The 131,736-nt window shown below is 44.4% G+C and overlaps 1 protein-coding gene across 5 annotated transcripts; it reads left to right on the top strand.

Annotated features, from left to right (window-relative positions):
• The first annotated feature begins 10,698 nt into the window (after positions 1 to 10,698).
• LOC147449730 (uncharacterized) lies at positions 10,699 to 120,443 on the top strand. Of its 5 annotated transcripts, none has more exons than XM_086522077.1 (12): positions 10,699 to 10,920; positions 11,380 to 11,493; positions 35,342 to 35,452; positions 35,526 to 35,588; positions 35,717 to 35,830; positions 36,219 to 36,368; positions 36,446 to 36,523; positions 37,191 to 37,412; positions 37,486 to 37,572; positions 83,685 to 83,804; positions 83,876 to 83,968; positions 119,826 to 120,443. In XM_086522077.1, exons 1-12 carry the CDS (start codon positions 10,735 to 10,737, stop codon positions 119,892 to 119,894), a joined length of 1,407 nt encoding a protein of 468 aa, XP_086378203.1. In that variant the 5' UTR covers positions 10,699 to 10,734; the 3' UTR covers positions 119,895 to 120,443. The 5 variants fall into 5 exon arrangements, 3 of the variants coding, with proteins under 3 accessions (XP_086378203.1, XP_086378205.1, XP_086378204.1); XM_086522078.1 differs by lacking the exon at positions 10,699 to 10,920 and adding an exon at positions 11,146 to 11,299; XR_015189458.1 differs by lacking the exon at positions 119,826 to 120,443 and having other exon boundaries at positions 10,716 to 10,920; positions 37,486 to 37,583.
• The last annotated feature ends 11,293 nt before the right edge of the window (positions 120,444 to 131,736 follow it).

Genomic DNA, 131,736 nt, shown 5'->3' with positions numbered 1-131,736 from the left:
TTATGTGCTCAAAAATGTACATCTATGTGCCCCTAGACTAGATAAAAGGTAAGAGAGAGAGAGAGAGAGAGAGACATAGGGAGAGTTAAATGTGAGTGACAATTTCATCCAAAGATGGAGATTTTAATGTCATAGAGAGGGTTTTTTAAGATCTCAGCCTATATGTAAATGCCTAGAGCAATTCCAATAGACCTTAGAAATTCTTGAGTAGTTTTGAAAATCAAGGCATGATACTCAAAAGGCAATCCCAAGAGAGCCTTCGTACTGAACCAAGATTGGATCTTTGCCTTCACCCTAACCAAGAAGAGGTTTTTAGGGTCCTGTATTGGAAGTATTGAATGATCTATCTAATGATAGGGCTCCAAATGTAGCAATGCTATTCCAGTGATAATTCACATAACCAGTTTGTCAATCTCATACGAATAGTTTCAAAACATACTAAGGATGTAAGTGCCTTCATAATAGCATTTATCTACTATTATTCATAAAGAACTCTGACGAGTTTTGAAATGAAGGGATGAAATTCAAGAGGGCATTTGAATAATCAACATCTTCTTCTTAACAATAAGATAAAACACATGATTGTTCTATTCATCATGCCGTGTTTGATAATTTTGGGAGGAGATGATGTTAGCATCATAGAAATAAAAGCTATTTTATGAGTCTTGAACTCAACTTGTTCTTCTTAAGTGTTTTGACAGTGGAACATGTCCCAAAGGGACATGGAATGGTCTATTTTTTATGTGATGGGAAGTGAGGGCATCTCTTCTGATGCAATTACATTTGCATTACAGTTTAAAACAAACCATATTTTGATCACCAAAAGGTGACCACATAGATAGAAGACCACATAAAACCAAGATGGATTTCAAAAAGGGTAGAGAGATACATGCATGATTGAAAGGTCCAGTGTTGCTTCTGAACCCTACAAATTTTAGATACAGAGTGGAAGTGTGTGTGTGTGTGTGTGTGTGTGTGAGAGAGAGAGAGAGAGGTCCAATGTTGCTTCTGAACCCTACAAATTTTAGATACATAGTGAAAGTGTATGTGTGTGATGGGAAATAGAGTTAGAAATCTATACTGCTTCGAACACTTATCTAAAGAGACATATTGTAAAGTCAAGTTTTGTGGATGAAGTCCTACAGCAACTACACTTACAATGTCTCTTAATTTTTTCTTAGGAACATTATGGCACCTAGGGTATCTGCTGAACGGTTTGGTCATGGATTGGAAGCGATCGAGATAGTATTGGATCATATAATGATTCACTACTCTCAGGAAAACAAAGCTGACTTCTTTCAAAGCATTGTTCGAGGTTTCTTTCCTGGTGTTACTATAGAAGAAGCTTGGAGAACCTACGATCGCACTTCCATGACTCGAGATGGGGTACCCTTTCACCAGGTGTTTGTTAGAATCCAGAATGATCCTAGTCAATGGTTTCACAACCTACATCTTTTGCAAATTTGAGTAAAGTTGGGATACTCAGATGCCCTCGACCTTGATTTTGAGTTAGGTAGTTGTTCTATATCTGAGGTTTATAGAAAAATTAATGCGCTAAAGAACATTGTAGGACCTGATAAGATAGAGAATCATAAGGAGCCTATTTTCAAGCGTCCCAGCGCTAAACTCTCTTTTCCCATTTTCAAATGTAGATGGGGTTGATTATGTATTGAGCAAAACTTTTATCTATTGACAAAACTGATCCATGAGCATTTTGGTTTGATTTGCACTTCTCATGCAATCCTTTGTTGTTTTTCACATCTAGATAGAGATGATGTATTTTTTTATTCTAAAATAGCAAGCACTTCAAAAGTGAATATTCTACAAGGGTTATTTTTTAATTTACAAGCATTCAAACCTTTCTATTTGGTTATCACATTTCACTTTGCAACAGCTGTAATTTTTTTGTGTATAGTAAAATGGAGATTAGTTGTGCCATTCCACTGGCTATTGCAACCAACAGCTTGATATCTTCTGGAATACCTGTAAGTGCATCAGCAGGTGAAGAGGAGATACTGTCATCTCTTCCTATTCGCAATGTGCATGTAGCAAAGAGAGCAACTCGAAATATCGGGAGGAATAGTGCATCAGCTAATGAACGGGAGATACCTCCATCTCTTCATATTTGCAATGTGCGTGCGGCAAAGAGAGCAGCTCAAAATGTTGAGAGGAATTCTAAAAAGCAAATTATTGAAACCTTGCTAGAGATCAAAGCCTCCTACAATAGGATGGAGACAATGCAAACCAATGTCTCTAATGTGGTTGAAACTTTAAGCTCTGCATTGGAGATTGAAAGTGGGATACTATGGAAATTGCGAGAAGAGACAAAAGTATCAAACTTGCAGAGACTAGAGAGTGAGGCATACATTACAGAGAAACTTTCCAAAGTTGAGTATTCTCAAAAGATGATAATGGCATCTATTGAAAATCTTTGAAAAGAGGCTTCACGGAGTCAACGTGAATCAAAAGGACGAATTCAAGACAATACTCTATGACAAATCGTGCCAGGATTGAGAAGTATTGTCAACAAAGCTGGGTCCTTTGACAAAGGTTCAAGGTTCAAGACTTTCAGATATCCGAGGTACCTCAAATAAATTGAGTGCTTTGGCTAGATTAGTTCGACCATGGCAGCGTCAAGTTTCTCAACGACCTAATCCTACTAATGGAAGAAATATGTAATGCTATCCTCTATCTTCATCAAACTGTACTTTTTAATTGAGTCACTATCAATGTGTCAAATGTATTTAGTTTATAGGATATAATTAGATGTCCCAATTTATATTGAATTTTATTATGCATAAGAATGTTCTTTTAGTGACTGATCCAAATTATAACAGGTATATTGTATTTATATGAGATCTATTTGCACCTAATTTCATAGATGGTATTTGGACCACGTATATTATCACTTGGTCATGCACGATGTAGTCGACCGTGTGATGATTCGTGAAAGGCGAGGTGCCAAATAGCACGAGAGAGAACAAGGCATTCACTACAAGTACTATTGGAACTTTATTGGAGTGCAATGAAAGGTAGAGCATGCATGATGTACATGAAGGAAACTCTGAAGCTATGAATGTTGGGGCAACAATGAACATAGTAGAGGGAAACTATTCTAAAGTAGAAAAGCACTATTTGTCCATCGCTTTGAATATCCAACGTCTTTCCTTTTACATCACAAGTCTATGGCACCAGTTCTATCCAAAAAGTGTGTGTTGCACAACTTAGGAAGCTTAGATTATGTTTGCTCCAAATGTGGAGCAAAGGCCTGGAAGGACGAAGGAAAGACTATCCAAACATTTGTGGGTAAATATTGCTGCTCTGATGGAAAAGTCCGATTACTTCCTTTGAATGAGCCACCAAATGAATTGAAAGATTTGATGAGCTCAACCACAACAAGAAGTAGACAGTCCTTACAAAACATTCGAGGATATAATAATGCATTGGCATTTGTGTCTCTTGGTGCCCATATCAATGAGACTATTAATTATGGTGGGAGAGGTGTATACATTTTTAAGGTTCACGGCTCTGTCTATCATAGCATTGGTTCTTTAGCGCCAGCCGAAGGACAAAATGAAGTTCCACAATTTCCACAATTATATTTTTTTGATACCGAACATGAGCTGAGCAACAGATTGCATCGTGTTTCAAATTTAGATCGTAGTATTCTAGAGTGTTTACAAGTGATGATGCATAGAGTAAATCCCTATGCAAATGCTCTACGATCTGCTGCTTCTTTGTATGGAGATGCTATTGTACCCAATATGAGGATGGTTATTGCGGAGCATCATTGTGATGGTTGGCAATATCTTGCTCCAAGGGGTTCTGAAGTTGCTGCAATAATGCCAGGACAAGGGGATGATAGAAATATTGGCTATTGAGACATTGTACTGAATTTTTGACACGGGGGTTTGAAAAGAATCTCCAGCATGCATCGAGCTTACATGTCCTTATTGTATGTTTTATTATTTCCAAGTGGAGAGGATGGGTGGCATCTTTATTTACAGACTATCGATGAAAAAAAATTGAGTCAAAAGCAATATTATATCTTTCGCTTACAAATAAGAGATGATACAGTGGAGTGTCTTCTTCGAGGAGGTAGGCTATTACAACAGTATGTCGTGGATGCTTATAGTACTCTAGAGGAGTCACGGCTTTTGTGGATGCGAAATAACCAAAAAACACTTCGTAGTGAAGTGTACCAAGGATTGGTTGACATGGTTGAGGCTAGAGATGGCTTAGAGAGTGTTGAAGCTCAAAATGTTGGCCGTAGAATTGTTTTGCCTTCGTCTTTTGTTGGAGGTCCAAGATATGTGCCAACTATTTCAAGATACAATGGCAATTGTTCGTAGTAGGGGTAAACCGGATCTCTTCATCACTTTCACATGTAATCCACGATGGAAGGAAATAGATGATGCATTACTACCTGGACAAAGTGTTGTTCATCGTCTTGATGTGACTACACGAGTGTTTTATCAGAAGTTCCAAGATATGATGCATTTACTTATCAAGCAAGCCGTATTTGGGGAGGTGATTGGACATGTTTCTGTGATTGAGTTTTAGAAGAGAGGTCTTCCTCATGCACATATATTGTTGATACTTGCATCCGAATATAAACCCATAGATACATTACACTATGACAAGTTGGTTTGTGCAGAGCTCCCTGACAAGAATGTGTTTCCAGAATTAATGAGTCGTTGTAATGTTCATGGGCCATGTGGTCCTTTGAACCCACGTTCTCCATGTATGATTGATGGTAAGTGTAGATTCAAGTTTCCACGAACATTTTCTACGTCTACAAATGTAAACGAAAGTGGATATTTTGTGTATACGAGACGAGATGATGTAAGGTTTGTTACGTCTAAGAATTACAATTTAGATAATCGTTGGGTCGTTCCTTACAGCCCTCTCTTATCACTAAGATACCGAGCCCATATTAACATGGATATTTGCTCAACTGTCTCACTGCCATGAAATATCTTTATAAGTATGTCTACAAGGGACATGATCGAGCCACTGTTGTCCTTCAAGATGGTGAAGGAGCTACTGATGAGATCAAGAGTTATCTCAATGCACGTTTTGTTTCTGCATTTGAGGCTATGTGGAAAATATTTGGCTTCGACATGCATAGTGAAAGGCCAGTTATTCAACAATTGCAAGTACACATGGTTACATTTCAAGATGGTGATGATGTATCACATTTGCTAGATAATGAGGAAAATAGAAAAACTACCTTGACATAATGGTTTGTTGCAAATCAAAACTATCCCGAAGCAAATAGCTTCACATATACTGCCTTTCCAAATGGTTGGGTATGGAATAAAAGTCGAAAGGCATGGTCTCCACGACAACAGGGTGTTTCTATTGGAAGAATGTATAATATTGTCCCTACTGTTGGTGAGGTTTGTTATTTACAAATGCTTCTCAATATTTGCAAGGGATGTAAGTGTTTTGAAGACTTGCATATGTATGCTGGTCACATTTATGATACATACAAGGAGGCATGTATAGCCAAGACGATGAAGAATGGCCAATTTGCCTCCAAGAGGCATCTTTTTTTCAAAATGGAATGCAGTTGAGACAATTGTTTGCAATCATATTAGTCTTTTGTGAGCCACTTCATCCGGCTGATCTTTGGGACATGTTTTGTACTGAACTTTGTGAGGACTAAGTTTATGCCATAAGGATGCGTATTTTAGATGCAAGTGTGCGATTTGATGTGGCAAAAAATCAAGCTTTGCTTCGTATAGAATGCTTTTTGCAACAACATGGCAAGAGGCTTTGCGATTATATGTTGCTTGCAATAGACTCAACATTGATATCCTTAAGTGAAAATGGTGCTATGGCTGAAGAAACAATGTTTAGTGTTGATGAACAATGTAGTATAGCAAATTGTATGGAGACTTCCTTAAATGAGGATCAGCGAGATGCTTATCACCAAGTGCTACAAGTTGTCGACACACATTCAGGGAAGGTATTTTTCCTAGATGGTCGTGGTGACTCAGGAAAAACTTACTTATATAATGCACTTCTTTCACGAGTGCGAGTAAGTTGTAGAGTTGCTCCTGCATGTGCATCCTCGGGTATTGCAGCTTTGCTTTTGAGTAATGGAAGAATTGCTCATTCTAGGTTTAAGATACCTTTGGAGCTTCACTCTAAAGCAACTTGCAATATAAAGGTAAATAGTGAACTTGTAGAACTTCTAAGGAATGCAGCTTTACTTATATGGGATGAAGCTTCCATGACACATCGCTATGCATTTGAAGTAGTGGACAGAACTTCAAGAGATATTATGCAACGAGATACTTTGTTTGGTGGAAACGTCATTTTGCTTGGAGGTGACTTTCGACGAATACTACGTGTTGTACCAAAAGGTAGTTGTACAGGCATTTTAAATGCTTCGTTGTGTCATTCTCACATATGAAAATATACTAAGATATTGAAGCTTACCAAAAATATGCGTATAGTTGATTGCGGTTCAAATTCACTTCAACAAAGTTTTCCCGTTGGGTGCTTGATATTGGCAATGGGGTTATGGATGTTGGAGGAGACTTAGACAGAGTCGAAATACCTTCACACATGATGCCTCCAGGAAATAGTTTGACAGATCTTCTAAGCTTTATATATGGATATTTGTGTCATGTGCAAGATCATGCAAGTTTTTTCAGAGATCGAGCAATACTTGCTCCACGGAATAAAGAGGTGGATTTAATTAATGACTATGCATTGCAAAGAATGCACGGAGATTGCAAAGAGTATCTGAGTGCATATCCAATTTGTATGTCAAAGGAAAACACATATTTGTACACAATTGAATATCTGAATAGCCTTACTCTTGGTGGTGGTTTTCCACCTCATTCTTTAGTTTTGAAAGAAAGTGCTCCTATCATGTTGCTGTGAAATTTGGATCCAAGACGTGGATTATGCAACAGAACTAGATTGATATGCAAGCAGTTTCATCATAAGGTAATTGAGGTAGAGATAGTTACATTATCAAATATTGGAGAGAGAGTTTTTCTTCCAAGGATTGAGTTTATTATTAGAAACCATCAGGGGCTTCCATTTCAAATGAAGCGTCGTCGGTTTCCAATCAGGCTTGCTTTGGGGATGACTATCAACAAAGCACAAGGGCAAACACTTGGAATTCTTGGTCTATATCTTGCATCATCGATCTTCTCTCATGGACAATTGTATGTTGCAATGTCACGTGTACGAAGTGCAGCTTCTATGAGGATTGTTGTCAATATTGAAAACACTCAAGCGGAGTGTTACTACACTCCAAACATTGTATTCAAGGAAGTATTACAACTAGCGCCCTCATAACAATAAGTTCAAATTGACATTGTGGCTCTCACTTAAAGTCAGACACACTTGACGTTAAATTTTATTAATATCTGTTAGATCAAAGTATTGCCCACAGATGGATCCTTGATGCAGTGCCTCCTATGTAGTGGGTCACATCACTGAATTCATTCGAGGTATTTATCTTCTTTTTTAAATTAGTTTATTAACTTGACCTATTATTTTCTTGAGAAGATTGGCTTATACATTGACTTACTCTGTTGAAGATCCACCGCAATGGAGGGGAAGAGTTCCTGCTATGTTTTTGGTGATTTTATTTGATCAAACTCATATTATATTGTAAGAGTTTCTATATATGGTATAATTGTAGTTTTAAGCTTTTATTGCTCTACATAATTCATGGATGCCTTTGTAGAGATCACTCCCATCGAGGTTTTATCATCGTAGGTGTTTATGAAATGCTATACTTAGGTAGAGATATGTCCATGGAATTTCTTGGATACTACCATGTTGCCTTTTCTTCGAACCACGAGCATCGTCAAATTCAAGTTAATATTTGGTTTGTGAGTGACGAGAGGCCAGTCAATGCACAGCAAGTGAGGGTTGCTGGAGACCACACTACACCATATCGATTGAGGATATTTACTCAAGTTGAAACACCACCCCGTATCTTGCAAAATGTATACAACATAGGTCTTTGGACTTATAGAATCCCTAATGTGGTCTCTCGAAGGCTACACTTTGAATAACTGTTTTGTATTGTCTTTTTGTGAAGTTGTGAAATTTCAAAGTCTTTTGAATTGCTTTCATTCCTCTCTCTCTCTCTCTCTCTCTCTCTCTCTCTCTCTCTCTCTCTCTTAAATCCTTCACTAAAACAAAAGAAAGAAGGACATGATTCTCTACGGCATGATCGTCAAAGTGTTCTTTATTCTATTTCATATTTGTTCCTCTTAAACTTCCAAATCTGTGCTGTTAGAGCAGATAAAGAATGGCATGATACATCATGGTTTCGTACACCGTCAATGAGGTACCTACTTATATTAGAGGTATGTAAATGTAAAATCTTATCTTTGTTACTTACTTTTTCCATGAACGAGAACTTTCTGGCCTTTATTTTGTATGTTTACACGTGTTACATTTTGTCTAGATCCTCCATTGTGAAGGGGTCCTGCACATGCTGAGGATATTGTTAGTATTATCGAGGATTGAGATCCTTTGGTGAGTATAGCTTGAACTTGAATCCATATGACGTTAAATGTGTTGTTACTTTTAATGTCTGAATGGTTGGTCGTTATTTTCATTGCATGCTTCAATATTATTGCAGACATTCTGTCTTGGCATTATATGAAGCACGGTATTTTAGAAGTGTTGTAGGTTATTATCACATAGAGTTTGATATAGATAATATGCGAATCAATGTACGATAGTTAGGTATGCAACGCCCTCTCAATTGCAACTTTTCAGACGGTCCCTATGGAGTGAATGAATGGATGCTTAGAATCTATTCTTTGGGTGAATCACCTCGACGCCTCGGTCACAGTGTTTGACGTGTTGGACCTTGGATCTTGAGAGTTCCAAGTAGAGTGTGTCATAGGCTCAACTTCTCTAGATGATCAAACACTTTGATCCATTGTCTATGCATTCTAAGTACCATATTTTTTTAGTTACTGTTGGCTTATTGAAGTGGGTTTTTATCTACTACTTATGTTAATGAGAGAGAGAGAGAGAGAGAGAGAGAGAGAAAGAGAGAGAAATTTACGAATTGCTAATGTAGGTTAACATGGGTCATGATGTATTGGTTATTCTCCCAATACATATAAAGATGATTATATATTTGAAAGTTAATGAAGAGTACATTTGTCAAGGATATGGTACATGGTGTTGGTGGCATCATTGGGTGTATTCATATGCTAATGGGTGGTATGGAAATTGTGGGCGGTTAAGCATTTCACTATGCAAAGTGTCACAAATATTGAGCGAAATAAAATTGATGAGAGTCCTACAAAAACTACATATGGTTGATATTTATTATGTCAATGTTTGTGGTTGTGATATTCAGTTGCGAAAGATATATTACAATCACAAATCTTACATTTCGGATGAAGAGTTTGAAATTTTGAAATTAATTGTGAAGTTTATCAATGGGGTATATTGGAGCGATTCTCAACCGTCCAATTATAGAGTAGAATATGAGTCGTTGTAAACAAAAAAATTGAGGTTGTTGTAAAGACTTTGACCTAATGAACCTCTTGACACTTTTTGGCATGACAATTAGTAATTGAAGTGTTCGTATTGCGCTTATACTTTTTTAAAGTGTTTAAGTGGCCATGTTGAACATCTCTCTCTCTCTCTCTCTAATTTTAAGCTTTGAGTACTAATGTTCTCTTCTTTTCTTGCAGCCAGTTAAATGGCCCACGAAATTGTGAATATTTTTCCAAGTGTAAAAAATCTTATTGATGCCTTTGAAGAAAATTTGTTACCTGCTGAATAGGGATGGCAATGGACATGGGAAGTGATTGAGAAAAACTACACTGTTTGGAGGTCATATGTAGATGAAGAGTTGGACACAATTTACATCAAGTTGCTTGATCCCTATTTCTTTTCCAACATTAGGCTCATGCTCTTAAAGCAAGAGCTTGGGTTGATTCGTCATTACAAGATTTACTTGGGTTGGGTTCAAGAAATAAATTTAAGAGAAGTTTGTAGAGCTCCAACGCAATATCTTGATCCTGTTGAAATAGCACGACTAAGAGTGCTATGCAGATATGTTCTTGAGCCTTTTTGGCAATAATGTAAACTTTTGTTTGAAATATGTCTCTTTAGTCATGTGCTTTTATGTAATCACTGTGTGTGTGTGTGTGCGTGCGCGCGCGCAAAAGGGGTTAAATGTACCAGGAGTAGTCTAAAGAGGCCAAAGACAGAAAGTGTTGATCGCGTGTGTGTCATGGAGAGATGTATAAAGATGCACACACACACAAACACATACAAAGTGAGGTGGTAAGAGCGAGCGAGGCCCGTCGATAAGCGGGGCGTGCGAGCTAGTAACTACAAAAAGAAGAAAGGCAAAACACAGTCAACATCCACCTTCTATGCTACCAACCATTCGATGAAAATTTTCTTTTTGAAATACTTTTCGTTTGCAAGAATTACATATAGCACATATACTAGAAAAAAACATTCATCAGTAGACAACCTCGCTTGGATATAATCTCAACTGTGATTATCCTTATATTCTCGAATAATTGATGCACTTAACTTTGTCTCTTCCCATAAACATTATTTCAAATATAGCCCTTGCCAAAATTAGTCATGCCCTTGTTTCCTTCAACGCTAGAGTCAATTTGCATATGTCATGTCATAGTGTATTCTATAGACCAAGCAAGACTATTTCATGGAAAAGGAAGGCCATTTTAACTCGCTTTTCATGCCCGCATGATCTCTCTATCTCTCTCTCTCTCTCTCTCAGGCACGCACGCGCGCACACGCATGGAGTTGGCTTTCTGGCACAACGAACCTGCCCTGTCGAGGGAGCTCCTCAGAAGACTTCCTTCCAGCGGTACTCGAAAAATCTTGGATACCTTGAAATGTAGGTGCACGGCTTCTCCTTTCTGCCCTCAGGTAATTCCTTCTGAGCTTCTTGCAAGAAAGATTCTGCTGTTTACGTGCGCAACTTTCCCCATGTGGGCCGTTAGCGTCTTAACTACATTGGCGCAGTCTTTGTCTCACCACTGTGTGTCTCACCTGTAGCAATTGCTCAATGTTGTCTATCGTAAGTAAGGAAATGTTCATGTGGTGCTCACTTTACTCATCTGTATTTAAGCACTGAACTGCAAGGGGCCTCAGTGTTGTGGTCGATGCTCACATTGCCCATCATACCATGAAAGCTTGCTCCTTGTACTAAATACATATGTTATCCCCCTCTTGCTTAGTGGCATTCAGAGGTTCCATTCCTTATTGTATGACATTGCAATGGGGCAAGGTCTTCACGTGTCTCAAGGTTTAATGAATAAAGAAAATCATGCCCTTGGACATGCTAACTGTGTGCCGTAACAAAGAAGTTTTTTGTGCTGTGAGCAGGTAGACAGGGCTCTCACGATTCTTCAACCAGAATATCTGGCCGTGGATCTGACAGTTGCATCCCTTATGGATAAACTTCTGAAGGCATTTGCAAATGCCAGAGTTGGCACTCATGTAAGCATTCAGGAATTTATGTACTCAGTTGGGTCATTGTTCTTGAAAGTGTATTTTCCTTTGCGTCTTTTTGGATGACACCCTCTTATACACCATGTCGTAATGGATTATGGAGAATCACAGAAGATAGGAGTCTATCTTTTGTACATAAATACCAATTGCTCTCTTGCAAGCGCTATTACAGATTTTTGTTTTATCTTCTCCTCTCTCTCTCTCTCTCTCTCTCTCTCTCTCTCTGGACACATATATGGTGACGCTAGCCTAAGAATAGAATTTGATGCTTGTGGACAGGTATTTGAATCTTATGTTTTTCTTGAGTGTGTGTCACAGTGTTATAATGCTTCTCAATGAGATTTGAGTCTCTTTCAAGATGAAAGCCGTGATAATACCACGATACATGATGATATGAGAAGCAATGCATACATGTGATGAGAAGCCTGTAATTAAGAGGAAAAGCATATAGAAGGAGAGCATGACTCTACCAGAATCTCCCGGTATCTCTCAATCTCTACCCTCATCTCTCGACTCCAATAGTACTCCCTGTTCTTCACCACACGTCTACATACCCTACAGATCCTCCTCTGTCAACCTGGGCTGCCCGTCCAGCCTCGATCTCTAGTCTATGAGATGAAACCCTGAACTGTCTGATTGCCAGTCTAGCATTAGATACATCTTCCATATCTTGTACCTTAGAAGCATCTACCATGGCATTCACACCTCAACATGTGCAAGAGGCTGAGCTTTTTCTACATTGGCATCAGATACATCCTTATTGATAGTGACATCATGATCTTCCACAAGTTTAGAACTTCTAAATTGTGGAAAAGAAGCACTTGGCATTACATTCATAGCTCTTTTGAGTCGTAACCTCATTCTCTCCATGGTAAGCATTCTTTCCATCCTCATTGGCTTATCACACCAAAAGGTATGCTTGAATCCCTAAGTATGCATGAGCATGTCTTCAAGACCTCTTCTTTACAAATATGAGATACCTATGGCATACCATCAATTAATTCAAGCTCCCTTTGCCTCTTCAATTTCCACTCCTTGACCTTGGCTATCTTCATAGCATCTTTAAAAATTTGCAGTCTTTTCAACTCAACCTTTAATTTCAATCACCCTTCAAGCTTGCTAAGAAATGGTGCTTCTTTGGCATAACTGGAGCAGATTCTCTTCCCGATGTACACCACCTGTCCCAAAGACAAGAAAACCCCCATACATATGCATCCACGCATTGATCATCCTTTTGAAAGTACGCTTCTATCTCGTGCCACACATCACTTGCATCCTCAATCTTCTCGTAATTCCCCAAGAATGATGCTAGTCCCTTGCCGGATCCATCTTGCACACAAGACGTGACACAAGCCATACTCACGTATAACCAACGTAGAGAGCGGACATCAAGCTCACCTCCGAGCCATAGAGCCAATACGGGGTCACGTGGGAGCCTGCAGCCAACGAGCTAGCCTCTACCACAAGGGCTGGTGGCCCATCCACCAAGCTCACACCCGTCAAAGCCCACACCAGACAGGTGTGCGGGTAGAGCTGCCAAGGGCCTAGAGTCCAAGCGCGGTGATCACACAAGATAGCTCACAAATGAGCCTAGGGTCCTATTTATAGGGCTCCTTGACCCCCTAACAATAAGTCCATGTTCACCCTTGAGCGGACATAGCTCAAGCGCCCATCTTATGTCTGGGGACGTAACACTTGCCCCTTTATCTTCAATTTTCGTCCTTAGCAATATCCTCGGTTATAAAACCGGTGAAATGACTCTTCAACGATCTTACTGATTCCCAAGTGGCACTCGACTCAGGCCGATGCTTGCACTTGATCAAATATTGAGGGTCAGAAGTCGTTCGAGACCCCTTTGATCAAGGACCGATTCAGGTTCAAGTGAATGTAAAAAGTGGTATCCATTAAACTCGGGACTTCCTCCAACGAAACAACTTGTTTATCTTGTCCCAACGGCTCCTTCAAGCGGCTAACTTAGAACACGGGATGGACAGTAATGTTGCAGGTAGTTTGTAGGAGACATCACTAATCTTCTTGATTATTTGGAATGGCCCACAATATTGCGAATATAGTTTCGAGCATTGACCAATACGGATTGTTTCAGAATCCTTCGATACCTTTAGGTACACCATCATCCCCTCCTGGAGATCACGAGGTTGTCGATGCTGGTTAGCATAAAGGTAGGCCTATCTTGGGCATTCTTTATGCTTTCTTTAGCGATGACGAGCATTTCTTGCATGTCGTGCAACGCCTTTGAGTCCAGTGGCGATTGGTGGTTTGGACTCATAATCGTACATAAGCATGAAGAGGCTATAAACTAGTGGTATAAAGGCACATCAGGCCTCAGCATCCCATCAGATAATTCCATGATTCTTGGCCGTCCTCTGTAGCTATCTCTCTCCCTAGTGTTTTTGAATCAAACTGCCCTCCCTCTTGGTTGGCGTTTTTCTGAGCCTGGTGGTTCCTTCTGCAGCCCATACCCATAAGCATTGGCAGCCACTGTGGTCCTCACCTTTTGTGCCCCATAGCCTTGAGATCGACCTCAATTTGCTGGCCATCATCGGCTCCATCGTCTGCTGCATTTTCAGCCTGATTTACCACGATGGATTTGCTACATTCTTGCAGCCAACATTCAACCCTCCTCTCACATTGGGTGAGTAAATCAGCCCCAGATCTTCCGTGTGTTGGCCATTGACAACCCATATGGAGTGAGATCCAAAAGGTGCATCAAATTAGTCTCGAAGGTGCCTCATCTTGAAGAGTTACCGTGTCAACATCATCCGTTCGAGTTGAGTCGAGTCTTGAATCGAGGTATTGTATCGCGTACATTCCATTTATGCAATCTAAAGGAGATACCTTGAGAGGGTTGGTCGGGACCTCATATTTGGAGTTCACAACTTCTTCGACATTACAGGACGCATTGTTGCAGACTTGCATTAAAAACGTTAAAGATTTTGATTGTGAGTAGCAGGATTTATTAGCAGCCTATGATGACAAGGGGAGGCGACATCCAAATCAGCCTATCCACTTTGAAGTCTTGGCATTGTTTGGATAACCGTCTCTCCCATCTCCTTGGAGACATTGATCTATCCAAAGGAGGTATTGTATTGTCATTGATCTGTACACATCGTTGGCGGCACATTGGGTCCACACTAGCTACATCTTAGCAATTGCGAGCCACCAATCTAGAGCCAAAGGGTTCCACTCCTGGGCAACCATCGCAGGAGTTTGCAGCCATCATGAGCGTACATTTGTAGCCACATCTGATGTAGAGACGAGGATTTATCTAGAGCTTTCATCATTCGGCAATTTAGTCGAAGCCCCAAGAGGAGCCTCTATCTTTGAGGAGTTAACTTGGCGGTTTCCAGAGACATCATACAAAGGACTTGTCATGGTTCGTGGCAATTCAAAGGACATACCCATTTTCATAATTTATTCGGTGTTGCTTTCTTCAATCTTATTGCATAGGGGTTAGGCTTGCCGGTAACCTTCGTGGACATCAGCGTTGGCATATCCATCCATCCGCTCTATAGCATCCCTTTGGTTTGCGTTTTAGTTCACACCATTTGAGTCAGGGCAGCAAAGGTTATTGTTTGCCGGTAACCAACAAGGGCATCATTGATCCACATTGCAGTCCATTGCGTGGGTGTAGATGCGTCATGACCATCCATGTCCCTTGGAAATTTCCAGATCTCTCGACGAAGGCTCTCCTCCATGGAGGACATCATTTAGGAGGACTTTCATTGGAGACTATCATATGGTATGGGTGAGAGTTCAGTACCCATGGGTTGTACCTCACTTGAAGCAGAAGGGGATGTCATGTGCATGTGCGACGTGGACATGCTACTACTATGTCTTCAAAGCCAAGGTTTGTCTACAGAGTACAAGGGATATAGTTCCGAGTTTTGTGAGCGTGTTTGCAAGACCTGCATAAATGGACAAGTCTGTCATATAGTTTTTCCCAGTTTTTGAACCCTCTTGCATAAAGGGTGGTTTGTCATAAGTTGTCGACAAGGCATGGCCCAAGGGGTTAGGCCATTATCGAAACCCTATGACGGACAAAACCGACCGAAGAACACAATCCCTAAAATTTATGCAATGATGCCATGGCAACCTGTCAGCGAAAATTTATGTGCGTTTTACAGATGACACGTGGCATGCTGGATGGATACTCGCGTGAGATTTGGGCGCAAGCTTGTGGTGTGGGATGCCTTTTGAGACACAACTTTTCATGTTTGATGCTTTTGGGGCCCAGTGCCTTTAAATACAAGCCTTGGGGTCTCTCTAGCATTCTTGCGTGTGTAGAAGCATAGGCAGAGCTCCGCGGCGGCTGTACCTTTTGTCAAGCAATGTAAAAGAATACTGGAAGGGGCGAGAGGGTTTTGGGGCCAATGATCTGGGAGTGGACTTTTGTCACGTGACACATCCCAACCCTATGTGTCCGTGGACAAGCTACACCACAGTAGGGTTCAGTCAGCCCGATCAAGTTAGACCAGCAGTGATCTGGCACTTTTGTGAGTCTATTCGTAGACTGTGCATGCCCAGTCACTTAGCATAGATGCACATCCTCCGGTTGCACACATCATGATCATCGGAATTCCCATCAGAATCCATTCGCATCAGTTAGGGGAATTTTCCAGTGCATTTAGCCTATTTTCCTATTTATTGGGATTTTCACTTATTATTTTTAAGCGACTTTCCAACAAAAGTAGGTAGGGCAATTTTGCTAAGTTAATATATAAGCAAATCAAAGTTCACACTTTCTGGCAGAAGAGGCAGCAGGAGCTTCCCGCTCAACAGGCAACTTCTCAGCAGTAAACACCCCCCCCCCCCCCCCCCCCCCCCCCCCCCCCCCCCCTCCCCAGCACCCCCCAACGTTTTTAGACCTCCTTCTTCGCGGGATTCCGAGCAGATTCCTTCGCCATACATCCCCTTGCATTGGCGTTTCCACCCACAGCATGCCATCGCCCTAAGCCTCGTCTCTGGCGGTTTTCCCCTAGCACCAACATCAGCGATCTCAGCCCAATTACTAACGCTAGCAGGACAGGCCATTTCAGCGTTTTTTTCCATCATTGGGATTGCAGACCAACAGCAGATTCCAGCGTTTTCATCAGCTTCCAGCCTTGGTAAAAACGCAGCCATAACAGATTTTCAGCAAGGAAAAAAACACAGCCTTTACTAGCATTTTCCAGCAGGTATTCCCCAGCCTTGGCAGCATTTTCCAGCAGGTACAACTCAGCATCAAAACGCAGCTTAGCAGGTACAATACATCAGCGTTTTTGTCTCTAGCATGACCCCCGATACAACCATCAGATTCAGCCATTGAAACAGCGACAAAGACAGTGAATTTCAGCCATAGAACCAGCCCGAAACAGTCGTTTCCAGTCACCAAGAAGATCCCAGATTTCAGCTTAAGTCGCCGCCGTCATCACCGTTGTCGTCATCGGCATAGTCCCATTGCATCACTCCCTTGCATTCGCATTGTACGCCTCTGTGCAATCAAGTAGACCACTCTCGCCGACGAGAGTGGGGCCTTCGGAGGAGGGTTTTACAACCTCTCGGTGTCGTATCTCTTCTCTCTCCTTCTCTCAGTCTCATTCACTTGCACGCACAATCCACTCACTTTGTTCGTGATCATAGCACTCTACAAGACAGAAGGCTCTCTCCTTCCCTAAGAACTAAAAGGAACCTTGAGCAATAAAGATCACTAATCTTGAGAAAATACAACATTCATTCCGCTGCACCTTACATTGGTATCAGAGCTTTGGAAGTGTTCTGCATTACTCAAGGAAAGAACCACAAGAATTTTTTGCTTGTTGCGATCGCACGATCCCAAGTTTACTTGGGCGTGGCGATTCTTAATCGTGTTTTGTTGAAGAGTGACAGGAATCCCAAGAAAGAAGGGCTTGTCCAGCCTCCCCTTGTGTCTCTTTTCACTCATTGAGAGCAGACCGTGCACTTAGCGGCCGGCCAATCGACGTGAGGTGGGAAAAAGCAACCTTGGTGTGAGCGCATGGCCGCCAAGGGGTGCGCCCGTAGAAAAGGGTAGAACTCGGGTGAAGAGAAGATCCTTCTCCAACGCGATTTGCAAGCGAAAGAAAACCTCAAGACTCAAGAACCTCAAGAACCCAAGATTCTCATGAATCAAGGACCTCAAGAACCTCAAGACCCTCAAGAACCCAAGTTCCTCACGAGCTTAAGACCCCAAGATCCCAGTGCATGGTCGTCACCCGAAGCGGCATGGATACTTCGCATTCAGGTGATGAGCATGAGAGAGGCGACGAAGGATTCTCCCCACCAGGAGATTTTTTCAACCCCCCCCCTTCGCCATCTACGCCACGAGTTGTCCTCACTCCTATGGAGATGATGGTCAAGTCGATGTTGGACATGATGGCACAACAACAAGAAACGAATCGAGTTGCATTGGCACAACTCGCAAGCAAAGCAGAAGAACAAGCAGCAAAGGACCGTGCACAAGAAGCCAAGGACCGCGAGCGCGATGAACGAAACGACAAACTTGCTGCACAACAAGAAGAAAATCGACTTGCTCAGGAACGTGAGCGCATTGCGCTTGCCGCAAAACAAGAAGAATAGCGACTTGCTCTCGAACGCGAGCGCGCTGAACGAAAAGAACGCAAAGCAGAAAAGGAGGCCGAGCGTGAAACTCAAAGGGAGCTTTGTAGTCAAGAATTTATAGCCCAAATCCTAGCCTCGAAGACCGAACCACCCAAAGATCGTGGGAGTTTGTCAAGTGGCGCAAGCCACGGTGCGGATTCACACAGTCCAGTCACAGAGAAGTTGACTTTCAGTAAGTATGACGGTAAGATGGTGCTACTGTTATTCATTCTTGGTTGCATCAATTTAATGCTTATTTTGCGACAACTAAGAAAACAGGCAATACCAAAGTTTTGACGGCAGCTATGTACCTTGCTGGTGATGCCATAAATTGGTACCAGGCATGGCAAGAGGCACAGCTAGCCGCGCACCTAGAGGCAGCCGACGATTTCATGCCCCTCTCTTTTAGTTGGGCTGATTTCCAAGACAAGCTCAAGGCGCGGTTTATGCCACCTCAGTACCTTGCACGATTGAAGGACGATTGGCGAGCTCTCAAGCAAAACGGTATGCCGGTTATGTCTTTCTCTAATCGGGTTTTGCAGCTCGGCACTCAATTACGCAAATCGGATGCGAAGCGCAAGGAGGCATTTCTTTACGTATTGGACGAGTATATCAAGTATGATGTCGAGATACTCGATCCAATCGATCTCAACAAAGCGGTAGCCATTGCTCTCGCCCACACGAGATGAAGCACAACAAAGGAAAGCCTAAGGAGAACAAGACTTCCACAAGTACCTCGCAGACTTCTCAGAACCCTCAGAACAATAAGAACGGTAAGAATGATAACTCTTCTAACCAATCTTCCAACAGTCTCTCATCAAAGAATTCTTACAATGAATCTAAGGGTAAGGCTAACACAACTGCTAAACCTAAGCTTACTCCAGATGAAAAGGTAGCACAAGAAATTGTAGGAGGATACATCACTTCGGAAGAACAAAGCACGTATTCTAAGGAAGGTCGTTGTTTTCATTGTCACATTAAGGGTCACATAAAACGAACATGTCCTAAGCTTGAATCGAATGAATCTAAAGAACCCACAGCACCCACTACATCTGTCAATGCAATGAATGATAACACGATTGTGCCCATAGTTTCTCAAGACCCTCCCATTGATGAGTCTCTCATTAATGTTATGGTCGTACGTCGGGGCACCGTTTTGTCATATTGTTTGACCCAGGTAGTATGCATGATGTGATCAGCCCCTCTTGTTGAGAGAGCCCGCCTCGAAGTTAGTCCGAGATCTCCTATCGAGGTCTCTGGCTTTCGTCGTGGTATGGACGCTCTCATCACGAAGGAGTGCCTTGATGTGTTGTTTGCAATTCAAGAGACTGTCTTCACTAGAAGATTTGTTGTTTCTCCTCTCTCAGGATGTGATATGATTTTAGGCATGACATGGTTTCGTGAAATCAACCCTCTCGTTGATTGGGAGGCTAGCACTTTAACTATCAATGCCAAAAGTGATTCTCCTACTGTCTTTCATGGAGAGGACATTGTTCCTTCTCCATCTCTCAGTGCTAATATGCAGGACAAGATTGAAAGGATTCGGCATAAGGAGATTCTCTCAGTCTCTCTTTCTCCACAGCATGACACACAGGATTTGCATGATTGTGTGAAGCATGATGATGATTTGATTGATCATGATTTGCATGATCAAGATGTGATTTCTCACAAGCATGATGAATAGCATGAAGAAGATGTGATTGTTCACAAGGATGATGTGTTAGTGGATGCTTTTCCTAGCGAAGCTAACCTCGTTGTAGATTCGATCAATCACGAAGATCCGATCTTGGCTCTCGAGCCTTGGTCCAAAGAACCCCCACAGGACAATTCGATCATTCAGGAAGAACCGATCTTGGCTCTCGAGCCTTGGTCCAAAGAGCCATCACAGGAAGTATTATGTGTTCGCATGATTGATACGCACACCTTGTTCGAATGTTTCATTCGTGATCGTTTCGTGTATTTTAGTCAGCATCGTTATGTGATCCCTTTTCCTAGGCATGACATATTGTATGTTGAACACGTTTCTCTCATGGATGAGCACGAATGTATGCGGATTGTTCATGAAAAGTTGCAAAGTTTGTATGTCAGGAAGTCACATTCCATGTTTCTTCCTTGGCATGACACAGTTTCCGAAAGAGCACATGATAGTATGAGCACCAAGCATGGGCATTTCCATTGGGATTTGCCACAGTTGATTGATTTCGATCATACAGAAAAGATTCGACCGCATTGTTTGCATGTGTTTGATGAACGGGTTGTCACTCCGTCTCTATGTTCGTCTACATTGCATACACAGTCTTTAGAAAAGACAAGATTTTTTTCCTTCACTTTACATGGAATGGGTATGTTCATGGTTTTGTGTTGGAGATGGTTTCAGGAATTTTCAGCCATGGAGATTCTTGAAGACGAAAGAAGCAGGACTCTAGACGAAGTTGAAGCAAGAAAGGAGATTCTCAAGACTTTGTGTCGCTTTCGGCGCGGCCCAAAGAAGCAAGCATTGCAGACCTTTATGAAGTTCAAGTACCGCTCGACCCACACAGCAGAGTGGGTCGGCAAAGAGTCCCTTCCAGGATTCCGGATGCTGTTGGCGATCTCTCTCGACGCCATACAGTTCGGTACCAGTACCTCACTTTGAAAAGGAGGAGATGTCACGTGACACATCCCAACCCTATGTGTTCGTGGACAAGCTACACCACAGCAGGGTTCAGTCAGTCCGATCAAGTTAGATTAGCAGTGATCTAGCACTTTTGTGAGTCTATTCGTAGACCGTGCATGCCCAGTCACTTAGCATAGATGCATATCCTCTGGTTGCACACAGCATGATCATCGGAATTCCCATCAGAATCCATTCGCATTAGTTAGGGGAATTTTCCAGTGCATTTAGCCTATTTTCCTATTTATTGGGATTTTCACTTATTATTTTTAAGTGACTTTCCAACAAAAGTAGGTAGGGCAATTTTGCTAAGTTAATATATAAGCAAACCAAAGTTCACACTTTCTGGTAGAAGAGGCAGCAGGAGCTTCCCGCTCAATAGGCAACTTCTCAGCAGTAAACACCCTCGGCCCCCCCCCCCCCCCCCCCCCCCCCCCCCCCCCCCAAGCACCCCCCAGCGTTTTTGGACCTCCTTCTTCGTGGGGATTCCCAGCAGATTCCTTCGCCATACATACCCTTGCATTGGCGTTTCCACCCACAGCATGCCATTGCCCTAAGCCTCGTCTCTGACGGTTTTCCCCTAGCACCAACATCAGCGATCTCAGCCCAATTACTAACGCTAGCAGGACAGGCCATTTCAGCGTTTTTTTGCATCATTGGGATTGACCAACAGTAGATTCCAGCGTTTTCATCAGCTTCCAGCCTTGGTAAAAACGCAGCCATAACAGATTTTCAGCAAGTAAAAAAACACAGCCTTTACTAGCGTTTTCCAGCAGGTATTCCCCAGCCTTGGCAGCGTTTTCCAGCAGGTACAACTCAGCATCAAAACGCAGCTTAGCGGGTACAATACATCAGCGTTTTTGTCTCTAGCATGACCCCCGATACAACCATCAGATTCAGCCATTGAAACAGCGACAAAGACAGTGAATTTCAGCCATAGAACCAGCCCGAAACAGTCGTTTCCAGTCACCAAGAAGATCCCAGATTTCAGCCTAAGTCGCCGCCGTCATCATCGGCATAGTCCCATTGCATGAGTCCATTGCATTCGCATTGTAGACCTTTGTGCAATCAAGTAGACCACTCTCGCTGTCACCAGCGTGTGACTACTATCTATCCTTTTTGTTGATTTCTTTCTTATTATCTATTTACTTTCACTTTTTGGAAACACCCCTCGGGAAATCTAACTGCCCTGCATTGCATAGCTAGTGTGGAACTGTCCAGAGGGAGTCCAGGCCTGAGGGCAAGAGAGCACTAAGGTTGGACAAGGACTATGGTTAGCCAAGTGGGGTCATTGACTAGCCAAAGTGGAATCCTTTGCTACAGAGGCTACATTTCAGTTTTGGATGTGGCCGCAGTGTACAAAGAGGGTCGGATGACCTAGAAAGATACAATGGCAGCATCTCCTAAAATTTAGGGAACTGCTATTTTGGGACCTAAAAATGTCTTCGCGTCATTACGTGCAGTTTGACATGGGGATCATTTTGTTACTCTGTGGCCAAGTCAACAGAGGCTGCAGGTGAAATATTTTTAGACCCGAGGGTCTAAAGCGGGAAAATGCACAAATGAGTGACACTTGGCACTGTGAGGCCAGTTTACTACTTATAGAGAAGGCAAAAACGTGATTTATAGCTGGGAGGCTCATTTTGCAAGTCTCTGTCACAGGTTAAGAGCTATGGAGTGCTTGCTTTCCCTCCTATGTACAGTGCGGTGCTAGGAGTGATGCCCTGCACGCTACGCACTGCCCTCTCTCTCCCCTTTGGCAGTATGTTATGCCCCTCTAGTGGGCTCTTCATTTGACCAATGTACAGTTGTGTGGGTTCATGCGCGATTGCCGAGGCAAGAGCCTCTTGCACAGGTACTGGATTAGCTAGCGGCTAATCCCCCGCAGGTACGGGTGAATTCGGAGAGGTTTCACGCCAGAAATCTCGTCCGATTCAAAGGGCAAGTAGCCCTACAGGTGCGGGAGTTCGAGGACTTGCTAAGGATGCAACCGGCACGCAAAACGGAGCCCGAAACAGTGAATTACAGCCTGCTGTGTATTTTTGCAGGTTTAGGGTTTTGGCCCTAAACGGACCCTAATACCCCCAGGAGGTTCGGGGACGCAAGGGGACCGCTGTATAGGTGATCTGGCGCATTTTCAGGGCTGAAAACAGAGAATTCAGCGTGCTGCAGATTCTCGCGAGGTTTTGCAAAGTGCCCGTATGCGTCGGGAAAGTCATTTAATGCGTGGGAATACTGACTGTGAAGGGTTCTAGTACAGTTATGCTGCCGAAATCGGGCTGGAACAGTGGAAATTCAGCCGAGTTTGTGCGGGGCAGCTTGTAGGGAACCACAGCGTTTATTCCCTCTTTTGAACAATAAAGAAATACCGAAAGGGGCGCCTAAGTTAGGGGCCAATCTGGTGTCTGTCTACTCATACAGGTGCAATCTAGCAGCCTGTATCCCTCTCCCCTTTGTTGTGTCTTGAAAGTACAGGTAAAATAGACGACTAATAATGGGTGAAAGCTAAATCAAGGTTTAAAGTAAAGTCTACCGCCCTTTTTGGATTGAACAGGCCGGTTACATGGTTCCATCGACGGGATAAAATCACTTTTTCCCATAGAAGTGAGCCTTGGTCAGTTTTGGACTTGAACACACAGGGGATCATAGACCAGACACAGGGAATTGTAATTATGGCTGACAGACCAGATGATGTGACTGAAGAGGTTTCCTCTTCACAGGGTCAACAGACACATGAAGTGGGTGAGTCCTCAAGACCACCACAGACTGATGATGATATATTCAGGACCCAGTTGGCTACTGCTGTGGCTATGTTCACACAAGTAATGCAGAACCCAAGGTTTTTAGCCTTTCTGCAACCTCCTGTTCCGTCTCAGCAAGTTGGGTCACTGGATCATATTCAAAAGCCTGTTAAGGCTCGAGCACAGGTGATTCATACCGCACAGTCAATGGAAACACCTGTACACTTGACGGAGAACATGCAGTCTCCACAACCTGTGCCTAAGGTGCAAGAACAAGTGGCTGAGATGCCAATATTTCAAGCTGTACCAGTTCAGCCCGCCACCTTTCAACAGCCTATAGCTGGTTCTAATGGGCAGGGAAGCAACTTACAGGCTATGCAACAAGTCTTCCCACCACCTTCAGTACACCCTGGCTATTTTGGAGGTGGATCCGTATTCCAAAGCATGGCTGGTCATGCACCTGGAAATCAGTTTTATACGCCAGGAACAGTGTTTGGGGGTGCTCAAACGATGATGCCTAACCCCATGTACAGTGTCATGGGTATGCAACCAGGGTTTCAAAGCACTCAGGGACAATTTGGGATGCCACAAGCAAATTTTGGTATGGCTGGAATTACAAATCAGCAGCCAAATATGGCATTTCCAGGTCAAGTTAATAGCGGCCAAGGAACACAGATGAACCCTAATAGTGTTCCCATGTTTCAGTCACTTCCATATGACAATTTAACGCCGCTGGAGAGGCCAACTCCGTACAAAGAAGGTGGCAAAGGAGTGTCATTCACGACCTTTACAGGGTTTGATGACAGGAAGAAGGCTCTTTCATTCCTCCAGCAGTTTGACAAGGCCTATGCAGGGGGAAACTTTACAGAGGCTTCAAAGGTCCGCAAGGCAGCCACTTTCTTGACAGGGAATGCGGGACAATGGTGGACAACTTTATTGCTTCAAGGGCAAGCTCCGTCCACATGGATTTACTTCAAGTAGATTTTTGCAGCAGCATGGTTATCTGATGATTTCGAAGCAGATGTCATGACAGAATGGCACCAGCTTAATGCTGCCACTTGCAGAAATCTGGATGATTACAATCGGAAGTTTTGGAAAGCTCTACTTCCAGTAACTTCCTATAGGTTTGTGCCATTGACAGAACAGATAGAAAAATACTGTTGTGGCCTACCCAAAGGATTGAGAAAATACTGCACAAAGACCAAAGTCACTACTTTGACGCAGCTCATCGAGGTAGCAAACACTGGCAATGGTTTGCTCAAGGGAGAAGATTGTGAATTTAACACTGGCGTCAAGGCAGGATCAGGCAAGAAAAATTCAGCCAAGAAGCACGTTCCCAATGAGGCTCCTAAAGGGACTCAGGAGTCGGCCAACACAGGGAAAGACAAAGCTACGGCTGAATCAGAAAAAGGACCAGCAAAGAAATGGAAAAGACGTTTTCCTCGCAAGTCAGAAGAGCAAAAGAAGGTCCTGAGGACAGAGAACAAATGCTTTATATGTGAGCAGCCTGGCCACATTGCTTACAATTGTCCTACAAAGAAAAGGCCAGCTGATTCTGAAGACAAGGAAGACAAGAAAGGAAAGAAGCCCATGGCTGGTCTAGTGCCAGATATGGTGGGCGACAAGCCAAATTCAGATGCAAGTGAGCTTTGCAGAGCATGGGGAAAGGTTAGGGATCAAACAGTGCTTATCTTCTTTGATCCAGGTGCCAAAGCCAACTTTATTTCCCCAGAATTGGCTTCAAAGTTGGGAATCAGACCTGAAGAGATGGGGTATACAGCAGAGGCAGGTTTGGCATGTCCTGGCCATACAGAGGCTGTGACACCCATCATTGGAAAGTTGCGTCTACATATCCAGTCCTATGTAGATGCTGAAGAATTTTACATCATGCCACTGGACGGATGTGATGTGTTGTTAGGTATTCCTTGGTTATTTCGTGTACAGGGAATCATGGATGCCTACAACAAAAAGATCACTGTACAGAGCAGGGGAAAGACTCACATTCTGGATGTAAAGCTTAAAGGGGAGTCTATTCCTACTGTATCAGCTTCTGCTATTACTTCTGTAATGAAAAAGCATCTTTCTGCGTACTTGGTTTTTGCACGTGAAGTGTCAGATTTTGATGAATCAAATTTATCTGTGCTAGATAAAGAAAGGTCAATGTTTTTACAACAGTATAGTGACTGTTTTTCCGATTCATTACCGTCTCAATTACCGCCAGAGAGACCCGAGGACCATGCGATAGATTTGGTGCCAGGCTGTAGCCCACCAAATAAGCCTCCGTACAGGGTTAGTCCGGCTCAGCAGAAAGAGATAATGGGCCAAGTACAGGAGTTGTTAGAAAAGGGGCTGATTCAGCCCAGTTCATCTCCATTCTGTTCTCCAGTGTTGTTGGTGCAGAAAAAGGATGGCTCATGGCGTATGTGCATCGACTACCGTGCACTGAATAAGAATACCATTAAGAATAGGTTCCCTATACCTAGAATTGATGATATTATGGACAAATTAGAAGGAGCAGCTATGTTTAGCAGGATAGATCTAAAGAGTGGGTATCATCAGATCCGCATTAGATCAGAGGATGTGCACAAGACTGCTTTTAGAACAACGTTTGGCCTTTACGAATTTTTAGTGATGCCCTTTGGTCTCACAAATGCTCCTGCTACGTTTAATAGGATGATGGACAGAATTTTCCGTCCACACCAGCAGTTTGTTGGTACATTCTTTGATGACATGATAGTCTACTCAAAGAATGAAGAGGAGCATAGGCATCACTTGGCCATTGTGTTCAAAGAGCTACGCAGTCATAGGTTGCTCATCAATGCAAAGAAAAGTGAGTTTTTTCTGGAAGAGATTCACTTTCTGGGACACATTGTCTCAAAGGATGGTGTCAGAATGGATCCTGCAAAAGTTGAAGCGATCAAGTCATGGCCAAATTTGAAGACGGTGCATGATGTCCGAAGCTTTTTGGGACTATGCTCCTATTACAGACGGTTTATCCGAAATTTCGCTGAGATTGCTTCACCTTTACATGCTCTTCAAAAGAAGGCAGTCACCTTTAGATGGACACAGAAAGAGATTTCAGCTTTTAATCTCTTAAAGGAAAAGATGACTTCAGATCCAGTCATTGTCTTGCCAGATCTTAGGAAGTCATTTGTGGTCCAATGTGATGCCTGCGGTAGTAGCATTGGTGCTGTGCTAATGCAAGATGGCAGGGTAGTAGCCTATGAGAGCAGAATTTTGCAAGGGCCAGAGATGACCATGCAGGTCTATGAGAAAGAGTTACTGGCTGTGATTCATGCGCTCTTAAGTTGGAAACACTACCTGCTAGGTGCAGACTTTGTTGTCCAAACGGATCATCAGACCTTGCGATACTTCTTGACACAGACAAAGTTATCTGAGAAGCATATGCGATGGGCAAATATCTTATCCATGTTCCATTTTCAGATTGTGCATGTAGAAGGCAAGAAGAACATTGTGGCTGATGCCTTGTCAAGGAAGCCACAAATTTCAGCTGTGTCGATTCCTTATCATCATGAACTTGATGATATGAGAGAACACTATGCAAATGATGAAGATTTTGCAAGGGTCTTCGAGCAACTAATGGATGGACAACGTCATGAACACTATCTTCTTAAAGACGGGTTCATGATGATGCATGGCAGATTGTGTGTCACAAAGCCATTGCGACGCAAAGTTATGGAAGAGAGTCATGTCCCACCGTATGCAGGGCATCGTGGTATCGATGCTACAGTTAAAGCGGTAGAGACATTCTTCTATTGGCCTACATTGAGAAGGGATGTGGATGCCTTTGTGCGAGAATGCCTAATATGCCAAAAGGTCAAGTTTGACAGACAAAAGGCACCAGGGTTATTGCAACCACTACCTATTCCAGATAAACCATGGGAAAGTATTGCTATGGATTTTATCTTTGATCTTCCAAGAACGCAGACAGGAAATGATGGTATTTGGACCATTATTTGCAGATTCAGCAAACAGGCTCATTTTATTCCTGTCAGGAAGAAGATAAAGCCAGATCAGATGGCACGCTTGTTTATGAGCAATATTTTCAAGTATCATGGCATGCCACAGTCGATTATTAGCGACCGTGATCCACGCATGACTAGTTTGTTCTGGAAAGGCTTGTTTGAGAATATGGGCACCACGCTCAAATTCTCTTCGTCATTTCATCCTCAAACAGATGGGCAGTCAGAAGAGGCAAATTCTACTGTCCTAGATCTGCTGAAGTGCTATGTGTCAGAGCATAAAGGAAAATGGGAGCAATATTTGCCATTGGTGGAGTATGCATACAATAATACAGTGCATTCATCAACTGGCAAGGCACCTTTTGAGATAGTTGAAGGTGGCAAGAAAGTTCCTCCCATACTGCATACAAAGGACAAGATATTTGAAGCAGATAAGTATGTTCAGGACATGGATGAAATGTACAAGAAGGTCAAAGTGGCCTTAGAAAGGACTCAGGCAAAGCAAAAGAAAGTAGCTGATCGTCACCGTCGTGAAGTGGTATATTCACTTGGTGATTGGGTGCTTTTACGTTTTGAAAAGGCAAGGTTAAAGAAGATGAAGGGCAAGGAAAGACTGTTTCCAAAGCTCAGCATGCGTTACTATGGGCCTTTTCAGGTATGCGACATAATCAGTGATGTTGCATATAGGCTGAAATTGCCTGACAGTTGGAAGATTCACAATGCGTTTCATGTGAGTCTTCTCAGACCCTATGTGGGTGATGTGCCAGAAGATATGCCAGCTGAAGATCAGCCGGAAGTCGAGGAACTTGACGAGATCTTGGTCCCTGAACAGATTTTGGCACACAAAGAAAGGAAAGTGAAAGGCAAGGTTGCCAGGCGTTACTTGGTAAAGTTCAGAAACTATCCACCAATGGATGCTAAGTGGATGGAAGAAGGTGAACTTGCAGAGTCACCAACTGTGTTATCACTTTACCTGGAAGCCTTCGATTTGCAACCTACCTTGACCCCTTGAGTTTCAAAGCTAAATGGATTGTCAGTGTGACAATGGCTTTTGAAACAAATGATGTACATGGTATTTAAAGTGAGCTCAAATCAAATACCTGTTACATGAATGTTAGAGCTGTACAGATTGTCAGTTTGGCAATTGCTCTTATGGAATGTCCAAAAGTTTGGTTAGTGCTATAGAAGTGAGTATTTCTTGTCAGTTTGTCAAGGATACAGTGATTGCTTCTATTGAAGAGTACATGTGTAACTGCATTCTTAAACTGTCGGTTTGGGTATGCTCGAAAGTGTTACGGGATCCAACGTGTACTATAAGACAGTGGCAAAATGTGCAGCTACCATTTTGTCATTGGAAAGTTAGTGACTCAAAGCAATGGCAGAGTGCGAAGCTACCACTATGTCATTGGGACAGGGTTCACACGCAGGCAATACATGAGTCGACGAGGTGTTGCATACACCAGGGTTGACAATGAGCATGTATGTGTCGTATATGTGTCGACAGGTGTTGAATACATCAGTGTTGACAGTAAGCATGTACGACATAGATGCAAACGAGGACGTTTGAGATTTCAGGAGGGGGGTATGTCACCAGCGTGTGACTACTATCTATCCTTTTTGTTGATTTCTTTCTTATTATCTATTTACTTTCACTTTTTGGAAACACCCCTCGGGAAATCTAACTGCCCTGCATTGCATAGCTAGTGTGGAACTGTCCAGAGGGAGTCCAGGCCTGAGGGCAAGAGAGCACTAAGGTTGGACAAGGACTATGGTTAGCCAAGTGGGGTCATTGACTAGCCAAAGTGGAATCCTTTGCTACAGAGGCTACATTTCAGTTTTGGATGTGGCCGCAGTGTACAAAGAGGGTCGGATGACCTAGAAAGATACAATGGCAGCATCTCCTAAAATTTAGGGAACTGCTATTTTGGGACCTAAAAATGTCTTCGCGTCATTACGTGCAGTTTGACATGGGGATCATTTTGTTACTCTGTGGCCAAGTCAACAGAGGCTGCAGGTGAAATATTTTTAGACCCGAGGGTCTAAAGCGGGAAAATGCACAAATGAGTGACACTTGGCACTGTGAGGCCAGTTTACTACTTATAGAGAAGGCAAAAACGTGATTTATAGCTGGGAGGCTCATTTTGCAAGTCTCTGTCACAGGTTAAGAGCTATGGAGTGCTTGCTTTCCCTCCTATGTACAGTGCGGTGCTAGGAGTGATGCCCTGCACGCTACGCACTGCCCTCTCTCTCCCCTTTGGCAGTATGTTATGCCCCTCTAGTGGGCTCTTCATTTGACCAATGTACAGTTGTGTGGGTTCATGCGCGATTGCCGAGGCAAGAGCCTCTTGCACAGGTACTGGATTAGCTAGCGGCTAATCCCCCGCAGGTACGGGTGAATTCGGAGAGGTTTCACGCCAGAAATCTCGTCCGATTCAAAGGGCAAGTAGCCCTACAGGTGCGGGAGTTCGAGGACTTGCTAAGGATGCAACCGGCACGCAAAACGGAGCCCGAAACAGTGAATTACAGCCTGCTGTGTATTTTTGCAGGTTTAGGGTTTTGGCCCTAAACGGACCCTAATACCCCCAGGAGGTTCGGGGACGCAAGGGGACCGCTGTATAGGTGATCTGGCGCATTTTCAGGGCTGAAAACAGAGAATTCAGCGTGCTGCAGATTCTCGCGAGGTTTTGCAAAGTGCCCGTATGCGTCGGGAAAGTCATTTAATGCGTGGGAATACTGACTGTGAAGGGTTCTAGTACAGTTATGCTGCCGAAATCGGGCTGGAACAGTGGAAATTCAGCCGAGTTTGTGCGGGGCAGCTTGTAGGGAACCACAGCGTTTATTCCCTCTTTTGAACAATAAAGAAATACCGAAAGGGGCGCCTAAGTTAGGGGCCAATCTGGTGTCTGTCTACTCATACAGGTGCAATCTAGCAGCCTGTATCCCTCTCCCCTTTGTTGTGTCTTGAAAGTACAGGTAAAATAGACGACTAATAATGGGTGAAAGCTAAATCAAGGTTTAAAGTAAAGTCTACCGCCCTTTTTGGATTGAACAGGCCGGTTACACTCGCCGACGAGAGTGGGGCCTTCGGAGGAGGGTTTTACAACCTCTCGGTGTCGTATCTCTTCTCTCTCCTTCTCTCAGTCTCATTCACTTGCACGCACAATCCACTCACTTTGTTCGTGATCATAGCACTCTACAAGACGGAAGGCTCTCTCCTTCCCTGAGAACTAAAAGGAACCATGAGCAATAAAGATCACTAATCTTGAGAAAATACAACATTCATTCCGCTGCACCTTACAACTTTGCCGCTCCGTGTCTACGGTGCGGCTCTCTCTCTCTCTCTCTATTGAGTTGTTTTGAAGTGCTGAAAGTTTGTTCTAGTTTGTTCATTTCAAAGGGCACATGGTGCCCTCCCATTACAGTGGTATTAAAGCTTCAATTGTTTGCCCCCTTGAGGAGCAAATCAGTCTTCCCCAGAACAGACAGAAGAAGATGGCGCTTCTTGACTCCACCGAGTCTGATTGTCGGATTAACCTAAAGCCCTCTACTAAATAATAGCCTTGTGTATGCAAAAAATATCTCAAAGAAGCTTTGGATAATTCAAGAAATATTCATGAGATTGCGAAGTCAAATTTGATCCATCCAAAGTCTCATTATTATATGATGCTTCCGGATTATTACGAAAGACTAGCTCTAATCCGTAATGATTTCTCAAATCCATGATTGCTCAATGTCCGAAACAACACTCTCTCTTTCATATCATGATAAGTGTACTGCCTTCACGTATTGATTACAGAAGTAGATTAGTGTTCTGTAATCTACTCCATGGCTCTTCTGTCTCTATACAAAACGCTAGTGTGTATGTATGCCTTTTGATTTGCAAGCGGAATCTTAGTTTGCTCTGATACCCCTGTGAAGACTTCTCACAAGACACTTGAAGAACTTGGTTGTGTTGATTGACAGTCGAGGTACAATGAAGAGTCACACCCTTGTGTAGGGTTATGATTGATACGAGTCTTCTAACAAATGGTTATGCCTGCTTGATGGCTGTGACCTTTCTAAGAGACGTGTTGCTTGACAAGACAACCCCTCGAATAGGTACAACTCTTCAATGTAACCTTTGGCAAGAAATTGAGTAAATAATATGCAAAATATCTTTAAAATAGGTAGTCACGAAAATTGTGACCATCTTATGACATGTGCCGTGTTGCATAGGCTCCATAGTGTGTCACAAACTGCTGACGTGTCAAGCCACTGAAGAACGGAGCCAACGTGAAATCCTTGCCGAGGGGCCTAAACCCTAAGAAGAAGCAGCTGAAGAAGAAGAAGTCCTACCAACTTATGGGATTCTGTCCGATAGGCCCAAGTGACATAAAGACATTAAAATAAAGGAAGCCCACACACACACACACACGTGGAGAAGATGACGTGGCAGATGTACGGATCCCCGGAATTCGCGCTGACAGCATGTACGGATTGCCCGATTTTACGTTGACATGTTGACGTGGCACAATTGTACGGATTTCCACGTTTTACGCCGATTGCTGACGTGGCAGAGCTGTACGGAATTCTGCTTTTGTGCTGGCAGCTTTTGGGCGTTCGCTTTTGGGCCAATTGCTTTTAAGTTTGAAGGCTGTTCATGTAAACTGATTTTAATGGCCAAGGGCCTTTAAATATGTACAGAGGGCTCATTCTCTGGCACTCTTCGGGGTGAAGGTGCAGAGCGCGAGTACCGGCATTGTACTGAGTTCAAGTAATATAAAGAAATATCGAAAGGGGCGCCAAGGTTTGGGGCCAATACTCTCTGGGGTGGAATTCCGCCACTCCGTGTCGCGTATCGTCTCTCTTCAGTTCAGTTGTTATTGAAGTGCTAAAAGTGTGTTCAGTCTATTCTTTTCTATTGGCACGTGGTGCCCCTCTTGTGACATAGTGCCTCTATGAAAAGGAAGAGCTGATTTGTCACCAATAACGATGGAATTGCAATGCCTCTGCACGTCGCATAGACGATCATTTGAAGGTGTCATGTGTTGAGAGGCACCGCTATCTAGGATCCAAGCCCAAGGATCTCGAAAACTAAGTGCTTTCTCAACCTCGGACATTGGTAAGTAATTGTCGCGAGATAGCATGTCTAGGTGGCCAAAGCCTGGTGACTTTGCTGCAATCAAAAATTCTCTTGTGCGCTTAGGGCACTTCCGCAATAAGGCGTTGCAATGTCATTCTGCTTTAAGCCTTTGTGTTCTTATTGCCTTTCTTGGCTTTGTTATTTTGCTTCCCTTTTGATGAAGAACAGATCAAGGCTTTGGAGCTTGGCTCTTTTGATGCTTGAATTCCTCCTCAAGGTCCAATAGTTCAGGCACTATCTCGTCCCAAGTGACGGTATTGAGACAGTCACTAGTAATCAATGCCGAACAGAAGGTGGGTTACCGAAGAGGCAATTGAGCAAAAAGATGAATGGCCATGTCCTTCGAACTGATTTACTTCCCCACATGAAGTCTCTCTTGCTGGAGCTCTTGCATCCTATTGATGTGATCCTGCATGGATGCTTTGGTCGCATCTAGGATCGTCAACTGCCGCTTCATCGGAGAGACTCACTCATATGAGAGAAAATTTTCTTTGCATCCATCATCATCTTGATGTTATTAATCACCGATAGACTTGTGTTGAGAATGATAAAGGATTCATTATGAGCATTGACACGCAACGGCAAGGATGTATCCTTCGAGTACTTTGGCTTTCTAAAGTCACTAGTAGCAAAGAGTCCAAGTTTGTAAGAGTCAAAGGCCGCCATCATGGTGGCAAAGCCAGATGGCATAATTCCTACCATCCAACTATTGATCTAATGGAAAGGTTGGTAGTGTAGAGATCTTGACTGATTTGTTAGCCACATCTGAATATACATGGGACTAGTCTCTCCATGTGGTAGATATGCTAGCTTCATCGATGAAAGCGTCCTCACCCGTTGCCATATCAATTGGAAGAGACTACAACGGAGAAATGGAAAAGCCTCTCCAAATCAGCCTTCGACAGCATTGGGTCAGCACCAAACGATGCCCTAGTCATCCATTTGACGACACATCTATGCTTCACAAATTCTAACTGCTAATACTTAGTGTGCACACACTAAGAACTATACCACCAAAAATTCTTAGATATAAACCCTCCACTGTTATATCCATCTTATGCTTTTCTTTTTCTGCATTACAGGTAGCACTTGAGGTGGTGGGCCCTGGAAGCAATCCTTAGCCCAAAAATTTCTAATCATTCAAAACTATGTTGCTCATTCTAAGAGTTATCATTAATAAATCAAGGACTCTTCTTCATCAATGTGGGAACAATATTACGACACAACTTGATAGATTCACGTTTAAGTATAAATTTGTATAAATATGAGTTTTAGTTATGCCAGGAAAACATCACATTCATGTGACGCCTGATATGGAAATCATTAGGCCACACAAATCCTTGCACATATACTCTTTAAGAGCTCCAATCCCTTGTCCATGGTTGATACTACCAACCAAGCATGCTTCATGCTGAGTTCCCATGGTAATTAGCAGGCTTCTCAGCTATCTTAGAAGGATATTAGAACGGGAACAAAGAAGATAGGATTCTTAGAAGAGAGGGATGGAGTTCCCCTTTTGGCCCATAAGGTAGGTGCCCCTTGCAGTATTTCTTTTATTATTAAGCAAGAAGCACTTGGGCGTTGAGTACATCAGCCCACTCAAACAGAGGGCACTTAGTTCTGAGTTACAAAATGTGTACAGCTGAATGCAGGGGGGCTCCTTGTTACTTTATAAGCAACTTGCCTAGACAACTGCTATAAACAAAAGCAACTGCGGCCTGCCCAAACGTGTGGTGATGTCACTTTTGGCGAGCTTTTCGGAGAGTGCTTATTGAGCTCATTGTACGGATACCCAGTTTGCACAGCTTGTGCCATGCTATCACTATGCCATTATCTTACCATGTCAGCATTCGCCACATCATTGCTGCCATGTCATTGTTTGGTGACCATATTTATCGGATTAGAAACTACGTTTCCAACGCCCTCCGTATTTCATTTCTTTTGTGCTGTTTCTCCAGGAAGTTCCAAAGATTGCATAGAAAACATAACTATAACAAGCAGTTTCTAATCCATTCCATTGCAAAGAGCAGGTCGTTTCTGTCTTAGATGGTCTTGCTAGTCTCTTTGCGTCCCCCGCTCCATGTGACTATGTGTGTGACATACCCCCTCCGTTGAAGAAAAAGAATCGTTCCGGATTACACGTCCCCCTCATTTCCTCAACTTTGGGTTGAGCATCATCAACCATGACGCCTCTTCTTGAAAGGGTCGAAGTAAACTCACATAAAAAAATATTGTGAATTGTCCAGTGATCTGGCAATTAATATTCAAAGCCATCCTTGGTCTGTTTTGTGATCTAAATAGGATCACATGCTCAACTTAGGGTAAAGCAGAACTTTACCAGACATCTTCCTTAATCTGGCTTTGCATTTCAGAAACTAGTGAAACCGTTACGAAACTTTTGAAAGAAACGTTTTGAAACTTCATGGTTACTATGGATCATGAACGATGGACACTTAGGTGTTTCTCAATATGAGTGGGGGGGATGTGGCTCTCTGTTCTGGGCTCTGATAAGCTCTTTGTTGGACTTCTTTAGCTACAGTTTCTGTCTTGACTGAAACAATGATCGAATTTGGTGGCTACTTGGTGTGTGTATGGAATTTGGTTTCATGATGAATATGAGAGAAACATTGTCTTAACCACAAAGGCCAAATGTCTCCTCTTGTGTTAAAAGTTACATCATTGTTAAGGAGATGTGTTTACTAAAAAGGTGCAATCTTGTCAGCATTTCAGTGGCTCCACTGGATATGGCCACACAGATGCGGGTGGACGTGAGGCGCTGGATAAGGCGTTTGCAGAAATTGTGGGTGCTGAAAGTGCCCTTGTCCGTTCGCAGGTTGATTCTGGTATCAACATTTCCTGCCCTTTTTGGTAGATGGACTTGACAAGCAACTCAGTATGTATTGCAGTTCTTTTCTGGCACACATGCAATTGCCTGTGCACTATATGGCGTTTTGCGGCCAGGAGGAGAGGTGAAAACATACACAAGCCTTTCTGGCTTGTCATACTAGCTTTCGGTAGCAACATGATTTCCAATTGACTGCAGCTTTTGGATTCAACTTACTTACCTTTTGGACTTATTTAATCATTTTATCTTCAGCTTCTGGCTGTCGCAGGGAAGCCCTATGACACCTTGGAGGAGGTCATTGGTTTGCGTGGAACATCTGGCCATGGATCATTGAAGGAGTACGGTATCAATTATCGGGAATTGGCGGTGAGTGGAACATTGAATAGAGAATTTGACGTTGATTTTTCTGGGTGTTGTAGAAGGATGCACAGAGTAAGGCAGTTTGCAGGTTAGACATAGATAACTTTATCTTCTTTGGCTTATCTTACTGCATTTTCCTTGACGTATCTTTCTTCTCAACTGGCTTAGGCTTCAATTGTTCTCGAAGTTCTCTTGGTTAGCTCAGACTTGAAAAGAATAGGGTGATTTTGAGCTGTATGTAAAAAAGCAGGTAGAGTTGGGATCTCGGATTAGACGGTGCAGGTTACAGAAGCGTGTGTAAAAATTTAGATAGAGTTGTCAGCCATTTGCTATAGTCCATATCCAGAGGCTTTAATTCTTAACTCACTGACTAAGCTCTAGGAATTTTCTGCAGCTAACATCCGAGGGGAACCTTGATTGGGATGCACTTGCGTGTGCAGTCAAGCCAGAAACACAGTGTGCCTTGCTGCAACGCTCCTGTGGCTATTCTTGGCGAGAGACACTTACTATTGATGACATTGAACATGCAGGCAAGATAATTAAGGTAAACTTCCTGTTGCGTTTTTTCTGCTTTGTCGAAAACGGCAACCCATATATGATGGGGACTTGTTGTGCATACAGGCTCAGAATGCAAATTGTGTGGTTTTTGTTGACAATTGCTATGGAGAGTTTGTAGAGTTGAGGGAGCCCACTGCTGTGGTATGTTAACACAATTTCCAGCGATGCTCTTCATTATTATTCAACAGAAAAGTAGGAGCATGTTACTTTTGAAGATAGTGCTGGAAGATTTTGTGAATTTTCTCTGAGCACCTTGTTTGTTTATGGACTCCATATTGTGAAGGCATGTTCTTGGTCTTTTATGTGTTCATGATGCCATTTAAACTGTTTGATCGGAACTTTTGATGATAACTTGAGATTGATACAGAGCTTTGTAAACAGCTCTAAGCATAAAAAGGAAGGAACATAGTTGCTGCAAAATTATAATTGAAGTTGCGTAGCACTTGGAAAGAACAAACATAGCTGCTGCAAGTGTCCGACAGGAAATTTTTTCTAATGCGTCAGGATTGGCCAGTCCGGAAATTGTTCGGAAAAAGTTTGGACTATTTGTATGACTCTTTCAATTTTGGGTTGGGGACTTAGATCGATACCCTCGTCAAGCATTTGCACCTTCTCTTTGAGGTTCAGTCTCCTCTTTTCATTAGGGACTTTGTCTTCTACTTCAGCGACATCGTTATGTGCTTTGTTCGACTTTGCTGGTGATTCTCAAGCTTCAACTCCCAGTTGCTTGCTTGACCAAAAGATGACCTTTTATAGTTAGCTTGAAGTTCCATGCCATCATGTGTTCATTTGCGTTCGTATCTTTTAGGGAGCTGATCTCATGGCTGGGAGTTTAATAAAGAATCCCGGCGGTACTATTGCTCCATGTGGTGGTTATGTAGCTGGAAAAGAAAAGTTGGTGAAAGCAGCCGCTTCTCGCTTGGCTGCTCCAGGTTTGGGGATTGAAGCTGGTTCAACCAGTGGGGATGTAATGCGTTTGCTATTCCAAGGGCTTTTTTTGTCCCCTCAAATGGTTGGAGAGGCTATTAAGGTAATATTGCTTTCATTGGTAGTTCATAGTCATGCAGCTCTCTAATTAACCTGACTGGCTTTCTTTGTGGCAGGGAAGCCTTCTTGTGGCAGAAGTCATGGCACGTGAAGGTTACAGGGTGCAACCGCATCCTAAAGTGAAGCGGCGTGACATAATTCAAGTAATGTACATGTGAGGTTTTAAATATCATGCTGTTGTACTGAGGGTGTCCGAATGAAATAATAGCAGGCAGGAATTTGTTTGACAAGCTTGAAAGGTGATAATTGGGGTCCTTGGCTTCAATCAAGGGGTTGGACTGCTTTTGGAAATTCAAGTTCGAAGTGAGGAGAGGGAGGACAAATTAAGAATTTTTAAGAGTCGATGACTTAGTTTTTGTAGTTGTATGGTATAAGGAAAGGGCGCTAGACTTTCTGATGGCAAGGAGAGACTGTGAATGTTTGGGTACTCCATTTTCAACTATCTGTTTGGAAGTTCAGCGATCGATTATTCAGATCCCTTGATGAGACATGCAGCTGCTAAAGTATCATGTTTGTCATGGCATAGACCTTGTAAAAATTGTAGAAACTGACTTTTGTGGGTTACCTTTTATCAGGAAAATTGTAAAGAATGTTGTGGGCCAAAACATTTTGCAAAAGCCTCACATTAAGGTGTGAGAAGGAGACCGTCTGTTGCATGCAAGTGCGTGCTTCAGCACCATAGTATTTTTCTGTGCAAGTTGTTGAGCGAGTGACGCCATTCATGTATAGTTACAAATGTCTGGCGTTTGCATAACATTCCTGGTGCTGCTTCATTTAATTCAGGAGCAACTGTGGTTTACACAAGATACAAAGTAAGCCTTCTCTTCTTTATAAGTGTAAAGAAGATCATGGCATCGTCTTTGCTAAACAACACGGCCTTCGGATGTATGTAGGTCATCCTGTTTCAAGTCGAGACATGGTAAATTTGTCTCACATAGGCAGGCAGTGCCTTTTGCTATTATGCTGCTTTCATGCACTTAATGCAGTGGTCGAACTATATGAGGAAAACCTTTTTGTTGTGACAATTGTATCGCTAAGATGTAGGGGAGTCTTGAAAATGCTTATGGTTTGAGAGCGACATTGGCGAGAAGATTCAAATTGGCATTAGAAGAGAGTTGGACTACCTCGTGACACTCTGTTTGAAAGTGTGAGAGTGAGGATGTCATTTTTCCCCCCCCAAGTCGCAAGAAGGCCTCGTGCCGCTCCCGCATGCGGGCGGAGCAGTCGTGGAGTCTCTCAAACTGGCCCCCAAATGTGTGGATCAGCTCTAGCCAAATATCATGGACAGTCTTCGCCAGTGGGACAGGTCCAGCCTCGAAGATGTGGAAGCAGCAGGCTCGCTAGATGAACCAGTGTCAGGCTGCAAACAGCACTTTCTATCTCTGTTCCACTCCCGAGGGGCTAACTCTGTAGCTGGCTGGAGTGTAGGTGGGCCCTCCTGTATCTCAATTATCCTGCTGACTGAAGCGATCTCTAAACAAAGTGCTGGGCTGTGAGTGTGGACCAAGCTGCAACACTCCAAGTGTACTGGCTGGCTGTAGAGAGTGCTGGCATCAGCTGAAGAATTCAAAGCCAAACCTGTTGTGCCATGGGGCAGTCCCACAGACAATGACGCCGAGCATCAAGTGGGTGGTCACAGGCAGCACTTACTGCCGAGAGGCTGCGGTGCACCAACCAACTCCCGACTGCAGTAGCTCCATGTGCAACTAGCCACTGGAACATGGTAATTTGCCTCGGCTGTTTACTGTCCTACAAGCGCTTCCAAAATTCTGCCAAGAACTCGAACATGAGACCCTCTTCCTCCCAGTGAATCGCTGCAGCAAGATGAGCCTCACTCTGCGCTGTCAGTATGTGGCAACCCAGCCAATCTGTATAAGAAAGGGGTCCTCAGGTGGTCGGCTAAAATACACCAAAGGGTGGCTTTCCCAAGCCTAGAGCTGCCAGTGTCCCGACTCAAGATCTGACTGGTCGGGGTTTATGACACAACTCCTCCCACTGATTCCCACAACTCTGATCCGCTTAACGCAGCACTCGCCCACCTGTGGTGCCTCGACAGTGACTTTGTGGAGGTGGCCCTTTCTCTAAACGTCGAAGAACATGTAGGAGCTTGTGTCTGCGCAAGCCCTAACTGAAATGAGGACTTGTCCACAGTCTTGTGACATACGAGATTGTGACAACCACTATATATATTTGTTGGTTTCTTTCCCTTGATTTTTATTTAATTTTTGGGACCCTCTTGTTAAAATCACAAATGCCCGGACATTGCATGGCCAATGTGAAATAGCTGTTGGCCGAGAGTTTCACCCGCAGTCAGGAAGGGCATGTCGCCACGAGATGGTCGGGCCAATCGGCACTGAAATCCGAGCAGTAAAAGGTTGGCTAGGCTCAGTTCAAAGCCATTTAGGCCCCTCGGCTTGACTTTTAAGTTTTAAGTTGGTGGGTACTAGGAAATTAAACCAAAGGGAGTCAAATGGACACTTGGCAGTAGGGGAGCTGCATGCAGGCCAACACACACTTTCCAGAAGCCTCATCCAAGAGGGGGGCTCCCATTTTTGAGTGGGGGCTGGTTGATTTTGGACTTCATAAGTTTGTGGGTGAGTAGTGGATGCAGGTGATCACAACTTTAATGGAAAGCTTACCTTCTCCCTTGCTCTATGTAGCGTGACGATTTGCTCTCGCGCATCTCTCCCCCCTTTGCACTTATGGTAATGCCCCTCTAGTTGGGCTTCTCAGATGACCATGTACAGTTCTTGGGGTTTTATGTGCGTTTGCCAAGGCAAGAGCCTTCTGTACGGGAACCGGATTAGCTAATTGTTAATCCCCTTCAAGTATGCAGAGTTCCATCGCAAAGGAATGTGAAAACGGAGAGTTTCGCGCGTGAAAACTCGTCCAATTTACAAGGGAATTGTCCTATTGCGTGCGGGAGCTCTTGACACACGCATAGACGTGTTTGCTCCGCTCAAAATGATGCGGAACAAGGAATTACAACCTGCTGTGTTTTTTGTAGGTTTAGGGTTTCGCACCTAAACTGCAAGGTAACCGCACGGGAGCCTTGGAAAGCCTTGGCTGCTTGTACATGACAATTTAGACTTGTCTAATTCAAGGGAAAGTGACCCTACAGGTACGCGAGCTCAAGGGCTACCCACAGAAATGATCGGCACGCGAATCGGAGCGCAAAACAGAGTATTACAGCTTGCTTTAATTTTTTGCAGGTTTAGGGTTTCGACCCTAATTGATCCCCAATACCCCCAGGAGCTTAGGGGAAGTGATGAGATCACTGTATAGGTGATGAGATCAGTGTGTAGGTGTTCTGGTGCATTTTCAAGGCAGAAACAGAGAATGCAGCATGCTGCAGATTCTCGCCAGGTTCGGAAAAATGTCCGTATGCGCCGGGAAAGTCACCTTTGGCATGGGGATTTTGTTTGTGAAGCCTCCTACTGCGGATATGTTACTGAAATGGAGCTATAGTAGGCCATTTTCAGCCCGGTAAAAATGGGATAGCTCGTAGGAACTCGTAGGTTTTATCTCAAGTTTAATAAGAATAAAGAAATACCGAAAGGGGCGCCAGTCGTTGGGGCCTAGAGGGTGTCGGCTTTCTTCTTGGTAGCGCTCTAGCTGCCAGGCCGTGGTTTGTGTGAAGTGTTAATTCCAGTCACAGGTTCATTCGTGAAGTTCCTTTGTGTCTTAGAGTTTAAGTAAAGTTTTTCAAGAAAAGGATTGGGTGAAAGCTAAAGTCTACCGCCCTACGGGCCGGTTTCATGGTTCCTTTGGCGGGACAGAATCACTTTTTCCTCAAGAAGTGAGCCTTGATTGGTTTTTGGCGAAGACACAAAGCACAGGAACTTGGAATTACACTATGGCTCATAGGACAAATGACATTAGGGAAGAGGATTCCTCTTCGCAGTACAAAGAGATTTGTACTTCCAGTGTTTGAAGTTGGTGAGATTTCACGGTGTCGTGCCGTGGCACGTGCATGGTGGGAACGGAAGCTAAGCCCTACAATATTATGGATTTTATGTGTACACCTTAAGTGTGCATAAGTATATGCATTTTCCATTTAGCATGCAAAAAGCTAGTCGAAGTCTGATGTGTCACTCTTGTTGGAAATGGGCTTCGATCCTGGGCTTCTTTGTGAACCTCTTCTTGGAGCCATGATGAAATGAGCCTATAAAACATACCTCCTATCTACTAGTCAATTTCTCTTTCAATGTCCGAAAGGCAGTCACCTCTGTGGGTCCCCACGAAAAAGGTACTCCTTTCTGTGTCAAGGTATGCAAAGGGAAAGCAACCTCTGCAAACTTTCGTATGAACCGCCTGTAGTACGAACACAGTCCCAAGAAGCTTCTAACTTCATGGACATTCCTCAAATCGGGCCAATCACGGATAGTCTCTATCTTGGCCGGGTCCATTTGCACTCCTGCTGTGCTGCTGACACAATGTGTCCCAAAAAGTGTATCTCTGGTAGGAAAAATTCACTTTTCTTAGCATTAATCACTAATGTGTGATCTCGTAATGCCTGAAAGACTTGAAGCAGATGATCTCTGTGTTCTGCCTCATTCTTGGAGAAAACAATGATGTCGTCAAAGAAAGTGCCAACAAATAGCCTGTACTCTCGAAAAATCCTATCCATCATCCGGTTAAATGTCGCAGGAGCATTGGTTAAGCCAAAAGGCATCACCAAAAACTCAAATAACCCAAAAGTCGTCCGAAAAGCTGTCTTGTAGACATCTCCTGGCGCTATCCTGATCTGATGATATCCACTCTTCAAGTCAATCCTGCTAAAGCACGAGGATCCCTGTAACCTGTCGAGTATATCATCGATCCTAGGAATCGGAAATCTGTCCTTGATGGTGATTTCGTTGAGAGTGCTATAATCGATGCACATTCTCCAAGATCCGTCTTTCTTCAAAACGAACAACACTGGAGAGCAATGCGGTGAAGTACTAGGCTGGACAAGACCCTTTTCCAAGAGGTCTTTCACTGAGTTCATAATCTTTTCATTCTGTACTCGGCTCTCACGATAAGGTGGCCGATTCGGTGGCGTGCTTCCAAATATCAGATCAATGGTATGATCTTCAGGCCCTCTCAAAAGCAATCGGCATGAGCGTGGAGAAAAAAATCTTGGCGTTCTTTTCTTCAGGTCAAAACATATTCAATCTTTATCCATCGTTCAGTTCTCCCAAAAGAATGAGTAAGAAAACTGAAGTTCATCAAGTACAATCTCTAAGCCCTTCATTTATCAAAGTCGCTTTCTCGGCCCGGTAGTCAACCACGGCGTAGTTCTTGTGGTACCAAGGGATCCCGAGTAGAACGTCACTCGCATGCCCTGAACACCCCTGTCATTGCAAACGAAGTTTGCCAATGATCGGTGTAATGGCAACATCCAGCCGGGTGCCAGTCGAACTACCTCCGCCTGTGGCGTCAGTCTGTCGGGCGTAGTTCCAAATCGAGCCGCCAATTCCAAGTGAAAAGAAGTTGGCCTTGGCTCCTTCAAAAGAGCTTCCTGATCCTTCACTTTGCCCCGAAAGCGGCAAAGTTTGTACTTTCATTCATTAGATTCGGTGCAGGTCCCACGCCATGTGGTACCAGTTCTGCTTTTCTATCTGCCTTTTCTGCCACATTCCTCAGCTGCTCTCGAACTCTCAGACCTGTCGTCGTCTTTATCATTTTGTTCTTTCTGTGCCTTATCAGGGCACTTTGCGGAAATATGTCCATGTTCCCCGCATCCAAAGCACTTCCCCTCTCTGATGAAGCGAGCTCTCTCCTCAGGAGTAAGCTTGGGTCGTGCATCCTTTTTTTTTCTCTGGATTGCTCTTTTTCATTCTACTTTCATTCCCAGAAGTCTGTTCGGCTCGTTGTGTCATGGCCTCATCTATGGGGTAGGTCAGACTACAAGAGTGAATGGCAAAGCCCCGCTTCGCATGACTCATCAACTCCTGAATAGAAGCTGACTTCTGTTCCAAGCAGTGATTTCGGATCTCTGTAGGTAGACCCAAGGTAAACCGCTCAATCTGTTCTCTGAACGAGATCTTCTTGAATGAAGAGGCGGGTAGAAAAAAGCTCCAGAATCTTTCACACTAAGAATTCACTGTATCGCTCTTGGTCATCCAGAGATGGTTCCAAGCAGCTGGTATATCTCGTTCAAACTCTTGAGTCAACCAAGAAGAAATAAAAAGCCTCTTGAATTTCAGCCATGTAACTGGCACAGTCTTGCTTAAAAGAAGCATGGACCACCAAGTACGAGCATTCCTCTTAAAGTAAGAGGTAGCTCTCCGAATCTTGGAGTGCTCTGAATAGCGTCCTCCCGCGAAAGCGATGTCAAACTGCTCTATAAAAGACAAAGCCTTCGAAGCATCTGAGTATCCTCAAAAGTATCAAACTTGATCGAGTGGCCACCTTCCTTAAACTCTCGGACTTTCTTGCTTTTATCTTCGAGAAAGTCATACTGGTTGGCTTTGTAAAAAAAATTCTTCTTGTTCGCATAAAACTTTCCGTCATCGGAATCTGAGCTGTCTGTAGACGAGTCCTCAGTAGAACTGTCAGTATCTGGGCGAGATGTAACCTTCTTTGCCTTTTTCTTGCCCTTTCCAAAGCTTTGTGTCTTGCTTCGCTTTTTGCTTTTTCTGTCTTCTTCGCTCTAATCCGAGGAGCTAGAAGAACTGTCAGAAGAAGAAGAAGAAGAATTGGGTACTCCTTCAAACTTGACGCGCTTCTTCAATTTCTTTGCCTTGTCAAATGTCGACCGACAACCCAAAAATCCCGGGAAGTCAGTGCCTTTCTTCTGCTTTTTGCCGTGCTTTTTGGCTTTCTTTTGCGTGTCAAAAAGCTGAGCAATCCGTGCATCAACCACGTTCTCCAGTTCCTTCTCCGCATATTTCTTGGAGGCAGAAGGTTTCTTGAGAGCGGGTTTCGGGAGTGGTGTTGTGGTTCTCTGCCACTCCATCTGTACCTCTTTCAAAGAGGTCTGGTTCATATATTTTGCCATCTTCGGGTCCTTGGCAAAATTGAGCATCATCTTTGTTGCATCGCCGATCAACTGGCGACGCTCTATCTCTCGCCGCTCCGCCTAAGTAGGCCGAGGCGGGCCATACTCTCTGTCTGAATCTTCGTTGTGATCCCAGCCCGCATCTCCAGATGCAGACGGAGTCGACTGATCATTGCCTGAAGCCATAGGTGCCGCGGAAAAAAAATTCGGGGATCGGATTTCTCGTAGAAGAGAAATCGGCCGTGCTTTGATACCACTGTAACATACTTGGACACTCGAAGTCAAGAATCAATCGCGACAGCACCAAATAACCACTTGAAAACAATTCACAGATCACAATAGATTTGCACTGGCCCGGCGGAGTTCTGTTCCTAGAGATATTGGCCCCATAGACTGGCGCCCCTTTCGGTATTTCTTTTTGTATTAATTTATCATCAAAGTACAAGAGAGCGGTTAGGGTTTCACTCTCTGACTCTGCGTCCAGATGCTGTGAGAACTGATGCTTTTTATTTTAAAAGCTTTTGGGGCTCTCCTTTTGGGCTTATCATTTTAAATTTAAAAAAAAAAAAAAAGCCTCTGATTTTTGGAAATTAGGGTTTTTGGCAGAAATTAGGGTTTGCAAGAATTTTAGGGTTTTTGGCAGAAATTAGGGTTTCTGCTGTCCGCCATGTCATCACTTTGTGACATTACAGCACTAAAGTGTGAAAAGGAGTACTTGATTGGAGCATATGTGGTTGTGGAAACAGATTGTTTGCCACTCCTTGGAATGATTACAAGCTGCTGAACACCAGACATTGCCATGCTAAGATGGATTGCCTACATTAAGCCCTTGAATCCTGAGTTTAAGCATATTGCAGGAAAAGACAATCCGGTAGCGGATATGCTGTCAAGGGCAAGGTATGAGGATGAGCAAGACATGGTAGATGATAGTGAAGATGTAGGCACAAGGTTCTACTCCATTAATCATGTTGAGCATAATGATGTTGGCACACCTAGTGCACTTGAGTTGTTTTTAGAAGATGGGTGATTGGTCTGAGCATGAGGATTAAGAGGATACGCAGAAAAGCATATGGGTACTTTCTGTAGGATGGTTATTTATGGAAACATCCAAAACAGAAGGGTGCTATACCACAAAGGGTAGTATGTAACAAACAGAGTCAAGTAAAGCTCATGCAGGAGTTTCATGAGAACCTATGGGTTGGACACCGTGGTGTGTGGGCAACCTTTTTAAAGCTAAAGGAAAGGTATTGGTGGAAACGTATGTACAAGGATGTATCCCACTTTGTGGAATCATGTGTAACATGTCAAATGTATTCAAATGTGCGACATCGTGATGGGTTACATCCTACTTATCCACTAGCCATGCATTACAAATGGGTTGTGGATCTAGTTACCATGCCTTTAGGACTCTGGCAGATGAGGTACTTGGTTCTTGCAAGAGAAGACTTGACTAATCAGGTTGAAGGGCGAGCTTTAAGGACAAAGACTACAGAGGCAGTATGTAAATTTCTCCTTGAGGATGTAATCTGCCGCTATGGTTGTGTGGGAAAGATAACTGCAGACAGAGGAGAGTTGGATGCCGAGGAAGCAAGGGAATTCTTTTCCAGGATAGGAATCAAGCTTTTCCTTACCACTGCTTACAATCCGGAAGGAAACGGGAAAAGTGAAAGAGGGCATCCACCAATCATCAAAGCCTTGGCTAAAGCTTGTGAAGGGAGAATTAGTGAGTGGCCAAAACTATTGCCATATGCTCTATGGACTGATCGCACGACACATAGCTCAGTAACTGGCTACATGCCTGCAGAATTGATGTATGGTCAAAAGCCTGTAATGCCCATTGAAGAAACCATTCCCACATGGAATGTGCTACCTTGGCAAAATGGGCTTAGCAGAGAAGAGCTCCTTGCCTTGCGTATAAGTCAGTTAGAAAGAAGGCCTGAAGACATTGAGGTTTCAAAAGAAAGATTGAAGAATGCTAGGTTGAAAAGCAAGGACTACTTTGATAGACGACACAGGCTAAGAAGGAAGGTAATTAAGCAAGGAGATTGGGTTTTAGTGTATGACAGTAGTCTTGATAACCAGCATACTGTCATGCGAAAGGTTTCAAAAAGATGGTTTGTACCGTATATAGTCAAGTATGTACATGACAATGCCACTTACACCCTGGCTGAATTGGATGGAATAGAGATAAAGATACCCATTGCAGGAAAGAGAATCAAGGTATTCAAAAGAAGAGAGGATAGTCATCCGGTTGATCAAGTAAGCGAGAATGAAGGCTTGGAATCACCCAGTGAAGATGAAGAAGAAGAAACTCCAAGAGAGTCGAACCTGCAAACATTGGCTGTGGCACATACCGGAGGATGTGCAGGTTTAGAGGGGATGGATGTCGTGCTGTGGCACGTGCATGGTGGGAACGGAATCTAAGCCCTACAATATTATGGATTTTAACTCTTTTGGAAATGGGCTTGGATCCCGCGCTTCTTTGTGAACCTCTTCTTGGAGCCATTATGAAATGAGCCTATAAAACATACCTCCTATCTACTAGGCATCCTAGGTGGCATATGACATGTATAGCATGGCCAAAAGTAGCCTTAGTCATAGTATACCCCATGAGGTGTCATTCTACACATAGTAGGTGCACTTTGGAGTGATTATGGACCTAGAAAAATCCCTTAGAAAAGTGGTTACGAGTTTGTTTGATGTCATCCATGATGTATGCCAAGCTCTCTCTCAATTTTTTATAAAGCTACTCTTGGAGGCTTATGGCGGCAAGGAGAAGATATTTGGAGAAAAATCTAGAAGAACCTCTAGATATTTCTTGAAGAGAAAGATCTAGAAACTTTGAAGATAATTTCAAGATAATTTTGAAAAGGGAGACACTTGTCACACAAATCCCTTAGATATTTCTAAGCAAATATCTTCTTCAAGAGGCAACCTCACCTTTAAATAGAGCCTCTTGCTCCTCACTTGAGCATCAAGCAAACCATCAAGCAATCAAGTGCTCAAGCAATCCCCATAATCAAGCCATCACCCAACCTCCTAGCCATCTCCGTGAGGAAAACTTTCTCTCAATTTCAGCCCAACACATCTTGAGCTTGCTACTTCATGCCTCAAGCCTTCTATCTCCTCACTTGTAATTCTCATATACTCTATGTAACCTTCTTTCATCAATAAAAACGCATTGTTGGTGGCTTGTAAACGGTGTTGGGATTACTACGCATCATCTACTTCATCAAGTTGGCTACAATACCACAAGTCTTGAGGTGTGCTTCACTTCTTTGGATTAAGCTTGTGTGGGTCTTTGTGTGTTGATTGTCTCTCTTATCTCTTTCCTCCATTGTTTGACTGCTTTCTGAGCTTTCTTAGATGAATAACCCCGATGGTGTAACTTTTCAACCCTTTGACTTTGTGCAACATATTAGAATTAACGTTTGTATTAGCCGTAAAATCCACTTCCAACAAATAATTGTGTTACTCTTTGGGCCGGAAAGACTGCAAGAGATTCTTCTTTCTCCACGTCCTCTTATTTTGCCACTACTAGACTACTCTAATTCTTTCGATGTGCACATATTTATTCTCCTCTAGGAGTTGAGTCTTGCTTTCTTAATATTAGTATGAACCAAGAAGATTTGTACACACGGCTCACTCCTATCGCTAGGCAAAATATCTACATCTTTGTAAGCACTAAGTTACAGTTTCAAAGAACCATTCGCAGTCTATTTGGAGCACAACGACTTGTTATAAATGCATCAGTGAACCCTTTCATCTTACCTTTGATTAGATACGATCAAAGCCTTGATGTTTTCATCTTTGTTTTTTTTTGAGGGTTTCATGTGTGCGTATGTGTGTGTCTGCATGTAAGATTCCAATGGCTACACACAATGTATTTGCTACAAACACTAAGCTTGCTTAAGTGAAAAGCTTTACAGTCTCCCCCACAAACCCTCACAGCTAGAGGCCCGGCGTCTTCCTGGCAAGACCGCCAACTCTTTGACAACGGCCACCATTGTCTCTACCTTTTGTTGATGTGAATGCTCCACTAGTTCAAGGGTTTATGACTATGCAACTAGACAAGGAGGCGTTTCGGACACAATTGGTTGCTGCTGTGAATGCGTTCTTTCGGTTGGTGCAGAATCCTAGGTTTATGGAATTTCTACAAGCGCCACTAGTGTCACAGCAGACGAGGCAACTTTCTCATGCAGGAGAACTCGTTGAGGCTTAAACCCAAATCCCTTATGCACCCTAGCAACGCAAGGAGCACTCGCATGTTGCGGAGTCAGTTGGCGCTCCAAGGCAAATTCCTTTTGTCTACGAACAGGTGGTTAGGACGCCAGTTCCATAGGTATTACCATATCAGCGAGCCACCTCTCGAAGTCCAAATGTTGGTTTAAATGGGCAGGAAACCAATTTTCAGGCTATGTGTCAGGTTTTTCCACTACCCATGGTACATCCTGGGTATTTTGGGGGTGGATCAATGTTTCAAAGCATGGCTGGTTATGCGCCTGGAAAGTAGCAGTAAACGTCAGGAACAAACTTTGGGGGTATGCAGGGCATGATGCCAAACTCCATGTATGGTAACATTGGCATCCAACAAGGGTTTCAATGCAATAGAAGTGTGCATTATTACACAAAAGTACGAAGGTCTCATTTAGTCATTTGTACACATGCTTGACAATTTTCTTGTGGATACGTGCGATGATAAAAGGGTGCTTACCACACTAAATCATCTATGGCATGTACAATCACCAAATGTATTGGAGTATTACCTTGAAGTTTTGGTTTGCAACCCACGTATTTTCCAACTCAGGTCACTAGTAGAGCAAAGGTCAAAGGCCTTGGCACTTGCTCAATAGAGGGGTGATGATAGAGCTAGCACTTCACATGTACTTAAGGATTCAATGCAATAGCAGTGTACATTGTTCGACAAAGTATGAAGGTCTTATTAAGTCATTTGTAACATGTTTGACAGTCTTTCTTGCGGATACATGCAACAGACTCGGACACTCCAAGTCAAGAATCAACCGCGACAACACAAAATAACCACTTCAAACAATTCACAGATCACATAGATTTGCACTGGCCCGGCGGAGTTCCGTGCCGAGAGATATTGGCCCCAAGGACTGGCGCCCCTTTCGGTATTTCTTTTTGTATTAATCAATTCAAAGTACAAAAGAGTGGTTTGGGTTTCACTCTTAGACTCTGTTGCTAAATTGGCTTTATCTAACAGAAAAATAATTCTAAACGAATTATTGGATTTATAAGTGAGAGGGTTTTCTCGCTTGGAACAAAAGCAAAAATAATTCTAAATGAATTATTGGAATTTTAAGTGAGAGGGTTTTTCTCAGTGGAGACATCTGAGTATAGAGTATTCCTGGTGCGTCATTCAAAGTAATGACGGGAGCACTGTGAACGGGAATATCTGTAAGGCCACCAAGAACGGGTACTTCTGATGCGTCACATCGGATGGGTGACAGGGAGCATTGGAAAGAAGTATCCGACCATCCGGGAACGGACATCTCTGATGCGTCATAGGATGGGTGACATAGAGCATCGTGAAGGAGATTGTACCGTAAGTTCGGTAGGAAAGGACTAGGTGATGGGTATTCCTGATGCGTCACAAGGTGGGTGACGGGTGCATCGGAAAGGGAATATCCATAGTCGGAAGGAAATTCCGAACTGTGTTAGAATTGTGCACAAGGAAAAGCAAGCACTTGAATGAAGATGGGTTCAGAGGAAACTTTGAGGAAAATCAGATGCTTTCTGAGAAAGCGGGATTGCTTTTCGGGAAAGCAGATGCTTTCCCGCGAGGAAGTCTATGTCTGCATTGCAACTGTGCATGTGATTGCATCGAGGGACGCCTGGGAAGTGCTGTGAAAGCATTGTTTTTAACTTATAAGGTTTTATTGAGTTTTTAGGCAGGTTCAGACTATTTTTAAAATACGCCGGCCGCCCACTTCATAAGTGGGCAGCCATCTGATAAATAAGGCAACACATCAGCGAGCGTTTTCTCTCTCTTTTTCTGGCAGAACGGGAAAAAAAAATGAAAAAATAAATTTTTGAAAAAAAAAAAAAACCGGCCGCGATCTCTACGGGAGCAGCTATTCGTGCCCGTGGCTAGGAGCTATAAAAGCATCACATGCCCTCACTCAGAGAGGAGGACCAATCTTTGCAAGGAGGAGATGCTATTGCAGATTCCAGCCGTAAAGAAGACGTTGCCGGTGATGCCCATGGCTGCCCCAAGTGTACCAAATGTCGCCAAGACCCAGTGCGCGAGTTCCCTCGTGAAGAAGTGCCTACGAAGCGTGTTTCCATCGCGACAAGTTGCTGTTTTTCTCTGTTTTCAGCCCATAAAGGTCATAGACGGGGCTGATTTACGAGAAGGAACCCGAGAACACACCTCTTTTGTGTGTAGGATTGGAAGAGAGGATTTTCTATGGAGAGATCTCTTTCGAGGAATTGCTTTTCGAGAATCGAGTTGCGTTTCGAGCGTCGAGACTTTGAAGGTAACGATTTTCATGTTCTGATCTTTGAGTATTTGATTGTAGGTGTACTTCCTCTTCGTGAGGGAGTAGGAGCAGAGGAAGGCACGAGCCTCTGCAGGAGAAAAGCGCTCTGAGGAACGAGAGCCACATCAGCCCAAGGGTTTCGTACCCGAGTTTGGGAAGTAGATCCACGGATCGGAGAGAGGTAGTCTCTCAAGTTGTGATCAGGAAGTTGGGATTCCCAAGTAAGGACTTCGTGTTCGGGAAAGCAGAGTTGTTATGTGGGAAGAGGACTCTGGAAAGAGAGTTGGAAAAGAGTTGCAGGGATGCCATGCCCTGAGTTTGGAAGGTGAGATCCAGAGGCGAGAACCTTGATTCTCGAGGAATTGGAATAAGGAACGCAAGTTCCTTGGAATAGGGTTTTGCCCTAGGAATCGGAAGCTGAGGCTTCCAAGAACCATCAAGTCTTATTCTAGAACGAACGTGGTAATACGTTCGGTTCAAGTGCTTGTATAGACTTCTCCTCAGTAATAAAGATACTATTACGGGGGGGGACCATCCCATCTTTCGGTCCCCAGTACTGTGTCGATCTTCTCACTCTCTATCTCTCTCTCTCTATTTATTTCTCTCTATATTCTCTGGCTTCAGTAATAAGTGATAAATCCTATTTATCCGAATGTATTTTATATTGTTATGCGCTCCCGTTTTGTGACAGACTCTCCGTCCAGATGCCCTGAGAAGTGAGGTCCTCACCAGTAATTTAAAGGTTACAAGGGATGCCAAAAGCAGAGCCCCAAAAGCTTTTAAAATCAAAAGCAAGTGTTCTCTCTCACAAGCTCTCTCTGTGTGGCTTTTAATAAAATAAAAGCAAGTAATCCTTCTCTCTCTCTCTCTCTCTCTCTCTCTCTCTCTCTCTCTCTCTTGCCAAGCGTAGAGAAAAAGCAGACTTGTGTCGCCCTTGCAAATGCTTTTCAGTTCCGCAATCTGTGCCGCATTTCTCGGAAATCCGTACATTGCTGCCACGTGGCACTGGCGCCAGATTTAGGGTTTTTTCAGCCACTTAGGGTTTCAGCCAGCAGTTAGGGTTTTTGAAAAATTAGGGTTTTTGGCAGATTTTAGGGTTTGCAGGAAATCAAGGTTTTCTGGCTGAAATTAGGGTTTCTGCTGCCGGTAGCCACCTCATCACTTTGTGACATACCCCCCTCTTGAAAGCATTGTAATCGACCGCGATTACGCCTGCAAAAACGACAAAAGCCATAAACTGTTTTAGCAGACACTGACTGTTAGTACCTACGTACTAGGAACACACATCTAGCACATGTACCAAATCGACAGTCACATCACACGACATCACAGGACATCACCAGACATCGCAGGACATTCAACATTCATTCGGATCTTAGACCATGATTTATCGGCAATGCAGCTAGCAATCACATCTAGGTCCAATTGGGACCTCATTGATGTCCGATTGACTAACCCCTATTGCAACCATGTCTATTCAAGATCAATCCAACCAAAATGCTGTAGTCATTTCGTCTATCGGTTCCTGCACTCACAAGAAGTCAAGAACAAATCAGTATCATAATCAGGAATACTATTTCATAAAGTCATCCAGCAGAATACTGCCAGCTCTCAGTATCCCTGAAGCTCAAAGAGACATCAGTGACTTTAGTATCAAAATCAAGGCATCTGTTGACAAAGGAGCGGAGTAACTCCCCTCTTGTGCATCCCACTGCACCAGATCTTCGGCCAAGCTGAATTTCCGGGTTCCGTTTGGAGTAGACTATGCTAAACCAAAACATCGAGGTAATGTTTCACAATCTGAGGAGTATCTGCTAGGTCCTCCTCCTCCATCCACTTCGCATCAAATGCAGGATAGTTCTTGAACTTAACCAAGAACTGCCTTCGGACTTTACCTTTAGTCTTCGTATCCTTATGTGCCAAATCTGTTCAAGAACAAGGATCTCCTTGTTTTCTTCCACTTCGGGTTGCTCATCAGGCTCCCCATCATCAGGCACATCACCTTTAAAAGGTTTCAAGAGACTCACATGGAGTGCATTGTGAATCCTCCAAGTATCTAGCAGTTTTAATCGGAAGGAGACATTATTTATCTTTTCAGTGATCTGGAAAGGTCCGTAGTATCGCATACTAAGCTTTGGAAAAAGCCTCTCCTTTCCCTTTTTCTTTCGTAGGCGTGCCTTCTCAAAACGTAAGAGCACCCAATCATCCTCCTTCAATTTCATGTCCCGACGATGGCGATCCGTTGCCTTTTTCTGTCGTTCTTGAGATTTCTGCAAAGTCTCGCGAACCTTGGCAAAAGCCGTATCCAAATCTGCCGAATATTCATCCGCTTGAAATATCTAATCTTTCGTGCTCAGGAAGGATGGAACCTTCACAACACGTTCAACAATCTCAAATGGCGTCTTCCCCGTCGAAGAGTGTATCTTGTTATTGTAGGCAAATTCCACCAAAGGTAAGCTCTGTTGCCATTGAGTCTTTTGATCCGAGATCCAAGACTTTAATAAATCTAAAACCACTGAATTGGCAATCTCAGATTGCCCGTCAGTCTGCAAGTGGAACAATGACGAGAACTGGAACCGCGTGCCAATGTTCTCCCAAATTGCCTTCCAAAACAAACTCATAAATCTGGGATCTCTGTCGGAGACAATCGTTGCAGACGTGCCATGTAATCGGAAAATCATCGTGATCATTCTGTGTTTCGGGAGATCAAAAATGAAATCCATTGCAATAATTTCCCAAGGGTGGGTGGGTATTGGCAAAGGCTGTAACAATCCCTGTGCCTTATGCCTGTCAAACTTGACCTTCTGGCATACTGCTCACAAACTCTCTCACATCCTTTTTGAGTCTCGGCCAAAAGAAGTATCTCTCTACCCCTTTCATGGTGGTAGCATTGCCGCGGTGACCCGGAAAAGGTGGACAGTTGCATTCAATCATAACCTTTTCCCTCAATGGCTGTGTAACGCACAACAGTCTTTTTCATCAAGTAGCCTTCTTGAAGGGAGTATCGAGCTACTATCTCCCCATTCCGTATCCGTGTGAAAATATCTGCAAAATCTGTATCTGTGGCATACTGATCGACCATATCCTCGAAGCTCCTATGATGTATCGTGGAAATAGCCAGAACCAACGGCTTTCGAGACAAAGCATCTGCCACCACATTCTTATGTCCCTGCACATGGACAATGTGGAAGTGAAACTATGACAAGATGTTCACCCATCGCATCTGCTTTTCCAAAAGCTGCTTCTGTGACAAGAAGTAGGGCAAACTCTGATGGTTTGTAAAGACAGTAAAATCCGCTCTGAGTAGGTAATGCCGTTACTGAGAAGGAGCATGGATAACCGCCAAAAGCTCTTTCTTATAAATCTGTGTTGTCATCTCCGGCCCATAGAACAATTGGCTCTCTTAAGCAATGCCATGGCCTTCTTGCATCAAGACCGCACCCAGACTACGACCACAAGCATCACAATATACTTCAATGACTTCTGCAAGTCCGGCAAAGCCAAATCTGGTCCTGTAGTCAATTTCTTGTTCAAAGTCTGAAAGGCAGTCACCTTTGTGGATCCCCACGAGAAAGGGACTCCTTTCTGTAGCAAGATATGCATAGGGGAAGCAATCTCTGCAAACTTTCATATGAACCGCCTGTAGTACGAACACATTCTTCAAATTGGGCCAATCACGTATAGTCTCTATCTTGGCCGAATCCACTTGCACTCTTGCTGCTGAGGCAAAGTGTCCCAAAAAGTCTCTGAAGCAGATGATCACTGTGTTCTGCCTCATTCTTGGAGAAACAATGATATCATCAAAGAAAGTGCCAACCAATAGCCTGTACTCTCGAAAAATCCTGTCCATCATCCGGTTAAATGTCGCAGGAGCATTGGTTAAGCCAAAAGGCATTACCAAAAACTCAAATAACCGAAAAGTCGTCCGAAAGGCTCTCTTGTAGACGTCTCCCGGTGCGATTCGGATCTGATGATATCCACTCTTCAAGTCAATCCTGCTAAAGCACGAGGATCCCTGTAAGTTGTCGAGTATATCATCGATCCTAGGAATCGGAAATCTGTTCTGTATGGTGATTTTGTTGAGAGCTCTATAATCGATGCACATTCTCCAAGTCCGTCTTTCTTCAAATCCAACAACAGTGGAGAGCAATACGGTGAAGTACTAGGATGGACAAGACCCTTTTCCAAGAGGTCTTTCACTGGGTTCATAATCTTTTCATTTTGTACTCGGCTCGCACGGTAGGGTGGCCGGTTCGGTGACGTGCTTCCAGGAATCAGGTCAATGGTATGATCTTCAAGCCCTCTAAAAAGCAATCGGCATGAGTGTGGAGAAAAATCTTGGCGTTTTTTTGATCAGGTGAAAACATATTCAACCTTTATCCATCGTTCAGTTCTCTCCCAAAAGGATGAGTAAAGAAACTGAAGTTCATCAAGTACAATCTCTGAGCCCTTCATTTATCAAAGTCGCTTTCTCGGCCCGGTAGTCAACCACGGCGTAGTTCTTGTGGTACCAAGGGATCTTGAGTAGAATGTCACTCGCGTGCCCTGAACACCCCTGCCATCGCAAACGAAGTTTGCCAATGCTCGGTGTAATAGGAACATCCCATTCGGGTGCCAGTCGAACTACCTCTGCCTGTGGCGTCAGTCTGTCGGGCGTAATTCCAAATCGAGCCGCCAATTCCAAGTGAAAAGAAGTTCGCCGTGGCTCCTTAAAAAGAGCTTCCTGATTCTTCACTTTGCCCCAAAAGCGGCAAAGTTTGTACTTCCATTCATTAGATTTGGTGCAGGCCCCATGCCATGTGGTACCCGTTCTGCTTTTCTATCTGCCTTTTCTGCCACGTTCCTCAGCTGCTCTCAAACTCTCAGGCCCGTCGTCGTCTTAATCATTCTGTCCTTTCTGTGCGTTTTTAGGGCACTTCGCGGAGATATGTCCGTGTTCCCCGCATCCAAAGCACTTCCCCTCTTTGATGAATCGAGCTCGCTCCTGAGGAGTAAGCTTGGGTTGTGCATCCTTTTTCTCTGGGTTGCTCTTTTTCTTTCTACTTTCATTCCCAAAAGTCTGTTCGGCTCGTTGTGTCATGTCCTCATCTGTGGGGTAAGTCAGACTGTCGGAGTGAATGGCAAAGCCCCGCTTCGCATGACTCATCAACTCCTGAATAGAAGCTGACTTCTGCTCCAAGCAGTGTTCTCGGATCTCTGTAGGTAGACCCAAGGTGAACTGCTCAATCTGTTCTCTGAACGTGATCTTCTTGAATGAAGAGGTGGATAGAAAAGAGCTCCAGAATCTTTCACAATAAGCATTGGTTGTATCTTTCTTGGTCATCCGAAGATGGTTCCAAGCAGCTCGTATATCTCGTTCATATTCTTGCGTCAACCAAGAAGAAATAAAAAGCTTTTTGAATTTCAGCCATTTAACTGGCGTAGTCTTGTTTAAAAGAAGCGTGGACCGCCAAGTACGAGCATTCCCCTTAAGGTAAGAGGTAGCTCTCCGAATCTTGGACTGCTCTGAATAGCGTCCTCCCGCGAAAGCAATTTCAAACTGCTGTATAAAAGACAAAGCCTTCGAAGCATCTGGGTATCCTGAAAAAGTATCAAACTTGATCGAGTGGCCACCTTCCTTAAACTCTCGGACTTTTTTGCTTTTATCTTCGAGAAAGTCATACTGGTTGGCTTTGTAAAAATTCTTCTTGTTCGCATAGAAGTTTCCATCATCAGAATCTGAGCTGTCTGTAGACGAGTCCTCAGTAGAACTGTCAGGCTCTCGGCGAGATTTAGCCTTCTTTGCCTTTTTCTTGCCCTTTCCGAAGCTTTGTTTCTTGCTTCGGTTTTTACCTTTTCTGTCTTCTTCGCTCGAATCTGAAGAGCTAGAAGAATTGTCAGAAGAAGAAGAAGAAGAAGAAGAAGAAGAAGATCTGGGTACTCCTTCAAATCGAACATGCTTCTTCTGTTTCTTTGTCTTGTCAAAAGTCGATTGACGACCCAAATAACCTGGAAAGTCAATGCTTTTCTTCTGCTTTTTGCCGTGCTTTTTGGCTTGCTTTTGCGCGTCAAAAAGCTGAGCAATCCATGCATCAACCACCTCTTGTAATTCCTTCTTTGAATACTGTTTCTGATCAGAAGGTTTCTTGAGAGCGGGGTTCAGTGTTGGTGTAGTGGTTTTCTGCCACTGTGCATGCACTTCCTGAAAAGAAGTCTCGCTCATATATTTTGCCAATTTCGGATCCTTCGCAAAACTGAGCATCATCTTTGTTGCATCGCCGATCAATTGACGGCCATACTCTGTCAGAATCTTCGTTGTGATCCCTGCCCGCATCTCCAGATGCAGAGGGAGTCGATTGATCCTTGCATGAAGCCATAGGTGCCGCGGAAAAAAAATTTGGGGATCGGATTTCTCGTAGAAGAGAAATCGGCCGTGCTCTGATACCAATGTAACAGACTTGCACACTCCAAGTCAAGAATCAACCGTGACCACCAAATAACCACTTCAAACAATTCACAGATCACAATAGAGTTGCATTGGCCCGGCGGAGTTCCATGCCTAGAGATATTGGCCCCAAAGACTGGCGCCCCTTTCGGTATTTCTTTTTGTATTAATCAGTTCAAAGTACAAGAGAGTGGTAAGGGTTTCACTCTGAGACTCTGCGTCCAGATGCTCTTAGAAGTGAGGCCCTCACCACTAATTTAAAGGTTACAAGGGATGCCAAAAGCAGAGCCCCAAAAGCTTTCAAAATCAAAAGCAAGTGTTCTCTCTCACAAGCTCTCTCTGTGTGGCTTTTCAAATAAAAGCAAGTAATCCTTCTCTCTCTCTCTCTCTCTCTCTCTCTCTCTCTCGCCAAGTGTAGAGAAAAAGCAGACTTGCGTCGCCCTTGTAGATGCTTTTCACCTCCGCAATCTGCGCCGCATTTCTCGGAAATCCGTACACTGCTGCCACGTGGCACTGGCTCCAGATTTAGGGTTTTTTCAGCCACTTAGGGTTTCAGCCAGCAGTTAGGGTTTTTGGCAGATTTTAGGGTTTGCAAGAAATCAGGGTTTTTTTTGGCAAAAATTAGGGTTTCTGCTGCCGGTAGCCACGTCATCACTTTGTGACAATACATGCAATGATAAAAAGGTGCTTACCACACTAAATCATCTATGGCATGTATATATGGCATGCAATCGAGGACGTTTGCGATTTTAACAGGGAGGTATGTCACGAGACTGTGACAACCTGGGACCTTCTTGTTAAAATCACAAATGCACGGACATTGCATGGCCAGTGTGAAACGGCCATTGGCCGAGAGTTTCATCCGCAGTTAGGAAGGGCAGGTCGCCACGAGATGGTCAGGCCAGTCGACACTGAAATCCGAGCAGTAAAAGGTTGGCTAGGTTCAGTTCAAAGCCATTTAGGCCCCTCGGCAGGACTTTTAAGTTGGTGGGTACTAGGAAATTAAACCAAAGGGAGTCAAATGGACACTTGGCAGTAGGGGAATTGCATGCAGGCCAACACACACTTTCCAGAAGCCTCATCCAAGAGGGGGCGCCCATTTTTGAGTGGGGGACTGATTTTGGACGTCATAAGTGTGCTACACAGTGTGGGTGAGTAGTGGGTGCATGTGATCACAACTCCCTTGCTCTATGTAGCGTGACGATTTGCTCTCCCGTATCTCTCTCTCCTTTGCACTTATGGTAATGCCCCTCTAGTTGGGCTTCTCAGATGACTATGTACAGTTGTGGGGGTTTTATGCGCATTTGCCAAGGCAAGAGCCTTTTTGTACAAGAACCGGATTAGCTAATTGCTAATCCCCTTCAAGTATGCAAAGTTCCATTTTCTAAGGAATGTGAAAATGGAGATTTTTCTCGCATGAAAACTCGTCCTTCTTACAAGGGAACTGTCCCATTGCGTGTGGGAGCTCTTGACACACGCGTAGACGTGTTTGCTCCGCTCAAAATGATGTGGAACAAGGAATTACAGCCTGTTGTGTTTTTTGCAGGTTTAGGGTTTCGTACCTAAACTGCAAGGTAACGTCTTGGGAAAGCCTTGGGGTGCTTGCACATAACAATTTAGAGAGATTTTCCTCGAGGAATCTCGTCTAATTCTAGAGGCAAGTGACCCTACAGGTACGGAGCTCAAGGGCTACCGACAGAAGTGATCGGCACGTGAATGAGAGCGCAAAACAGAGAATTATAGCTTGCTGTAATTTTTTGCAGGTTTAGGGTTTCAACCCTAATTGATCCCTAATACCCCAAGGAGCTCCGGCGAAGTGATGGGATCACTGTACGAGTGATTTGGTGCATTTTCAGGGCAGAAAACAGAGAATTCAGCGTGCTGCAGATTCTCGCCAGGTTTGGGAAAGTGTCCGTATGCGCCGGGAAAATCACCTTTGGCATGGGGATTTTGTCTGTGAAGCCTCCTACTGTGGTTATCCTGCCGAAATTGGGCTAGAGTAGGCCATTTTCAGCTTGATAAAAGTGGGACAGCTCGTAGGAACTCGCAGGTTTTATCTCAAGTTTAATAAGAATAAAGAAATACCGAAAGGGGCGCCAGTCTTTGGGGCCTACAGGGTGTCGCTGTCTTCTTGGTAGTGCTCTAGCTAGCAGGCCCTGGTTTGTGTGAAGTGTTAATTCTAGTCATAGGTTTGTTCGTGAAGTTCCTCCGTGTCTTAAAGTTTTAGTAAAGTTTTTTAAGTAAAGAATCGGGTGAAAGCTAAAGTCTACCGCCTTCTGGCCGGTTTCATGGTTCCTTTGCCGGGACAGAATCACTTTTTCCTCAAGAAGTGAGCCTTGGTTGGTTTTTGGCGAAGACACAAAGCATAGGAACTTGGAATTACACGATGGCTGACAGGACAAATGACAATAGGGAAGAGGATTCCTCTTCACATTACAAACAGGTTTGTACTTCCAGTGTTCGAGGTTGGTGAAAGTTCACGGCCACCATTGTCTGTACCTTTTGTTGGTGTGAATGCTCCAAAAAGTTTAAGGGTTTATGACTAGGCAACTAGAGGAGGAGGCGTTCAAGACACAGTTGGTTGCTGCTGTGAATGCGTTCTCTCGGTTGGTGCAAAGTCCTAGGTTTATGGAATTTTGCTAGCGCCACTAGAGTCAGAGCAGACAAGGCAACTTTCTTATGCAGGAGAGCCCGTTGAGGCTCAAGCCCAGGTCCCTTATGCGCCCTAGCAGGGCAAGGAGCACTCGCATGTTGCGGAGTCGGTTGGGGCTCCAAGGAAAATTCCTTTTGTCCACGAACAAGTGGTTAGGACGCCAGTTCCACAAGCTTTACCAAGGTGGATGGTACGTAATGTACGGTACGGTTTAGGTACGTACGGAACGTACTTCCGTACTGAACCAACCTTTAGGTACGTGATAGGTACGTACCATTTGTAAAAAAAGAAAATTACACTAAATTTAAGTTCACAGACCTTTCAGAATTTAGCCTCATTAACAAATTAACAATGCAATGCTGAAAATGAACATATTGATCATAAAACTCAATGAGTCAAGACTCAATACCCAATGATAAAACCAATGACCATAAATCATAAAACCAAGTAACAACTACAAACATCATGTCCATGGCATCAGCCAGAAGTCGGCATATACCAGACAAACTGAATCAAGATCCAAAACAAAGTACTGTGAAATACTTCAATGCCATAATAACAATAAAAGTGTGCTGCAGCCTGTCCTCCAAAGCATGCACTAAGACATGCAGACTCAAAAGTCTGTGTCAGATGCGGAAGATGAATCGTCGGTAGAGAGCAAGCCCCCATCATCAAGGACATTGCCCTCCTCATCAAACTCTGGGTCAGGCTCAACATATGTCAACTCTGTTACAAGCACCTCTGCACCGCAAGCCTCCTCAGGCATATCAGCAATCTCTGCATGGATGGTCGGACAACTTCATTCGCTTGCCTCCGATTGGAGCGAATAGGAAGCCTCCCCTTGCGAATACTCTCTCGTCTCACAGTGTCTGGATCTGGAGTCACTGTGCGTAGATTAAGGTTAAGAGCTCGTGCATGTGATCTAGTCACACGACGATCCACGCTCTCAAGCTCTCTATGCAGCTCTCTGAGAATCTGCTCTTGCTCGTCTCTGATCTGTCGGTCCACCTCCTCTAGTCTAGGATCGTCTACCATTTTCAGCTATGTCGCATCTACCTGTTGAGGAGTAAAATAAGGTTTAAATGGCTTATTTATGGCATATGCTTGAGTCCAAAGTGGCCAACATCGAGATAATTACCTGTTTGGGTTGCCCCAAAGAATGGTAACTCCGCACGAGCCTCATGTCAGCTCTGCAATACACCAACTTCTCCAAGTGAGAAGTGCTAAGGCGATTTCGAATCTTCGTGTGTATGAGAGAGTAAGCACTCCAATTGCGCTCACATGCTCCAGCCGAGCAATCATGCTCAGTGCTCAAGCAAGAGCGCAATCATCAATGCACACAAAATTAGGAGAGTGAAAAGTAATATAAAGATGAAGTTAAAAGTAGTGTATACAATGGAATCATGGATGGCAGGATTGATGCTAACCTGAGAAAGGATACGAAGAGCAAGGCGTGAGAGGTTGGGAAGACCAACTCTCCCATACGAGTGCCACCATATCAAAGGATACTTTGTGGCTTCCTTCCTCAAAGAAACTGCTCTCGTGAAAGGAGCGCCAATGCCATTCATGTGGTTGGTGAATTCAAATATCAAAACAACTTGTCAATACAAGTTAGACTTGATGATTAAAACAGATAACCATTAGAACATGAGGAACCCCTTACCGATCAAGAGTCAACAGAGAGCATTTGGAAATATGGTCTTTCATCTGCATAAACAGATGATAGACTAGTCCCAAGGTCAATCCCTCCATATCCGTCAATCGAAGGAGGACGTAGATTGGCTTGAGTGCCACTGAAAGAGCGTGCACTTCCTGCCAAAAGCTCTCATCAAGGATCCGCCTCTGCAAGTATTTTGTAGATTCATCCTGCGATCTTGACACGTCTTGCCATTTTGGATCCACCACTGTCTGGAGTAGTGGATCTCTAAGTTTGTAGAGCCTTTGTAAAACCAAGTAAATGTAAGCAAACCTGGTTTTTGAAGGTCGCACCATATCCAAAGTGCTATGGCTGCGAAAGATAGCAAGAGCCTGATGTTTCTTGCGAAAGAATGTGGTGACCTTGACTACATCTGCAACTATGGGCTGCACCCATGAAAGTTTGCCAATATCCTCCATGAGCAAATCCAAACAATGTGCAACACATGGAGTCCACACTATGCCAGGAAACTATTTCTCGACCATAAATCCCATTGCCTTGCAATTAGCTGCATTATCTGTCACCACCTGCAGAACATTCTCCTTGCCAACCTCCTCTATGGCTGTTTTGATGTGACCAAATATAAACTCAGCTGCGATCTTTTCCCCTGCTTTCCTTACATCCACAACACGCAAGAAATAGGTGCCCAAAGCAGAAGACACTAGGATATTGATTATGTGTCGTCTGCGTATGTCTGCCCAACCATCTGAGATAATGGTGCATCCAAACTCCTTCCATCCAGCTTTCACAGGCGTAAGTGCCTTGTCAATTAAGGCCTTCTGTTCATCTAACATAGTGGTGCGCATCCTGGTGTAATCAAGACCTGTCCATGTCTCAGTAGGCCCAACCTGTGCAATGGCTTGTACCATTCTTTTCCACTGATCTGTGCGCAAAACATTGAAAGATACGTTGCACTCAATAAGAGTGCGACATATCTCCATCTCTGCCACCGTCTGACGCTCTTTGACCCAAGCCTGAGAAGAGATGCGACTAGGCAAAGTGGTCTGCGTTGGTGTTTCGGATGTACCTTTTTCACGTGGCAAGGAGTCCTCATCTTCACCGCCAACACGTGCCCTCTTCCTGGAAGTAGGGGGTTGCATGGAGGCCGAACCTCCTTCCACCTCTGTCTCCGCACCTAAAGTCTCCAGCTCTCCAACAAAAGCATCATGTAAAGCATCCTGTGTGCTGGGAGCACCTCTCAAACCAGGAGCACCAACAGGAAAATACTCTTCAATAAGCTGCTCCCTCAAAGGTGGTGGTATTCTCACATGCACCAATCTGATCAGTGCACCTGATACCAAGTGCTTTTTGACTCACGTAATAGTGCTGGTGTACTGGTCCTCACAATACTTGCATTGCCATAAGCGTGTGCCGGCACCTTGCTGAGAAGTGGTCGTGATGATGCTCAACACATTGGTGTAGAGCAACCAGTTGGGGGTTGGTTTTACGTGGCATAATGAATTCTGCACATTGCAAATGCAAAAGAGTGCACACACGAGGAGTACGGAGTGCGAGAAGAGTACGGAGTGCATGGTGGCAGAAGCAGTACCTTTTCACGCGCGTAGCTCGGCGCAGGTCTCTGTGCACTTCTTTGTAACACAACAGAGAGCCTTTGGTAATACTAGTCGATTAGAAAAGCCTAAGGCTCTCTCCCCTTCACCCTATCATTGCAATTTGAAAGCGCCCCTAGCGTGAGTGGTCCGTGGAGAAAACGCCCATTTCTTTTTTCTTGCCGTACTGTACCGTACGGAACGTACTGTACCGTACCGTACGGTTGTATCATATGGAAACGTTCAGTACGTACATACGGATTCCACCTTGGGCTTTACCATACCAACCAGCCACCTCTCGTAGTCTAAATGCTGGTTTAAATGGATAGGGAACCAATTTTCAGGCTGTGTAAGGTTTTCCACCACCCATTGTACATCCTGGTTTTGAAGAGTGCGTGTACGCGGATGCGTGTATGTCCGGTGTGGTGTGCGTGCGGGACGGAGAGAGTACAATGTGTGTGGGTGGAGCAAGACTCTTCTATGAGCTGCCCCTTATTCTTTGTATATGTACACAAGAATAAGTTATCGGTGGGCGAGCGTCCATAGCCTGGGCGGCCGGGCAAGGCACAAACGCCTATTCCCCAACAATGTCCCACTTAAAGATGAATGTGTTGATAAGTGGATCCTACTAGCTAAACTACTAGTATGTACAAGAAAATAGGTGAGAGACTTTCTCAACCTACACCTAGTGGCTCGCTTAATCAATCTACATGCAGTCGTATCGGCTCTCGTGGTAGGTGAGCGTGCGTACCCACGCTAGAGCGTGCATGTAAATCTCGTAGACTACTCTGTATGGTCTGCAAAACTCCACTATGCATTATGCTAGTTGTCAGTCGTGCGACGACTGACAACTCCACTGCAGCTGCTAGATCGGGCCTCGACACTAACAGGTCGTACATGAGACGTTCGAATGCTGACGAAATCTGTGCAAACCTGGCTGTACCATGCGTATACTCTGCATCATCAAGACTAGCTGTGACAAATGGATGTGTCGAGTCTGACGCTTGGAGGACCACCTCCCCCTCATCCATAGGGACTTGATGCGTGTGTCCTCTTATCACCTTCTCAGCCTTTAGAATGAGCATATAAAAAAACTCCATATCTGTCATCTCTGCCTATGTCTCTAGGGAGTAGAACTGCTCTACCTCTACTTGCACAAACTCTGACAACACCTGTTGTGTCTCACTAGAGCACTGCCTCTCTACCTCTGTCTCTACAGAGTCTACTTGCACATCTTGCACAGCTAAATGCTCTGTCTCGTGAGCATGGTAAAGCTCACCCGCGAAGGAGACACGTCTCGTCTCTCGCTCAAAGCATACTGGCAACAAAATTGAGACTATGCCGTCTCGTACCTTAGACACATGCATATGATATACCAAGCCGTTGCGGGCTCCTCTGGCAATCACTTATGAACCGCAAGGCATCTGGAAAGACTGCTCTCTAAGCAGTATCTGACAACCAAAGTCTGCTAATTGTTTCACCGAGATTAAGCTTTGTCTCAGCTGAGGAACGTAACGCACATGCCGTAGCGTATATGATACACCACTAGGCAAAGACAAACAAACATCTCCTGCACCCTCTATGTCACATGCTGAACCATCAACAAGTCGCAAGCAACCAAGTTTCCCACTAGAAAATGTGCTGAACCACTCACGACATGGTGTGACGTGGAAAGCAACATTGCTATCTAGTAACCACTGTGGAGAAAGTGTGCTATCCATAGACGTATGTGCAAGAGGTACACTCGAGGCAAGCATGGCATCACCATCACTGGCATAGACTCCCACTGTAAGTGCCTCTCTAACATGTATCAAAGCCGTATCTGCATCACGCATACATCTCCGTTGCTGTCTCATGTTAGACTTACACCACTCTGCTGCTTCACAGGTCTAGGGCATACTTGTACGGCTAGTATGTCTCCGGGCTGGCCACCCATAGTCTAGGTTGTACCTGGGCCGGCCGCTCGAGTTTGGGGCCGGCCACCCACTTTTGTGCGGGCGTCCACATATATTTCCATATGTCATTTTTCTGTTGGGTTGTGGGGATTTTTATAAGGCCTTGCACTACCTCCCCTTGGGCACTGTAACAGACTTGGACACTCCAAGTCAAGAATCAACCGCGACAGCACCAAATAACCACTTCAAAACAATTCACAGATCACAATAGATTTGCACTGGCCCGGCGGAGTTCCGTGCCTAGAGATATTGGCCCCCAAGACTGGCGCCACTTTCGGTATTTCTTTTTATATTAATCAATCATCAAAGTACAAGAGAGCGCTTAGGGTTTCACTCTCAGACTCTGCGTCCAGATGCTATGAGAAGTGAGGCCCTCACCACTAATTTAAAGGTTACAAGGGATGCCCAAAAGCAGAGCCCCAAAAGCTTTTAAAATCAAAAGCATCAGTTCTCTCTCTCTCTTAGAGAGTCTTTTCTCTTTTTTTTATAAAAAAAAAGCAAAAGCAAAATTCGCGTCGCTCATCATTTTCCAATTTTTTTTTTTTTAATAATAATCCGCCTCCGCGATTTCTGGAATTTAGGGTTTTTGGCAAAAATTAGGGTTTGCAGGAATTTTAGGGTTTCTGGCAGAAATTAGGGTTTCTGCTGTCCGCCACGTCATCACTTTGTGACATACCCCCCTCTTGAAAGCATTGTAATCGACCGCGATTACGCCTGCAAAACCGACAAAAGCCATAAACCGTCTTAGCAGACACTGACTGTTAGTACCTACGTACTAGGAACACACATCTAGCACATGTACAAAATCGACAGTCACATCACACGACATCACAGGACATCACCAGACATCACAGGACATCACATGACATTCAACATTCATTCGGATCTTAGACCATGATTTATCGGCAATGTAGCTAGCAATCACATCTAGGTCCAATCGGGACCTCATCGATGTCCGATTGACTAACCCCTATTGCAACCATGTCTATTCGAGATCAAGTAGACCAAAATGCTGCAGTCATTTCGTCTATCAGTTCCTGCACTCACAAGAAGTCGAGAACAAATCAGTATCATAATCACGAATTCCATTTCATAAAGTCATCCAGCAGAATACTGTCAGCTCTCAGTATCCCTGAAGCTCAAAGAGACATCAGTGACTTTAGTATCAAAATCGAGGCATCTGTTGACAAAGGAGTGGAGTGACTCCCCTCTTGTGCATCCCACTGCACCAGATCTTCGGCCAAGCTGAGTTTCTGGGTTCCGTTTGGAGTAGACTATGCTAAACCAAAACATCGAGGTAAAGTTTCACAATCCGAAGAGTATCTGCTAGGTCATCCTCCTCCATCCACTTCGCATCAAATGCAGGAAAGTTCTTGAACTAAACCAAGAACCGCCTTCGGACTTTACCTTTCTTCGTATTGTTCTGTGCCAAAATCTGTTCAGGAACAAGGTTCTCCTCGTTTTCTTCCACTTCGGGTTGCTCATCAGGCTCCCCATCATCAGGCACATCACCCTTAACAGGGTTCAAGAGACTCACATGCAATGCATTATGAATCCTCCAAGTATCTGGCAGTTCCACTCGGAAGGAGACATCATTTATCTTGTCAGTAATCTGGAAAGGTCCGTAGTATCACATACTAAGCTTTGGAAAAAGCCTCTCCTTTCCCTTTTTCTTTCTTAGGCGTGCCTTCTCAAAAGTAAGAGCACCCAATCATCCTCCTTCAGTTTCCAGTCGCGACGATGGCGATCCGCTGCCTTTTTCTGTCGTTCTTGAGACTCCTGCAAAGTCTCGCGAACCTTGGCAAAAGCCGTATCCAAATCTCGCGAATATTCATCCGCTTCAAATTTCTAATCTTTCGTGCTCAGGAAGGATAGAACCTTCTCAACAGTTTCAACAATCTCACATGGCGTCTTCCCCGTCGAAGAGTGTATCGTGTTATTGTAGGCAAATTCCACCAAAGGTAAGTTCTTTTCCCATTGAGTCTTCTTATCTGAGATACAAGACTTCAATAAATCTAAAATCACTGAATTGGCAATCTCAAATTGCCCGTCAGTCTGCAAGTGGAACGATGACGAGAACTGCAACCGTGTGCCAATGTTCTCCCAAATTGCCTTCCAAAACAAACTCATAAATCTGGGGTCTCTGTCGAAGACAATCGTCTGAGACGTGCCATTTAATCGGAAAATCATCGTGATCATTCTGTATTCTCGGGAGATAAAAAATAAAATGAAATCCATTTCAATATTTTCCCAGGGGCGGGTGGGTATGGGTAAAGGTTGTAACAATCCCTGTGCCTTATGCCTGTCAAACTTGACCTTCTGGCATACCAAGCAATTGCGCACAAACTCTTCCACATCCTTCTTCAGTCTCCGCCAAAAGAAATCTCTCTCTACCCCTTTCATGGTGGTAGCAATGCCGCGGTGACCCGTAAAAGGTGGACAGTGGCAATCAGTATCCAGCTACTATCTCCCCATCCCGTATCCGTGTGAAAATATCTGCAAAATCTGTATCTGTGGCACACTGATCGACCATATCCTCGAAGCTCCTATGATGTATCGCGGAAATAGCCAGAACCAACGGTTTTCGAGACAAAGCATCTGCCACCACATTCTTCTGTCCCTGCACATGGACAATCTGGAAGTGGAACTGTGAGAAGATGTTCACCCACCGCATCTGCTTTTCCGAAAGCTGCTTCTGTGACAAGAAGTAGCGCAAACTCTGATGGTCTGTAAAGACAGTAAAATCCGCTCCGAGTAGGTAATGCCGCCACTGAGTAAGAGCGTGGATAACCGCCAAAATCTCTTTCCCATAGATCTGTGCTGTCATCTCCGGCCTAGAGAACAAACGGCTCTCGTAAGCTATGACATGGCCTTCTAGCATCAAGACCGCACCCAGACTACGACCACAAGCATCACAATATACTTCAAATGACTTCTGCAAGTCCGGCAAAGTCAAAATAGGTCCCGTAGTCAATTTCTCTTTCAATGTCCGAAAGGCAGTCACCTCTGTGGGTCCCCACGAAAAAGGTACTCCTTTCTGTGTCAAGGTATGCAAAGGGAAAGCAACCTCTGCAAACTTTCGTATGAACCGCCTGTAGTACGAACACAGTCCCAAGAAGCTTCTAACGTCATGGACATTCCTCAAATCGGGCCAATCACGGATAGTCTCTATCTTGGCCGGGTCCATTTGCACTCCTGCTGTGCTGCTGACACAATGTGTCCCAAAAAGTGTATCTCTGGTAGGAAAAATTCACTTTTCTTAGCATTAATCACTAATGTGTGATCTCGTAATGCTTGAAAGACTTGAAGCAGATGATCTCTGTGTTCTGCCTCATTCTTGGAGAAAACAATGATGTCGTCAAAGAAAGTGCCAACAAATAGCCTGTACTCTCGAAAAATCCTATCCATCATCCGGTTAAATGTCGCAGGAGCATTGGTTAAGCCAAAAGGCATCACCAAAAACTCAAATAACCCAAAAGTCGTTCGAAAAGCTGTCTTGTAGACATCTCCTGGCGCTATCCTGATCTGATGATATCCACTCTTCAAGTCAATCCTGCTAAAGCACGAGGATCCCTGTAACCTGTCGAGTATATCATCGATCCTAGGAATCGGAAATCTGTTCTTGATGGTGATTTCGTTCAGGTAGGTGTGCCTCTTTCTTATCATCGGATGTTACATGCGCTACACCTAACATGTTTATTAACCACGGCGTAGTTCTTCTGGTACCAAGGGATCCCGAGTAGAACATCACTCGCGTGCCCTGAACACCCCTGTTATTGCAAACGAAGTTTACCAATGCTCGGTGTAATGGCAACATCCCAGCCGGGTGCCAGTCGAACTACCTCCGCCTGTGGCGTCAGTCTGTCGGGCGTAATTCCAAATCGAGCCGCCAATTCCAAGTGAAAAGAAGTTGGCCTTGGCTCCTTCAAAAGAGCTTCCTGATCCTTCACTTTCCCCTGAAAGCGGCAAAGTTTGTACTTTCATTCATTAGATTCGGTGCAGGTCCCACGCCATGGGGTACCAGTTCTGCTTTTCTATCTGCCTTTTCTGCCACATTCCTCAATTGCTCTCGAACTCTCAGACCTGTCGTCGTCTTTATCATTTTGTTCTTTCTGTGCCTTATCAGGGCACTTTGCGGAAATATGTCCATGTTCCCCGCATCGAAAGCACTTCCCCTCTCTGATGAAGCGAGCTCTCTCCTCAGGAGTAAGCTTGGGTCGTGCATCCTTTTTTTTTCTCTGGATTGCTCTTTTTCATTCTACTTTCATTCCCAGAAGTCTGTTCGGCTCGTTGTGTCATGGCCTCATCTGTGGGGTAGGTCAGACTGCAAGAGTGAATGGCAAAGCCCCGCTTCGCATGACTCATCAACTCCTGAATAGAAGCTGACTTCTGTTCCAAGCAGTGATTTCGGATCTCTGTAGGTAGACCCAAGGTAAACCGCTCAATCTGTTCTCTGAACGAGATCTTCTTGAATGAAGAGGCGGGTAGAAAAAAGCTCCAGAATCTTTCACAATAAGAATTCACTGTATCGCGCTTGGTCATCCGGAGATGGTTCGAAGCAGCTCGTATATCTCGCTCAAACTCTTGAGTTAACCAAGAAGAAATAAAAAGCCTCTTGAATTTCAGCCATGTAACTGGCACAGTCTTGCTTAAAAGAAGCGTGGACCACCAAGTAGGAGCATTCCTCTTAAAGTAAGAGGCAGCTCTCCGAATCTTGGAGTGCTCTGAATAGCGTCCTCCCGCGAAAGTGCTCTGAATAGCGTCCTCCCGCGAAAGCGATGTCAAACTGCTGTATAAAAGACAAAGCCTTCGAAGCATCTGAGTATCCTCAAAAGTATCAAACTTGATCGAGTGGCCACCTTCCTTAAACTCTCGGACTTTCTTGCTTTTATCTTCGAGAAAGTCATACTGGTTGGCTTTGTAAAAAAAATTCTTCTTGTTCGCATAAAACTTTCCGTCATCGGAATCTGAACCTTCTGTAGACGAGTCCTCAGTAGAACTGTCAGTCTCTGGGCGAGATGTAGCCTTCTTTGCCTTTTTCTTGCCCTTTCCGAAGCTGTGTGTCTTGCTTCGCTTTTTGCTTTTTCTGTCTTCTTCGCTCTAATCCGAGGAGCTAGAAGAACTGTCAGAAGAAGAAGAAGAAGAACTGGGTACTCCTTCAAACTTGACGCGCTTCTTCAATTTCTTTGCCTTGTCAAATGTCGACCGACAACCCAAAAATCCCGGGAAGTCAGTGCCTTTCTTCTGCTTTTTGCCGTGCTTTTTGGCTTTCTTTTGCGTGTCAAAAAGCTGAGCAATCCGTGCATCAACCACGTTCTCCAGTTCCTTCTCCGTATATTTCTTGGAGGGAGAAGGTTTCTTGAGAGCGGGTTTCGGGAGTGGTGTTGTGGTTCTCTGCCACTCCATCTGTACCTCTTTCAAAGAGGTCTGGTTCATATATTTTGCCATCTTCGGGTCCTTGGCAAAATTGAGCATCATCTTTGTTGCATCGCCGATCAACTGGCGACGCTCTATCTCTCGCCGCTCCGCCTAAGTAGGCCGAGGCGGGCCATACTCTCTGTCTGAATCTTCGTTGTGATCCCAGCCCGCATCTCCAGATGCAGACGGAGTCGACTGATCATTGCCTGAAGCCATAGGTGCCGCGGAAGAAAATATTCGGAGATCGGATTTCCCGTAGAAGAGAAATCTGCCGTGCTCTGATACCACTGTAACAGACTTGGACACTCCAAGTCAAGAATCAACCGCGACAGCACCAAATAACCACTTCAAAACAATTCACAGATCACAATAGATTTGCACTGGCCCGGCGGAGTTCCGTGCCTAGAGATATTGGCCCCCAAGACTGGCGCCCCTTTCGGTATTTCTTTTTATGTTAATCAATCATCAAAGTACAAGAGAGCTCTTAGGGTTTCACTCTCAGACTCTGCGTCCAGATGCTCTGAGAAGTGAGGCCCTTACCACTAATTTAAAGGTTACAAGGGATGCCCGAAAGCAGAGCCCCAAAAGCTTTTAAAATCAAAAGCATCAGTTCTCTCTCTCTCTTAGAGAGTCTTTTCTCTTTTTTTTATAAAAAAAAAACAAAAGCAATTATCGCGTCGCTCATCATTTTCGATTTTTATTTTATTTTATAATAATAATCCGCCTCCGCGATTTCCGGAATTTAGGGTTTTTGGCAAAAATTAGGGTTTGCAGGAATTTTAGGGTTTCTGGCAGAAATTAGGGTTTTTGCTGTCCGCCACGTCATCACTTTGTGACAGGCACCTATTTATAGGGGCAGTGGGGTACCCACTTCCACATCTCTCATCTCGTAGAGATGACACATTTGATTGTATTGGGTCTTCTGCTCATGGTAGTCATGGGGGACTGATCGCCCCCTCTTCACCATCTCTGGCGTTTGTGTCTACTATCTCTCTCTCCTCTCTCACGCTTCCGCACACGTGCACGCTCACATGGTATCGGTAGCTTCATGCTTTCCATGGGACCAACGCTTCATCACCTACAAAGGTTCTCCTCCCAAGGGATCACAACAGCCAACGTTTTTGGAAAGCATCAGCGTTTCTGCAAATTTGCCTGCAAGAGGGGGTGGCACCAACATTTGGACAGCTTTCATCACGAAGGAATGCTTTGCCACTTGCGTTTTTGCAAGAAACATCAGATCTGCTAATTTCCTTGCTAGTGCTACCATTTCTGGACATCTTTGTCGCGGAGAACCCCTCCAGATCCATTTGCGTTTTTGACCTTCATCTGCGTTTTTGGGTTTTCAACCCATTTTCGGCGGTTTTATTGGTCACACTGTGTTGTTGACACCTTCCACAAGTTGCTGGGCACCTAGGGTACCCATCAAGCCATTGTTTTATCAGCAAACAGAAGGTTTTTGGTGCCAACAAGTGCAGCAAAAGTGGACTACAAATTGACCTGCGTTTTTGCAGCGGGAGGGCAGCGCTCAGCTTTTGAACCCCGGATGTCGCCACCACCTACCCGGCTTTGCATTTGGTGCATTGCCGGCGAGTATCCTCTCCGTCTTCATCAGATTTCAGCCATTACCCCCTGCTGTTTTCTCTGTTTTCAGCCCACTTTGGGTTGCTACTCTGATTCCCCACCCTCCCTACACCCTCTGCACCGCTTCGGACCTTGCCGGGAGCGTACGAGCACGCTGAAAATCGCTGGACAGCAGCGTTTTCATCACCTCGCAGTTGCGTTTTTGGGTGGACAGCAGACACTTGGCTTGTGTTTTTCACAGAGGATGAAGTTACCTCCTGCCAAGACACCATCCGGTGCTGGTCCATGCGGTCTCTCAGTGACTGCTGCAGTACACGGTATCTTCGACATCGGCTTGATCATCTACGGGCGTATGATCCTTGGGAGATCCATTCATTCCAGCCATCATTCGGCGTTTGCGCACTCGAGAGGGGGTGGTGACTTGTGGTTTCCTATGGACACACCTATGCACTCATCAGAGGAGTTCACACGAGATATGGCCATGCTCATGGCATATGGGATTCCGACGTTGCCAGAGAAGACACCACCATCTTGGGTGGACAGACACTTACCACTTGACCTCGACACGTCAGATCACTTGCTTACATAGGAGCTTCTACATGGACTTACGGAGAGGATCTTGGATCTCTTCTTGGACAGGTTCATTGCTTGGATCTACAAACTGGAGTGGGACTTTAGTGCTTTGGACTCTCTTGGAGAGTTTACCTGCGAGATGCGGGAGATCAAGCATTCCGCGACTACATCCGGAGTCACCCGGAGCTTGGCTTGGATGGTAGTGCAATTTGCTCTTCTACACTCCTGATCATTTGGATTGCTACCTTCAGAGTTGCTTACACTCACTCTCGGTAACCTTACAACAGACTTATCCCCCGTCCTGGTCAGTAGGCCACTCCCAGCTCATTCACATTGAGAGCCACACCGAATTGCGGTTTGGTGGCGTTGTTGGCGTGGATTTTGTCACAAAGTGATGACGTGGCTACCGACAGCAAAAACCCTAATTTCTGCCAGAAACCCTAAAAATCCTGCAAACCCTAATTTCTAGAAAACCCTAAAAGCTGGCGCAAGTGCCACGTGGCAGCAGCGTACGGATTTTTCCGGAATTTACAGAAGCTGAGAAAAAGCACTAGCGATGCAATTTTTGCTGGCTTTTTGCTACGCAAGGGAAAATTGAGAGAGAGAGAGAGAGAGAGAGAGAGAGAGAGAGAGAGAGAGAGAGAGAGAGAGAGAGAGAGAATTTGCTTTATTTACTTGCTCTCATTGAGAGAGAGAGAGAAACTGCTTTTGATGTTAAGCTTTTGGGGCTCTGCTTTTGGGCATCCCTTGTAACCTTTATATTCACGGTTTAGGGCTCACTTCTCAGAGCATCTGGACGCAGAGTCTGAGAGTGAAACCCTAACCGCTCTTTGTACTTTGACATTGATTTAATACATAAAAGAAATACCGAAAGGGGCGCCAGTCTTTGGGGCCAATATCTCTAGGCACGGAACTTCGCCGGGCCAGTGCAAATCTATTGTGATATGTGAATTGTTTTGAAGTTGTTATTTGGTGCTGTTGCGATTGATTCTTGACTTGGAGTGTCCAAGTCTGTTAGAGTGGTATCAGAGCACGGCCGATTTCTCTTCTACCGGAAATCCGATCCCCAAATTTTTTTCCACGGCACCTATGGCTTCACGCAAGGATCAGTCGACTCCCTCTGCATCTGGAGATGCGGGCAGGGATCACAACGAAGATTCCGGCAGAGAGTATGGCCCGCCTCGGCCTACTCAGGCGGAGCAAAGAGAGATGAAGCATCGTCAATTGATGGGCGATGCAACAAAGATGATGCTCAGTTTTGCGAAGGATCCGAAATTGGCAAAATATATGAGCGAGACTTCTTTTCAGGAAGTGCATGCCAGTGGCAGAAAACCACTACACCACCCTTGAAACCCGCTCTCAAGCAACCTTATGATCACAAACAGTATTTAGAGAAGGAATTACAAGAGGTGGTTGATGCACGGAATTCTCAGCTTTTTGACGCGCAAAAGAAAGCCAAAAAGCACGGCAAGAAGCAGAAGAAAAGCACTGACTTCCCTGGATATTTGGGTCGTCAGTCGACTTTTGACAAGGCAAAGAAACAGAAGAAGCGTGTTCGATTTGAAGGAGTACCCAGTTCTTCTTCTTCTTCTTCCTCTTTTGACAGTTCTTCTAGCTCTTCAGATTCGAGCGAAGAAGACAAAAAAGGTAAAAAGCAAAGCAAGAAACAAAGCTTCGGAAAGGGCAAAGAAGGCTAAATCTCGCCCAGAGACTGACAGTTCTACTGAGGACTCGTCTACAGATAGCTCAGATTCCGATGACGGAAACTTTTATGCGAACAAGAAGAATTTTTACAAAGCCAACTAGTATGACTTTGTCGAAGATAAAAGCAAGAAAGTCCGAGAGTTTAAGGAAGGTGGCCACTCGATCAAGTTTGATACTTTTTCAGGATACTCAGATGCTTCAAAGGATTTGTCTTTTATACAACAGTTTGACATCGCTTTCGTAGGAGGACGCTATTCAGAGCACTGCAAGATTCGGAGAGCTGCCTCTTACTTTAAGGGGAATGCTCGTACTCGGTGGTCCACGCTTCTTTTAAACAAGACTGCGCCAGTTAAATGGCTGAAATTTAAGAAGCTTTTTATTTCTTCTTGGTTGACGCAAGAATGTGAACGAGATATACGAGTTGCTTGGAACCATCTTCGGATGACCAAGAAAGATACAATTAATGCCTATTGTGAAAGGTTCTGGAGCTCTTTTCTACCCGCCTCTTCATTCAAGAAGGTCTCGTTCAGAGAACAGATTGAGCGGTTCACCTTGGGTCTACCTAGAGAGATCCGAGGTCACTGCTTGGAGCAGAAGTCAGCTTCTATTCAGGAGTGATGAGTTATGCGAAGCGGGGCATTGCCATTCACTCTAGCAGTCTGACCTACCCCATGGATGAGGCCATGACACAACGAGCCGAACAGACTTCTAGGAATGAAAGTAGAAAGAAAAAGAGCAACCCAGAGAAAAAGGATGCACGACCCAAGCTTACTTCTCAGGAGCGAGCTCGATTCATCAAGGAGGGGAAGTGCTTTGGATGCGGGGAACATGGACACATCTCCGCGAAGTGCCCTAAAAAGGCACAGAAAGAACAGAATGATAAGGACGACGACAGGCCTGAGAGTTCGAGAGCAGTTGAGGAATGTGGACTAAAAGGGAAGATGAAAACAGGACTGGTTCTAGATTGTGTGGGTACCGATCCCGACACCATGGATGAGAGTACAGAACTTTGCCGAGCTTTGGGCAAAGTGAAAGATAAAGAGGGCCTGATTTTCTTTGATGGAGGAGCCAAGGCCAACTTCACTTCACCGGAATTGGCGGCACGGCTCGAGATTACTCCCGATCAGATGGGACCACTTGTGGAGGCAGTTCTAGCGGCACCCGGTAGGGACGTAGCCATTACACCTGTCATTGGCAAAGTTCGGTTGCATTGTCAGGGGTATTTGGGGCATGAGGACTTCTTCATAATGCCTTTGGAGGGTTGTGATGTTCACTTAGGGATTCCCTGGTACCACAAGAACAACGCCGTGGTCGATTATCGGGCGAGAAAAGCGACTTTGACTACAGAAAAAGGGTAGAACACTTGTAATTGATATTAAACTCAAGGGCGAGTTTGTCCCTATTGTATCGGCTTCGGCTATTTCAAAATTAATGAAATCCAGTCTGTTTGTTTACTCGATCTTTATGAAAGAATGTCTAAACTTGTTAAAGAACGCCAAGATTTTCTCCACTCTCACACCATTGCTTCTCAGAGGGCCTACCAGGAGAGTTACCACCTGCTCGTCCTGAAGATCATACCATTGATCTGATACCTGGAAGCACACCACCGAATCGGCCACCTTACCGTGTGAGCCGAGCACAGAATGAAGAGATTATGAACCAAGTGAAAGACCTCTTGGAAAAGGGTCTTGTCCAGCCTAGTACTTCACCGTATTGCTCTCCAGTGTTGTTGGTTTTGAAGAAAGAAGGATCTTGAAGGACGTGCATCGATTATAGAGCTCTCAACAAAATCACCATCAAGAACAGATTTCCGATTCCTAGGATTGATGATATACTCGACAGGTTACATCCTCGTGCTTTAGCAGGATTGACCTGAAGAGTGGATATCATCAGATCCGAATCGCGACGGGAGACGTCTACAAGACGGCCTTTCGGACGACTATTGGGTTATTTGAGGTTTTGGTGATGCCTTTTGGCTTAACCAATGCTCTTGCGACATTTAACCGGATGATGGAGATGATTTTTCGAGAGTACAGGCTATTTGTTGGCACTTTCTTTGACGACATCATTGTTTTCTCCAAGAATGAGGCAGAACTCAGAGATCATCTGCTTCAGGTCTTTTAGGCATTACGAGATCACAAGTTAGTGATTAATGCAAAGAAAAGTGAATTTTTCCTACCAGAGATACACTTTTTGGGACACATTGTCTCAGCAGCAGCTGGAGTGCAAATGCACCCGGCCAGGATAGAGACTCTACGTGATTGGCCCGATTTGAAGAATATCCATGAAGTTAGAAGCTTCTTGGGACTGTGTTTGTACTACAGGCGGTTCATATGAAAGTTTGCAGAGGTTGCTTTCCCTTTGCATGTCTTGACACAGAAAGGAGTCCCTTTCTCGTGGGGATCCACAGAGTGACTGCCTTTCGGACATTGAAAGAGAAATTGACTACGGGACCAATTTTGACTTTGCTGGATTTGCAGAAGTCATTTGAAGTATATTGTGATGCTTGTGGTTGTAGTCAGGGTGCGGTCTTGATGCAAGAGGGCCATGTCATTGCTTACGAGAGCCGATTGTTCTCTAGGCCGGAGATGATAGCACAGATATATGAGAGAGCTTTTGGCGATTATCCACGCTCTTATTGAGTGGCGGCATTAACTACTCGGAGCGGATTTTACTGTCTTTACAGACCATCAGAGTTTGCGCTACTTCTTGTCACAGAAGCAGCTTTCGGAAAAGCAGATGCGGTGGGCGAACATCTTGTCACAATTTCACTTCCAGATTGTCCATATGCATGGACAGAAAAATGTGGTGGCAGATGCTTTGTCTCGGAAGCCGTTGGTTCTGGCTATTTCCGCGATACATCATAGGAGCTTCGAGGATATGGTCGATTAGTATGCCACAGATACAGATTTTACAGATATTTTCACATGGATACGGGATGGGGAGACAATAGCTGGATACTCCCTTCGGGAAGGCTACTTGATGAGAAAGACTATGTTGTGCGTTGCACAGTCGTTGAAGGAAAAGGTTATGACTGAATGCCACTGTCCACCTTCTACGGGTCACCGTGGCATTGCTACCACCATGAAGGGGGTAGAGAGATACTTCTCTTGGCCGAGACTCAAAAAGGATGTAGAAGAGTTTGTGCACAGTTGCTTAGTATCCCAGAAGGTCAAGTTTGACAGGCATAAGGCACAGGGATTGTTACAGCCTTTACCCATACCCACCTGCCCCTGGGAAAGTATTGTGATGGATTTCACTTTTGATCTCCCGAGAACACAGAGTGGTCACGATGGTATCTGGACTGTTATTGACAGATTTAGCAAACAGGCTCATTTCATTCCAGTGAAGAAAACAGTCAAGCCGGATCACTTAGCGAGACTGTTTGTGGCCCAGATCTTAAGATTGCATGGCATGCCTGAGACGATTGTCTCCGACAGAGACCCCAGATTTACGAGTTTGGTTTGGAAGGTTGCAGTTCTCGTCATCGTTCCACACGTAGACTGGTGGGCAATCTGAGATTGCAAATTCAGTGGTTCTAGATTTATTGAAGTCTTATATCTCTGATCAGAAGACTCAATGGGAAAAGTACTTACCTTTGGTGGAATTTGCCTACAATAACACGATACACTCGTCGACGGGGAAGGCGCCATTTGAGATTGTTGAAGGTGCTGCGAAGGTTCCACCCTTCCTAAGCACGAAAGATAAGATCTTTGAAGCGGATGAATACACGCGAGATTTGGATACGGCTTTTGCCAAGGTTCGCGAGACTTGCAGAAGTCTCAAGAACGACAGGAAAAGGCAACGGATCGCCATCGTCGGGATTTGAAATGGAAGGAGGATGATTGGGTGCTCTTACGTTTTGAGAAGGCACGCCTACGAAAGAAAAAGGGAAAGGAGAGGCTTTTTCCAAAGCTTAGTATGCGATACTACGGACCTTTCCAGATCACTGAAAAGATAAATGATGTCTTCTTTCGATTGAAACTGCCAAATGCTTGGAGGATCACAACGCATTTCATGTGAGTCTCTTGAAACCTTTTAAGGGTGATGTGCCTGATGATGTCCCGAGCCTGACGAGCAACCCGAAGTGGAAGAAAACGAGGAGATCCTTGTTCCTTAACAGATTTTGGCACATAAGGATACGAAGACTAAAGGTAAAGTGCGAAGGCGGTTCTTGGTTAAGTTCAAGAACTATCCTGCATTGGATGCGAAGTGGATGGAGGAGGAGGACCTTGCAGATACTCCTCAGATTGTGAAACTTTACCTCGATGCTTTTGGTTTAGCATAGTCTATTCCAAACGGAACCCATAATTCAGTTTGGCCGAAGATCTGGTGTAGTGGGATGCACAAGAGGGGAGTCGCTCCGCTCCTTTGTCACTAGATGCCTTGATTTAGATACTAGAGTCACTGATGTCTCTTTGAGCTTCAGGGATACTGAAAGCTGACAGTATTCTGCTGTATGACTTTAATGAAATGGAATTCCTGATTATTATACTGATTTGTTCTTGACTTCTCTTAAGTGCAGGAACTGATAGACGAAATGACTGCAGCATTTTGGTCTGATTGATCTCGAATAGACATGGGTTAGTCAATTCGGACATGGATGAGGTCTTGATTGGATCTAGATGCGATTGCTAGCTACATTGCCGATAAATCATGCTCTAAGATCCGAATGAATGTTGAATGTCCTGTGATGTCTTGTGATGTCATGTGATGTGACTGTCGATTTGGTACATGTGCTAGATGTGTGTTCCTAGTACGTAGGTACTAACAGTCAGTGTCTGCGAAGACGGTTTATGGCTTCTGTCGGTTTTGCAGGCGTAATCACGGTCGATTACAATGCTTTCAAGAGGGGGGTATGTCACAAAGTGATGACGTGGCTACCGACAACAGAAACCCTAATTTCTGCCAGAAACCCTAAAAATCTTGCAAACCCTAATTTTTTGCCAGAAACCCTAATTTTGAGAAACCCTAATTTCTGGAAAACCCTAAGCCTAACTGCATGCTGAAACCATAAGTGGCTGAAAAACCCTAGAAGCTGGCGCAAGTGCCGCGTGACAGTAGTGTACGGATTTTTCCAGGATTTACGGAAGCTGAGAAAAAGCACTAGCGACGCAATTTTTGTTGGCTTTTTGCTACTCAAGGGATAATTGAGAGAGAGAGAGAGAGAGAGAGAGAGAGAGAGAGAGAGAGAGAGAGAGAGAGAGAGAGAGAGAGAGAGAGAGAATTTGGTTTATTTACTTACTCTCATTGAGAGAGAGAGAGAAACTGCTTTGTATGTTAAGCTTTTGGGGCTCTGCTTTTGGGCATCCCTTGTAATCTTTATATTCACGGTTTAGGGCTCACTTCTCAGAGCATCTGGACGCAGAGTCTGAGAGTGAAACCCTAACCGCTCTTTGTACTTTGACATTGATTTAAGACATAAAAAAATACCGAAAGGGGCGCCAGTCTTTGGGGCCAATATCTCTAGGCACGAAACTCCGCCATGCCATTGCAAATCTATTGTGATCTGTGAATTGTTTTGAAGTTGTTATTTGGTGCTGTTGCGATTGATTCTTGACTTCGAGTGTCCAAGTCTATTACAGATTTTGTTTTGGTTGACACTGGAGGATTGGAGGCAGGAGATACATGCAAGACGGCGTAAACATATCAGTCTGGCCTTTCCTCTTCTCATAGGATCTTCAGAGTGTAGACTTCTCAGTCTGGCTTCCCTTCTTCATACAGGATGATTACGGTGCAGAGAGCTTGGTGTGACCACACCTCTTCTCAGAGGATCCTTCACACTGCAGACTGTTGACTCTGGCTTTCCCCTCATCTTGGATTACCCTACCCACTGACAGGACACCATCCGGTGGTGGTCCGTGCGGTCTCCCGGTGACTACTGCAGCTTACGCTAGTTTCTACAGTGCAGACTGTTTAGTCTGGCTTTTCTTGATTCAGAGGAGTTTAGGGTGCAGATTACTACATTTGGCCTTCCTGGAGTTTTACACAGCTTAGCCACCTTGCCACCCTAGGTTCATGCATTGACAGGCTTCTAGTCATTCTCATGACGGTTCCTGGGCTTCTCCATTTTCTCCAGACGGTTTGACTACAGACACCACAGATCCTATTGGGCAGGACACTTGCAGGTCTATTGGCACTTCTTTTACGGCAAGGAGTTGTTTTCACACTTAGTTCGGGACCTTCATGCAGTATCTTCACATTGTATCGGCGGAGTACAGCAGTTTGCTACACTGCTCGTGGCGACACTTTACCATAGAGATCTCTCGGCGGTTGGGACACCCCAGATTGCTGCTACACTCATGGAGTATTGTTCTTTAGTGGACATCGCAACAGACATCTTCATCATTTACCTCACATCTTCGGATTCATGCGGTTTGTTCAGCATCAGGTGTCGAGAGGGGGTGTTAGACTTACACCACTGTGTTGCTTCACAGGTCTAGGGCATACTTGTACGGCTAGTATGTCTCCGGGCTGGCCACCCATAGTCTAGGTTGTACATGGTCCGACCGCCCGAGTTTGGGGCCGGCCGCCCACTTTTGTCCGAGCGCCCACATATATTTCCATATATCATTTTTCTGTTGGGTCGTGGGGATTTTTATTAGGCCTTGCCCTACCTCCCCTTGGGCACCTATTTATAGGGCCAGGGGGTACCCACTTCCACTGTTCTCATCTCACAGAGATCACACATCTGATTGTATTGGGTCTTCTGCTCATGGTAGCCATGGGGGGTTGATCGCCCCCTCTTCACCATCTCTGGCATTTGTGTCCAATTCTCTCTCTCTCTCTCTCTCTCTCTCTCTCTCTCTCTCTCTCTCACGCTTCCGCACACGCGCACTCTCACATCTCATACGTTTGAAACAATGGCGCCTAATGTGCCCTGTGTGACCACAAAGCCAACAACGCAAGTATCGGCAAGAACGAGACCGCCGTCTCTCAAGAGTCATCGTTGTAGACTCTAAACTATCACACATATCTGCAACCATAAGTCAATGTCAAGAAACTATGGCGAGAAAACCTGGGAGAAATGAGACAGTCTCCCCTGTAAACTAAGTAAAACCTCAAGTACAATGTCTATCATATACCAAACAGGATCACCAAACAATTTCTCAAACAAAGTTCAAATTAAAAAAGCTATCTCGACATTAGTCGAGCTCGAAAAGAGGACTGGGTTTCCACCCTGAAACTTGCAGCAAAATTAGGGTTAGATATAAGGTTGTAGCCAACCGTAGCATGGTCCATAAACTCTTGAATAGTCGAAACAAGCCTCAACAAACAATGTTCCTGTGGCGGTGATGGTAGCCGCAAGATATACCAATCACATTGGACCTCCAAGGTTATCAGTTGGAGAAGAGACACCTGTTGAGAGATGTTGAGAAGTTTCAAGTTTTAAAGCTAGGGTTTTCGTGGCAAGCCTTTTAGGATACCCCACTCCGCCAGAAGCTGCAGTCCGAAAGAAGATGTCTGAAGGCATGTAACTTAAGTCAAAAATTTTCTTGAAGGCTTGCCAGTCCTTGGAGTTTGCAGCTTGGTAGTCACCAGTGCATGGCACTGCCTCTGAGAAAGAACAACGGCTTGAAAAAAAATCCTTGATCCTTCTCTTGCAAGTGATCTTTATGGTTTATGCCCTGTAAGACAAAGCGATGAAGACAGGAGCGCGCCCGATGCGCAATGGAGTAAGGGTCGGAGTGGCTAATAAGTTCGGGGAAGATTCTTTAATAAACTTTTATGTGAACTTTGGAAGCGCCATCTTGCACTGTCTCCTCTTTGGTAGGATCGGTATGCTTTCAGAAAAGCACACGCCTAAAGCTCTGATACCACTATTACGGGGACGAGCACTATGTACCAACGGGAAAGAACAGACTGAAAAACTTTAAGCACTTCAAATAACAACTAAAAGAAAGAGATGCATGACACAAGTGACAAGACGGGGAGTGGCAGAGTTCCACCTCGAGAGAACCCTGGCCCCAAACCTTGGCGCCCCTTTCGGTGTTTCTTTATATTGCTTGAACTAGGTACAATGCCGGTACTCCATCCTTTGCACCTCTAGGCGGGAGCGTGCTAGAGAATGAGCCCTTGGCTCATATGTAAAGGCCCTTCGCCGTGAAAAGCAGTTACATGAAAAGCTTCAAGCTCAAAAGCAACTGATGCAAAAGCTGCGAGCGCAATTTTAGGGAATTCCGTACAGCTGCCACGTCAGCACATGTAGTGTAAAGCGCGGGATTCCGTACTGTGGCAACAAATTACGAGAGTTCCGTACAACTGCCACGCCATTAGCTTCTTTACTAGACATTGTGTGTGCGTGTGATCCTGCTTTATTTTAATGCCTTTAGGTCACTTGGGCCCCATCGGACGGGGTCCCATTAGTTAACGGGAACTCCTCTTTAAAAATAGGCCACTCGGCAAGACTTTGCAAGTCGGTAAAACTTCTTATGTTGCTTCTGCTTCTTCTTAGGGTTTAGGCTCCTTGGCCGAGATGTGCAAGTTGGCTCCGTTTTTCAGTGGCTTGACACGTCGGCAGTTTGTGACAAGGAGTCTGGCCTGGAGCAAGTCCCGAACCTCGCCTCTGCTGGGCTGTGTGCCAACAATCTTGCGAGTGACCGAGGTGGCTTGAAGTGTTCCACCTCGGCCATCAGGCTCGCTTGCTCTTCTGGCGAAAGAGCAAGTGGAAGGGTCCGCTCCGCAGTGTGAGACAAGGGGGCTTCTGTAGAGTCCCTTTGAGGTGGAGCAGGGGCCGCCATTCTGTGTCTGTGTCTGTTGCAGTAAAGAAGAGGGGGAAGACGTCGATGTAAGCCGCCGGTAGGCTGATAGCTGCTCACAGATGGTGCTCGAAGGCGAAGGGGTGGTGGGGGCTAGAGGAGACACAAGCTGCAGGGTGGGTGGGGGCAGCACTAAGCAAGGATTGAAGGGGGGGGGGGGGGGGGATGGCGATGGCGGGGAGAGAGAGCAGCAATGAGCCTTCGAGGACGTCAATTTTACTGGGAGAGTTGGGAGGGCATAAAAAATTAGTTGACTCGAAAGTATGATGGATACCAATTGGCATGGGTGCAAAATGGCTGCTTTTTTTCAGTTCAGTGCCTTTGTATGTCTCTTGACTATATATAAAGGACTTTTTTTTTTCATAACAAGTTACTGTACACTTGATGCTTTTGAAAGGCATTGTGCAGAAGCCAATGCAGCATTATATCATGATATAAGTGATTGTGCTAGGCTGTGGAGATGGGCACTCCGGAGCAACTGATAGCATTTTGTAGAGCTGTACAGAAGCGATGTCCTGTAGGTTCTTATATCAAACCCACCGCTGGAGCAACAGCAGGTTATGAGTCCCAGGTGTGTCTCGACTTGTTTCTTTGCACTAGTTTTGAGTCTTTTTTGATCACTTGCCACTTTTTTTTGAGCAGGTAATTTTTGCAGACGGAACGTTTATTGATGGAAGTACGAGCGAGCTGTCATGTGATGGCCCTTTAAGAGAGCCTTTCATAGTCTTTTGTCAGGTGAATGTATCTTGCTCTGAAGTTCATCAATATTTTACATGTATTGAGTGTGATGTAACTGTCGTTAGTTAGTTCTTTGCATGGGCCCTATTTGGATAAATTTTCAGTTTTGTACATTCCAGTGATCGGCATATAGCATATGTAGCCTATTGTCATGGCAGTGCTTGGTTAGGTGATTTTTTAAAGATGGCAATGGTAGTCACCAGAAAGAAAGGGACACTTGAACGTCAGAAGAAGGATAAGTATGATACTGACCGCCTTGCGCTAGATGAACTATCAAGTGAAGCGTCAATCTGTGTTGTACCTATCATGCAGCTCTTAAAGCTCTAAAACTGTCAAAGTCCTTTTGCAGTTAAAAGGCAAACCTATTTGGAAGCAATTTGTTACTGGCCATTCTGCTGAAGTGGCAGCCTATGGTCGTGGCAGGCTGTTGATTAGGTTATTTCATAAGATGGAACTGGTAGTCGCCAGAACAAATAAGGAGGGAAGGGACACCTTGAACATAAAGTTGACCACCTACTTGGAGTACAGAACAAGCATCAATGTATTATGAAATCAGAAAATACCCTACGTTTTATTGAAATTCAAAGTATACAATGTTCAAAAGACGCAGAGGGAAGGTTACTTTGGGAAGTATTAAGAAGTTTTTAAAACTGAGAGTCAGAGTTTTCAGCTTTATAAAAGCCCATTTCTGAATAACTAGTCTCAGAAGAAAAAAGTGTTGCCTTTTAACTATTTGTGATTAATGTTAATTCTCTGTTTGTGCACAAATTTTTTTGTCAATTTGTCACTCACTCTCAGACTCTACGTCCAGATGCTCTGAGAAGTGAGAGCCCAAACCGCTAATAAATAGGTTTACAAGGGATGCTAAAAGCAAAGCCCAAAAGCTTCAAAATCAAAAGCCTGTCTCTCTCTCTCACAAGCTCTCTTGAGAGAAAAATAAAGCAAAAGCGCTCTCTCTCTCTCTCTCTCTCTCTGAGGATTCTATGTACTAATCCTTTATTAAGTACTTAAACTCATGGTTAAGACTTAAGAAACTGAACTGAACTCAAAGAAAGACTCAGAAGACTCTGTGTTTGATCGATTGATTGAAAGTGTGATACAAGGGCTCCTTATATAGGAGACGAAGAGACATAAATGAAAAGACACGTCTCATGGTGAAGAGACGCGACTTTAGACGTAAAGACACATCCTTTCTGCGAAGAGTTGCAACCATTGGGCGAAGAGTCGCACCTGTAGAGCGAAGGGGTGTGACCAGTTGTCCAAGGAGTGTGGCTTTTGGCGAAGAGGCACGTCTCTTGGGCGAAGGGGTGTGACCATCCAAGCGTAGGGGTCCTCCTTGGCATGGCACTTCGCGTATCTGCATCAATGAGTAAGTATTGTAATGTAGTTAAGTCACAAACGTGACATTCCCTCCCTCTTAAAATAAAACCCATGTGTCAAATGAAAGTTTGCCGTTTGTCGAAGAATTCTTGGAGGAGGTGAGGGTATTGTTGGATTTCTTTATCAGTTTGATAAGTAGAATCTGACTCATCTAAGTCCATCCACTTAACAAGAAATTCAGTTATGATCTTTTGTTTAGTTTCTTTTTGACGAACATTGAGAATCTTCTCTGGGACAAGAATAATATGTTCATCTTTAATTTTGGCACATAAGAAGATAAGTCTGCAACAGGCGAATCTCCTTGAATATACTGTTTGAGCCAGGAAATGTGAAAAGTTGGATGAATTTTTCCCCATGAAGGCGGAAGTTCCAACTTGTAGTTGAGAACTGAATTCTTCTTGATGATCTTTAAAGGTCCATAGAAGCGAGGTTGCAATTTTGGGAAGACTGACTTCATTGTTTTATAGCGATGAGGTCCTACATACAGTAAGACCAAGTCACCTTCTTTAAATTCTGCATATCGACGATGCTTATTTGCCTGCTTCTGATAACCTTGTTGAACATGTAGCAATTTATCTCGAATCTTTAGAAGGACATCTTGCATTTCTTGAACCAATTGATTTGCTAATGCTACTTTGTGTTGGAGAACAAAGTTCGTAGGCACAAGATGAGTATGTCCATATGTTGCTTGAAATGGTGTCATTCGAGTTACCGAATGAGGAGAGTTATTATAAGCAAACTCCACAAGTGGCAAATAATCCTCCCAAGATGCTAATTGAGTCTGAATGTAATGTCGAAGAACCTCTTCTAAAATTTGGTTCACTCTTTCTGTTTGACCATCTGTTTGAGGATGGTAGGCTGAACTAAACAATAAAATGGTGCCAAGAGACTTGAATAGTGATGTTCAGAAATGTCTTGTAAACTATGGATCTCTATCGGATATGATGGATTTTGGTAATCCATGCAATCTGAAAATATGTTGTACGAACAATGTTGCAACATCCGGAGCAGAAATTGTTTTCTTGCAAGGTATAAAATGCACCATTTTGGAAAATCGATCAACTACCACAAGAATTTGAGCATTGCCTTTAGGGGATCGAGGCAAAGTGGTAATAAAATCCATGCTGATACTTTCCTATCTTTCTTTAGGCACGGGTAAAGGTTGAAGTAAACCTTGAGGTAACTATCGAGAAGCTTTCATGATTTGACATGAGTGACAAGCTTTCACAAACTTAACATCTGCTTGCATCTGCGGCCAAGAATATGTTGCTGACAAAAGCCGATATGTTTGTAGTCCACGAATGGTTTAAAGAAGGGTTGTTGCAAGTAAGCAGTGGGTGATGTTGTCCGTTTCTGCTTCTTTTTCTCGCAACATAATCAAGGCTGTTGCACAATCACGCTTCGAACCAAACGCTTAACTTGTAAAGCTGAGACCAAGGTGATAGGCTTTGCATTAAAAAGACCTCGAAGTTCCACTTCTCGATGATCATGATAAAGCCCAATGGAATGATCTTTGAAACTGATGACAGGATCATATTGATACAGCCAAGATTGACCAAGAATCATGTCGTAGTGCGATAAGGGCATTACTGCAAAGCTTAACTGATCCTAGTAATCCTGAATTTGAAATTGTAACTGTTGAAGTTTCCTGTTGTAGTTTATAAATGAACCATCTGCAAGTTCCACTTGAAAAGCTTCCAAACTCTGTTGGGTTGGTAGGTGAAGCTTGCTGACTAAAGAAGTGCTGACAAAATTTGTGGAACATCCACTATCTATGAGCACATTGATTGGATGTTGACCAATGAAACCAAGAAGACTGAGCACCTGGTTAGAAAGATCAATAGGAACTGAGGTGTGATTGTGGGCATTTAGCATTAAGGCGCTAACCACTCTCGATACTCTAATCGCACGAACTGCTTGTTTGCCTTTGTCCTTTATAGGAGGTGGACAGTGTTCTGAATCTGTACATGACTCCATATTTGAATTTTGCCGTATATTTGAAGGGTTTGGACGCTTCGGGCATGCATACCACCTGTGTGATCCACCACAAATTGTGCACAATCCTGTGCTGCTGGACTGAGAGGTGGAGGGAGCTGATGAAGAGGCTTGTTGCTCTCCTGAACCATTACGACGGCTGTTACGTCGGCGGTCGGACCGAAATTGTCCTCAATTCCGATTGTTGTTGCTGGAAGAGGAACCGTTATATGAAGTTGTTGCTTGTCCAGAAAACCGAGGCCGAAAAGACTGCTGTCTAGAAAATTGTTGTCCAGAAGACTGAGGTTGCTGTAGTGAGCGCTTATTAGGATTAAAGTTGCTTGGGTGACCACGTTGAGGAAAGCGGCCACTAGTTGAAGACAGATTGCCCATAAATGAGGTCCGTGTTGGATGGCGATTATCTCCAGCCGTTCGACATAAGCAATGGCAGCATCCAATGTAGTTGGGTTAAACTTTTGCACATCATCCTTCAAGTTGGGTTCTAGTTCGTCAATAAAACTGTGCAGTTTATCCGAGGAACTGAGGGTCTCTATCTCTAGAGTTAGCCTTTGGAACTTTGTGATATACGCGGCCAAGGAACTTGTTTGGTTCAGGCGGCGGAGAGTAGACCGGGCATGAAAGTCCGCATTCGCAAGTTTAAATGCTTTGCGAATGGAGCGCCGGAAATTTGTCCCATGAAGGGGTGCGTTTACCGTCAGCAACTCTTCGTTGCCACCACAGGAATGCTGTACCTTTCAATAATGAACTGGCTAATGCAACTTTCTTACTTTCCACCAAGTCCGTATTGGACAGGTAGACCTCCATCTTAAATATCCATTGGTCTAGCACGCGCTTGTCGCGGCGACCATTGTATGGTTGTGGCAGCTTAACATCGAGCTTCTTTTTCGGTGCGGAATTAAATTTTTTATAAATAAGCTGTAATTCAGTATTGTCTACCTCTGTTGTAGGATCTGGTTCGCCTTCGTGTGCGTCCACTGAAGCTTCTGAAGAAGAGGGTGTAGTAGCAGAAGGGTTTGCTCGAGAAGAAGTGTGTCTCAAGTTTTCTCTGTGGCATCTGCTCCAAACGAGTATTGAGGGAAGCAAGACTTGTTGTAAAAGTCTGTTGTAAAGCTTCCATTTGTTCCTTGAGGAGAGCAAGCATCTATGCCTGCTGGCCATCTTCTTCTGCTTGGGACATGGTTCTGTCTCATAGAGAGTATTGAGGAGACACTGGAGAAGTATGAGGCATGTAGACATGAGAAGCTGGTTCTAACGATTCGCCAAGCTTTGCTAGGAAGTCGGTATCGAAGTTCGAATCCTCGAGATCCTCGATCTCTTCCACTGGAGGTGTCTCTGCTGGAGCGGGCGACAGAGGAGTGTACTCCGGAATGTGTAACTCGCTGTGAACACGTACCAGGGGCTGGAGGGATATAATATTGTTGACAACGTCCACTCTGCACTCTGCGAGTGAGTAGGCAAGATGGGGGTGGCGCCCAAGGATAAACTCGTATGTTGAAGGTGCTGAGAGTCGCAGGTGAGAAAAATATGCCACACCACCCAAGTTTGGAACTGTGTCTTGTGGCGGTGGGTGACGTAAAGTAAATAATCCTACTGGACCGGCACGGCCTGTGGCGCGGGAACAGGTGCAGGGACGGGTTCTGGAATGTCCGGAATAATAATGACCTCTGCTGCGGGTGCGGCCAATTGTTCGGGCTCTGGAGTATCGGAAATAAGAATTACCTCGGGTGTCGGGAGCGGGTGCGTCAGCAAAATTGCGTTGGGAATCTCGTCTATGTACGAGAGATAAGGCACGGGCATCCAGAATTTATCGCCATCCATCGCGTGCGTGAAGCCGATGCAAGCAAATTGCCAACGTTGGAAGAGGAAATCCACCACCCGCGGGAGAGAAGATAATCTGGATTCGTGAGTTGCGCCATCAGTTACTTACGCTGCTGGTCTTTTGGTTTATTTTTTAAAAGTTGAAGCCTTTGCACACTAAGAATTAAATTGGTCCTGGCTAAATTGGTCCTGGCCCAATTTTAAAGTGGCCAACCAATTTATTAATGGCCTTATAATTTGACCATCAGCATAAAAATGACAACGCTGGCTGCACAAAAGAATTCGAAACGCTACTGAGAGGCAGCGGTAGCGCGTGTTACCAAACGGTGCATCTGCCAGGGCTGGGGCTCTTAAGGGGTGCGACTCATCATCGCCAAGGGGTGCGAGGCAGGAAGCTCCAGCGCATGGAAGATTGAAACGCAAGGGGTGCATCCCTTCAGAGAAGTGCATGCCAGGGGTGCAGCCGGTATGCCATAGCACCCATCTCTTTCTTCTGTCTTTTGCTTGACTTATTTATACGTAGAAGAGAAGATTACCTCATGCTGGATTGTATTTTGTCTATCGTTCTTTTACTTCCATGCAACTCTGGGAAGGGGGGGGGGGGGGGGGAAGAGGGTAGTGGCAAGGGTGAGAGGCTCACAACCTTCGGGTCCCGGGAAAAATTTTGCTCTGATACCACTGTGAGGATTGTATGTACTAATCCTTTATTAAGTACTTAAAACTCATGATTAAGACTTAAGAAACTGAATTGAACTCAAAGAAAGACTCAGAAGACTCTGTGTTTGATTGATACAAGGGCTCCTTATATAGGAGACGAAGAGACATAAATGAAAAGACATGTCTCATGGTGAAGAGACGCGACTTTAGACGTAAAGACACATCCTTTCGGCGAAGAGTTGCAACCATTGGGCGAAGAGTCGCACTCGTAGAGCGAAAAGGTGTGACTAGTCGTCGAAGGAGTGTGACTTTTGGCGAAGAGGCACATCTCTTGGCCGAAGGGGTGTGACCATCTAAGCGCAGGGGTCCTCCTTGGCATGGCACTTCGCGTATCTGCATCAATGAGTAAGTATTGTAATGTGGTTAAGTCACAAACGTGACACTCGCTTTCTCTTTTTCTCAAATTGCGTAGCCAAAAGCAGATGAAGCTGTCGCAAATTGCCCTGCTTTATTCTGTACGCTGCTGCCACGTGTCAGCTCAGCGTGTTGCGCCGGAATTCGCGGGCTTGTCCGTACGGCAGTGCCACATGAGCATTCAATCGGGTTTCGTGGGCCTGTTCCATGCCAGCATCGGGCAGCCATGTATGTGTACAGGGTGGCCACGTCACCAGTTTGTGACATATCCCTCTTGAAAGCATTGTAATCGCCCTCGATTATGTAACAAACTGCTGACGTGTCAAAGCCTAAAGAATGGAGCCAACTTATAGATGTGGCCGAGGGGCCTAAACCCTAATTTCTACCAGAAACCCTAATTGCCTAAACCTAATTTCTGCGAGAAACGCTAATTGTTGAAACCCTAATTCTTGAAAACCTAACCCTAAAACCTACAAACCCTAATTTTGGTAACCCTAACCTAAAACCTACAAACCCTAATTTTGAAAACCCTAACCCTAAAGCTGTAGAAACCCTAACCCTAACCCTAACCCTAAGGGCAGCAAGCAGATTCTCGCGTTTTGCACTGGCTGATGACATGGCAGGCTGTACGGATTTCCGTGATTTACGCTGACAGCTTTTTGGCTTTGCTTTTGGACCATATGCTTTTAAGATTGAAGGCTTTTCACTGTAATTTCTTTTTAGGCCAAGGGCCTTTAAATATGAGGTTAGGGCTCATTCTCTGGCATGCTTCCTGGCAAAGGTGCAGAGTCTGGAGTATCGACTTGTACTACGTTGATGCAATATAAAGAAATACCAAAAGGGGCGCCAAGGTTTGGGGCCAATACTCTCTGGGGTGGAATTTTGCCATTCCATGTCGCGTGTCGTCTCTCTCTCTTTCAGTTCAGTTGTTATTGAAGTGCTAAAAGCGTGTTCAGTCTGTTCTTTTCTATTGGCACATGGTGCCCGCCTTGTGACAATGGTATCAGAGCATCAGGCGTGTGCTTTTCTGAAAGCATACCTGTCCCACAAAAGAGCAGACAGAGCTTTATTTGAGGTATCTTCGTGCTCCGACCCCGGACTTATTAGCCACTCCCACCCTTACTTCATCGCGCATCGGGTGCTCTCCCGTTTTCACCGCTCATGTCTTACAGGGCATAAGCCAATTAAGATCATTTACAAGAGAAGGATCCAGATTTGTTTCAAGTCACTGTTTTTCTCAGAAGCAGTGCCATGCAGATGTTGATGCCTATAGCTACCAAGCCGCACACTCCAAGTACTTGGCAAGCTTTCAAGAAAAAAATAAAATTGTCTGAAGTTATATGGTTTCTGACATCTTCCTTCGGAGTGTAACTTTTGGCAGAGTGGGGTATCCTGAAATGCTTGCCATGGAAACCCTAGCAGATTATAACTTGAAATTCCTCGACATCTCTTAATAGATGTGTCTTCACGAGCAGATGACCTTGGAGGTTTAGTGCGATTGCTATCTTGGGACTACTATCGCCGCCAAAGCAACATTGTATGTCCAAGAGTTGACGGACCATGCTGTGCTCGGCTACGACCTTATGGAAGGAACCTAACCCTAATTTTTGGTGCAGGTTTCAAAATGGAAAGTCAGATGACTTTTCGAGCTCGATTGATGTCGAGATTGCTTTTTAAGTTTGAGTTCTGTTTGATCTTGTTTGGTAACCCTGTTTGGAATTTGTTTAAAATGGATGGTATTTGTTTTGAACTTGTTTTGATGCCGATTTGAATTGTTTGACTCTGGTTTGATATTGGTTTCAATGATTGGTGATTTTACTCCCGGGTGGAGAAGTGACAAATACTATTTTGGTATTGTTTGAACCTCGGAACGACGCAGGCCGATGCTTGGGAAGCGTTTCGTTGTATGTTTGAAAACCTCCGAATGACGCAGGCCGATACCTGGGGAGCGTTTGGTTGTATGCTTGTAAAATAATTGTTGTTGTGACTCCCGGCCCTGACCTGGATGGTTATGCGGGAGGAGTATTAAGAAGTCTGAGCAGTGGTTACTCTCAACACCTCCAAACGACGCAGGCTGCGGTTTGGTTGTAAAAGGCCTCTATATCTCCTGGCCCGGACCTTTTTAGGTTATGCGGGAGGAGTGATGAGGGAGTCCTTGAATATCTCCCGGCCCGGACCTTGTTAGGTTATGCGGGAGGAGTGTTCATCGGTGGCTTTATGTTTCTATGTCTTGTAACATGCATATGTGAGCATTTGTGTCGCATTGTGATGTGCCAACTACTGAATATTCCTAATTGGATGAGATTGCCTGGGTATGTAATTTTAGTGCATCAAGACACCCATGGAAGATCAGTACGGTCTGGGTGTGATGGCTAATTTTACTACGCCGGAATATCAAGAGTTCCGTTCTGGACGAAAGGAGAAGCTAACTCCTCGATCAAAACAGGCGAAAGGAGAAGCTAACTCCTTGATCAAAAGAGCAGAAAGGAGAAGCTAACTCCTTAATCAAAACAGCCGAAAGGAGAAGCTAACTCCTTGATCAAAACAGTCGAAAGGAGAAGCTAACTCCTTAATAAAAAGAGCAAATTGATTGTCCCTCAGAAATTCTTGAGCTAACTTGAAGGTTTTGCAGATATGCTGTAATCGCGGACGATTACTCTCTTTCAAGAAGGGGAGATGTAACAAACTGCTAACGTGTCAAAGCTTAAAGAATGGAGCCAACTTACAGATGTGGCCGAGGGGCCTAAACCCTAATTTTTGCTAGAAGCCCTAACTACCTAAACCCTAATTTTTGCCAGAAACCCTAACTGTTGAAACCCTAGTTTTGAAAACCCTAACCCTAAAACCTGCAAACCCTAATTTTGGAAACCCTAACCCTAAATCTTGTAAACCCTAATTTTGGAAACCCTAACCCTAAAACTGCAGAAACCCTAACCCTAACCCTAAGGGCAGTTTTTGCACTGGTTGATGATGTGGCAGGTTGTACGGATTTCCGTGATTTACGTTGGCAGCTTTTAGGCTTTGCTTTTGGACTAGATGCTTTTAAGTTTGAAGGCTTTTCACTGTAATTGCTTTTTAGGCCAAGGGCCTTTAAATATGAGGTTAGCGCTCATTCTCTGGCTTGCTTCTTGGCGAAGGTGTAGAGTCTAGAGTACCGGCTTGTACTATGTTGATGCAATGTAATGAAATACCGAAAGGGGCGCCAAGGTTTGGGGCCAATACTCTCTGGGGTGAAATTCTGCCACCCCATGTCGCGTGTCGTCTCTCTCTCTTTCAGTTCAGTTGTTATTGAAGTGCTAAAAGCGTGTTCAGTCTGTTCTTTTCTATTGGCATGTGGTGCCCGCCTTGTGACAGATTACGCCTGCAAAACAAACGGAAGCAGACACTGACTGTTAGTACTGACGCACTAGAAACACACATCTAGCACATGTACCAATCGAGAGTCACATCATACGACATCACAGGACATCACTTAACATCACAGGACATCACATGACAAATCACATTCAACGTTCATTCGGATCTTAGACCATGATTTATCGGCAACGCAATTAGCAATCGCATCTAGATCCACTCAGGACCTCATAGATGCCCGATTGACTAATCCCTATTGTAACCATGTCTATTGAGATCATTCAGACCGAAATGCTGCAGTCATTTCGTCTATCAGTTCCTGCACTTAAACAAGTCAAGAACAAGTCAGTATCATATTATCGGGAATTCCATTTCATAAAGTCATTAGAGTAGAATACTGTCAGCTCTCAGTCTCTCTGAAGCTCAAAGAGACAATAGTGACTCTAGTATCAAAACTTGAGGCATCTGTTGACAAAGGAGCGGAGTAACTCCCCTCTTGTGCATACCCATTGTACCAAATTTCCGGCCAAGCTGAATTTGGGGTTCCAATTGGAATAGACTATGCTAAACCAAAAGCTTCAAGGTAAATGTTAGGATTCTAGGTGTTAATCCTTATTTAAGTACTTAAAAACTCATGATTAAGACATGAGAAACTTGAACTGAACTTAGAAACAAGACTCAGAAGACTTTGTGTTTGATTGATTGACGACTTGTTGAAAATTGAGTACAATAGGCTCTTTATATAGGAGACAAAGAGACACTAGTGAAAAGGCATGTCTCATGGTGAAGAGACATGACTTAAGACGTAAAGACACATCCTTTCAGCGAAGAGCTGTAACTATTGGGCGAAGAGTCGCACCCGTAGAGCGAAGGGGTGTGACCAGTCGTCGAAGGAGTGTGGCTTTTGGTGAAGAGGTATGTCTCTAGAGCGAAGAGTCGTGACCATCCAAGCGTAGGGGTTCTCCTTGGCATGGCACTTCGCGTATCTGCAACTAGGAGTAGATGTAATATTGCAACATAGTCACAATCGTGACATTCCCTCCCTCTTTAAATAAAACCCAGGGTAGTTGTAGAAACTCCGGGAGAAGTAAATGTATTGTTGTTGTGCTTCTGCATCGAAAGCTCTTTCTGTTAAGTCCCATTTCACGGCACTGTTATTGACCATGATTATTTTGCCAAATTGAAAATTGATCATATCTAACTTGATAAGTGTCTTTGTCAAAGTCATTTGTAACTTTGAGCTTTGTCCAATAAAAGATTGAATCTGTATCTGCTTCGAGTGAAATTATTGGTAAACTGACTTGAGTTTTCTGTTGAGTGATGACCACTGGTTGGAAATCTGTAAGGTTTTCCATTGGTTTGTCTGCACAGTAAAATCCTCCTGAAGGGATGTTGTAGACTGAGACAGAGTAGTGTTTTGAGGTATATCCATCAGTGAAGGTTTATCTGTGGGTGTCCAAATATTCAATTGCAGCGAGACTGAAGTCGTGCTGCAAGATTCTGTATCTGTTTTGTCCTTTGCACCATTGAAGGTAAGGAGTGGAATCTTCAAAGTTTGAAGAACTATCATTCACATAGCATCTGGTATCTGTTTAGAGACAAAGATTGTATTCTGCAAGGGCGGTGACGAGGCGAAATTTCCTGCCTGGGTCATGGCCAAAGGAGTTATGTGCTTGCTGGTTGTCACATGAAAAATGAAATCTTCTGAATCTTCAATTGTTTCAGTGGGTATTAAGGCTTTCCAATTGAGAAGGGGGAGGTCGAGGGAGTTGTTGCCTCTTAGACCTTTGAATGATCCTCTTACACAAGGAAAGGATCAATAAATCTTTGACTTGACCACGATCAGTTGACCACGATCAGATAAGAAAGACTTAAATGTAGGGCATGGCTCGCGAGGGGGAACTTGTCCGGCGTCGCGGCATTCACGACCGAGTACTCGACTAGGGTCGGATATATGTGCCACTAAGTAAGCCCATCTTGATATTGCTGATGATCTGTTGGAAGCTTCATGTTGCTGCTTTTGTTGCTGACGATTTGCATAAGAAGTTGGTTGCTAAGAACTTTAACATTTCCAAGAATATTCATGCTGAGACTTTTGCTGCTCGCACGAAGGTACTTTGTGTCTAGTTGTCGCTGAGAAACCATGCTTTGGGTGAGAAAATTTGAGTTCCAAAGGCTTTTGTTTGAGTGGTTCTTTCTGGTCGACCACTGAAGCTTCGGAAAAAGATGGCGGAGAAGCAACATTAATTGTTCGAGAAGCAGTAGGACGACTCCGAGAAGCGGTTTGCATTTGCATATGATCCAAGCGAGAGTGAATCGATGCAAGGCTTGATGAAATTGTTGCCATCTCCTTTTTGAAAACTGCTATCGGATCTTTGGTAATATATTGTCGTCGCCATCTTGTCTCCATCGCCGATTATTTAACAATAGCTACTGGGAGAAGAGAGTGTGCTGAACCATTGTTGGGTTGTGCTCGTCTGCAAATCAGGCACCAAGGGGGTAGAGAAACCATGTTGTGGGCTAAGGTGGGTGATTGCCAATATCCGGGGTACTGGGACTTGCAAATCTGCTGAACCCACGCTGGGTTTTGTTTTCCAGATTCGTTGCTGCCACAAAAGCTTACGCTGGCTGAATTCGTGGGGATGCTGAATTTTCCTTACGCTGCCTTCTTTTTATGGAAGCGCTGGCTGGATTGTACGCTTTTGTTAAACGCTGGTTGGCTGACGTTGTTTTTAAAACTTTTGGTACCAAGAGGGTGTCCACTTGCAACTATTGGGCGGCCGGCCAAACCCTTTAATAAATTAATGGGTGGCCAGTTAAAAACTCCAACGCTGGTTGATTTAATAAAAAACGTTACGCTGCTGCCTTGCCTTGCGTAGAATTATTTGCCGCTTGATGAATTGCTGGCGCTTGGAGATTCCAACCCTTGGAGAATCTGGCTGCCGCTTGAAGATTGCAACGCTTGGGAGAAGATGCGATGCGAGTAGTCTCCAACGAAATGCAACCGAGTGATTCAGCCAGCCTGGGTCGACACCAGCATGCAAGGGGGAATCTGCAGCCACCACTCCATCTCTTTCCGGGTAAGCAATTGCTCGCAAATCAGCCACCAAAGGGTGCGTGCGTGTTTGGATGAGATTGCGGGAGAGGGTTACATCAGGGGGTTAAACACCGGCATCGCAATCTGCAATCCATCTTTCTTCTGCTTCCATGCAACCCTGGGAAGGGCGGGAGAGGGTAGCGGCGAGGGTGAGAGGCTCACAACCTTCGGGTCCTGGGAAAATTTTGTGTTGTGATACCATTGCAAGGATTCTAGGTGTTAATCCTTAATTAAGTACTTAAACTCATGATTAAGACTAGAAACTTGAACTGAACTTAGAAACAAGACACAAAAGACTCTGTGTTTGATTGATTGATGACTTGTTGAAAACTGAGTACAACAGGCTCCTTATATAGGAGATGAAGAGACACTAGTGAAAAGGCATGTCTCATGGTGAAGAGACATGACTTTCGGGGTAAAGACACATCCTTTCAGCAAAGAGCTGCAATCATTGGGCGAAGCTTCGCAACCGTAGAGCGAAGAGGTGTGACCAGTCGTCGAAGGAGTATGGCTTTTGGCGAAGAGGTATGTCTCTAGAGCGAAGAGTCGTGACCATCCAAGCGTAGGGGTTCTCCTTGGCATGGCACTTCGTGTATCTGCAACTAGGAGTAGATGTAATACTGCAACATAGTCACAATCGTGACAGTAAAGTTTCACAATCTGAGGAGTATCTGCTAGGTCCTCCTCCTCCATCCACTTCGCATCCAATGCAGGACAGTTCTTGAGTTTAACCAAGAACCGCCTTCTCACTTTACCCTAAATCTTCTTGTCCTTATGTGCCAATATTTGTTCTGGAACAAGGATCTCCTCGTTTTCTTCTACTTCGGGTTGCTCATCAGGCTCCCCATCTTCGAGCACATCGCCTTTAAAAGGCCTTAGGAGACTCATATGAAAAGCATTGTGAATCCTCCAAGTTTCGGCTAGCTTGAGTCGGAAGGAGACATCATTTATCTTTTCGGAGATCTGGAAAGGTCCTTAGTAGCGCATATTAAGCTTTGGAAAAAGCCTCTCCTTTCCCTTTTTCTTTCTTAGGTGTACCTTCTATAAACGTAAGAGCACCCAATTGTTCTCCTTCAATTTTAAATCGCGACGATGGCGATCCGCTGCCTTTTTTTGTCTTTCTTGAGATTTTTGCAAAGCCTCGCAGACCTTGGCAAAAGCCATGTCCAAGTCGCGGGTGTAATTATCGGCTTCAAAAATCTCATCTTTCGTGCTTAGGAAGGGTGGAACCTTCGTAGCACCCTCAATAATCTCAAATGGCGCCTTCCCCCTCGAAGAGTGTATCGTGTTATTGTAGGCAAATTCCACCAAAGGTAAATACTTTTCCCATTGCGTCTTTTGATCCGAGATGTAAGACTTCAATAAATCTAGTACCATTGAATTGGCAATCTCTGATTGCCCGTCAGTCTGATGATGAGAACTGCAACCGCGTGCCAATGTTTTCCCAAATAGCCTTCCAAAACAAACTCGTAAATTTGGGGTCCCTGTCGGAGACAATCGTCCCGGGAATGCCATGCACTCTGAAGATCTGGGCCACAAACAGTCTCGGTTAGTTATCTAGCTTGATTGTTTTCTTCACTGGAATGAAATGAGCCTGCTTGCTAAATATGTCAATAATAGTCCAGATACCATTGTGACCACTCGGTGTTCTCGAGAGATCAAAAATGAAATCCATTGTAATACTTTCCCAGGAGCAGGTGGGTATGAGCAAAGGCTGTAACAATCCCTGTGCTTTATGCATGTAAAACTTTACCTTCTGGCATACCAAGCAACTGCGCACAAACTCGTCCACATCCTTCTTGAGTGTCGGCCAAAAGAAGTATCTCTCTACCCCTTTCAAGGTGGTAGCAATGCCGCGGTGACCTGTGAAAGGTGGGCAGTGGCATTCGGTCATAACCTTTTCCCTCAACAACTGTGTAAGGCACAACATGGTTTTCCTCATCAAGTAGCCATCCCGAATGGAATATCCCGCTACTGTCTCCCCATCCCGTATCCGCTAGAAAATGTCTGCAAAATCTGTATCTGTGGCATATTGATCGACCATATCCTCGAAGCTCCTATGGTGTATCGCGGAAATAGCTAGAACTAACGGCTTCCAAGACAAAGCATCTACCACCAAATTCTTATGTCTCTGCACATGGACAATCTGGAAGTGAAACTGTGACAAGACGTTCGCCCACCGCATCTGCTTTTCCGATAGCTGCTTTTGTGACCAGAAGCAGCGTAAACTCTGATGGTCTGTAAAGACAGTAAAATCTGCTCCGAGTAGGTGTTGCCGTCACTGAGTAAGAGCATGGATAACCGCCAAAAGCTCTTTCTCATAAATCTGTGTTGTCAATTCCGGCCTTGAGAACAATCGGCTCTCGTAAGCAATGACATGGCCTTCTTGCATTAGAATCGCAGCCAGACTACGACCTCAAGCATCACAATATACTTCAAATGACTTTTGCAAGTCCGGCAAAGTCAAAATTGGTCCTGTAGTCAATTTCTCTTTCAATGTCTGAAAGGCAGTCACCTCTGTGGGTCCCCACGAGAAAGGGACTCCTTTCTGTGTCAAAATATGCAAAGGAGAAGCACCCTCTGCAAACTTTCTAATGAACCGTCTATGGTACGAACACAAGTCCAAGAAGCTTCGAACTTCATGGACATTCTTTAAATCGGGCCAATCACGGATAGTCTCTATCCTGGCCCGGTCCATCTGCACTCCTGCTGCTGCTGACACAATATGTCCCAAAAAGTGTATCTCTAGTAGGAAAAAATTACTTTTCTTCGCATTAATCACCAACTTGTGATCTCGTAATGTCTAAAAGACTTAAAGCAGATGTTCTCTATGTTCTGCCTCACCCTTGGAGAAAACAATGATGTCGTCAAAGAAAGTGCCAACAAATAGTCTGTACTTTCGGAAAATCTTGTCCATCATCCGGTTAAATGTTGCAGGAGCATTGGTTAGGCCAAAAGGCATCACCAAAAACTCAAATAACCTAAAAGTCATCCAAAAGGCTGTCTTGTAGATGACTAGGCTGGACAAGACCCTTTTCCAAGAGGTCTTTCAGTTGGTTCATAATTTCTTCGTTCTGGGCTCGGCTCACACGTGAAGGTGGCCGGTTCGGTGATGTGCTTCCAGGTTTCAGATCAATGGTATGATCCTCAGGACGAGCGGGTGGTAACTCACCTGCCAGGCCCTCTGAAAAGCAATCGGCATGAGTGTGGAGAAAATCTTGGCGTTCATTATCAAGTTCAGACATATTTGTCCTATTCTCATCATTCATCTCTCTCAAGAAGATCGAGTAAACAAGCAGATTGGATTTCATTAATTTTGAAATGGCTGTAGCCGATACGATAGGGACAGACTCACCCTTAAGTTTTACATCAAGTACAATGGTTTTGCTCTTCTCTGTGGTCAAAGTCGCTTTTCTTGCCTGATAGTCGACTACGACGTTGTTCTTGTGTTACTAGGGAATTCCCAAGAGGACATCACAACCTTCCAAAGGCATTATGTAAGAGTCCTCATGCCCCAAATACCCCTGACAATGCAACTAAAGTTTGCCAATGACAGGTGTAATGGCTACGTCCCTGCCGGGTGCCGCTAGAACTGCCTCTGCTAGCGGTCCCATTCGATCAGGTGTGATCTCGAACCGCGCCGCCAATTCAGGTGAAATGAAGTTGGGCTTGGCTCCTCCATCAAAGAAAAACAGGGCCTCTTGGTCTTTGACTTTGCCCCAAGCTCGACAAAGTTCTGTACCCTCATCAATCGTGTTTGGGTCAGTACCCATGCAATCTGGAACCAGTCCTGCTTTCATCTTGCCTTTTCGTCCACGTTCCTCAGCTGCTCTTGAACCTTCAGGCCTGTCTTCGTCCTTGTCGTTCTGTTCTTTCAGTGCGTTTTTAGGGCACTTCGCGGAGATATGCCCAGTTTCCCCGCATCCGAAGCAGTTCCCCTCTTTGATGTAGAGAGCTCTCTGGGAAAGAGTAAGCTTGGGTCGTGCATCCTTTTCTTTCTTTTCTGGGTCACTTTTCTTCTTTCTACTTTCATTGTTCGAAGTCTGTTCATTCCTTTATGTCATGATTTCATCTGTGGGGTAGGTCGAATTGCCTGAATGAATGGCAAAACCCCATTTTGCATGACTCATCAATTCGTGAATGGAATCCGACTTTTGTTCTAAGCAGTGATCTCGGATCTTTGTAGGAAGTCCCAAGTTAAACTGCTCAATTTGTTCTTTGAACGAGATCTTCTTAAATGAAGAGGTTGGTAGAAAAGAGCTCCAGAATCTCTCGCAATATGCGTCCTAAGTATCCTTCTTGGTCATCCGAAGATAGTTCCAAGCAATTCGTATGTCGCGTTCGGACTCTCGAGTCAGCCAAGAAGAAATAAAAAGCCTTTTAAATTTCAGCCATTTAACTAGCGCTTTCCTGTTCAATAGAAGTGTGGACCACCAAGTTTGAGCATTTCCCCTGAAGTAGGAAGTAGCCCTCTGAATCTTGGAGTGCTCTGGGTAACGCCCTTCAGAGAAAGCTATGTCAAATTGCTGTATGAAGGCCAAAGCCCTCAAAGCATCTCAAAAACTAGAAAACGTGTTAAATTTAATTGACTGTCCACCTTCTTTGAACTCTCGGGCTTTCTTGCTTTTATCTTCCAGAAAGTCATATTGGTTGGTTTTGTAAAAATTCTTCTTCTTTGCATAGAACCTGCGGTCGTCGGAGTGCGAACTATCTGAAGACGAGACCTCTCTAGAACTGTCCGAAACTGGATGAGAGTTAGACTTCTTTGCCTTTTTCTTGCCCTTTTGCTTTTTGCTTCGCTTTTTGCCTTTTCTATCTTCTTCGCTCAAATCGGAAGAGCTAGAAGAACTCGAAGAAGAAGAAGAAGAAGAACTAGGTAATCCTTCAAACCGCACACGCTTCTACTTCTTGGCCGAGGCAAAAGTAGACTGACGCCCAAATAACCCGGGAAGTCAGTTCCTTCCTTCTGCTTTTTGTGGTGCTTTTCTACTTCGTTCTGCGCGTCAAAAAGGTGAGAAATCCGTGCATCAACCACCTCTTCTAATCCCTTCTCAGTAAACATCCTTGGGGTAGGAGGTTTCTTGAGTACTGGTTTGGGGGGTGGCTATGCCTCGTCGAAGGAGGTCTGAGTCAGATATTTTGCAAATTTCGGGTCCTTCGCAAAATTTAGGATCATCTTTCCTGCGTCGTCAATGAGTTGTCGACGCTCCGTCTCTTCAAGCTCCGTCGGAGTAGGCCAAGGCAGGCCGTACTCGGGTGAATCTTCTTAGTGATCTCCTCCCGCATCTCTAGATGCAGAGGGAGTCGACTTATCTCTGTCTGAAGCCATAAGTGTCGCCTAAGAAGGATCGGATTTCCCGGTAGAAGAGAAATCGGCCGCGCTGTGATACCACTGTAACAGACTTGGACACTCCAGTCGAGATTCTACCGCAACACCACAAGAATTCACTTCAAAACAGTTCACAATTCACAATTGATTCGACACTGGGGACACTGCCCCGGCGGAGTTCCGTGCCTAGAGATATTGGCCCCAAAGATTGGCGCCCCTTTCGGTATTTCTTTTTGTATGAATTTGCAACTCAAAGTACAAGCGAGTGGTCGGGACTCACTCTCAGACTCTGCATCTAGATGCTCTAAGAATTGAGAGCCCAAACCACTAATAAATAGGTTTACAAGGGATGCTAAAAGCAGAGCCCAAAAGCTTCAAAATCAAAAGCCTCTCTCTCTCTCTCTCTCTCTCTCTCTCTCTCTCTCTCTCTCTCTGTGCAGGCTCCCCCGGCCCCCGCCCCCCCTGCCTTCGCCTGCTGCCTCTGCTCGCGCACCTCCCTCACGCCTGTTGGCTGCCCATGCTCCAGCTGCAGGCTCGCGCGCTTTGCACCCTTCGCCCCCCGTCCGCTGCCTCTGCACCCACGCTCCTGCGCGCTGCTCCCATCGGAAGCCCCCGCGCTGCTGTGCCCGCATGCAGCCCCCCCCCCCCCCCCCCCCCCCCCCCCCCCCCCTTTTTCCCCCCCTTTTTTTCTTCTATGCGTAGCATGTCTCCGCCTCTACTACGCGTAGCATGCCCCCCTTTTTTTCTCTTTTAAACGTAGGATGACCTTCTACGCGTAGGAAGTCTTTTTTTTTTTTGGAACCCCTCCCCCTCCCCTCCCCAACTCTCTCTACCATACCTTTACCCCCCCCCCCCCCCCTCGGGCCCCTACCGCCTCACGCTCCACCACCCGCCGCGCCCGTCGTTAATGTGGGTGCACACGCACACCTGGTGACCCCCCCTTGCGGACGACCCCCCCACTCGCTCAACTGCCGCACCCGCTGCTAGGGTGGGTGCACACGTCATCTAACTCCCTTGCGGACGGCGATCAAGCATGAGGAAGAAAAACGATAAAGCCGACCCCCTGGAGGATGCCATTCAAAAATGCAAAGAGGAAATGACGGAGACCGTTACCAAGTTGAATCGCAATCTCTGGGGCTTAATAAACATACTCGAAGGACGCGTGCTGATCCAAGAGAACAAGATAAGCACGTTGGAAGACCGAGTGACGGCCCAAGAGGAAGAGATCGCGTCACTCAAGAAAGATCTCGCCGAAGCACGATCAAGAAACACAGTGGAAGAGGGCGAACTGCAACCCTCAATAATCGACGAAATCAACACGATCAAGGAACAAGTACGGGCCATCAAAGAGGGAGAAGAGCAGCACAAAGAAATGACGACTTCTTGGGTGGATGTTCTTACCAAAACTCAACAGAAGGCGCATGAAGCCGAGAAATGGATCAAGGTGGCCAAGAAAGGAAAAGGCAAGGAGATAACGCCCACGTCCACACCCAACAACATCATCAATCAGACACTAGAGGAGGAGCAGAGGAGAAGGGTGCGCGCTTTACATGTGAGAATTTGCGGTCTTAACGACAAAGGCAATGTGGACGAAGAAGTAAAAGAACTCACAACCTTGATGGGGATTCTTGAGCCGATGCACACAAGGGCATGGAGAGTGGGCAACATAAAGAGCAGTGGAGAAACCTCAAAAGAAAGAGCACTCATCCTCCGTTTTCCCTCCATGGAAGCAAAGAAGTCAGTCTTGAAGAAAAGACCAACTCTTAAAGAGACTGGCATCTTTCTTGGGGACGATCTCACCCTCTCGCAGATTGCTCATATGCAGGAAGTAATGCCGGAGATTAGAGCGGCAAGAGGAAAAGGCAAGATCGCTTTTTACCGAGACGGGAAAGTGGTGATACTAGAGCGACGCTCCACATGACGGTGCGAGACTTATGGGACCACACTCAAAGTAGCTGCCTGGAACTGCAATGGATCTATGCGTCTTGATGTGGGGGCTTTTGAGGATAGCTTTACTGGAAGAGACATCATCTTTTACTCTGAGACACACCAGGCCCCTGGGCAATCCATGCCTCACATCAGCGGATACATGTGGGAGACAGCCTATAGACAGGAGACACGCTCAGAGCACAGAGGGCGGGGCTCGGGAGGAGTGGTAGTGTTATTTAGAGAGGATCTGCAGCCACTGATACATATAGCCCGCAGGGACGAGCAAGCTAGATACATGTGGGTGAGACTGAAAGCAGAGACAGGCAGATACCTCTATGTAGCTATTTGCTACTTTCCCCCGAGTACATCAGTTTATGCATCACCCAGAGGACAGTCCCCTTTCTCTATTTTGGATGATGACATATGGGAGTTCTCCAGGGACGGTGACATTATCATCCTAGGGGACTTCAATGCTAGGACTGCCCATCACCAGGCAGTGTTTTATGATACTTTAGAGGAGATGCTAAGAGAACTAGATGTTGAAGAGACGGGCCTTTCCAGAATATCACATGATATGGAATATACTGAGTATGGGCGACACCTGATAGACATGGGCACTGCACATGGATTGGCCATCTTGAACGGCCTACAGAGATTTCTTGCAACGGGAGGATTTACATGCTTCCCACACAGACATGGAGCCAGCACAGTGGACTATGTCATGGCACAACCGAATCTCATCTCCAGTATCCAGGATCTCACAGTTGGGCCCAAACTGGTCGGGGTGGCAGTGGATCATGCTCTGGTGTCAATGACCATCTCCTTCCAGTTCAGTGTAGCACACAGGCCACGAGTAGCAGTCCCTACTCGCTACACATTCACATGGGAGACGGATTCTGTATACATGGACGGAATCTACAGACGCCTATGCACTGAGGACCCGGGGCGACCTCTGGAGGAGCTAACTAATATACTGACACAGACACTACATGAGGCAGCAGCAGAAGCCTACCCACACACCCAACCTGAGCAGAGCCGCCGATCGGGGAGCATGCCTCAGAACAGCTGGTATGACAAGGAGTGCCGCCAGACTAGAGCCAGACTTTAGAGGGAGGTGCTGTTGGGAGACGTCACTCACAGATAGTCACAAATTGACTTCCGACGCTTGGTGCGGCGAAAGAAGAGGGCTTTTTTGGCTCGACTCGAGCAAGATCTATATCAGCTATTCTTGAGTCAGGACTCGCGTGAGGCGTGGCGGCTCTTTCATGAGCAATCCCCCCCCCCCCCCCCCCCCCCCCCCCCCCTCCCCGGCTATTTCCTCCACAGAGACATGGGGTCAATACGCATCATCTTTGTACACAGTACCTGGACAGCCGCCCCTCCCCAACCCCCCCGATCCATGCCCACATGCATGTGGCTTTTTCACCGTTGAGATGGTGAAGAAAGCTATTGACAGGATGAAGACTGCGAGATGATCATGATGGCCTAGTCGCTGAGCATTTCATGCATGCCAAAGACCTACTAGCAGAGCTCCTAGCAGTTATGTTTAACCGGGCCATGTGTGAGGGCCTACAGGACACTTGGAGCCTATCTATGATCGTACCTATCTTCAAATCAGGAGACCCCATGGAGCCTGGGAATTATCGCACTATTATGATTGGGCACACACTGGCACGGTTGTATGCATGAATTCTTGAGCAACAACTGAGTAGATGGGCAGAGAGGGAAGGAATACGTGCAACTGGGTAGGCAGGATTCAGGAGAGGCTTCTCCACTCTTGACCATATCCTAACACTTAGGGCCATCATCGAGGAAGGCAGATCTCATAGGAGACGGATCGATTGTAGCTTTGTGGACTTCCGCAAAGCTTTTGACACGGTACCCATAGCTAGATTGATGCGCAGATTACAGGAAATGGGAGTACCCACAGAACTCATTTGGGGAATCATGGCATTGTACAGATCAGTAGTAGGGCATGTATGCACCCCGGAGGGACTTTCTACACCGGTTCACTCCACTATTGGGGTGAAGCAGGGCTGCCCGCTCTTTCCTACCCTTTTCGGTATGTATGTGGATGAGGTTTCTGACTACATTGACAGCGATGGGGATAAAGGTGCTCAGTTGGCAGGGACATGGATTCCACTTATGTTATATGCTGATGACATAGTGTTGATCTCCGAATCCCCAGAGGGAATGCAACGTCAATTGGATGCTTTGCACACGTTTACACACGAAAGTGGTTTGTCTGTCAACCTGGGTAAAACCAAGATTATGGTGTTTAACACGACCCCACAGTGGATCAGGAGGTCAGCACCTACATTCACATGCGGCCAGGAGACTGTGGAGTACAGAGACGCTTACACTTACCTTGGAGTGGTTTTTAGCGGACCTACATTCTCACTCAGAAGAGCAGCAGAGACCAGACTTACTAGAGCCCACGCAACATTGGGTAGATTGGAGAGGATGTTCGCAGGTTCAGTTTCAGGAGCTCCGGACGAAGCTCTGGCTCTTTGACACCTTGGTGGCTTCAGCACTGCTCTATGGAACCGAGATATGGGGACCTTCATTGGATCACCACGGGAGGCCGGGTCGCTCAGACGGATGGGGGAACATGGAGAAACCTCTCGTCTCTATGATCTCGCGGCTCATTAGAGCCAATGCATCAGTACCACGTGCCATTATCCGAGCAAAGCTAGCGGCCCCCCCACTTGTGGTGGGGGCGCTCACCAGATCAGTCTCCTTCATAAACGGCACATGGGAACTTCCTAGAGACAGATATGCTCGCATAGCACTTGAATCCTGTCGACAGTTAGCCATACAAGGAGATACAACATGCTGGTATGGGGAGATGACATCATGGTTTCGGGCACACGGGTTCAGCATAGACAGGCTGCCACCATTCCATTACTCACCGGATGCACCATCTCTCACTCTTACACAGTCAGAGATCACCAAGCTCATCCGCCAAGACCTAACCCAGCTAGACACTAGGAGGACATGGATACAACCAGCACAGGAATTGGGCACGAAGATGGCTTTCTACAGAGACCACCTTCTCTAGCTTATGGAAGATGGTTTTGTGGTGAGACCCAGATACATGGATACCCACTTGTCTCATGGGATACGTTGTGCTATTGGCCAGTTACGCACATCTTCTCACCAGTTGCGGATTGAGACTTGGAGGTACAACGGAGTACCAGCAGAGGACAGGACATGCCCCTTGTGTAACACAGAACCTGAGACAGAGCTACACTATACATGCCGCTGCCCCGTCTACTACTAGATACGAGGTCGCTTCCACTGCCTGTTCAGAGAGGGTTTTGGACCACTCTCAAGAGTCATGGGATACGAAGATCAGAGATGTCTGGGTTTGTTTTTACTCGAGCTGCACAGACACAGAGATAGCCTGATGAATGGCGAGGCTAGCTAGTCTCAAAGACGGATCACAGACTTCTTCAAAGCAGACACGGGACGGCCGCAAGAGCCACTCCCACAACAGAGCTCCCCCTCGTCTCACACCAGAGGCACACTGATTGACCGAGCGATTGAACTAGGGAAATCCAGGCGCCCACGACTGCGAAGAGCTACACAACATCGATGGGTTCTACGACAGAAAATTCGGAGACGCTGGCCAGGCATGCACGACGCCCAGTCAGACTACTAACCATGGAGGAAATTGATGAGATTCGCCAATGACCGATGGTAGATCTCTTGTGATTCAGCCATCCCAACAAGCCACCCAAGTTTTCCCGCTTAGTTTTATGCTTGGCTCACATCGACCAGCTTAGGCCCCCATAGTAGATATCTTTGTTTTGTAATGTTGTTAGGTTATTTTGTTACTCGGACTTTGTATCAGATCCACCACTTTGTAACTTTCGGGTCTCATAGGTCATTATGGCCTTTTGAAGACGTTAATATAACATTTCATCTCTCTCTCTCTCTCTCTCTCTCTCTCTCTCTCTCTCTCTCTCTCTCTCTCTCTCTCTCTTTCTCAAATTGCGTAGCCAAAAGAAGATGAAGCTGACGCAAACTGCCCTGCTTTATTCCGTACGCTGCTGCCACGTGTCAGCTCTGCGTTTTGCACCGGAATTCGTGGGCCTGTCCGTACGGCAGTGCCACGTCAGCATTCAGCCGGGTTTCGCGGGCCGTTTCCATGCCAGCACCGGGCAGCCATGTATGTGTACAGGGTGGCCACGTCACCAGTTTGTGACATTACGGGTCTCTCTTCTCCAGCTTGTTTTGAGACCCTTCACTGTCACTCGGTACCCTTACTCGTCTACTTGTCTTTGACTCTCGGGTTCTGGAGGGCCCCCGGCCTACGAGAGGCTCGTGAAGCGGGAAAGCCCCCTTGTGGACACATAGTCCTTAAAGAAGAAGAATGGAAGAGTGTGGCATGGGAATGTGCGAATGGGATTTGGGGGCGCTAATGGGTTTAAGGGGCTACGGATATGCACAAGTTAGGTTCACGGACATTCGGGTTCGAGAGCAGGGAATCAGAAAACAGCGAGCAGGAATACACAGGCCTTGGTGCTGCTGGTTAGCGCGCTGGGATTCAGGTCGCCCTATCGGGGGCTGGATTCTTCTTCGTCCAGCAGGGGCTGGTTGATGCTGCGTGCTGACCTTGAAAGGGGCCACGAGCTATATCCATACACGGCAGTCAACAGGAGCAGGTTTGGGGCTGCAGGGTGTTGGTCCCTCGCGCTCATTCGCTTTGAGCATAGGCGCCAGCAGGGGGCTGTGGCATAGATCCCTTGTGTTGAGGGTCAAGTGGAGTTTTCATTGCAGAGAGCAGATACGCAGCAGGTTGAGACTTTTGGGTGTGTTTGGAGAGCAGGTTTTGAGTGGGTCTCAGCTGAGCCAGAGCAGGCTTGTGTTCTCTTTGTATCACGGATGTAAGCAGCAGGCCTTTTGATCCGGGTTGACGAAACCCATTGTGATGTATGCTGTGGAGGATGGTATGAGTTAGAGGGTCTTAGATGCATCTTGTTTTGGTTGTGGAATCTTACTTGCGAGCTGGGTGTTGGTTATGCCACCTGGTCTATTCCGAGCCAGAGTGTGCTATTGCATTGTGAGGTCTTGAGGCCAAGTTCTGGTCTTTTGTGCGGGTCACGGAACCCCTATTTTGTATGTCAGTGGATGTATGAGCCATAGAGATCTGGACACTTATCTTTTGGTTTGTAGAGCCCGCATTGGCTCATCGAGTCGAGGTGGATATACCCTGGAGGGCTTGCATCTTATCATATTGCATTGGTTTTACTGGCCACTATAGACCCGACCATAGATTCGCTCCCGGGCTCGAGAGGAACCCTGTGTTCAGTGTCTTAGGTTCTTTGTGCGATGTATGCACGAGGGCCTTAACATTGGACAATCACCAGAATGAGCAAAACTGGTTCCTACCTAAAAAAGATTCGCTTTATGAAAATGATTTTCACACCTCTTTTTCCTTCTTTTTAAAGCCACTCGGCCCTCTCTCTCCTGAATGTAGTAGAAAAGCAGGGAGACACTCTGCTATTTCAGCTCTTCTGCCCACATTAAAGAGTGTCCTCTCTCTCTCTCTCTCATTCCTGGACCTCTCCAGGTGAAGATACCAGCTCACCTTCTCTCTAAGTTAAGTTCACCACCTCTCTCTGCTGTTGTAGAGCCTACTCCATGCCACAGCCAGAGCCTTTCCTGATGCTGCCATAATAGTGAAGTTCAGCTCCATCTTGAAGGTAAGTTTCTTCGAGTCAGTTTTGCTGCAATAGCTTGCTATTTTTCTTTGGTTGCAGCCTGTAGATGTCTTAGATAGAGCTGTAGATAATAGAGTAGAACCCAAAGGTAGTCCATTATAATTGATAGTGCAGATAGTTCTTGACTAAGAACTGCCGTTCACTTTACCTTTCTCTTTTCTTTCCTGGTGAGCCAGTATCTGTTCTAGAACGAGTGTCTCCTAGCTCTCTTGCCCTTCAGGTTGCTCCTCAGGCTCCCTGTCGACTGGCACCTCACCCTTGAAATTTTTCAACAGACTTGCATGAAAAGCATTGTGAATCTTCCGAGTTTTTGGCAACTTCAGTCTGAAGGATACATCATTTATCTTCTCTTGAATCCGGAAAGGGCCATAGTCATTCTTAGCTTTGGAAAAAAAAGCTGCTCCTTTCCTTTTCGTTTCCTTAGGCGTGCCTTCTCAAACCGTAAGAGCACCCAATCATCTTCCTTAGCTGCAAGTCACATCGAGTCTTGTCGGTTGCCCTCTTATGCCGTGCTTGAAACTTCTCAAGAGCCTTGTGTACCTTGGCAAAAGCAATGTTAAAAAATCTTATCTGGGTCTAGGGAATTCTCTTATCTACTAGCTGATTCCTTTTTTCCTTTCTTTCCTGGTGCCCAAGGACTTGTGGGTAGCGTCTTTCACTTTCTTTGTCCATTGGTACGTCAGTCTCAATCATCGGAACCCTAAGACGCATTATCATCTGATCCCTTTCTCTGAATCCTTTGATGAACTTGCGTCTGGTTTCTCTGATTCATTCTTTTCAATCTAGCATACTCTTCCCTTGTTGAGGTGGATACTATCTTGTCTGTAAGACAAGTCAATGAACCGGCATGCGTTCCAAATTGTTCCTTAGCATGTTGCTTAAGTCTCTGAATAGAGGTAGACTTTTGGTTCAGACAATATTTTTGAATCTCTTTTGGCAAACCACAACAAAACCGCTCAATCTGGTCTTTCAAAGTAATCTTCTGAAATGAAGACATTGGCAAATAATTATCCCAAAACCTCTGGCAGTAGTCATCCAATGTATCTTTCTCAGTCATTTTGAAGTGATGCCAAGCCGTGGTGACACTATTCATCTGATATCCAAGTTGGCATGAAAATTGTCTCGACTCATGAGCATTCTTCAAGTCAGGCTAATAACGAATAGTCTCAATTTTGGCCGGGTCCATCTTTACCTCTACTGTTGAGACGATATGTCCGAGGAAGTCTCTCAGGGGAAAAAAAATCGCTCTTTTTTGCATTTATAACCAAATTATGCTTCCACAGTGCCTGTAAAAACTCTTTGAAAATCCCAAAAGTCGTCCTGAAAGCTGTCTTGTAGACGTCTCCAGGAGCAATTCATCCTCGTAATATGGAAATCTGTCCTGGCTCATTGTTTCTTTATTTTTGCTTCGGCTAACTCTGTAAGGTGGCCGGTTCGGTGTTGTACTACGAGGAATCAATCATGTCATCTTCAGGACGTGAAGGAGGCAACTCGCCTGGTACGCCCTCAGAGAAACAGTCAGCCTCAACTTTCAGAAAATCTTGTCGTTCCTTTTTGAGGTCAGACATATTCGACTTTTTAGTTTTTTTTTTTTCATCAAGTACAACTCTTTGCCCTTCTCATTCGTCAAAGTCGCTTTCTTAGCCCGATAGTCACCACGACGTTGTTCTTGTGGTACCAAGGGATTCCTAGGAGGACATCACACCCTTCCAAAGTCATAATATAAAGGTCCTCGTGCCCTAAATACCCCTGACAATGCAAACTTCGGTTTGCCAATGACAGGTGTAATGGCAACATTCGGTCCGAGTGCCGCTAGAATCGCCTCCGCCTGTGGCCTTAGCCTATCGAGCGTAATTCCAAGTCGAGCCGTCAATAAAGTTGGCCTTAGCTCCTTCATCAAAGAAAATGAGGGCTTCTTGATCTTTCACTTTGCCCCATGTGCGGCATGATGAGCGCGCAGCAGTGTGTGCAAGTGATAGAGCACGCGGAGAAGTGCAGGGCTTGTGCCTTGGAGAGGTGGCGAAGGCCTGTAGAGGGGGAGCGCTAGAGAACGAAGAGAGAGAGAGAGAGAGAGAGAGAGAGAGAGAGAGAGAGAGAGAGAGAGAGAGAGAGAGAGAGAGAGAGGCACGATTCTCAGTAGGGGAATTTGAGAGAGTTATTTTTAGGCTCATCTCCTCCCTTTATTATAAAGTATAGGACCAATTTAAGTTAGTGGTCAAGTTCAATGTGAACTTGGCCAAAGGTTAGTAACCTTTAAAACTATACAGGGCCATTTGGGCCTTTAACCCAACAACCTCCCACTTAAAGGCATAAATGGCGCCTTTAAGCTACGTGACTCCCACCATTTGTATCATAGCTGATGTTGTGCTTTGGATAAGCACTTAGTGAGAGCATCTGCTGGATTTTGTGATGTATGGACCTTAACCAATGTAATAAGGCCATCCTCAAGCACTTCTCGAATGAAGGCGTACTAACCAAATAGCTTCTCTAGAAGCCTCAGTGGTTGAAATATATTCAGCCTTTGTAGTAGACAACGCAACGATCTTTTGCAATCTAGAACACCATGAAACAACACCTCCCGCAAGAGTAAACACATAGCCACTTGTGGATTTCCGTGTGTCCACATCACCAGCCATGTCAGAGCCACAAAATCCGTTCAACTCCAATGGTCCTTTACCATAGCAGAGGCATTTGTTTTTAGTCCCTTTCAAGTACCTCATAATGGACTTCACTGCATCCCAATGCAACCTGCCTGGATTAGCCATAAACCGGCTCACAACTCCCACTGCATGGGCTATGTCAGGCCTAGTAGCAACCATAGCATACATAAGTGAACGAAGCGTAAGGCACACTTTGCATATCATTGGCTTCTTCCTTTGACTTGGGACAATCATCCTTGGAGATTTTGACATATGGCTGTAATGGCACGCCAAGAGGCTTTGCTTCAGCCATGTTAAATCTGTCCAGCACCTTTTCGATGTACTGTTCTTGCGACAAATACAATATGCGTTGGTCCCTTTGCCTTCTAACAACACTTCAAATATATGTTCAGCTGCCCCAAGGTCTTTCATTGAAAATGCAGATTTCAGCTGCCCTTTAAGAGCATCAATAATGCTTCTTTTCTTTGCAGCTATCAACATATCATCCACATAGAGCACAAGAATGATAGGGCTGCCATCCTCATCACGTTTGGTATACAAACAATGGTCTGCATGGCTTCTTTTGTAACCATGTTTAAGCACGAAGCGATCAAACTTCTTGTACCATTGTCTACATGATTGTTTCAGCCCATACAAGCTTCTATTGAGCATACATACCAAATGTTCCTTGCCAGGAATAACAAAGCCCTCGGGTTGCTTCATGTAAAGCTCTTCCTCCACATCACCATGCAAGAAAGCGGTATGTACATCCATTTGGTCCATTTCCAAATCAAGGGCAGCCACTATGGCAAACAATACACGCAAAGTGGTCATCTTCACAACAGGAGAGAACACTTTTTGAAAGTCTATGCCCTTGGTTTGAACATATCCCTTTGCAACTAGCCTTGCCTTATACTTGGGTTTTGCATCAACTGTCTTGATTTTATACACCCGTCTGTTAGGAATAGCCTTCCTTCCTTTGGGCAATTCCACCAAATCCCATGTATGATTAGCATGCAAAGCTTTAATCTCTTCCTGCATAGCAAGCTCCCACTTGTCGCTGTGCTCACATGTCTTTGCCTCTTTATACGTAAGAGGCTCTCCCTCATCTATCAACATAATGTAATGCAAAGAGAGATCATATCTACTCACAAGCCGTCGTGGACGAGTAGACCGCCTCACCCAATGATCCACATTATTCGGCAATGGGTTTACATCAGGTGGCATGATAAAATCATCAACAATGGGCTGCTGTACATCATTTTCAGCACCATTTTCAGCATTGTTTCGTGGCTGCAAATGCCCTTCAGGAGCCTCAATTTGCTGCCCAACATCTTCTGGCTCAAACACCACTGGATCATCTACATTTTCAGCCATATGTGGTGCATCCTGAGGGTCAAGAATAGGCCTTACAGGTAACTGGTCATGCTGAAATTTGACCCTTTTATGGTCATGCATTGAGGCACAATTGTTTTGAAGCAGCCTTGCCTCATTAAAAACAACATCCCGGCTGCGTATAACCCTTTTGAGCTGAGGTAACCAAATCTTGTAACCCATTTCGCCTTGTTCACCATATCCCATGAAAAGGCCTTTAATGGACTTTGCATCTAGTTTACTCCTCAACTCAGGTCTAACATGCACAAAAGCCTCGCAACCAAAAATGCGTAAGTGATTATATGAAGCAAGCTTGCTAGACCAAACCTCTTCAGGGATGTCACCTTTCAAAGACATGTGAGGGGATCGATTGCATATATGGACTGCAGTTTTCAAAGCTTCTCCCCAAAATCCATGAGAGAGATTAGTTGCGGACAACATGCATCTCACCCGCTCACAAAGTCTCCTATTGAATCTTTCAGCCACACCATTAGGAGAGGGGCTGTATGGCACAATAAGCTCTCTCTTAGTGCCCAAATTTTCACAAAATTTGTTAAATTCAGCACTTGTGAACTCCCCCCCATTGTCCGTACGCAAGCATTTTAGCTTTCTACCTGTTTGGGTGGTCACAAATGCATGAAATTTCTTAAACGCAGCGAAGGCTTATCCTTAGATTTAAGCAAATAAACCCAAATTTTCCTAGAATGATCATCAACAAAGGAGACAAAATAGCAGGCACCTCCCATAGACTTAGTAGGCATGCTACATACATCAGAATGTACAAGATCAAGCACACAAGATTTACGAGAGACACCGGAGTAATAAGAACGCTTTACTTGCTTGCCATATTGACATTCATTACAAAAGTCAAGCTTTATGCCTTTAGCATCAAGCTTGTTTAAAGTACGAAGCTTAGAAAGGCCCTTTTGGCTCATATGGCCAAGCCTCTTGTGCCACAACTCCATGTGAGAGTTAATTTCAACCAATGCAATAAACTTGCCCAACACGGCCTTTCCATGCATGTAGTAAAGTGTCCCTTTCTTTGTGCCCTTTACAATCAGCCTTGAGCCTTTAGTCATTTTCCATGATCCTCTCTCAAACAAGATGCTGTAACCAGGCATATCCATCTGACCAACAGAAAGTAGACTCTTTTTGATTCCCGGCACATATCTAACATCATGCAAGACAAGCTCATTTGTGCCCATCTATGGAGAGATGCACAGTGCCAATACCCTCAATGGAACATGCATGATTGTTTCCAAGGTATACATGGCCATGCTTGCCTGCATCAAAAGTAGAGAAACACTCCTTGATAGGAGTCACATGAAATGAAGCACCGGAATCAACTATCCAAGTCTGGGATAATGCATCATTGACAGTCAACAAAGCATCAATCTTATTGGTGATCTGCATGTCGTGTGAATGAACATTAAGAGAGGCATCAAGGTCATAAGCATCATCATTTGACAAAATGGCACACAAGATGTCCTCTACATCTGACAGCTCCTCAATCACAACACTAGAAGCCACATTGGCCTTCTCTTTGTCCTTTGAGCTATCCTTTGAATCTGTCTTGACTTCCTTCTTCTCTTTCTTTTTGTCTCCGCCATTCTTTTTCCGTTCTAACTCGGCTTTGTAGTACCTGCAATCAGGTTTCTTGTGACCTTTCCTGCCACACTGATAGCAAGTCACATCACCCTTGCGTTTGCTGGCATTTCTTCTTTCCTTACTCTTACTCTTACTCCTTTGTGCATAGACATTCTTCTTCTCTGTCTTGCCTCTAACCATGTTTGCAGAGCTGCCTCCCTCTCCACTTGCTTTCCTCCTGATTTCCTCATTCAAGATAGAACCCCTAACACCATCAAAGGTCAAATTGGGGTTATTCGAAAATGAAACCACCAATGTTTCCCATGAATAAGGTAAGGTCATAAGCAAGAAGATAGCTTTCAACTTATCATCAAAAGGAGGCAACCTGAATCCTGTAACTGCGACAAAGTACCTGCGAACAACGACAAGTGCTCTGCAGCGCTCTTGGACTCATCTAGTTGCATGCCAACAAGTTTTCACATCAAATGCACTTGGTTGACAGGCGTTGTATTCTCATACATCGCCTTTAACTTCTCCCACACATCAAAAGTAGTTGTGAAACCTTTCAAATCAATGACTGTCTCATCGGTCATGGCCATTTTAATGTATGTAACTGCCTTCTTGTTCAGGCTAACCCATGCTTCGTCCGTCATATTCTGTGGCTTTACCTGTTCAAGTGGCCTTTCACAATCCTTAAGAAATAGGATTCCCTGGATCCTGTCTTTCCAAAGGTCGAAACCTATTCCATCGAACCTCCTAATCTCGAAGAGATTCTTCACATCCGAAGAAGATGAGGCCATAGTTGCACGAATAAGAGGGCTAATACACTGAATTTTTGGGCAAAATGCACAAAAACTGGAGTATAACCTCACATGAGTGTGCACTACAGCTCCAAATGGTCACATGAGCAATTTGGGGCAAAATGGGTCGATTTAGGTACAAAAAACAATTTTTGAAATTTATGCGCAGGAAATTTCAGCGAGTGAATTTGTGCTCAAAAACAACAATTTTAGTTGTTTTTAGCCTCACAGAATATACGTAAGACTAATGCACAGCCCTTAGAAGAGCAAAAGCCCCAATTTGTAGCATCAAATTGCACAAAATTGAGCCACAAATGGTCATACATAGCCAAACCTTGTCAAATGTGCGTAGATTGCATCAATTTGCACTTTCCCCAATGTAAACGTATCAAAAATACACTTGTAAAAACCTACGTAAATCTGAAATTTGCTGAAAACACTTGTTTTGGGACCTGTTTTTCGGCAATTTCTGTGTTTTCGGGTAGCGGGGACCTAGCAAAGATTTTCCCACACCTTAATACATGATTTGCAAAACCTATATTTTGCTGTCATAACCTATAGTTTATTGATTTTGACCTAATTTCAGCCTGTTTTAGGTCATTTGACTTGCCGGGAGCCCTCTAGTGTCCGGGGACGAGTCCTTTGGCGATGAAATTGCAAAATTTCGCTTGAAAGTTGACCTCCTTGGTTGAAAATCAGTGTTTGCAGGTTTGGGAGCAAACCCTAATTTGGCTCTGATACCAGTTGATGAGCGTAGCAGTGTGTGCAAGTGATAGAGCACGAGGAGAAGTGTAGGGCTTGTGCCTTGGAGAGGTGGGGAAGGCCTGCAGAGGGGGAGCACTAGAGAACGAAGAGAGAGAGAGAGAGAGAGAGAGAGAGAGAGAGAGAGAGAGAGAGAGAGAGAGAGCACGATTCTTAGTAGGGGAATTTGACAGTGAGTTATTTTTAGGCTCATCTCTTCTCTTTATTATAAAGTATAGGACCAATTTAAGTTAGTGGCCAAGTTCACATTTGTGAACTTGGCCAAAGGTTAGTAACCTTTAAAACTATACACAAAAGAGAGCCATTTGGGCCTTTAACCCAACACAGCAAAGTTTTGTGCTTTTGTTCATTTGATTCGGGTTGGTCTCCATGCAATGTGGTACCAGTCCTGCTTTCATCTTTCCTTTTTTGCGCTCGGTTGCTGCTTTGTAACTTTCTGGCTTATCTTTTGGTGGTCCTTTGGTTTGTCTTTTGTTCAAGAGCTCTGTCAGCCTCTTCCTGTGAGCACGGGTTCTGCTTTTCTGCACTCGTCTGTCCTTTCAACTTTCCTCTCGACCTGAGAGGAGAAGCAATGGCCTCACGCCATCTCGAGTAAATCTCATCAATCGAGTAATCCTTTAGGTGTTTCACAAGTCTCGGATCTCCGGAGCACTTGATCAATCTTTTCACACGTGTCAACCTGCAATTGACGTTGATACTCTGCTCTGGCAAAATTTTCCACCAAGAATCTGTCCAAATCTTCATTCTTTTCTTCAATTACCGCGTCAGATTTTCAACTTTTCTTTTGCCTGCCCAGGTAAAGGTGTTATCTTTGTCAGATTCTCTGAGTTCCAATGAGTAATCTGGAATTCTTTATGGCTTATGCCCTGTAAGACGGAGCGATGAAGATAGGAGCGCGCCCGATGTGCGATGTAGTGGCTAATAACTCCGGGGTTGGGGCACAAAGATTCTTTATAAAAAACTTGTGTGCTGCAAAAAGAACCTCAGAAGCATCTCGTCCAAAAACCGCTCAAAAAGCAACTAGTTGAAATCTGTACAGCATGCCATGTCAGCAGCTGTCAGCGCAAACGTAAAAATCCGTATTGTCTGCCACGTTAGCAGTTGCTAATGCAAAACGCAGAAATCCGTATTGTCTGCCAAGTCAGCATGTTAGCGCAAATTTCGAAAAATCCGTACAGTTGTCCACATTAGCCTGTCCGTACAACACATTGCCACGTCATCATTTTCTGTCCGCAGGTGGTCATGCCACATCATCAAACTGTATGTCCGAGCAGGACCGCCATGTCATCAGTTTGTGACACTGAGTCTGGAGGTGTGGAAAAAGCAGAGTTAAACGTGACCTAGATTCGCCGGAAACTCACTCTTTTATACTTGTTTTTAAGCCTAAGGTTTAAAAACCTTCTAAAATGAGTATGAAAGGGGTCATATTTTATAACATTAAAATAGGCTAAAACCAACATGGAGCGTGGAGTTTTGGGACTGTAGCGCTACCTATTTGAGAGGGTTTTGACAGAGTACGCACACACACAAAGTTTCTTTCTCAACTCTCTACCATACTAGTGCGGTAATTCCCAGGCTCTGTAGGATCACCAAGTCTCAAGTAATCCCTCACACATGGCACGATTGAACAACACTGGTCTACCAGTGCTCTGCTACTAGACCATGATGATCATATGCCCTGCTGTTCCTCATCCTGTCAATGGCTCTCGAGAGATCTGGGAAAGGCTCTCCATGCTGCTAACAAACTTCAGATAAAAGTGAGCAAGGGTGGTCCGACATAGAACTGAGATGCCCTCGTTGGATATACCCAAGGTACACACAACTGCTACTGCTGCCGCCATCTGCTCTTGCACACGAGACCACTGACTCGGCCCTCACATGGGCACCAGCCAGAACATGCCCTGAGAACAAAGCACCACCGCATCTCGTCCTGGAAGATCCTCTACTATCCATGGACTGCACCAGCGGCTGAATACGTGCCCTCCATATGAGATCGCCAAGAGAAAGATGCCCCGAGGAAATAGGTGCTCCGATTCACATGCGACACCATCTTGCTGCTTCTGGAAGCTGCCAAAAATGCAAGCTGGGTGTCACCAAAAACGCAAGAGAAGACGACTGTCCGAAAAGGCAGATCCCTCCTCCCCAAGGCTCCTGCTGGGATGAAAACTGAGAAGTGACCCCTGATGCCTTCAGACCTATGCCCCCACGACTTGGTAATAAAACCAATTAAGTGGGAAAATACGAAGAGAAGGGGCTGAATAGCCCCGAGGGCTTTGGGAAGACCTGGGTATAAATATCCTAGGCCTGCAGAAGACACTATGGCCATGGAATAGAGCCAAAACCCAAGGTTACACATGGCTACACATGAGAAAACTACTTCACTATGGCCGGGCGGCGGGCATAGCCACAAAACAGCCCTCACTCCCTACTACCTGTCTCTGGGAGATACTGGGATTGACTGGACAAATCCTGAGATGCCATAGCTCTAATGAATGGCACACTAACTCCCTCCTTATCCACTTCAAGTATGTATGCCTCATATCCTTCTTTCGTCTGTTTCCTTTAAGTAGTACCAAGGAGCAGGATCTCCTCAGCTCTTGAATTGCAGGAGATGAACAGGGGAAAGAAGATTGTATGGTCATAATAGGGGAAAGAACAGCCTGAAACAATCTGCGAGGTACCTGAGCCTTTCATTGCAACTTCTCCATATTTTGATGTTGTAAAAACGTGTTTGCTCATCGGATTTGGCCAGCTAAATAAATTTGTCCCCAAAGTGTGTATATCCTCGCTGGAGAATTGCACACTATTATGTGTTTCAATCTGGGCAATGTCTTTGAGATTTGAATCTAGGTCTTTCACTCACGCACACATTCACCTTCATCATCAATCGTAGCCCAAAAATGTTTTATTTACAATATCCTAAACACATTAGGAATGTTATGGGGTTTGAGCAACACGATTTTGATATATCTGTTTGACTTTCTTTGCAGGGCGGCACGCATTGGACTCACTGGGCTTTAGTGCTAGAGGATGTTCTTGAAAGCCTCAAAGCCTTGTGATCTCTCTCTCTCTCACAGGTCTGGGCTATGTTACAGGTCTATCTTTGCCTCACCTGAAGGCGGTTAGCCTTTTTGCACTAAAATTCTTTACTCATATCCACTCATTTCATATATGGGGATAGTCACCTCAAGTTGATCGGTTAAATATTCTTTACCCATGTCCTTTCTTTCCATGCATGGTGCCATGATTATTTGATCTTTGTATCCACACCATACCCATGGATCTGCTATGTTTGAGGCCCTTTCTTTTTATGACGGAACTGTGCCTAGGAAAGTCCAGTATAAATGGGTGTAAGCTTTAAACAGTGGCACAAAATCTAAAGCCCCCACATAAATGGGGAAAGTTGACACTAGTTCAAGAAGGCAGAGAGGAAAGCTCTTGCATTGCTAATGAGATATTTGTGGGTCGATTCGAAGACTGTACTAGCGAGACTGTCGTCATAAGCTGGCTGGGGTTCCTAGAAAAGGTTAAGTGAAGGTGCTCGCACCCCATTTTGACCCTGTTTCTGTCAATTATTGTTTGAAAACTGTGGTAATGGTTAAGTACTAGTCACCACACTGATGAATTTTGTTTGAAAACTGTGGTAATGGTTAAGTACTGGTGAATTTTGTTGGCTGTCAAAGTCCAACGGTTCGTGTTCTTCATCAGTAGTTTTCATAGGCGACATTGACGCTTTGCGCAAGGTCTGATAAAAGGAATTTATGTTGTTTGGGGTTCAAGCTCTTTGTTTAAAAGATTTGAGCTATGTGCATTGAAGAGGAACTGGAGCAGTACAAAGTCTGTTTTATGATATGAACTGAAACATTTGTTCATCAACCCACTGATACGTGAAGACCCTGAATGTCTCTCACCACTCGTCAAGTGTGTGTGGCTTTGCAATATAGGTCTTACTGTCTTTCTGTATTTGTGTAGTTTAGTTCTTTCTCTATTGTGTAGTTTAGGCATGCTTTGTGAACAAGATTGATTTCACTTTGTTAAATGAATGAAGTATATTTAGCATGTCAAGCTCAATATGATTGGACTATTGCGTGTTCTTAAATAATCGCTGAGTTGTTTTACCATAATGCAATCATGAAGTATATGACACACCTTTGTTGAAGTACACAGTGGAGGCTATTGCTTACCATAATCAATGATAATGGATGGTAGTAAGAGATATTGAGTTCCTGTAGCATATGATGCAGCTCTAAAAGATTGAAGCTTGAATAGTTCAAAGGATCCTTTTCAAATTTGACAATATAATGGCATCGAAATTTTTATGTCAACTTCTGTCTCAACGACCTTGACTTGAAGAAGAGCTTCTATTGAAGCAGTCAAATTTGACAAAATGAATCAGACCAACAAAGCCCTCCTGGTTTTAGATATATATTTTTTTCCATCAATTATCGCATTTTTTTGTTGTCTTCTGTGTTCCTTGTGTGCTGTTTGCAGCAAGGTTCCTGAATCTTGTTAGGACCATCGTTCATTCCTTATGTCCATGTAACGGCTGCCACCCTGAAAAGAGGTCTTCGCTTATGGTGTGCACATGTGGTGCTGCTGAAGTCAGGCTGGTTGAGAGTGAATGAGCACTATTGCTTGTGCCCATGCATAAGCTCCTCGCCGGCCTTGGTGCCTTCCAAGAATGGTTTTTGTACTTGTCAGAGAGCCACTGTCCCCTGTGTCGCAGAGCTCATAGGCCATTAAGGTGAAGCCAATATTGGCCTCAAAAATTTGAGGGAGCGCCTTTTCTCTCAAGCAGGATTTGCATCATTGCTCCCACAAAATTCCTCGTGAGGCTCCTTTGGCTCTGCAGAGTAAGATGGTAGCATGGAGCACGTGGTAAGTTGTTCGTTGACTTTGTTGGGAAGTGTTGCCTTGCCGTTGAGAGAAATCACAAGCTTTTGGTGAGGACATTTCCACTCTGAAGTACCACTTTTCAAATTAAGAATAAGGAACTACTTTGAAGTGCTTGTTGATGGTCAAAGATGCACTAGCCATCTTGAAGCAAGACATGCTTACTGTCATTCGTTGAGAATTATTAAGCCAAATAATGTTTTAAGTTCGTTTGCTATTCTATTCTTGATTGTGCCTCAATGGAATTTCCACAAATAAAAAAAGAGTGGCTATTATCTCAAAGCATTAGTATGGCACCTCAATAAGCACAGCTTATCTTTAGGAATGTCATTGTAAGGATAATTCAATACAACTTTCCTCTTTGCCAATTCTCCTTATGAAGTGTTCATTTTAGCATGCGCCCATCAAAAGCATTGATTGACTAAGCCTAACTCCACATTGAAGCCATTGCTCTGAAACTTGGGTTGATGCAAGGTGTTGTTATCATGGCAAGCCAATAGACTTGCCCCCAATGGTAGAACGGTGCGATTGCCTACTTTGATGTGTTTTTAGTCTCAGATATTCGCTCCTTTGAGGGTGGTGAGTCCAAAATAAGATGCTCATATGTGTGGAAATACAACAATGTTTCCAAATGAACATTCTTTTTGTGTTAAGAACATGATGTCAAGTCTAGTTTGTTGGAATATTAGCAAATAATGTGCAACTCCAAGAACTTCCAGAAGTAGAGAAAGTAGCACAACAAATGCAGTCATAAAAAGGGAATCAATGACACGGGTTTTTGACAATGATAGTGAAAAGAGAAGAATGAAGCTAAAGATCTTATTAAAGTTGGGTTTTGCTCTCCCGAATGGATGATATGTCGTCTTTGATCCACTCCAAAGAGGCAAATGCTATTGAGATATGGATTGAATATTTCAAGACACACAATTGTCCTCTTGGTGAATTCATGGAGATTTCTCTTGGTGTAAGGACGCACAATTAAAGTCCCATTTCTTTCGATGGTTTATGAAGATTTCTCTTGATGATGTAAGGGCACACAACAGAAGTACAATTGCTCACAAAGTCTATCTAGAATGATGTTTAAGAAATAAAGTCCTTAGCTAAAACACAAGACACATCACATTCGAAATTTCAATAAAAAAATCTAGTTTCAAGAAATTGCTCTTTGGGCACCCTCTATGATTCCTATCTCTACAATGTATATCGGAAAAGTGTTTTGGTTAGAGATGGATATTGCCATTTTCATGTTCACAATTTTATGCCTTTTATTTGATTTTGGCATGGAGATGTCCTTCAATGCAAGTATCAAGAGAGATGATTTTTTTTTTTGTTTCTTTTTTGATTAATTTACAAGTGGGAAACCTCAAAGTGGGGAAAACCCGTAAGAAAGATCAGATAGAAAGGGAAGAGCACAAAAGTGTTCTGTAGTATGAAGGTTCTAAAGCATACATAGGAGAGTTGAAGGATATCCGGGGATATGTCCCCAACGTCAAGGAGCAAATTGTAAGGATTGCTCAAGTGAAATCTTGAAGGAAGGGAAGTGATTTGCATCATGCCGAAGCAACATTCAATAATCGTGTTTGTGCCACAAAGACCATAGAGAAGAAGATGGAAAATGGTTGGAAGAGAATGCAAAGACCATGGCGCATTACAATGGTCACCCAGCTAAGACTCATGTAGGAGAAGCATAAATGTTGTAGGCAAAAATGACAACTAAAGGTGTGTCCCATAAAGTCCAATCTGATGTGTTGCATCCATTGGCCAATGGTGGAATGGCTAGGAAAGTAGCCAGTATGTCCTCAAGTGCACTCCAAATCTGACGATAATGCACGTCCTAACCAAAACCTGTAGCTACTTGAGGAAAATGAAGCATATTCCTAGGCATGTCAACCACATTATCCACCATGCATATGCCACGACAAGAAAGGAAGTAGGCTTGGCGTGGCGGCCGGTCTACAAGAATAAGAGAGAATGCCCTACTCCTGTGAATGCTTTCCAAGTGGAGCAAACTTCCATCTAGTTGTTGTCTGCCATGCCATGAAAGGTGAGCCGTAACGGCTTTTCAGTAAATAGTAAACTAGAGGTAATTGAGCAACCAACAATATGACGAACCATCTTGCTAACACAATCTCCCAAAGGGACTTCTGCCTGTGACCAAAGGCGAAAGTGGTAACATGCTGACATAGTGAGGCAATCGTGACTGTCCATGGTTGAGATTGTTGCACAAGAGTATGTTATAACATGGCTTTCCTCACAAGAGTGTTGCAGCAAAGGTCCAAAATATTCACCCCCCCTCACAAAATGCTTCAGAGTGCAAAGTTTCTCCATTGATAACAAACAGAGCCCTTTCTTGCGAAAAATAGTGAGCCACAATGAGCGGTGTGAGGCCATGAAAGGTGAGCCATAACGGCTTTTCAGTAAATAGTAAACTAGAGGTAATTGAACAACCAACAATATGACGAACCATCTTGCTAACACAATCTCCCAAAGGGACGTCTGCCTGTGACCAAAGGCGAAAGTGGTAACATGCCGACATAGTAAGGCAATCGTGACTGTCCATGGTTGAGATTGTTGCACAAGAGTATGTTATAACATGGCTTTCCTTACAAGAGTGTTGCAGCAAAGGTCCAAAATATTCAACCCCCCCCCCCCCCCCCCCCCCCCCCCCCAAAAAAAAATGCTTCAGAGTGCAAAGTTTCTCCATTGATAACAAACAGAGCCCTTTCTTGCGAAAAATAGTGAGCCACAATGAGCGGTGTGAGGCGAGGACGAGACCAATGCAACAATAGTAAGTAGAAATGAAGATGGGCCATCATGATGCCTCGAACATTTAATAGCCATGTGGACAATTTCCAATATTGTAGTTTGAAGTTCAGGCGTTGCATAACCCATTCCATTTGCTGAGTATTAGGTTACCTTCTAGCCAATAGGATACCCCAAGTGTTTGACAATCACATGTGGATCAAGAATATCCCCGTGCCACAAAAGATGGTGCCTATTATGTGCATTAAGAGACGGGAGTTTGGACATTCGAAAATTGACCATAAGTCCTGATGTGGCAAGCCTAAATGTATCCAATGCTTGCATAATATCTCGCATGTTATCCTGGTTATTGTGAGGCATGAACAACGTGTCATCGCATAAGTCTGTCCAAGAAAGTCATTTCTAGAGGGTAATTGCAACATGTGAAGGTGACCAAGGGAAGTCAAATGATCCAAATGCAATAAAAAGGGTTGAGTGGCAATGGCATGCAATAAGGCATTGAGGGGGCAACCTTACCTAACAGAGCATCCAAGTGGTCAAGGGTCAATCAACTCACCATCAAGAAGGCCAACAAACTTACTATGAGAATACAAGAAATATACAACATTGGCTAACTTAGGATCGTATCCAAGGGCCCGCATTCTGTCGGCAATGAAATCCCACTGTACCTTATCAAAGGCCTTTTCAATGTCTAGTTGCATCACAAGCACATCTTGTTGGGCATATATGACATATTCCATTCAAAGTAACACATTAGCCATATTATCCATGATTCGACAACGAGGGATAAAGCCATACTAAGCCGGATGGATACCCATAGGAAGAGGCTCCTTGATGCGTTCACAATCATCTTAGCCGATATGTTATATATGACCGGCATGCCTTAATGACAAGTTCTGCTTAGTCCACACAACATTCATCATGTAGAGTAGAGGTTCTTTTAAGGGTTCCCAAAAGGAATAAAAAATTCCATAGTGAGCCCATACCAACCAGGGGAACACCATCGATCGAGAGCAAGTAACATTGAGTGCAACTCAGTTTTAGTAAAATCAACCTCCGTTGCTTGTGCATCTGGAGGCGAGAGAATTGAATGCACCGTAGATAACAAAATGTCGCTTGCATGCAATAGGATCTGCCCAAGCTTGCAATTCCACACCCAACATGTGTGAATGTCTTGTGTGGTGTTACCGGATAAAGCGCGTGCATTGTTAAAATCACCACACAAAGCATTTAAGAGCCATGAATAGAAAGACATGGCACACCATAAAGACACCTATTGCCCCGAGGCTATATGCACATAGACACCGCCAAATTCATAAATCTGGCCATTGATCATACATTGAACCACAATCCAACGACTTGCTGGATCATTGTACGCACGAACTGGATGCAGTTCATGCCTAACCATAATCAAAACACCTGAAATGCCTAAACCACGACATGGTATCTAGTAGCATGCAGAATACAAGCATTGCGCAGCAAACACATGCTGATTGTGGTCTTGCAAAAATAACAATGTCTACTTTACATGTATATACATAAGGCCAGGTTAATCTCAACTTATCAAGGCTACATAACCTACACACATTGTATGAAATGCATTTAACACAACTATGCATTGCACAGATATGTACAAAAGCAAAGGAAGGAGGGGACAACAAGGAAGAGGGTTTCACACTGCAGCTTTCACAACAGAAGGTACATAATTATGAGAGGAAGCTATGAACATTTTTTAAAGGTCTTCTTGGGGGTCACCTAAGGAGATCCTTCCTCCAAATCCACAATCTTCCCCTTACTCCTGGTCTCATGTGCACTTGCAAGCTTTCCCTTGCTCGAAGTATTTGGGAAACTATCGGATTTGATTTTGGTAAGAGCCCAAGGCAATACATGTGTGATCTGAGTACCAAAAAATAATGGGGATAATTCAAGAAACATATTGCAGACGTCAGTGTCATCTAGCAAGACTTAATGTAATCCTCTGGCACCAAAGAAGACACATCTGACTGCTTGGCGTTTAAGAAGGAAATCTACCCACTGGCCCACGTCTTGCGTAGTTGGCATCTTTTCCAAAAAGAAAAAATAACCGCATTGAGAGCAACTGTTCCACTAGGTCCATGAGGGATTGAATTGGAATGAGTACCTCAATGGTGGGTTCCTGACCCTCCAGGAATTCTGTGCATCCTCACGATCCTGTAATAATCAAGCTTGGATTTCATCCATTTTTGAGGACTCTACAGCCATATGTTCCCTGCATTTGTAAGAGCAGATAGTAGACGAAGTGGAATCCATCATACAACTCAAGGAAGAAGTTTTGAATACTGAGCACGTACATACTCTCTCTCTCTCTCTCTCTCTCTCTCTCTCTCTCTCTCTTCTTGCTATACAACACACACACACACACACACACACACACACACACACACACACACACACACACAACCTTAGTAATGTAAAGAAGAACCTGAGAACTCTCTCTACTTGTAGGATTTATTAACTTCATGACATACACAACTTAATATTGCCGGCTCTACCTAGCCTCATTCAAGGGTTTCTACTATGCATCAAGGATCCTACCTTCCACACGACCATCATTGAACGTGATATGTAGCTCCCTAATGATGAAGAGAGTTGTGAGCTCATGGTGCTTTCCCTTCTTGACATTCTTACTTAGTTGCGCTTGTATACCATAGAAAGTGAAGGTCCTACCATGGTGATGGCTAGGTTGATGGATATCATTGCTAACCTCTACACCATTCTTGAAAATGATACAAAGGAGTAGAAGGAATGGAGAGAGAACTCCCTTGCCATCATATGGTGGTTCATGCAATAACATTGGAAGAAACTAAGAAGTGATCTTCGTGACACAGAGGGAAAGAGGCACGTTCCCCTCAATACCAATTGTCCCCATTTGTGAATCCCTTTAGCAAGCTCATGCTTGTAAAATTGGATGTGGAGGTAGGAAAAAATGAGTTCTTGTGTCTCTAGCAACCTTGTTAATAAGACCTTGCACCCCAAAAGAGACCTACACCGATCCTTTTGTGCTTGATAGACTTTAAGAAGTCATGCTGTAGGAAACCCATCAAAAGGCTTAGAAATTTGGCAATTTTGCATTATTGGTTCCCATCAATGGAGGTATTCTACTTACCCTCCTTAATGATAATGACAAAGAAGCAACCAAGATAGGTTTGCAACATAATTTGATGACCAACTCCTCCAACATCATAGAACGCTACCTTATTGGCTGCCTTTTACTACGTCGTTCTTTGGGACAGAGAGATGCTTATAGATTTGGATTGTGTGATGGGAATCAAGCTAATAATTTCCCTTACCGATAGAGACCATAGCTACACCACCCAGCTGTAGAATATACATTGCCCACTTATTAAGTGCGGATGTGATTTTATTAGTGAAGAGGACTCATGCAAAGATGATAATCTACTATGATTTGATGATGCTCTTTGGTTAATCATACACAAAATTGGTACCTTTTTCCCTACTGAATCTACTAAGAAATTAACCTTGAAATTTTCAAAGTGGATTACTACATAGGGTCAAGAGGCAATCAAAGCCCTACTCATCCACTTTTTGTATAGGGAGAGGCTCAAGGTGTATGTAAAACATGCTTCCTTATTCTAGAAAGCACCACCTAAGTCCCCAAACAAGGATATAATCTAGGGGTAGAAAAGGAGGGCGCATGGACAAGAGTAGAGGCTTGCATAAGGCCAAGCCTTAGAACCCTACGTACTTAACCCATCCCTTTCATGGACACCAATGGCCTCATCATTTGTGTCATCTGCAAGCTACTCTAAGTCAAGAGATCGCCCAATATGCAAGACAAAACTCCATCCTTGACACCTCATTTACATCTTCATCCTTGAAGTTCTCAACATGTCTCACGTTCTAGGTTTGTTATTTCATGAGGATATGCACATAGCATTAAGAACTTGTTGTACTATTGACTGCATAGAGAAATTCATCGAGATGAAGTGGGAAGAAGGTTTTTGTTCTCATCACCCCCTAGTAAACCCTCTATATTCTATCATGTCTCTTACAAGAATGCATATATGTATCTAAACTCGCTTAGCAAGGTTTTTGAATTATTTCTTTTTGGACAAGACATACCTATTAAACATGTATGGGGTAAAATTCACTTTCCATGTACTTTTTGGAATTTATCAAGTAACTTTGTAATGCTAAAGCAATAATTTTTTAGTACAACTTATGAGTGTTTATGCTCTACAACTTATGTAGGATTCAATACTTTGTTGCAAGCATGTTCGATTTTGCATAGTGAGGTATTCTCACTCTTTTTAGCTGACATAAAGAAATGGATGCAAATATACCTCATCAAGGGAACATGGGACTTATCACCTGATCAATAACTTGATCATAGTATAGTTTTGATCATGCTCATGGCCAATACATCTCATTCAAAACTTTCCCCAACAAATGTTCCTTAGCCTTGACTACTAGGGTTCTCTAGAATTCTTTGGTAGCTATGAAAAAACCTGCTTCATTGCCTAGTATAGCCATGGATTTAACCCCCACACCCTCACTCCTAAACCTCGGACATGTGTGCCTCTATACTGCAGTAGATGGGCTAGATTCTTGATCAAGCCTCTAGTAGCACTATTGGCTATGTAGCATTACCCCTCTCACAAAAAGAGTTCTTGTCCTTTAAAATAAATGATGAAAATCTCTTGGTAATAGCACTACAATGTTCCAAGTAAATGCATCCTTGTCTTTATCGTTCCACTTTACTAGGACCTCTTTGTAAGCCATGTGCATGGTATGCCGATTCCTAAATCGAAGGATCTTTTTAGATTCACATGGAACTACTAGTGGCTCTACAAGCTCCACCAAGGCATTAGGAGACAAATTTTCTTGTGGGTGAAGGGACTTCTTCAATGTTGATTTGGAATAGTGGATGCATTTGAGAGGCTTATGATAACTCAAATTTGTAAGATACACCCCCAATTGTCTCAAGGAATTTGAATTGTCTAGAACATTGTGGGGAAAAATTAACACACTTATTTGTTTTCATGGTTTCAAAGGTAACGTGTATGTGCCTTTTGTTAGCATGCATCTTGGCATAGCACTGTGCACTACGAATGCTTTCTCTTGTTGCCTTTAACATGTCATTCATGTTTTCAAGGAAGTTCTTGAGAGACCAAATATTCTCCTTCTCAAACCTATGGCCATAGGAGACCTAGGGTAAAAACCATACATCAACATGAACGGCATGAAGCTTGTAACCTAATCTTTTGAGCTCTTGTAAGAAAATTTTGAATGTGGTAGATATTTCTCTCAGTTAGATTGTTTGTTGCTCACGTAAAAGTGCAACATACCCTCTAAAATCTTGTTGACTCTCTTTGTCTACCCATCAAAATGAAGATGAACAATGACACTTATACCGTGTCCAACTGTTTGAAGAATTTCCTTCAAAAGCGTTAACTTTCTATCTCTATCGGCCACTATATCTATGAGCATGCCATATAGCTTTTAGAGACGATCAACAAATAACTTAGCTACTTTTCAGACCCTTTCTACTAGGTATGAACTTTGATATTTTAGTTAGCCTATCCACCACTACCCAAACCAAATCAATTTCTTGTCTTGTCTTAGACAAATTTGTGGTAAAATCCATGGAAATAATTTTTCCATTTTCCTGAACCACCCCCACCCTTGAGACATTCATGTTTATTGACCAAAACATCTTCTTGCATTGCAACACAAAGTTCTAGATATCGTGGAGCAACTAGGCAAACAAAAGTGCCTCCTAACTCGTGCATGGTCTATTGTGACTTGCAACAAGAATGTGGTGCATGAAGTTACCAATAGCATGGAAAAAAACTCTACCCTTGTAGAGAAGGTACTTATCGTCTAAGGAGTAGTTGAAAAATCTCCCCCAGTTTATCACCCACCTTTGAAGCACTACTCAAAGGATGTGAACGGTTCACCCCTGAGCTCTCTAGCTCACTAACATTTGACTAGTTGGTCTTGACTAACACTTGCTTTTCATCTCATAGAGACTCCAAACGATCGGTCTAGATTAACACTCCACTTAAAGGAGGGTCATGCATGTTTTTGGCATTTTCATGACATGGAGTGGTTGTGCATAATGTCCTCTTGCCCTGAATGTGGTTCTGCACAATTTTGGATTTATGGTGATTCCCTTATGCTAAAGTTTGGAAGTTGGAAGCTTTTGTGCATTTTTTGATGATGTGAGCATGGTAAGGGTGATTTTTGATGTGTGCGGGGCTTCAAGGCCTTGATGCAACATATAGACAAGGTGCATGATTAAAAAAGGCAAAGTGGGATGGACTTTGGGCATGGAGATAATAAGCTATCTCCCTTTGCAAATTTTGGGAGTATTCAACATTTAGTGACATACACTTATCCTCTACAAGTCTAGTAAGTATCTTTTTTCCTTAATTTGAATTAATATTGGTCTCTTGCGATTGTTCTCTATACTCGGTCTCTTGAATTTGACGGTTTTGCTCACGACACTTGATGGAGGCCATGTTTCTTGCATCCAAGCTTGTGGTTGTGTCCCATATATTATGGGGAGTTACCTTGTCAAATTTGGTCGCCGTCAAAGTAGTTTTGAGGACCTAACTAAAAAATGATGCTCTGTAGTTGTTTGAGCCGATTTCTTGTGTTTGGGACACCAATCAAGCTTTTTTTTTGGTTCCACCCACGTACATTTCTTATGATAGCTAAGCGGAAGCCTTCTGCAAGATCAGAACTTGATTCCGACTATGGGCCAAATTTGAGCTTATTATCTATAGACCCCTCGACCCCAAGTCAAAGGTCATTTGGGTCTTTGGGAATGTTCTATAGGTTCTTGCTATGCCCCCTATCAAGTTTGGTTAGGTTTGGTGTATTGAGCTGGCCGCTACAATCATTTTTTCTCTCGTTGAATCTCGAGAAGGTTCTGCTACCCTAGGGGTTTTTTTGAACTACCCCGACCCTGAAAGTACATTCAAACATGCTCGTTAGTAGGTTAGGAACTCACCCCTCATGTCTCATGCGAGTCTGTATAGTGTGTTGACCTCTAGGAGTAGTAGAAACCCCGCGTGAAGTAGGCTATGAGTGCTCTCTCCAAGAAGGCATAGTACAAATGAGACTATTTTTGACCAACGTGGACTATACATACCTAGGCGTCCCAATTTAGTTTCTCTCAAACTCCCCAGTTAGTCCTATTAGACTATGAAGTATAATTTCCTTTCAAAAATTCCCTTG

The sequence above is a fragment of the Adiantum capillus-veneris genome, chromosome 10 (genome assembly GCF_014529385.1).
Source record: "Adiantum capillus-veneris isolate H3 chromosome 10, ASM1452938v2, whole genome shotgun sequence".
Taxonomy (NCBI): Eukaryota; Viridiplantae; Streptophyta; class Polypodiopsida; order Polypodiales; family Pteridaceae; genus Adiantum; species Adiantum capillus-veneris.
This window is presented reverse-complemented; position numbering and strand designations above follow the sequence as displayed.

Bases quoted from the DNA above. Each gene is read 5' to 3' on its own strand.
- LOC147449730 (XM_086522077.1), top strand. From the start codon at position 10,735: ATGATCTCTCTATCTCTCTCTCTCTCTCTCTCAGGCACGCACGCGCGC. The intron at 36,369-36,445 runs GTAAACTTCCTG...TTGTGCATACAG, and splicing joins ATGCAGGCAAGATAATTAAG to GCTCAGAATGCAAATTGTGT. The intron at 83,805-83,875 runs GTGTGTCTCGAC...TTTTTTGAGCAG, and splicing joins CAGCAGGTTATGAGTCCCAG to GTAATTTTTGCAGACGGAAC.